Source organism: Leptodactylus fuscus, chromosome 7 (genome assembly GCF_031893055.1).
Source record: "Leptodactylus fuscus isolate aLepFus1 chromosome 7, aLepFus1.hap2, whole genome shotgun sequence".
NCBI lineage: Eukaryota > Metazoa > Chordata > Amphibia > Anura > Leptodactylidae > Leptodactylus > Leptodactylus fuscus.
The window spans coordinates 19,924,449-20,068,627 of NC_134271.1; the positions used below are offsets into that span (position 1 = coordinate 19,924,449).

A 144,179-nucleotide genomic window follows, 5' to 3' on the forward strand; every position below is an offset into this window, starting at 1 on the left:
TTCCGGCGCTGGGCGGGGCCTCCTTTCGGATCCCCGCCAGCGTCGGAGCAGGACGTGTTTCCCTCCCGCCCTCCCCTCTGTTGTTGGTTCTCTGTGTATTATTACGGTTGTTTATTATTTATTGGTTTCGTTGTTTCTTTGCCTTGTTATTTATTCTGGTTTATTTTTTTTCAGGTGTCACAGCTTGCATGTTGGCGGGACCTTGCGCCTTTCCCCTCCCTTCCCCTTCTGGTCATCGGTGGTAGAAGATGGAGCGCGTCACCCGTTGAACATCATACACATGCACACCGCAGGCGGTGGCGGGGCATTCCGGTGACGCGCTTGGTCCAAGAGTAAAGGGGAGGGGGATAGCAGGGCCTGCCGATATGTTTATAGTTTAATAAAGCTGTGGCCGACCCCCACTATTTTACCATCCAAGTGCGTGTCAGAGTTTTTATTGTATGTTGGGGTTAACAGCCGTGGGAGGAGGTTTCCCTTTTGTTGTTGTACCACATTCCGCCTGGTCTAAAGTCATTATAGATTTGTGTAACCAATTATACTGCGACATTAACTAAAGAACCCCGAATCTCGCCAGTGGTCACCCTGTATATGAAGTCACATGCTCAGGACAGACACAAGCTGTAGACCCCCTACAAGAGACCCTGCAACGGGCATAACGGACTGGAAAACATTACATGTGACCCTACTGACACTTAGTGGTGATGTACTGTACTGCAGCTTACTTACAGACCTATGTGTGCAGATATATACACCTTGTGGGGTAGGAAGCCCGGTAGCAGCAGTGGTGCAGAACCAACCAATCAGAGACAGGGGCACAAATCTTGCGGCAAACAGGGTTATTTACAAAAACACAGCAAAATAAATAGACCTTGACTTCAGGCACAAAAAATGGGCAAAATAAAATATAGCTTTAACTTCGGCAAAACAGTAAGAAACAAAATCCTGCTTGTCTGAGCCACTAACTAAATAATAATAATAAGCTACCTATATGTGTGGCTTACTAACAGACATAGAACAAACAAATAAGCACGATACAGTCTCACTAGACTCAGACGCCTCCTTTCGCTCCCTGGATCTTTCCTGAAGTGCAGGATCTGCAGCCTTTTCTGGCCCAGTAATAAGCCCAGGACTCATACCTGGGGCTGAGGCCTACGTAAGAACCGCCCTGGACCACACCTAAGTTACAAATCTGGAGGAGATTCCATCTGGAGCGTGATTCCAGCTCTCTACCTGCCACCTTCCTACAACCTATAGAGATATATCAGCATACATACAGGTACACACTTATGCATGCAGATGCACACTACTATACATGCACATACGTATACTGTATGTATATGTGTACAAAAACCTATACATAGAGATAGGTACCTAGACTTACAGAACAAGTACATGTAGATACACACATATACCTGCAGAAGGAGAGGTCATCAGTATGTGATCTGTCAGGGTCTGACATCTGGAGCCCACATACATCAGATCTTCTAGCTCTGATAGTGGTGAAGCAATGCATACAGCAGCGCTAACATTCAAGTAATAGGATCCCTGACCACTCTACACTGTCTACCAATAAGTATTTGGATACCGGTGGTCGAATAGAAAAACAACATATATTCCTAATGAATAGTTGGTAGACCCCAGCAGACGCTTCCTTACGGATGGGATTGATGGACACAATACTCCCGGATGCCTGGTGACACACCTGGTGTATGTGAGCCATCGGTTGGGTGCGGTTTCTCTGGCACTCGTCAGTCTCTATCTCCCAGTGTCGGGGGGTCTGCCGACTCGGGCACATTCCGACAATCATGGTTCACCTTCCACTTCATCATCACATAGGCCACTGTCGATTTTGGGTAATTCAGTTCGCTTATTATGTCCCTTAAGGATCGACTATTTCTGTGGTACCCGACAATTACCCCTTTCTCGAAATCAGACAACTCTGCTCTTCGTGGGATCTTGCAAGCGACTAATGCCAATGCTCTAATGCCAATGCTGCTTCCTATTTAACGGCGGAAGGTGTGACGTACATCACGACCCCAGATATCTTCATTTGCGTGGGTGTCCAAATACTTATTGGTAGACAGTGGTTCCGGTGAACTGCAGCGCTACTCTTATTAGGGCCCATTCACACAATGTATTTTGGCACGTAATGTGCCACGTAGACGCCGCGGGAGCTTTTGCGGGCCGTATACGCTCCCATTGTTTTCAGTGGGAGCAGGTACCGTATACGCTGCACTATTTTGCGGCCGCCGCAAAATCATGGCCGCAAAATAGCGCTGCGTTCATGGTACCGGCTCCCATTGAAAACAATGGGAGCGTATACGGCCTGCAAAAGCTCCTGCGGCGTCTACGTGGCACATTATGTGCCAAAATACATTGTGTGAATGGGCCCTTACTTGACCAGGATCAGTGTTTGATACCGCCCACCCTATAGGAGCTTCCAGCAAATGGAGGCTACTAGATCAGATGATCTGTACAGTGTCTTAGTGTCAGATCACAATGGATCACACACTGATGACCTATCATGTTGCAGGTGAGGTAACCAAGTCTATCTGGTTCTCTGAGCCCTACATTTATTCTGTCCTTCATTCATCGTCACTGCCAGTGCACACCTTCCAACTGTCCCGATTCAGCAGAAGAACCCCAAATTCCAGGTCCTGTCCCGCTATCCTGGCCAGCGAGACGTATGTCCCTGATTCACCATTCTGCCCCTGTGTGCTCCTGGAGCTTTAGGCACATTGTGATGATGTCATTCTCATCACACCTGCAGCTCCCTAAAGCAGGGGCCCTCAAACTACGGCCCGAGGACATTTTTCCAACGATGGGGGCCACACCTATAATGACCTAAGCGAGGATGGGTTTGCACATCACTGCCCCATAGAAACTCAATGGAAGTTAAAGAATCAGCCGAGTGCTGATCTCTGTGCAGACTCATCTTTACCGCTGCCGTGTATGTGAAGAGAAAAAGGAGACTCAGGACTCTCAAATGCACCCCAAAAAGTGTAATAACTTCCCTATATACAGGTGGTAAATGTGATTTGCAATAAAGTCCCTTTTAGGAGAACCTAATCTGCTATAGGTTTTTCCATGAGGACTTCCACATTGAAAATACTGCAAACCATCACGGAATGGGTTGCAGCAAAAAAGTGCTACAGGAAAAACCGTCTCAGCAATACTTTTTACACGCAGTGCTTTTCACAGAAAGTCCATCGATGTTTTCTCTGCAGACTTTCTGCTTCTATTATACCTATAGGGAAACCGCCGTCAGTTCCGTAGGTATAACTAACATGCTGTGATTTCCTAAACCGCGGCGGTTTTTGGAAAGCGCACAATTTCTGCTACACGCATTTTTCTGCAATGGGTGGATGGGAGTCGCTGGATTCCCATCCACTTTGCAGTAACTGTAAAACGCAACAGTTTTTGCTGCAGAGGTTTACGCCACATGGGGCCCTTGCCTTAAGAGGTCTTCCATTGACTTCACTGGACACAACTTCATATCAAAGACCTTGTCAAAAAAGTGTATCTTTTTTACAAACCTCATCCAAAAACTCATGGTTTGGGGTATTTTAGAAGTGGAGTTTTTCATGTCAAAAAACCCAGTATGAATATGCAGTAAAAACATGTAGTTCACTGTTTGTCCACTAGATGGCACAAGAAGATTATATCCCTGTATATCTGCAGCGTCCATTCCCAAACAGGATAATATTAGTAATTCTAAGGTGTCTGTATGCCATATGTCTGATGATTGTGTTGGCCGCTTTTCTCCTATCATTATGTCTAGATCATACACAAAAACTTAAAGGGAACCTTCCACCACTTTCTCCTACTCTTCCATCTTCTAATAGCTGCCACTCTGTGGATTTCAGCACAGTTGGAGTTTTTTCTCTAGCCCTCCTCAATCCTGACCGATCGATGCTGTTAGTTTCAGCACACAGTTTATAGGATTCTATCTATACTGCTAGTTTATGTGGATTTAAGACTTTTCCTAAATGCATTGCTTTATCAAAACTGCTTTGTTTGGCCGCTATCTTAATTTATTCACTTCATTGTTTACACTCCATTTCTATGGCCCTTGGGATTATCTGCTCATTTGTCAAGTGATGTAGCTGCCTGCTCTCAGGGGGGAGGGGGAGGGTGTGGGAGCAGCTCTGAGCTGTTTGTGTCTTTTAAGTAGTGGAGCTTCTCAGATAGGGGAGGGGGAGGTGAGAGCTCCAGGATTTCTGAGCTCTTATCAGTCGGTTTAATTGAATTTGGATGATAAAAGCTGAGATAGGGAGTCGTTACCTCTGTATGTAATGCAAACTGACTCAAATCCAGCTCTGCTACATCAGCTTCATACTGTGGTAATTCATTTACAACCAATCCTGTGCAAGTGAAACCCCGAGAAAAGCAGGAAGTGAAGAGAGCACAACAGCCTGCAGGTTAGTGAACAAGCGTCATGGGAATACCCCTTTAAATTCTTTACTGTCAGCTGGGCAGTCCTAGGATGTGACAGTGAATCTAAGACCCGCCCACTTGACAGTAGACAACATAATTAACATATTGAGTGCTGAAATTAGCCGAGTGACGCCTATGGAAGGATGGAAATAGTCTGAGATGACAAAAGGTCCTCTTTAATGGGGTATTACCAATACATATATGGCATATTCAGAGGACAGGTGATAAACCCCATAATATGAGTGAATGGGGCCCCCCATGTAAATGGATCAGTAGTACACATACAAGACCAGTGACCGCCACTCTGTTTACTTCTATAGAATGGACATATAGCCTATAGCCATCTCTATCAGCCCCATAGAAGTGAGTGGAGAACTGGTCACGTATGTTCACCACACAGTTAACATGGGGACCCCGGTTATCACACATCAGAGGGGGTTATAGTGATCACTGACCTACATTCAATGTGGGAATCCTGACCTATAAGGTATTTATGGCGTATCCTGAGGACTCAGTCTGACAGTCATACATTCTCTCGCACAGGGTGTATCCTCACATGGTCAGGAAGTGATACAGAGGCGAACAAGTGAATGAGCTCAGCACAGCCGAATATTAGTCACACAGTCAGTCTGGGGGTAGTCGCACACATGGGGCGGTCATGGAGCAGCGGGGAGGTTCACTCTGGATAAGCTGCATGTCTTTGTTGCAGTTTTGCCAAAAAGTTTCCCTGTACCTGTGACTTTGCACAATGTGGTAATGGTGTGAGTGCCTTTGTCTCTCCGATATTATTCCTCTGTCCTCCATAATGTATGTCGCTGTATGGAATAGTACTAAAAACAAGGTATACTGATATACAGTAGCCCAGTGTAACGTTAACGGGGTCGCTCAGGACCTGAAGGTAATGGATGCTTATTGCCTATACACAGGATAGGTCATCAGTATCAGACTGGTTTGGGTCTAACACCCAGACCCTGTCCCAATCATCTGTTTCGGCCGCCAGAAACCACATACTAAGTATATGGCCAGAAGCAGCTCTGATCCTATGTAAGGGAATGGGCGCGGGGCTAGAGTTCCAGGCGACTGCAGATCAAATCCCATTCACTTAAACAGGATCATAGCTGCTTGTGTCCAGCTATACCTATTATATGGCTTCTGGCAGCAGAAAACCTTGATGGGGATGGGGTTCAGGTGTCAGATCATCATAGATCTAATATTGATGGATATCCGGATATCCTGTGGATAGGTCTTCAGTATCAATTACCTTCAGGTCCAAGACAACACCTTTAATGAAGATGAGCCATGAACCGAGCCAGTAACACTACTTAAAGGGATTGTGCTGCTATGGACACTCATCCAATAGTCACAGGATGGGGGATAAGTGTTCGATCATGTAGGTCTGACCACCAGATTCACCAGTGATTAGCAGGATGGGGGCCGAAAGTCCTCCTAAAGCCTCCTGAATGGGTATTGCAGGAGATTACAACCTCATGGTGGTCCATTCACAAGGAGGGTTTAGGGGGACTTTTGGTCTCTCGTCCTCCTGATAGCTATGGGGTCTGGCAGTCTGAGCCCCCCAACAATAGTACACTGTCCTGTGGATGGAGATAAGTGTCCATAATGGGACAACCCCATTAAAGTCCCAATGACTCCTCCAGGCCAGTGACTGTGCACTTGAGGAAGGACTACCATATGTCCGAAACGCGTTGTGCTGTTCCATTTGTTATAAAAGAAGTTTCTGTCATCTTCTGGGTGAGCGCTGTTCTTCAGGCCGATCATTGTATCAGGCCGGCCCCAATTTTTTGTTGTCCTCCATTATCAGTCACTCTGCCTTTGTAAGTGGAGTTGCCTTTTCCCAAACATGAAGTGTGCTACTGCTTGCCACAGAACAATTCCTCCACAATAACAGCTGTACCTCTGTCACCTCTCTGTGGTTGCTGCAATGGCCGCCTTGCCTAATATTGGCCTACCCTTGACAGTCATCTATGCTACCGCATCCAGCTCTCCTCCCCAGGCGGATCCCCGCACCTCTTGCCCCGTCCTCACGAACTTGCACTAGGCTCAACCTCAGCTCAGCTCCATGGTCGTATGGCACATTCTCCCGCTCTTATCAGTGAAGCAAAAACATGCACATCTTCTCAGCAACCACTAGGGATCCGCCTTGGGCCTGTCCTCCATAGGTCCAAGAGCTGCCCAGGCTTCTTCCAAACTTTCTACTGTACCAGGGCTGAGCTCTCCATGTTACACCAAGGCGCGGTTGATCTATCCATCAGGAGTTTTTGCAGCTCAACATGAAATTGCAAGCACAGTGTGAATACATGCTTAAATTGTATTAAAGGCAATGCCAAAAACATTTGTGTTTTTCACTGTTTTTCCACGTTTTTCATTTATGATTCATTTCTAGGGAAAAAGCAACATTTTCGCAGGTGAAATGAATATTAGCGATTTTCAAAAACACTTTCTCTGCAACATATTTTTCTGCTGAATTTCCTCAAAAACCAAAAACACAGTGTTTCTATAAAAAGTGACCGTCCCGGGGCGCACAGCACATTAGGTTTAGATTTAACTTTCCCAAATTGTGTCTCTAAAAACTTGCAAATTTTAGGAATTCCTTCAATTTGTTTTAAAATTTTTTTACATCAGGAATAAAACCATGCTCATTAGTAAAAGTATATAAAAATAATTCAGATGATGTGTTTTCCTGCACGGCCGGATTAACATGCGACAGGATTACAGACCTCTAATCTTTCTACTTTTGCTGCTCTTGAGTTCTCTTTTGGACTTTTTGGCGATTAAAGGTTTGGGCCACGATATAATATAAGATTATTCTATGGGACAACCACTCCCAGCATCTCCCATGTAGGGCTCGGTACTTGTCTCTATTGTGGTGAATCTGTTTGGAGAAAATAAGAGACTACCCGGCCCAGCCTGCCATTAACATCTGGCTAAATATAGTCCGTGGCGGCTCAGTATTACACGGGGGCAAGATTCAACATGTGTGCTGTCAACTGAGCTGGCATGGGTATGAGCTGCACATGATATATCCATGCAGAAAACATCTTACGCGTTGCTTAGAGTTCCCCTTTAAATACATGTCCTTCAGATTCTATTTTTATTTAATTTATTAAAATCAGATAGTGACGTCAATCACTTTTTTTCTCATTTTTATCTTATATTTTAATACTGCCTGTGATGTAAATGCATATAATCCCTTATAGGTTTGGCATGCCACATGTCTGTTTATTATTAGGCTTAGTAAGCAGAGTGAAAATTGCAGGCATTAGTATTTTCTAAAAAAAATAATAGTGACAATGTGAAAATTCTTTAAATTAGCATCAAGAATTCTTAAAAATAGGTTTAGTCAGGCAGCTTTATTGTTCACTGTTACACATAACAACCAATCACAGAACAGCTTTCACTTTTCAAGAACGGAATAGAAATGAAAGCTGTGCTGTGATTGGCTGTATAAAGTTCTATAACAAATGAAATCTATGCGAAGATTGGCTGCAGAGTTCTATAAGGCATTGAAGCTGTTCTGTGATTGGTTGCTATGGGCAACCATAAGAGGTTTTTGGGTTATTTTTAAACACTTTCATTAATTTCCCAAATGCTATCATGTGTAATAGTGAAGCGCCATAGACTACGTGAGTGGGACTACAACCCCCAGCAGTGATGCAGCAGTCAGGGCAGGCTGGGGGTTGTAGTCCTCCGCCTCCAGGTAGCGGCCAAGGCTTCCCTCAGCACATACAGGGGGCGGGGGAGGATACTGAGGAGGAGCCGGGGAGGAGGAGCGGTGGGAGGCCGCCCGTCAGTCCGTGTGTCCGCCGTGTCACGGTTGTATCCGCCGCTCGGTGCTGCTCCCGGCTGCTCCGCCGCTTTATTCTTGTCCCCGGTAGAACAGGCGGCAGGACCGGGAACCATGAACCGTAACGGGAGGAAAGAGGAGGAGACCCTCATAGAGATGTCTGAAACGGGGGACGGTAAGTACGGGGGGAAATGGGGGTAACCCGGGTCTATGGGGGGCCCCGCCTGAGGATTGGGGGGGGCGGGAGGGAATCAGGACTGTCCGGGTCCTCGGGTGACTCATGACTGGAATGTCTCCGGGAATCCCCGCCGCATGTGTCCTTACAAGGAGCCGTCAGAGAGACTGGAGACAGACACAAGGGGTATATACATGTCATATATACAGTATATATAAGACTGGAGACAGACACAAGGAGTATATACATGTCATATATACAGTATATATAAGACTGGAGACAGACACAAGGAGTATATACAGTATATACATGTCACATATACAGTATATATAAGGAGCCGTCAGTGAGACTGGAGACAGACACAAGGAGTATATACAGTATATATAAGACTGGAGACAGACACAAGGAGTATATACATGTCATATATACAGTATATATAAGACTGGAGACAGACACAAGGAGTATATACAGTATATACATGTCACATATACAGTATATATAAGGAGCCGTCAGTGAGACTGGAGACAGACACAAGGAGTATATACAGTATATATAAGACTGGAGACAGACACAAGGAGTATATACATGTCATATATACAGTATATATAAGACTGGAGACAGACACAAGGAGTATATACATGTCATATATACAGTATATATAAGACTGGAGACAGACACAAGGAGTATATACAGTATATATAAGACTGGAGACAGACACAAGGAGTATATACATGTCATATATACAGTATATATAAGACTGGAGACAGACACAAGGAGTATATACAGTATATACATGTCACATATACAGTATATATAAGACTGGAGACAGACACAAGGAGTATATACAGTATATATAAGACTGGAGACAGACACAAGGAGTATATACAGTATATATAAGACTGGAGACAGACACAAGGAGTATATACATGTCATATATACAGTATATATAAGACTGGAGACAGACACAAGGAGTATATACATGTCATATATACAGTATATATAAGACTGGAGACAGACACAAGGAGTATATACATGTCATATATACAGTATATATAAGACTGGAGACAGACACAAGGAGTATATACAGTATATACATGTCACATATACAGTATATATAAGGAGCCGTCAGTGAGACTGGAGACAGACACAAGGAGTATATACAGTATATATAAGACTGGAGACAGACACAAGGAGTATATACATGTCATATATACAGTATATATAAGACTGGAGACAGACACAAGGAGTATATACATGTCATATATACAGTATATATAAGACTGGAGACAGACACAAGGAGTATATACAGTATATATAAGACTGGAGACAGACACAAGGAGTATATACATGTCATATATACAGTATATATAAGACTGGAGACAGACACAAGGAGTATATACAGTATATACATGTCACATATACAGTATATATAAGACTGGAGACAGACACAAGGAGTATATACAGTATATATAAGACTGGAGACAGACACAAGGAGTATATACAGTATATATAAGACTGGAGACAGACACAAGGAGTATATACATGTCATATATACAGTATATATAAGACTGGAGACAGACACAAGGAGTATATACATGTCATATATACAGTATATATAAGACTGGAGACAGACACAAGGAGTATATACAGTATATACATGTCACATATACAGTATATATAAGGAGCCGTCAGTGAGACTGGAGACAGACACAAGGAGTATATACAGTATATATAAGACTGGAGACAGACACAAGGAGTATATACAGTATATACATGTCACATATACAGTATATATAAGACTGGAGACAGACACAAGGGGTATATACAGTATATACATGTCACATATACAGTATATATAAGACTGGAGACAGACACAAGGGGTATATACAGTATATACATGTCACATATACAGTATATATAAGGAGCCGTCAGTGAGACTGGAGACAGACACAAGGAGTATATACATGTCATATATACAGTAATATATATACAGGCAGTGAGACTGGAGACAGACACAAGGAGTATATACATGTCATATATACAGTATATATAAGGAACCGTCAGTGAGACTGGAGACAGACACAAGGAGTACAGTATATATAAGACTGGAGACAGATACAAGGGATCTATACAGTATATACATGTCACATATACAGTATATATAAGGAGCCGTCAGTGAGACTGGAGACAGACACAAGGAGTATATACAGTATATATAAGACTGGAGACAGATACAAGAGATCTATACAGTATATACATGTCACATATACAGTATATATAAGGAGCCGTCAGTGAGACTGGAGACAGACACAAGGAGTATATACAGTATATATAAGACTGGAGACAGACACAAGGAGTATATACAGTATATACATGGCACATATACAGTATATATAAGGAGCCGTCAGTGAGACTGGAGACAGAGACACAAGGGGTATATACAGTGTATACATGTCACATATACAGTATATATAAGGAGCAGGCAGTGAGACTGGAGACAGACACAAGGAGTATATACAGTATATATAAGACTGGAGACAGACACAAGGAGTATATACAGTATATACATGGCACATATACAGTATATATAAGGAGCCGTCACTGAGACTGGAGACAGACACAAGGGGTATATACAGTATATACATGTCACATACAGTATATATAAGGAGCAGGCAGTGAGACTGGAGACAGACACAAGGGGTATATACATGTCACATATACAGTATATATAAGGAGCAGTCGGTGAGACTGGAGACAGACACAAGGGGTATATATACATGTCATATATACAGTGTATATAAGGAGCAGGCAGTGAGACTAGAAACAGACACAAGGAATATATACAGTATATACAAGGAGTTGTCAGTGAACTGGAGACACACAGGGGAGCCTATATATTATATACATGTCATCTACACACACACACACACACCCATATGCTATGTACAATATTATACTATATTATATACTGTATCATACCCTTATAGATAGATATCAGTCATCTGCAATATATTATATACATACCCATATGTTATGTATCTATAATAACTATATGTATACAATAAACTATTCCAGAATACAGTGTATATGTGTATGTATGTAAAGTGTGTGTGTGTACACACACAGACATATATCATGTACATATAACACACCTTTAGATATTATACACTCATCTGGAGTACACTGTATACGTATACACTATACATATACACTGTGTTTTGGGGGTAACGTCACATCGGTGGTGTTTCGGCCTTTCTGTTCTGTCCTAAGGACTATAGAATGGATGGATCAGTAGAGACGGGTCCATCTAATGGCCGATTCCAACAGATCGTGTGTGGCCCTGTTGATGATAATGGACATTACATGATAGAAATGACATGTCATTCCTATCATGTAATACATCACACAATATCCCACAATAGACACAAACATGCGGCCACAGCAGTGACCTCAGTGGTCACCAACACGCTGCAAAGTCACCGCTACAGCCAATGATTGGCCATTCAACACCACGGAGGTCTCTGCTGTGTCAGGACATCTTCACTGGATGCAGGAGACATCTCAGGGGGCTCAACCACTACTCCGATGTTGTGGATCATTCCTATGGGGTTCAGGTCTATAATCCCAGCACATATGTCCTGGTTCTCCTGGGACTATCTGCCCTATGTGAATAGTCTCTAATTGAATTAAAGTGACACCAATACATTGTAAGGCATGGCGTCCAGGTCATTACACTTTAATTTGCTCACAGTGGTGATGTCGTGTGTGATGGAAACCCTGTGTCACCCAGCTGGGCTGTGCAGAATAGTAGAAAGTGAGAGTTACCGTCACGGTTCCTTGTTGTCTGAGTCACCTGCAGGTAAATATACCTTGCAGCGGTGAAAAGTGTCACCTGTGATGAGAGGCAGCTGCTGCTGGTGAGGGCAGGGACAATAGGAGTTGTGTTACCTGTACATACCCCTATAGGACAACATTAATAATGACTGATGGTCTCTATCTGTTATTAATGAGCATCACTATACCCCTTCCCAAAGACATAATCCCTACTAAGTATAAGTCACTTCCCATTCAACAGTATCCTAGAGAAACCTCTCTGGGAAAGCTGGGTGACAGCCAATATGTCTGCCCAGCAGACAATATGACAGGGTGACAGCCAATATGCTTTCTACCCAGCATTCTCAGTGGCAAATCCATCTAATAACGTGAGGTCAAGGTAAAATTCTGATAACCCCTATAAAATGCAGAATGCAACCCTATTAGTTGTCACTCAGCTTTCCCAAGATCAGATCCAACTATAAAGAAAGCTTTAACAAGCTGATAGAATTGTTCTGCTGACGGATTTCTACATCTTGGAAGATTCTGAACTTTGTGCAGTGTCACAGACAGGATTTGGCTGGGGATGTTCAGATTTGGGGGGGGGGGGGCGGGGGTTGGTACAGAGCTTGTGGTTTGAGGAGAGGAACCTTTTATTTTTAGGAGAAACGTTGCAGAAACTTTGTGCGTTTCCTCTTGTGACTGTGATTGTTTCGGTGGTGTTGATTCATGTTGTAATTCAGATAAGATACTATGTATCACTTCTTAAAGGGGCAGTGCACTATTAAAGTATCTGATCCAAAAGCAGATCAAAGGGGACCCCACCAGAACCTGCTAGTGGTTCTCTGTAATAGCTAATACAAGGGGGGGGGGGTTCTGTGTATTACCCAAAATAATCCGTACTTCTATTATTGTAATAAAGCGCTTTTTTTGGACTAAAATCCCTAGACCAACCATAAGCCGGCAATATTAAATTGGCTGGGGTTCAATAACCGGTATACCCACAAATCAGATGTCATGTGATGTCATATTCACTGGTCTCATTACCTGCATACAGCTCAGTCCCATTCAAATGAATGAGGCTGAGCTCCAATACCAAGAACAGCCACTACACAATACACAGCGCTGTGCTTTTTAAGTAGTGATGAGGCCACAGGGGTCCCATCAAACAGCTGGTCAGTGGGACTGCCGGGTATCGGACCCCCACCTATCTGATATCAATGATCTGTCCCCAGAAACCCCTTTGCAGCATGTTTATTTCAGATTTCGGGTAGTTTTTCCCCACAATGAGGTGAATGGGGAAGCCAAAATCCATCACAAACCCCATATGTTGCAGATTTTGTGGCAGATTATTGTATTATTGTATCTTCAAATCTAGAATAAACCCCCTCCAGGATGGGGTTTCCGTGTTAACCCTTCCCTGGTTTCCCCCAGACGTCCCCCATCCTCCAGGGACCGCTGACGTGTAACACACGGGGATCTACCACTTTTGCATTGAAGGCAGCACATAAGGATATTTTCACACATGGCAGATTCGTTGCAGTATTATCTGGGGCTGTAATCTGTTTTATCCATGGTAATGGAGCTGATTTGGCAGAAAACACATAAATGTCTGCAACGAATAGGACGGTGTTTGCCACTTTAAGTGAATTGTGATTTTTAGGATTGACGTTGTGTCCACTATGCCAACACTTCCTGGCACAAGCACAGTACAAGAGGTGTTATCAGAGGGACCAGGAGGGAGATCTGCTAGTGCCTTTGAGGACCATGTCCGTTTATTTGACACCTAGACCCCTCCAGGGCACAGGTCATCCTCATACCGCTGTCTTACTTTAGGCGTGCGGTCGGTGGTCGCCCCCAGTACATCAGACCCCTCCTGTTTCTGCAGTTGGGGCTATAGTCTCTATAATTGAAGGTGTGGGCAGAGCGCTACTCCTGTAATTTTGGGTCAGGGTGGGGTGTCCTACCATAAATAGCACTGAAATGGCTTTGAATTGATGGTGGCAGAGACGTCAAATTGTATTGTTACCCCCCAAAATGTATAGTATACCCTGCGGTCTGCATTCCTTAAACCTTGTGGCTAGTGGCATGCTATATACAGTGGCATACTATATACAGTGGCATACTATATACAGTGGCATACTATATACAGTGGCATATGTTGTAACTTTACACCAGAGGAATACATGGGGGAATACTGCCGGCGTATACGACTGATAAGACGTGACCATGGCCTTGGTGTAGAGTCCTATAGTTTTATGGTATTGCGGGAGCTGTACCAGGCACAGTTTTGCGGTATATGGCCGCATGTGATCGATGTGAAGGATTGATAATAAGGGAGTGGGTGTCGGGGTTTATGGGTCTGGAATTAATGAACAACTAGAAATTAGTAAATTGGTTCATCTTCCATGAGGGCCTGACAATCCTACACATGGTGGTGTGACCGCTATAGGGGCAGACCAGGCCCCCTGCTCAGAATGAGGAGCATATTTGGAGCGTGAGACACAGGAAGGAATCCTTACTACAGAACACATCATCTTTTAACCCATGATGGAATAGCGGTGCATACAGCCCCTGTGCAGAACTGTGTGTCTTCATGGTTACAGACTACACACAGTTAGTTTTTGGGCTTCTTCATATAAAGCCATGCCCAGTCCACTTGATGGTATCTACTGTCTGCACTGGAGTCGTGAACAGATCATGTGATCAATGAATGTGACATCACATCGTTTTCTGTGAGCCCCTAAAATCTTTAATTGTTAAATGATAGGTCATGGATTGATAAGGCTGGACGGCTCGAGTCGTCTCCCTTGTATACTGATACCTGCTCGGCAAGCATATGTTCAGATTTCCCCTGCAGGCTATAGACAGGTGTAGGCCCACTGACGGGTGCACAATAGAGCAATATACTTGACCTACTTCATAAGGCCTATAAGACTCAATGTTCAGAAAGGGCCCATTTATTGTAGATGGGGGGGGGGGGGGGCTACTGGAAAGATGTCCTGGCTCTCATCCAGAGGGTGTATGGTATAGAGCTGGCAGCGGCCCCTAAGATTGTACAAATCTGCTGAGGGCCACTGTGGCTTCTTTCCTGTGTCGATGACCTCATGTTCACTGGTTGCATGGTACATTATTAGCTCAGATCCATTCAGGTCAATGGGGCTGAGCTGTAATACCAAGCACAGCCTCTATATTATGTATGGCGCTGTGCTTGGTATTCAGTGAAGGGACCTGTTCAATCATCTGATCAGTGGGGGCCTGGCATTTAACCCCCCCACATTGATGGTCCATCTTAAGGATAGGTCTTCAGTGTATAAGTCACAGAAAACCCCTTTAAGATATACCTATTTACTGACCTGCCTACTAAGACGGCTCCTGAGGAGGTGGGCGTCCTGATACAGCCCATAGGGTCACACCTTAATTCTCAATAACTACATGCAGTGCTGCTGCCCCGGGTGTGACCGCCTCCTTGTAATTATTATATACATTGTCTTGACTTTTTTTAGTCGCTTATGGCAAACCTTCGCCTCTGACACTTGTTAGGTGTGACCTTTATACAAAATACAGAATAAAACTGGCAAGCGAAAAACAGAAGCGTGACGGGTCTCGGGGCCTCGCCGCTTCTTACATTCCCTGTCACCGGTTGGATTGCTCATTTACAGGTTTTTTTGGAACAAACTTTCTGCTTTAGAGTTGCTGATAATATTAGAAAACGGAAACCAAAAAGAGGTGGAAAAATAAGAGACTTCAGAATCTTATACTGTAAGGGGTTAAAAAAATGTTATCCCCCAGAGGCACGCCCTTTGGTGCGTAATACTTGTATTTTTAGATTTGGGGGCGTTCTGATTATTCGAGTGCTCACTACCAGGTGACCCCGGGGTGAGAGTTTGTAGATCCAGGAAGCCGCGTTGCGCGTCACGTGGGTCTCACTTTACCATCGATTGCCCTTCGTCATAATGTGGAAAATATTCGATATTCAGCCCTCGCTCCTTGTGCAGCTCTCCTCTCCTCGCTGACTCTGCAGACAGTTGTCTGGGAGAAAGAATTTCCTGCCAATAAACTTTACAGAAATAGAAATGACTACCATTCCTGGGCAGTGATGAGGCCGGGAATATGCTGCAATTTTTATTTTAAATTATTTTAAAAAAATTTTATTGAACAATGCTGAAAAAAAATGTAAATATTTCTAGCTTTCCATCAAAATTATTATTATATTATAGCATTATGATTTATTAATATTATTATTATTATTAATTAATATTATTATTTATATTATTATTAATATTTATTATTGATTATAATAATTTAAAATTACAAATAGATAATAGTTATTTTTATCTAAGAAATATTTTATCATTTTTTATTTGTCTTTAAAATATTAGTATTAAAGTAATATGTATAAAATAATATATTCTATTAGCATTAATAAATCATACATAGTTTATTTTTTAATAGTAATATAATAATAATAATACAATTTATTTTTTTTTTAGTATTTTTAATAATATTTAAAATAATAAAAGTAAATCGGATCTAGCGCTTTGTTTCTTCTATTCTGCTCCTCTGACAGGTTTTGTGAGATTATGGTATGACCCATCAGCAATACCCAATCGGTGGCGGAGCTCATAGTCAGACCTTGCTTAAAGGGGCGTTGGTAGTCCATTCCACTTGAATGAGACCACATTGCATTACCCACTGCTGAACAGACTGAGGCCTCATTGCCGGCCTGTGCTGTGACTCCTGCAGCTGGTCAGCAGGGCTGCCTTTGACCTCCAGTGGTCCCATATTGATAGTCTATTCAAACATCTAGCGCATCAATATTGTAATCTCAGAAAACCCTGCACGGCTAGGTTCACATGACGAATTTTGTGGAGGGACTGGCCCGGAGTGAGGCCAAAGTTTGCAAAAAATAGGCATTTTTTGGGGTAGATCCTGCAAGGTGAATAATAATAATAAGTGATGGTGATCGCACCACCCCAATATTCATGTAGCCGCAGCTTTACAGCTAGGAAGGATCACCAAGGTTATGTGAAAATTATACCGTCACGTCTGACTGTCTTGTGTCTTCCCTCCCCCCTCTAATACTGATGGGAGACATAATACCAGCGCCGCCACTACTACTAATATGCAGCAGAGCTGATCTGTGTTCCCGGCACTTCGGGCTCCTGACCCTTTATTTACTGTGACTTGTGAGAACAGGTTCAGTCTATTTATTCATATTTACCCTCTGCAAACACATAGTGAAGGGAGGGACCATAGACGTCCATAGACGTGGGCGGTGTAACGCTCACATTATTACACTGATCCTAAAGGGGATGGTCTATTCTCAGGATTGTCATAAGAGAACCCTGCTGCTCAGCTCTTTGAAGGGGCCGTGGCACTTGTAAACAGTGAAGAGGTCATGGCGCTCATACATCAGACGCCATCTGTTTTATAGTGGCAGTACAGTGTAATTACAGCCTCATCTTATAGAAGTGAATGGGATGAGGATGTAATGACATTGCTATGAAACAAATGGTGTGCACTCGCACAAGCAGCACGGCCCCTTCATACAGCTGATCTGCAGGGTCCCTGGTGTCAGACCATTGCTAAAACTGTATTAGTCTGAGGATAGGCTATCAATGAAAAGGATCTGGGCAACCCCTTTAATAGTAGCAGGATTTATTTATTTTAATTACTTTTCATTTAGTTATTTATAAGTTTTTACTAAAGTTTTCAGATACCACAGAACTGTCCAGGTGCCGCCCATGGGGAGACACTGGGGTCAAGCAAGGTCATTGGCTAACTTTAGGCTAAGGCCCACGTAGCGAACCGCAGTGAAAAAGGGAAAAACCACGGCGGAGGAGCGACACCTAACTCTGTTCCTTCTGATGTCTTGGGCTGAGTTCACACGGGGTATTTTGGTCAGGATTTTGAGGCCGTATCCACCTCAAAATACTGACCAAAAAGATGGCTGACATTGAAATCAATGGGAGACGGTCAGTTCTTTGTTTCGGCTTCCGGAAAAAAGAATGGACATGCTCATTCTTCAGGCCGAGTCGCCTTGTGAATCCGCCTGAAGACACTTCCTCTTCCTGACTAGGTCCATTCATTTGGGCCTAATCCGGAGCGGAGTGCACGGCTGAATCCTGGTACATTGCATCGGCATTCAGTCGCGGCTACCCGTATTTTGGTCCAGAACCAGACGCGATCCTCGTGTATACCCGGCCTTAGCGCACTTGCATGCTTGAGCTGACATACATGTGATTTCAATAGGAATAGGATGCTGCCAGTTACTTATTTTCCCAGGAGCGAATGGATCGGGATCAGACATGCTGGACAATATTGTTCCTTCTCCCTTCCTACATTTGGGGCACCTCTGTACACATTAGGTGGATGGCTGATCCTGCTAGAGTTGTCAGATTTGGATAAGGTTGGGTTGAATTGTCGTTGACCGATGGCCATCAAAATGAGGGTGTACATGGTACATTGTTGCCTCAAAAACGTATGCAAAAATGCATATTTTTTTAAAAGCACCGTGTAAACTCCGTCTTAGATTGCGGCCTGGTTGTTGTAATTGCATAGAAATAATCTGTATTTGCCAGGAGCTGCACCGATAAATCCAAGATAAACCGTGGCAAGTACAGGCGTGCGAATTACCACATTCTGGCGACGCCGTGTGCCCAACCTTGTGGCTCCTGCACATGTGCCAGTGTTTGGGAGTTACCGTTTCCATTTTTGGAAAAATATTGTCCTATTTCAGAAACCGCAGCAGGGTTGTCAGATTTCCTGCTGGGCGGTCCTGGATTCTGTCTGGTGCTAGATGAGATGTGACAGCCATGTTTCCCGGCTCTGTTGAGGACTGTCAGCAGTGAAGATCCCGCCTGACACTTGGGATTTACTTCTAGTAGACATTTCCTAGTATTGTCTTGGACTCGTATATGCAGATGGTGCGGGCTCTGTGTATTCTCTTGTTTACACCTCCATGTTCTGTGCATTATATCTTGTGCCCCTGCTCACCTGGTAGCACAGCCTCTGGGTACGTGACAGGTGAGTGTGCGATGGGCCATTATGTTACTGCATACCACCATTTAGCACATACATTGTGGCCGGTCATACAAGACATACATCCCTAGCGACCTGTTCATATATCCCTGAATTATCCCTAGGGTTTGGTCATTTAATATGCGACTGGTGGGGATCTGCCTCTCCTCCCTTGTCTGAAGAGGTCATGGCACTCTTCCTTATGCCAATGATGTCATGGTCATTGTTATAATAAAAGTTCAGTCTCATTGAAGTAACGGTGGCTGAGCTGCAATACCAAGCACAGCCACTAGGACACGTACAGCGCTGTTCTTATTATTTAGTGAGTACGCTGCATCGCTCACCCAATCCTTGCAGTCTCTTCAACCAGCCGATCTGTAGGGTCCCAGATATCGAATCCCCACCGGCCACACATTGATGACCTATACCCCCTTTAAATAGTGAAAGGAGCAGGGTCCACAGCAGCACAGAGTATTTTCCCAAGGTTTAAATGTATTCCCTATCCTATCCGTGCCCCACTTGATGACCTCGGGCAGTGACGTTGATCTGAGCGGCTACTGGAGAGAGACCACCAGTCAGACCCCTACCCCATTGTCCTGTACATGCCGGGTACATTTGTTATGTCTCTTTCTCGCTTCTGACTTCCGCAGTAATTTCTCCTTAACTTGATATAATAGAAGATACAGGTGTGAACACGTTCCTAGCCGTTGATGTCTATCTCATGTCTCATTGTAGATTGTCATACAATTCGGGGAATGGGGGGGGCGGTTGTGTATAGAACTTGTCGGGCAGACTCCTGATCCCGTTTTTCACGTTTTTCCGTGAGATGGTTGCAGGGCAGCGACTGCCACATGTACTCATTGTTGTCTGTGACGCCTCTCGTCTATGCAGGTGGAATATCAGACAGTGATCTCTTAGTTCGCCTCTCGGGGGCCAGTTTTAACATAGTAGACCGGTTTTAGACGCCTTTCTATATTCTAGAAATTCTCTTCACAAACTGGTTTGTGGCATTTAACATCAACAGCAGGTATTAGAAGTGAATTGGCCTAAGGGAAAAGATCACCTGCTCTCTTCTAAAACACTCTGTGCTGCTGTGGGGAGTGAGAGGCTGTTTGGTTGAGGGTAGGGGCCTTGGTAATGAACAAGGCATTCAGAATGAAGAATACTATGGTGTCAGTGGACACGTGCCCTGAGTCGCCCCCTAAGGCGTCAGTCAGTGGAGGGTTAATGCGACGAGAGCTATCGGGTGCACAGCTGTCCCTTGTCAGTCTTCCCTGGTGTGGATGTTTCTAGATTTACCCTGTGGTATGGGAAGATTTTCGGCTACAGAATCACAGCGCTGTTATGTACGGTTATACTGGTGTGTTTAACCCTTAAAGTACAGGCTTTTAAAATTCTGTATTCTTTATAATATAAATGTTTAGACTAAAGTCTGTCCAGCTGCGACCTTACAAATATATCTAAAGTCACTACCTGCCATTGTCCCCAGTGTCACCTGCTTTAGTCTCTAGTGTGTAAGTGTATATTCACATGCAGAAGACTCGTAGTGCTGCTATATGGTGGGAGCCGCGTGTGCACATCATGCTTGGTATATATGTATATACACATCTGCACCAAGCCCATTTTTCCAGAATATTTGGTGTGCTTTCTCATTGTGGCCTGTAGTGAAGACTCCGCCATTCTTTATCCAAGTGACTTCAAAGTAAACCGTTGTAACAACATCCAAAATACCGCCCTATACAGGACAGAAATAAAGACGTCCTCACCACAGGCCTGTAAGTTATGTTAGGACAAAATGATGGAGGCGGCCTCAGAGCGGGGAATAAACATAATCTTCTTTACCAAACAAACCAGCGTTATAATTAATGTTTTACATAAATCGATTTGCAAGATTAGCAGATTATGTAAGATTATTCCGGCCATAATCTTCTTTTACAGCCTATGCCATCCTGGAGCCTGGTTGTGTATTGGGCAAAGAACCATCTATGAAGTAACAAGACTGATAATCAGGGTAATAAATCAGTCTGAGACATATAATATAAAAAAACATTCTCAGAAGTTTATCAATGTATTGTTACATAGACCAAATGGTTTCCAAGCAACGTAATAATATGAAAAACAAAATGTTCCTTTCCCCATATTGAAAAATATAATGTAATATAATACTGCCCCTATGTACAAGAATATAACTACTATAATACTGCTCCTATGTACAAGAATATAACTACTATAATACTACTCCTATATACAAGAATATAACTACTATAATACTGCCCCTATGTACAAGAATATAACTACTATAATACTGCTCCTATGTACAAGAATATAACTACTATAATACTACTCCTATATACAAGAATATAACTACTATAATACTGCCCCTATGTACAAGAATATAACTACTATAATACTGCTCCTATGTACAAGAATATAACTACTATAATACTACTCCTATATACAAGAATATAACTACTATAATACTGCTCCTATGTACAAGAATATAACTACTATAATACTACTCCTATATACAAGAATATAACTACTATAATACTGCTCCTATGCACAAGAATATAACTACTATAATACTGTACCCTATGTACAAGAATATAACTACTATAATACTGCTCCTATGTACAAGAATATAACTACTATAATACTGCTCCTATGTACAAGAATATAACTACTATAATACTGCTCCTATGTACAAGAATATAACTACTATAATACTGCTCCTATGTACAAGAATATAACTACTATAATACTACTCCTATGTACAAGAATATAACTACTATAATACTGCTCCTATGTACAAGTATATAACTACTATAATACTGCTCCTATGTACAAGACTATAACTACTATAATACTGCCTCCTATGTACAAGAATATAACTACTATAATACTGCTCCTATGTACAAGAATATAACTACTATAATACTGCTCCTATGTACAAGAATATAACTACTATAATACTGCCCCCTATGTACAAGAATATAACTACTATAATACTGCTCCTATGTACAAGAATATAACTACTATAATACTGCTCCTATGTACAAGAATATAACTACTATAATACTGCCCCCTATGTACAAGAATATAACTACTATAATACTACTCCTATATACAAGAATATAACTACTATAATACTACTCCTATGTACAAGAATATAACTACTATAATACTGCTCCTATGTACAAGAATATAACTACTATAATACTGCTCCTATGTACAAGTATATAACTACTATAATACTGCTCCTATGTACAAGACTATAACTACTATAATACTGCCTCCTATGTACAAGAATATAACTACTATAATACTGCTCCTATGTACAAGAATATAACTACTATAATACTGCTCCTATGTACAAGAATATAACTACTATAATACTGCCCCCTATGTACAAGAATATAACTACTATAATACTGCTCCTATGTACAAGAATATAACTACTATAATACTGCTCCTATGTACAAGAATATAACTACTATAATACTGCCCCCTATGTACAAGAATATAACTACTATAATACTACTCCTATATACAAGAATATAACTACTATAATACTACTCCTATGTACAAGAATATAACTACTATAATACTACTCCTATGTACAAGAATATAACTACTATAATACTACTCCTATGTACAAGAATATAACTACTATAATACTGCTCCTATGTACAAGAATATAACTACTATAATACTGCTCCTATGTACAAGAATATAACTACTATAATACTGCTCCTATGTACAAGAATATAACTACTATAATACTGCTCCTATGTACAAGAATATAACTACTATAATACTGCTCCTATGTACAAGAATATAACTACTATAATACTGCTCCTATGTACAAGAATATAACTACTATAATACTGCTCCTATGTACAAGAATATAACTACTATAATACTACTCCTATGTACAAGAATATAACTACTATAATACTACTCCTATATACAAGAATATAACTACTATAATACTACTCCTATGTACAAGAATATAACTACTATAATACTGCTCCTATGTACAAGAATATAACTACTATAATACTGCCCCCTATGTACAAGAATATAACTACTATAATACTACTCCTATATACAAGAATATAACTACTATAATACTACCTCCTATGTACAAGAATATAACTACTATAATACTACTCCTATATACAAGAATATAACTACTATAATACTACCTCCTATGTACAAGAATATAACTACTATAATACTACTCCTATGTACAAGAATATAACTACTATAATACTACCTCCTATGTACAAGAATATAACTACTATAATACTGCCCCCTATGTACTATATAATATAGAATATAATACTGTACTGCCTCCTAAGGAGTATAGAGTAATTCCTATAATACCTCCTTGCTTACACTTGTGTATTGAGGGATTTTCTATCTGGGTAGAGTTGCTGTATATAGTCGGGGTTTCACTCTCCCTAGTACAGATAAGCGGTGTCCTGCTCTTTTGTCCGCTTATTATCTATTATGTGATATGTATCGGCCGTTTCTTCTGACCTTTGTCTTTATAACCAGTCAGCAAAACTCTGAAAACTGCTGCTATATTGTGCATTTGCCGCATCCTATCTGCCGGTCTTGGTTGTGCTGTATATCTCCTGCTTATACCAGTGATGTTATATGCTTCTATATCTCGTGCTGTTTGGGGTTATCCCTTGCAGTAAATCAGTTACAATGTAGCCAAGAAATCGATACAATGTTGCTTATTCATCTTATTGCTGCAGATAAGGATTCTGCTCGTTCTCGTGTCACAGTTTTCCTGACCTGGGATTTTCCCAGTTTTCCAGCACACTGAACCAAGCACAGCGCCATACATTGTATAGTGGCTGTACTTGGTATTGCACCTCAGTCCATTCACTTGAATGAGACTGAGCTGTGAACAGGTCATGTGACCGATGTACGTGATGTCACGTGTCCTGTGAAGCAGAAGTTCCGCAGGGTCCTGGGTGCCTAACCCTCCATCAATTGTAAGAATAAGTCATCAATTAATAAATCCCTGAAACCTCTTTCTTAAGGAGGTGACCCCCCCCCCCCCCCATGAGGACTTTTTCGGTAATAGGAGGGTGACGGATTAAGACCACCCTGCGTATTAGTTCAGGTCTGCAAATCTGCCTAAAAATAAGCGGTTGGGTCTCTTCAATGAGTCCCAGTACTCTGACCAATGGGCAGCGACATCTGACTCTCCATCCTATATATACAGTAGTTCTCCAGGTAAACACCAGGACTGTCCTACATTGACTCTCCTGCCATAAAGCGTGTATAGCGTGTTGTTGATGATTTACTAGGACATCCATGTCACCTGTTTGTATAGGGCTGTTGTGGGGTCATGGAGGTCTCCTTGTATAAACCTTAGATAAGCTGCACTAACACTCTTAACTTTTATTGGCCTCTTGATAGACTTCGCTGGGGTTTATGGCTGCTGTATAGCAGGGTGAGGTTCAGCAAGGCCTGAAGTCTCTGCATGTTACCGCTTAGCGCGGACCGTAATCTGCAATGGACGCCTTAGCTAAGTATAGTGGACGCCACTATGACATTTCAGGCTACAAGCATTACAGAAAGACCATTTGCCCTCAAAATTGAGTATTTAGGGAATCTCTTACTTTATATCTGCGGAGCAGGTGGTTGGGCCCATCATCTTGTATATTCCTTCTGAGTCCTTAAAGGGGTTTTCAGGGATTTACAGTACATATTGAACTTCCTTAGGATAGGATATCCATATCTGATCAATGGTGGTCCGATACCCCTGCAGATCAGCTGTTTGAAGAGGCCACGGCACTTGTGCAAATGAGGTCAAATTCATTACGCTAAAGCTGACCATAAACTTCAGGTATTTGTCAGTCAAACACTTGTTCAGCTTGTGACAGCCATTCCTTGCATCCCTCCAAATACATATGCACACTTGGCTTAGGGTTGACTCACATCTGCGTTGGTATTCTGTCTGGGGGAGTCTGCATAGGGACCCCTGAACAGAATACCAAACGCAATTGCAGGCGCTGTGCAGTGAATGCACATGGACCCCATAGACTATAATGGGGTCCATGTGCTTGCTGCCAGATCTCCGCAATGAACATACCAACAGGAAAGTAGTTCACCATTTATTTTCCTGTCCGCATGATTCATGCGGGCAACGCGTGGCAAGCACACGGACCCCATTATAGTCTATGGGGTGCGTGTGCTTTACTGCACAGCGCTTGCAATTGCGTTTGTGTTCTGTTCAGGGGTCCCCATGCGGACTCCTTTAAACCAACGCAGATATGAACGAAGGGTTAGATGTATACAAAACTGGGAGAGGAGACAAAGTCAGAATCCTCTGTTGGGGATCCTTTTTTTTTTTTTCCTCCCAAATCGGCCACCAAAGAAGTCGACCGACCCCTCTTCATACACATTAGGTGGCTGCTCATTCCCATTGTAATTGTGAGGTTTGGTCGCCCCTCTAACCATACATGATCCCATAACTAATGTAACACCCCTTTAGGGTGCATTCACACGGAGTGACGTGCCGCAAAATCACGGCCGCAAAATAACGCGGCGTATACGATCCAGGCTCCCATTGAACTCAATGGGAGCGTATACGGCGCTCAAAGTCTCACACGCCGTATACCTGCCACATCACACGGCACGTTACTCCGTGTGAATGCACCCTTAAGCCGATTACAATGAATAGTGGAATTACTGGTTAAGCAATTGTCAGACGTATCCTTGAAGACCCGCGCCAGTTCAGCCTGCTATAATCTGTATTGACTGTAAATACGTCCGCTGACCCTTCCCAGAATCCTGTTCTCCGGCTATCGCACGGCTAATAGACTCCAGAAATAGACAGTCCTCAGCCGTCCGCACAATGGCGAGCAGAGCGGGACCTCATTGAGATGCTTTACAGTCTGGCTGGGCTCAGCAGATAACATTGTGATGTCTGCAGGTATTCGGGCGTTCCGTCTATTCTTCCCACTCAGCGATTGAGTCCGTAAATTCAGGATCTCAATGGGGACGTCTTATCCGCTGCACAGTTATAGGAAATCCATGAAGACGAGGGCCGAGGGAGCAGACGTGACCCATATAAACCCATCACACGTTACCGTCTCATTTTGCTAATGAGGACAGATAGTATGTGACACGTTTACGCTGTACTAAGTGTATCCTAGTCTAGAACATGTTCTCATTATAATGGGGAAATTCCATTTTTTTTTTGCATGAATTTTGTGATATCCGCGCCCTTGGACTTGATCTCATTGGGGTACGGTGGGGTGGAGCGACTCTAAGGCTTGGTAACTGGGTTAGATTTTGTCTACGTGTCCCCATACATCCATTAGTCCTCTATGGATACTTTATATTGATTTCATTCAGGGTCGACGCCATAAAATTATAATCGGCCCCATGTCTATTCCACCGCCGCCCCATCAGTTGCTAAGGAAACCTGCAAAATCCCTGCTATTTCCTAACCAATAATTACAATAGTTGCAATCCTTTTTTTTCTTTTCCTTCTGTTTTTGTAACTAACTCTTCTAACACCTTCAATTTGTTTTTGTCTAAAGATGATATTTCTGTGCTTACCGACATCAAGACTCCCGATTCGCCAGGTATTGTACTAACTGCGACTAACCGGTGTCCGTGTTACATACGTGTCTCCTCTGTCATACATGGCGTGGGTCCTGTCTGTGTCTTGTCTCAACTGCTGTGAGAGGGAACGTCTGCCATCTGGTTAAAAAAAAAAAAAAGACCACAACAAAAAACCTCTGAAGACTCCTTTAACCTTTGAGAAGTCTCCCCCATTATACCGTATCCCATTCTGTATTTCCTTCCTTGTGTTTTCCTGTTCTTTATTCTTATTCTGTTTTTGATCACAAATGGGCAAAATACCCAAGAATTTCATTACTGGACTGGTCAGCAGGGTCCTGTATGTAGAGCTGTCGCTGATCTCTGCTCTGTCTTGTTACAGGTGAAGACCTCAATGGACCTCTTTATGAAATTAATTCCAACGCCGGGTCAGAAATTCCCAGTCACTCCGAGGTAGGTAAAGGTGGGGTTTGTAATTGGTTTATGTCATTTAGTTTACATATAGAATAAAAAGTATGTAATGTATGTACACAGTGACTGCACCAGCAGAATAGTGAGTGCAGCTCTGGAGTATAATACAGGATGTAACTCAGGATCAGTACAGGATAAGTAATGTAATGTATGTACACAGTGACTGCACCAGCAGAATAGTGAGCGCAGCTCTGGAGTATAATACAGGATGTAACTCAGGATCAGTACAGGATAAGTAATGTAATGTATGTACACAGTGACTGCACCAGCAGAATAGTGAGTGCAGCTCTGGAGTATAATACAGGATAAGTAATGTAATGTATGTACACAGTGACTGCACCAGCAGAATAGAGAGCGCAGCTCTGGAGTATAATACAGGATAAGTAATGTAATGTATGTACACAGTGACTGCACCAGCAGAATAGTGAGTGCAGCTCTGGAGTATAATACAGGATGTAACTCAGGATCAGTACAGGATAAGTAATGTAATGTATGTACACAGTGACTGCACCAGCAGAATAGTGAGCGCAGCTCTGGAGTATAATACAGGATGTAACTCAGGATCAGTACAGGATAAGTAATGTAATGTATGTACACAGTGACTGTACCAGCAGAATAGTGAGCGCAGCTCTGGAGTATAATACAGGATGTAACTCAGGATCAGTACAGGATAAGTAATGTAATGTATGTACACAGTGACTGTACCAGCAGAATAGTGAGTGCAGCTCTGGAGTATAATACAGGATAAGTAATGTAATGTATGTACACAGTGACTGCACCAGCAGAATAGAGAGCGCAGCTCTGGAGTATAATACAGGATAAGTAATGTAATGTATGTACACAGTGACTGCACCAGCAGAATAGTGAGCGCAGCTCTGGAGTATAACACAGGATGTAACTCAGGATCAGTACAGGATAAGTAATGTAATGTATGTACACAGTGACTGTACCAGCAGAATAATGAGCGCAGCTCTGGAGTATAATACAGGATGTAACTCAGGATCAGTACAGGATAAGTAATGTAATGTATGTACACAGTGACTGTACCAGCAGAATAGTGAGCGCAGCTCTGGAGTATAATACAGGATGTAACTCAGGATCAGTACAGGATAAGTAATGTAATGTATGTACACAGTGACTGTACCAGCAGAATAATGAGCGCAGCTCTGGAGTATAATACAGGATGTAACTCAGGATCAGTACAGGATAAGTAATGTAATGTATGTACACAGTGACTGTACCAGCAGAATAGTGAGTGCAGCTCTGGAGTATAATACAGGATAAGTAATGTAATGTATGTACACAGTGACTGCACCAGCAGAATAGAGAGCGCAGCTCTGGAGTATAATACAGGATAAGTAATGTAATGTATGTACACAGTGACTGCACCAGCAGAATAGTGAGCGCAGCTCTGGAGTATAACACAGGATGTAACTCAGGATCAGTACAGGATAAGTAATGTAATGTATGTACACAGTGACTGTACCAGCAGAATAATGAGCGCAGCTCTGGAGTATAATACAGGATGTAACTCAGGATCAGTACAGGATAAGTAATGTAATGTATGTACACAGTGACTGTACCAGCAGAATAGTGAGTGCAGCTCTGGAGTATAATACAGGATGTAACTCAGGATCAGTACAGGATAAGTAATGTAATGTATGTACACAGTGACTGCACCAGCAGAATAGTGAGTGCAGCTCTGGAGTATAATACAAGATATAACTCAGGATCAGTACAAGATAAGTAATGTAATGTATGTACACAGTGACTGCACCAGCAGAATAGTGAGTGCAGCTCTGGAGTATAATACAGGATGTAACTCAGGATCATTACAGGATAAGTAATGTAATGTATGTATACAGTGACTGTACCAGCAGAATAGTGAGCGCAGCTCTGGAGTATAATACAGGATGTAACTCAGGATCAGTACAGGATAAGTAATGTAATGTACTGTATATACTCGAGTATAAGCCGAGGCCCCTAATTTTACCACAAAAAACTGGGAAAACTTATTGACTCGAGTATAAGCCTGGGGGGGATTCAGTCTGGCTGAATATAGGGTATCTTCAGTGCTCCTATTAACCCCTTCCTGACGGAACAGGAGCACTGCAGATCCCCTATATTCAGTAGCCCGGGCACTCTCAGACACAGGGATACCTAATGTGTTTGTGTTTCAGAGTAATTTTCTACTTTTATATGTATTCTAGGGAAAGGAGGGATTTACAACTTTTAATTACTTTATTTTTTTATTATATTTTTTTAAAGCTTCTTTTTTTCCCCACTATTTTATGGGAGATTCTATATATTACTATTGTGGATGGTCATAGACCCCCCTCCAAAAAAAAAAAAAAAAAAATTTTTTTTTTTTTTTGCTTGACTCGAGTATAAGCCGAGGGGGGCTTTTTCAGCACAAAAACTGTGCTGAAAAATTCGGCTTATACTCGAGTATATACGGTATGTACACAGTGACTGTACCAGCAGAATAGTGAGCGCAGCTCTGGGGTGTAATACAGGATGTAACTCAGGATCAGTACAGGATAAGTAATGTAATATATGTACACAGTGACTGCACCAGCAGAATAGTGAGCGCAGCTCTGGAGTATAATACAGGATGTAACTCAGGATCAGTACAGGATAAGTAATGTAATGTATGTACACAGTGACTGTACCAGCAGAATAGTGAGCGCAGCTCTGGAGTATAATACAGGATGTAACTCAGGATCAGTACAGGATAAGTAATGTAATGTATGTACACAGTGACTGCACCAGCAGAATAGTGAGCGCTGCTCTGGAGTATAATACAGTATGTAACTCAGGATCAGTACAGGATAAGTAATGTAATGTATGTACACAGTGATTGTACCAGCAGAATAGTGAGCGCTGCTCTGGAGTATATTACAGGATGTAACTCAGGATCAGTACAGGATAAGTAATGTAATGTATGTACACAGTGACTGCACCAGCAGAATAGTGAGCGCAGCTCTGGAGTATATTACAGGATGTAACTCAGGATCAGTACAGGATAAGTAATGTAATGTATGTACACAGTGACATTACCAGCAGAATAGTGAGCGCAGCTCTGGAGTATAATACAGGATGTAACTCAGGATCAGTACAGGATAAGTAATGTAATGTATGTACACAGTGACTGCAGCATCAGAATAGTGAGCGCAGCTCTGGAGTATAATACAGGATGTAACTCAGGATCAGTACAGGATAAGTAATGTAATGTATGTACACAGTGACTGCACCAGCAGAATAGTGAGTGCAGCTCTGAAGTATAATACAGGATGTAACTCAGGATCAGTACAGGATAAGTATTGTAATGTATGTACACAGTGACTGTACCAGCAGAATAGTGAGTGCAGCTCTGGAGTATAATACAGGATGTAACTCAGGATCAGTACAGGATAAGTAATGTAATGTATGTACACAGTGACTGCACCAGCAGAATAGTGAGCGCAGCTCTGAAGTATAATACAGGATGTAACTCAGGATCAGTACAGGATAAGTATTGTAATGTATGTACACAGTGACTGTACCAGCAGAATAGTGAGCGCAGCTCTGGAGTATATTACAGGATGTAACTCAGGATCAGTACAGGATAAGTATTGTATGTACACAGTGACTGTACCAGCAGAATAGTGAGTGCAGCTCTGGAGTATAATACAGGATGTAACTCGGGATCAGTACAGGATAAGTAATGTAATGTATGTACACAGTGACTGCACCAGCAGAATAGTGAGCGCAGCTCTGGAGTATATTACAGGATGTAACTCAGGATCAGTACAGGATAAGTAATGTAATGTATGTACACAGTGACTCTACCAGCAGAATAGTGAGCGCAGCTCTGGAGTATAATACAGGATGTAACTCAGGATCAGTACAGGATAAGTAATGTAATGTATGTACACAGTGACTGCAGCATCAGAATAGTGAGCGCAGCTCTGGAGTATAATACAGGATGTAACTCAGGATCAGTACAGGATAAGTAATGTAATGTATGTACACAGTGACTGCACCAGCAGAATAGTGAGCGCAGCTCTGAAGTATAATACAGGATGTAACTCAGGATCAGTACAGGATAAGTATTGTAATGTGTGTACACAGTGACTGTACCAGCAGAATAGTGAGTGCAGCTCTGGAGTATAATACAGGATGTAACTCAGGATCAGTACAGGATAAGTAATGTAATGTATGTACACAGTGACTGCACCAGCAGAATAGTGAGCGCAGCTCTGAAGTATAATACAGGATGTAACTCAGGATCAGTACAGGATAAGTATTGTAATGTATGTACACAGTGACTGTACCAGCAGAATAGTGAGCGCAGCTCTGGAGTATATTACAGGATGTAACTCGGGATCAGTACAGGATAAGTATTGTAATGTATGTACACAGTGACTGTACCAGCAGAATAGTGAGTGCAGCTCTGGAATATAATACAGGATGTAACTCGGGATCAGTACAGGATAAGTAATGTAATGTATGTACACAGTGACTGTACCAGCAGAATAGTGAGCGCAGCTCTGGAGTATAATACAGGAGGTAACTCAGGATCAGTACAGGATAAGTAATGTAATGTATGTACACAGTGACTCTACCAGCAGAATAGTGAGCGCAGCTCTGGAGTATAATACAGGATGTAACTCGGGATCAGTACAGAATAAGTAATGTAATGTATGTACACAGTGACTGTACCAGCAGAATAGTGAGCGCAGCTCTGGAGTATAATACAGGAGGTAACTCAGGATCAGTACAGGATAAGTAATGTAATGTATGTACACAGTGACTGTACCAGCAGAATAGTGAGCGCAGCTCTGGAGTATAATACAGGATGTAACTCGGGATCAGTACAGAATAAGTAATGTAATGTATGTACACAGTGACTGCACCAGCAGAATAGTGAGTGCAGCTCTGGAGTATAATACAGGAGGTAACTCAGGATCAGTACAGGATAAGTAATGTAATGTATGTACACAGTGACTGTACCAGCAGAATAGTGAGCGCAGCTCTGGAGTATAATACAGGAGGTAACTCAGGATCAGTACAGGATAAGTAATGTAATGTATGTACACAGTGACTGTACCAGCAGAATAGTGAGCGCAGCTCTGGAGTATAATACAGGATGTAACTCAGGATCAGTACAGGATAAGTAATGTAATGTATGTACACAGTGACTGTACCAGCAGAATGGTGAGCGCAGCTCTGGAGTATAATACAGGATGTAACTCAGGATCAGTACAGGATAAGTAATGTAATGTATGTACACAGTGACTGTACCAGCAGAATAGTGAGCGCAGCTCTGGAGTATAATACAGGATGTAACTCGGGATCAGTACAGGATAAGTAATGTAATGTATGTACACAGTGACTGTACCAGCAGAATAGTGAGCGCAGCTCTGGAGTATAATACAGGATGTAACTCGGGATCAGTACAGTACATAGTGATGTAATCTTTGTATTCTTATAATACTCAGCTCTTATATACCTGAAAAAGATCCCTTAAACGTTACTAATGATGATCTCTGGGTCTGCTCCGTACATTGACTGATGAGCCTTATTAGCCATGTGGTGCAGCACTAGGACTGGCCGGTCTCCAAGTGTTTTATCCGCAGCCTTTGCCTTCCTTGGCCTCCACAGGCTGCTCAGTAATGATTTTTAATAGTCGCCTCCGTCCTGTAACCGCAGGGTTATGAAAACTTTATGAAATCCCCGACCAGTGATATCCGACCAGGGATGTTATTTGTTACCAGCTGCACCGCCCAGTGTTTGTATGTGTCTAACATCAGGGTTGGTTGTGACGGGGGTAATGCAGGGGGCAGGAAGTCTGCTCTATGTGATAGGTGTGGGGTTACTTTCCGGTATGATCTTCTGTAGGTTGCTGATGGTTTTGCAAATACTGAGCAGTCCTGTTTGCTTGTGCAGTGTTTACACCTCGTTGATAGCTCAGTTTTTTGCATCTGAACAGATGTGACAACGTCGACTTTCAGATGTTAATAAATCATGTTTAGGTTGGGAGCCAACTCTCTTAAAAGGGTTATCCACTTTTTACATTTGGTGGTGACTCCTTAGGAAAGGCCGGGAAGTCTATGGGACAGCCCTGCAGTGCCCACACTCTCCACCATGCCGCCTCGGTACCGGTGATCTGCAGAGGTCGGACAGGTGTTACTTTGATATGCAGTATCTCACCCTGAAGATAGGTGGTGCTAGAGATTTAGGTATAATCACCACACACAAACCCTCAGCTGTTCTGCCTAGTCTGAACTTAACCATAGCCCAGTCTAACCCAAATAACAGTTTCTGAATGTGCGATATAGACCTGCCTGGAGAAATGTGCAAGAAATAACCTGATAGTTGTGATAAGCTGGGAATACTTTATGGCAATTATTTTATTGTACTTGTTGCTAATATTCTTCTAACCTTCTGCATGCCAGGATTTTTTTTTTCTCCCAAGTCACTTACCCAACATTCCCCGCAGCTGGATGAAAGGTGTTTGTCTTCTTATTCATGACTTATATTGGTGACAACCTTTGGAACAGGTCATCGATATGTGATAGATGGGAAGGCCAGGACCCCTACTGATCAGCTGTTAGGGGCTCTGGAGCTCACAAGCACTGTGGACTCCTACCTGTGCCAAGGATATGTTCATTCATCAGATGGTACAGCAGTAGCTCAGTCCCAATCCAGTACAGTATATGGTGCTGGGAGCAAACGGTGCCATATACTGGGTAGTGGCCATTTCTGGTTACTGCAGCCCAGCTATAGTATAGGTCATCAATATCTAAATCCTGGAAAACCCTTTAAAAGGGTCTTCCCATAATGAATAACCAATACCCCTTTTAATATACATATGTTTGGTATGGTATATATTATAGTACAGGGGGATACTCAACTGGCGGACCACAGGGACAGCGCGGGGAGAATCGTTCATGTCCCGCCACTGCCCCCTAACGGTCACACGTTGTGCAGGCAGCAGGGACCCCCACACAATATAATGCGGGGTTACCATTCACCCCAATGTGGCTCTCTTCCCATTCCCTGAAGGTGGACTCTCCACCAATCGTAAAGTGTTGGCATATCCTAAGACACTGAGCCATAGAGAATGTGGTGATTATGCGTTATACAGGTTACTGTACAGATCCATCCGCCCCTCCCCCTCTAACCAGTTTTTATACCGCATGCTTTGTGTTCTTTTTGTTCACCATTACTAACCGCATTATATATTTCTCCCATGACGCCAGTCTCAGGGCCTCAGCAGTACAGAGAGTACCTTCCTCATCACCAATCATCAGTGGGTAAGCGGCCGCAGCCCTGCGCATGGTGTGGGGTTCGGGGGCAGCATGTAGCATATAGAGAACACCTTCCAGTCCTGATCTCCTATATAGGCCTCCAGATTACCCTGCAATCTATAGATCACAATAGACGTGAATTCCTGAAGCTATTGTAAATTATATTGGGGAGAATGCGTGACAACCACCATGGACACCATTAAACCCTGCGTGTAGGTTGTCTCGCTCCTTCACTATACTCCGGCAATACAGGAGGCATTCCAGAAGTAATAAGCACCTGCGGATAGGTAACAGTGTCTGATCAGTGGGCGTGTGAGCACTTGGACCTAAAAGCCGTAGATGGAGCCCCCTTGGGGTCCCCGTATGACTCCATTCACTTACATTGGTGAAGGTGTTACAGGGTGACAAGGCAAGCTTTGGGAATCATGGCAAAGTCACCATCTAGTCCTGGTTGGAGGATCCACACGTATGCTTAACCATCTCAACATTGACACAACTGACTAGGAGTCCCCTTTTATGATATGTGGTAAATTGGCATTTGAGGTTTACCCCCTTACGTGATAGACAAGGAAACCCCATTTGCCGCCCATTTCTGGCATATCCGGTGCTATAACCCGTTTGTGATATTCAGTCCTTGTCTCTGATTTCAGCCCTTAGCCCTTATATCTCCCCCCGCGGACCCCTTCATCTATATGGCAGGTCAGACTGGAATGTGTTTGGGGCATTTGGTGAAGGATTGTGGGTTGTGCTGGTTTGTGGTGTAGTGTCACTGTGTTTGATATTGATGTACTAACTCATTTATTTGGTACTAAACTCCTTTTTTGTCCTTAAGAATGGATTCCCACATGTAGTGTCTTGAGCCTAAACCAAGATTGGATTCTACGGAATGGGAAGTATAAAGTGAGGACCTGATGCTTCTCCTTCCTGCTGGATCCACTTTTGGTTTTGGCACAAAAACTTTATCAAAAACCTCCGTGCATCACCATAAGGAATATGCCATAAACAGAACATACACCATAATGTCAGAATAACACCGCAGGACAGAGATGGAGACACGTGCTGGAAAAATAGATCTATTTGGGCAATAAATCTCCATCAAGAGCTGCAAAAGACTGACCACTGCTCTGGTGGACCTAGCACTGGTGTCCAGTGATTGATAGGGATAACATGGTGGCTGAGTGGTTAGCACTGTATATTAGGGAATCGCAGTGGCTCAGTGGTTGGCACTGTATATTAGGGAAGCATGATGGCTTTAGTGGTTAGCACTGTATATAGGGCAGCATGGAGGCTCAATGGTTGGCACTGTATATAGGGCATCACAGTAGCTCAGTGGTTAGCACTGTATATTAGGGATTCACAGTGGCTCAGTGGTTAGCACTGTATATAGGGCAGCATGATGGCTCAGTGGTTAGCACTGTATATAGGGCAGCATGGTGGCTCAGTGGTTAGCACTGTATATAGGGCATCACAGTGGCTCAGTGGTTAGCACTGTATATAGGGCATCACAGTGGCTCAGTGGTTAGCACTGTATATAGGGCATCACAGTGGCTCAGTGGTTAGCACTGTATATAAGGCAGCATGGTGGCTCAGTGGTTAGCACTGTATATAGGGCAGCATGGTGGCTCAGTGGTTAGCACTGTATATAGGGCAGCATGGTGGCTCAGTGGTTAGCACTGTATATTAGGGCATCACAGTGGCTCAGTGGTTAGCACTGTATATAGGGCAGCATGGTGGCTCAGTGGTTAGCACTGTATATTAGGGCATCACAGTGGCTCAGTGGTTAGCACTGTATATAGGGCAGCATGGTAGCTCAGTGGTTAGCACTGTATATAGGGCAGCATGGTGGCTCAGTGGTTAGCACTGTATATAGGGCAGCATGGTGGCTCAGTGGTTAGCACTGTATATAGGGCAGCATGGTGGCTCAGTGGTTAGCACTGTATATAGGGCAGCATGGTGGCTCAGTGGTTAGCACTGGGGTCCTGGGTTTGAATCTGACCAAGGGCAACATCTGGATGGTATAAGTGACAATATTTCTTCCACTTCTCATGAAATGAATGTAATGTATCCTTGGCTCTTTTGATTATATTCTATATACTTCTCCCCTCCCCGTACGTGTCTGCCCTCGCACCAGGGTGGGACTCAGGAAACTGCTCTTATCTCTCTGGATCGGTGGTTGCTGCCCAACGTTTCTGAACAGTCACTGCACAATGAGTATTTTTATTTTTTTAACTTTTTTTACAATTTTATTTTTAGCTGAATATTTATTCATTTTATGTATTCTGTCATTTCTGCTCCCATCCCCCTCCCCAGCCCCACTAGACTGTTAGTCCATCTGGTTCCTAGCGCCTTTCTGCCTGACAACCCATATAAAACGCTGTATGTCTTGGTGTCTCCATGTTGTCAGACAGAGCTGGATTGTCTCGGCCGCCTTTCTCAGCAGAGTTTCTCTTGGCCTCGCTTTACTTGACCCTTACGGTTTGCCAAGGCCTGAGGGTCCGCGGATGACTCTGCGCTTGTTCTTTTCTAGGATTCGGGACACTGGATGTTTTGTAACCTTTATTTCCAGCCATACAAAGATAAATGTTTAGCTGCAGCCACGAGGGCCCTGACATTTTAGCAGAATTTTTTTTAACGTGGCCCCTTTTTTTTTTAAATATTTTTCCTCTTTCCTTCCCGTTAAAACCATTACAGGCCATCTCCCTATATCCCAAGTCTTTAGCGAGTGATAGGACTTGTTGCAGGGAGTCGAAAAATCCAGAAGCTGCAGTGTTCAGGTTTGTTACAGTGTATCGGCCTAGCAGGGAAGGATAGAGACGTCCTGATGTATTACACTAAAAAATGAATGCAGGTATAGTCTGAACAAGTCCATGTAGTTGTCAGAGCTGTTTTTCCAGAACTAGCTATGTCCCCTAACCTGTGGCTCAGCAGATTTTGCAAAACTACTATTCCAAGCCTGACAGCCACAGGCTTGCTGGGAGTTGTAGTTTTGCAGCAGGTTGAGCTTTGTCATGGGTGACTCCAGTGCAGGGGATGACACGGTGGTATTATACGGTATTATATGTCTCTGGGGGATCCCGGTCTTCTCCTCCGCACTTCCTGTTACATTCTTCACTTAGTAAACAAGTATTCCAGGAATCCTCAGGTCTCCGCTGCTCCCGGTGACCTCCATACTTGTTACTACATGTGCAGGACACAGGCTGGTGGTGAGAAACAGGAAGGATCCGTGTGAACGACGTCCAGTGTTTGATCTTACGACAAAAAGCTTCAAGGCCGGGATCTATTGTAGCTCATGAACGGGTGTAGATGTGTGCCATAATGTGCTCCATTTCCCAGCTTTCTTCGTGAAACCTCTCCATGTGCAGATTTGTTGAAAATCTCTTCCTCTTTGCCTACTACTACTTTATTTTGCTGCGGATTTGGGACGAAGAAATTTGCAGCCAAATTTCTGTATTGTGTGAACTCAGAGTAAAGCTCTTTTCCAATTTCTCCTAAAATTTAAAGGAACCCTGGTAAAGTGTATGCACTGAGGGGGCAGAGCATGACATAGGTAGTCCCTGTGTCATGCTCCGCCCCTGCACTAAGCATAATGACCTCTGGGTTGTCCTCTATGCAAGTTATATGTTTCCCACCTGATTCTCTATCCCGGAGCATTGAAGCTGCCAAATTGTAAAGCCTAAAAAATGCAAATTCTGACCTTTCTGCAGGCTGCTCCCCAGAAATGGTACAAGCTAAACCGATTCCTCAACAGTCGACTACGGGTAAAAGTCATAAAAAATTTGGTTGTGTAATTGGATGAGGTGTGCAAACTAAATCTGATGTGTGAACAGCGACTATTAACATAGGCCGTAATATCCTGATACACAGCTCTATACTTCCTACTTTATTATTGGGTTCTATGGGAGATGTATACACCTGTGTGCAGGAGCTCCCCCTAGTGGCCGGTATTTTATCATGTAACTCAATGCCTTTTGTGCTATGTATCAGAAAAGCAGAACGGACCCCTTTCAAGTTAAATTTGGTATGTGCAAGAATTGCAAATTCGCTGTCTGAGCAATATATATACAGAGGGGGTGAAAATACAACCTGAGACTGTTTAGACCCTGACCCGATCTAATGCATGATTGCAGGTCCTTGCATGTTATCTAGTGTGCTCTGCTTTTATAGAATACTGCATAGAGTGCTCTTATAGTCTGGGGTAACCCCTTTAGTATTGATTTGCTCTGATCTGTTCCCTATTTATCCAGCACAGCGCCCTGCATTGTATAGAGGCTGTGCTTGGTATTGCATCTCAGTCTAAGGAGCAGGACCTGGCTATCCTGTGATAACACTATATCGTGTGTGCATGGTGTGAATATTTATCACAGTTGTAGTGCTGTACCGGGCCAGCCTCAGATGGGTAGTCACGTTATACAGGCGGCATGTCCGTGACACTGTAGTGCACAAATAGGCAAAAGCTCCATATTTGCTAAAGAGTATGTTTTTGGTTGTCCAGTTGGCAGTGCCAGGCTGCCTTCAATGTAGACGTATTGTGCCAGCCCTGCAGTCTGCATATGGATATGGGTAGTAGTAGTGACTGCTGTGACCGCTGATCGGACCCCTACAGAGAACATACTGATGACTTACCCCAAACAATTGGGGGCCTGAAAACCCCTTTAAACCCCAGTAGAAGTGAGTGGGGCAGTTTCAGATTACCAGGTGCCCACTCATATCTATTGGAGTCCGTCCAGATTTGAGGTCACATTATGACTGGCCCCGTCTCCAGCGTATTTGATGGACAGACGTTCCTACAGATTGCTTCTTTCTTCTGTTTCTTTTCCGTTTCTTTTGGCTACTGTGCTGGGACACTTTAGTCAGACCTGGGCAGGGCGACTGGTTTTTGGGCGGACATGTTGACTTTTATATTACGTGTTTCTACTTTCTTTTCCCCTCTCTTTTTTCCTTGGCGCTGAGCCTCAGTGGTCATGAGTCGGCCCATTATTTACCTGTGTAGGTGCCAGCTATGAGGTGTTAGGTTACAGATTGCTGCTGGAGTTTTGGGTGCTGCCAGGTCTTCCCGTATACTGAGGATTATATATCCCTAGTGATCCATCGTCGCTTCTGACATGTCAGCTGTACATGGCCCATGGAGTAACAAATCAGAAACATCTTCTTAGAACGCTGCATTGTATCGTTCCTCTGTTATTCCTCCTGGAAATTTGTGAATAAATTGGCAAAAGTTGTCAAAGGGGACCATTGTGTAGGGACAAACCCTCATTTGGTGATTCCCCGGCTGTCAGTCTATTCTGACACTTGAGGCCCTCCCTCTTACAGATCAGCAGTTTGAAGCAGCAGTGATGTCCCATTCATCGGTCACATGGCCTGATTACAGCTCAGTCCCATTCAAATGAATGGGCTGAGCTGCAATACCAGGCACAGCCACTATACAGTGCACAGCGCTGTGCTGGGTGAGTAGTATAGAAGCCGCAACACTCAACCAAACATTACAGCCGCTTCCATCAGCTGATCGGTGGGGGCCGGGGGTCTGATCCTGCTAAGTTTTATATGATGACCTATCCTAATTGAAATAGAAAATTAGGAATAATTTGTGTGCTGCCCCCGGTGTTCTGGACACGACATTGGCGCATTCAGTGCTGCTTCTCCGGTGTCTATAGTGTCGGGGCCTCCCCTCCCTTATGGCACTTCACCATCTTTTACGCCATATATGAGTGCATACATATATCATCTGTGTGTTTTATTGGATTACTGCATGCTACTTTGTGCATTTAACCTCTTGTTTCCTTGTAGTGCTACCTGTGCGTGAAGGCGTCTCCATGTCCCCCCCCCCCCCCCCCCCGCACTCCTTCCACCCTGTTACCGTCCCTTTTATTCCCACAGATAGATAAGCAGCCCCAGAGTAAAGATTCTGTCTTCTTCCGTGACGGCGTTCGGAGAATCGACTTCGTTCTTTCTTATGTTGACGACCCAAACAAAGAAGTGGACCGCAAGAAATCTGTAAGTTAGTAACCCCTCCCCGGTTTGTCAGAGTCCTGGGCGAGTGCATGCACACATTGATAGGGGTGCATTGTAAAGCAGGGGGACCCCAAATTCTAATATTCCTGCCTTTATAGAGTGTAAGGCCTCATACACATGAGAGTGTGTGGTGTCTGAGGTGGAGATGATTTTGCAAGTGACATCCTAGTGCCTTCAATGACGGACTTACCTCTAGGGGGGCTTTCAATCTGCTATGTTTCGATGACACGTTGCATGGTATAGCAGGCTCTATGTTCATCAGAATGGAACGGAGCACACAATTGTGTGCAGGGGGCCTTAGTGGAAGCAATATTCCAGCCAGCTCTGCACTGCTTGCACCAGCACCATAGTATGGAGGGGCAGAGCACACACAGGACCACCTCCCCATTCAAACACCTCCTTGCTACTCGGGCGATCAAAGTTCTCTGTTTTAGCAATTGGTGGAGGTATCTGATCAGGGCGGTTGGATACTGAATAGGAGAAATATATGTGGCCTGGGGGCAACACGGTGGCTCAGTGGTTAGTATTGCAGCCTTGCAGCGCTGGAGTCCTGGGTTTGAATCCCACCAGGAACATAATTTGCAAGGAGTTTGTATGTTCTCCCTGTGTTTGCGTGGATTTCTTCCCATTCTACAAAGACATACTGATAGGGGGAAAAAACGTACATTGTGATCCCTATATGGGGCTCACATTCTATATATATAAAAAATATATATTTATATATATATATTTATATATATTTATATATATATATATATATATATATATATATATATATATATATATATATATGTGTATGTGTGTGTGTGGCCTACACACACGTGCACAATCCAGGAGGTTCCTGTCTCCCTGATGTTGTGCTGACCACTGATACTAATATATAAGCTCCCGGCCTCCCTGCTTACACTCCTTCCACCCATCTCCATCACAGTTACTTAGCGTTCGGCCTTGGCCGGCTGCCATGCTGCATAACGGCAGAGAAGGGCGGCGTCCAGGCTGAATGTAACCACAGAGACCGACCATGAATGATGTGTGAGATCCATTCACTTTTATGTAACCATCAGTGATATTTTCCAGATTTTGGCTTTCAAAACCTGAGAATTCTGGGGTATCTGCAACCTCCAGTATTGCAGTCCCTACACTCGCAGGGCTCCCGGCAGCTGAGATATGCGGGGCTGTTTGAGGACGTGCACCCTGTAGCATATCTGTGAGCACTGGGGTCACTGGAGAGTCCCTTCCCTTTACTATAAAGCTTCTCTGTATTTTTCGGATTCCATTGTTTCTCCTGTAGGGCTTTTTATTGACCATTGTGGGAAGTCCCTACAGACAGTCCATCTTATCTCAGCTTCCAGTGTGACCAAGTGCATAATAGATAAGCAAATGGCAAATAGAGATGATTTAAAGGGATTTTCCAGTTTGGCTGTAAGGCAGGGCCTGGGAGGGGGGGAAGAAATAAAATATGAAACAATATATCCAACGTGTGACAAGCCTCTGGTTAGAATGGCGGCATAACCGAGCCTTGGCCTTGGGCTACAGAAAGTGTTGCCGTCCGATATTACATAATTCTGTTCTGCGCTACACCTTGAATCCTTGTTAGTGTTATTTTAGGGACTGTGGAAACCTCTGGCGTGGACGTGTTTATGTAATCGTACTGCTGTTTACAAGCGAAGGAGCCTTTACTGGGACGGACGCCAAGGAGATTGCAACAGCCAACGTTCAGATTTCTAGTCACATCTAGTACAAGGATTCATAAACCCTTCCCATGTGTACGGCCGGAGAAGTGCAGAGAGCAATACCACCCGAAAAAGCGTTTCTCCGACAGCCATTGAAGGTGTTTGGGTGGCTGAACACACGACTGTAGGATCAGACTACGCAGGGTGTGTTTGTAGTCTGGTACCATGGAGATACACAGAGCGACAAACAAAGCAGCAGAGCCTGATCCTACAATGGCGGCATTCACATCTACATTAACTGGAACAATGGAAAACTAATCGCTTGCAAAAGGCTACAAACCCTTTAAGGCTGAGGCCCCACGTTGTAGAAACGCAGCTTTTTTTTTGTTGCGGTTTTTTGAGCCAAAGCCAAGAATGGCTACAAATGGAACAGGAAATATATGGGAAGTTTTTATACTTCTCCCTTCTGATCAATCCACTCCTGGCTTTAGCTCAAAAAACCACAGCAAAAAATGCTGCGTTTCCGCAACGTGGGGCTTTAGCCTAAAAGGGGTTTTCTGGCCCCTAAATGATTTTTCCTACTGATGACCTATAAATAGGATAGGTCACCAGAATGTAATCTGTGCAGGACCTGCACAGATCAGCTGTTCTAGCAGCCTCCGGTGGTAGTGGATGGGACAGCATGTGCTGCATCGGTCCTATCCAAGCAATAGGAGAAGCACAGCATAGTGGTGGTAAGAGGGAATTGCAGGCCAATCCTATTACACTTTATCCACTAGCAGCTTCCAGCACCCGGAGGCTGCTAGAATAGCTGATCTGTATGGGGTCCAGGTGTCGCACCCCAACATATTACGTACTGATGACCGATGCTGTGGACAGGTCATCAGTGTGTAAAAAATCAGTTTGCCACTGGACAATCCCTTTAAGGACAGTGGTAAAGCTTCTGTCCTGCTGCAATGTGATATTGTACCCCGGCACCCACCTCTCCTTTGGAGTAGACTATTTAGAGGGATTGCTTATTCCGGCAGCAGTAAAAACCGTGAGACTTTTATGGTGGGTGTAATGGTTGTCATCCATCTTTTCTCACCTTTTGTTCCATTTCAAAGCAGGGAATACTTTTCTATCCCTAAGAGCGTCGTTGCTTGTATCAGACAATTGCAAAACCCAGGGTCAAGCATCTTGATCGTGAGCGGTATGGCGGCATTATTTCTCTGTGGCTGGTGACTAACATTGGTTTCCTGCTGCAGCGATAGATCTGGGTAGAGCAGATATGTATGAGCGGGCCGGGAACTTCCTGCGGGTTATCTTACCTCAGTGCTGGGTCAGCAGAGGCGGCGGGTTCTTGGCTGTAGTGAAATGTGTGATATCCGCCTGTGTTATCATTCACAATAATCGGGCTGTGTTCACATTTGTGCTATGGCTTCTTTTTATAACCTATTGCTGTGTACAGCCAGCTCCCTGTGTTATAGACCCCCTTAGGTTTACAGTGGGCTCCGACAACCGGACACACTCACAGCACTATTTTTTATATCAAATATAGCAAATTTTGTGTCCCCCCCATTTGTATTTTGCCATCTCACAGGAGAGAGAGTTATAGGCCGCGTTATTTTTCCCAATGGACACCTCGACAGAACACAGTAGACCACATTGTCATTGGGGCGCAACAGGCGCGGATGAGGTATGACAGAACACAGCGAGCAGACTTAGCGAGGATGCAGTGACGTCATTGGTTGCTATGTTTTTTGTTTTTCCTGTGTCGCTATGATTGGTGGTTACTGCTGCCACCTACTGGTTGATCGGTGTAATCTAAAGGGACTCCACCCCGACCCTCACATGTGGAAAGTGTCAATGAATCAAATGCTGTCTTATATGACACCTTAATACTTACCTGCTTGGGCGTGACGTTTCCGGGGTGAATTTGGGATCTCCTTTAGCTTGAGTATTTGCAAAATCCTAAAAATATGATTGGTTTCTCCGCAGGAGAGAAGACGAGAATTTGAGATGAACTTGCAGAAATCCGGCCTGGAGCTAGAAGTTGAGGATAAGAAGGTGAGTAAAAGGCAAATGGATCCAGGGAATAGGATTCTGGTAAGGTATGTATAGGGGGAGATATTTTATTGGGGTTTCCCAAGACTAAACTATTGATATCTTATCTTTCATGACCGGTTATCAATATCAAGTTGATGAGGGTCCAAGTCCCAGGACCCGCATGACCAGCAGTTTGAAGAGGCTGCAGTGTTCCTATAAGCACTGCGGCCTCTTCACTACTTACTGCCGTCCATTGCATAGTGGCTTTGCTTGGTATTGCAGCTCAGCCCCATTCCTAAATGAATAACAATCCCCATGTTACCTGTCCTGTGAAACAGAATTGGTGTTACACAAGCACCACTGCTACTTTGAAGTCCTGGAGAACCTCTTTGAATACGTCCCTCTCTTCGGTTTTGGGGAGGGATGAATCCTTTTTTTCCTGCTCCTCATCCTCAGAGTTATGTATTTTGTGACCGGACCACGACAGCGCGTCCAGGGGCTCAATTTAGATTAGAGGTTCCCCTGTCCTCTGACATCGTATCTGTGTAAGATTTTATTTCGCTAGTCTTGTAGACTGATGGGATTTGCTCCTCGGGGGAGGGATTTGAATATTTTTTATATTAAAATGGTTTTTTGGAACATACATACATCTATAGGATTGGTCATCAATATGTGATCGGTGGGGGTCCGACACCCAGGACCCAGCACATCAGCTGTGTGAAGAGACTGCGGCCTCTTTTCATGCCAATGACATCATTTTCAATGATACATGTCGCAGCAGCAGCTCAGTCCCACTCAAGTAAATGGGCATGAGCTGCAGTACTAAGCACGGGCTTTACACAATGTACGATGTTGTGCTCGATAGTCAGTGAAGAGACCGCACGTGCCCATCCAAACGCTGCAGTCTATTCAACCAGCTGAACTGTGATGGGTTGGGGATTGGCCCTCCACTATCCTAAGGGACAGGTCATCCATGCTCAAGTCCCATGAAATCTCTTTAAAGTGAAGTTTTCATTTCTCCCTTCAGGATTCTGAAAGTGGGAAAATTTACTTTGTGAAGATCCACGCGACCTGGGAGGTCCTCTCCACCTATGCAGAGGTGCTGAATATCAAGATGCCCATAAAGGAGAATGATCTGGATCAGAACAAGGAAAATCCTCTCAACTGGTTTCTCCGAATCTTCAAACTTCCATATGAAGTCATGAACCCAGAAGCCGATTACTTCACCGCCCCATTCAGCAAGCAGCGGCAGGAACTGTTCATCATCAAAGACCAGAACAAGTTCTTCTCGCCGGCCATCAGGAACAGGATAGTAAGTGTAGTCTCATCATCTAGTGATCCGGGATTGACCCCTCTGTCCACTCCCTTGTTACCCTCCAGGTTGGGGTTGTGCTCTTCTGGTCACTTGTCTATCCACAGGACAGGGGAATCGTTTCCAAACACTGGGTTCCCCTAAATCCTCCTTGTGAATGGATCACCAGTGCACTTGCCTGATCGGTGGTCCATTCACTTCTAGGGGGCTGCAAGTGCTGCCAGAGATTACAGTCCCAGCAGCCATATTTTTATTTCCTGGCACTTACTGCCACTGTCTGATTGAAGAACCCTGCAGGCAGCTTAATATGGCTGATACCAGAGAACAGTAAACTTAGAACTTCTCTTGGAGAGGCCGAACTACATTACTATACAGGGGGCCGAGCTTTCTTCTTCTGACCCTGTGTATAGGACGGGCACCAGAAGCGTCTCCATACATCTAATCAATCTGGGGGCCATTCAGATATTTATGACCTATGGTAATGATTGCCCATAAAAAAACCTTAATCCCAAACACCCCCCTTTAACAATATCCATATAAGAATATAGAAGTATACGCAGGCTGCTGTCATCCGGCGTCTCCTCCGCTTTAGTCAGGTAATCCCACTAATATTCTCTCTTTATTGATTTATTTTTCCATTTTCAGGTTTATTACATCCTCTCTCGCTGCCCCTACGGAATAGGAGAGGAGAAAAGAAAATTTGGCATTAAGAGGCTGATCAGCAATGGGACGTACACATCCGCCTTCCCTCTCCATGATGTAAGTTACAGTGAAAAGGGGGTTTAAAGGATCACCGGAGAACCCAACAGCGGTCGGGGTGGGGTAATATAAACCTCCATTTGAGGGTCACGTCCCAAATCCAGTCAGTGCTGGCCATGACCGGGCTGGAAGTGCAGAGACTCGGGTGACCGTTGTGGCCAATTGCTGCTGATACGTAATTAATCTCTACCAAATTGTGGCCAGTGATTGGCTGCAGTGGTCACCTGACCTTCACTTCCGGGTCCCCCAGTGTTGGGAACAGGGGGTGCAACACTTGAGAGATGAGCATCATTTTTATTTTATTGTACCTCACCCTGACCCCTCCTGGGTTTTCCAACGAGCCTGCACCCCCCACCACCCTATAAGTGACGTGATCAGTTTAGGATGAGTTTTGCCATGCAATTTAGGATCTGTAACACCCATACCATTAGTAAAAATTGTTCTGTGCGACTGCATCGAATTTCGATATTTCATCAGTTATTGAACACTATGCTGAGGAAGTTACTTGTCATGTGAGCTGCAACCAAAAATTCTGCAGTTTTGGATTTTTGACTTCTGTTGCGTCCTGGCCATATTGTATTCTGTGTAGTTACGTGACCATGTTCACATTGGTTATAGTGACGTGTCAGTGCGATCTTGATGTCGCCACGTACCCCAGCCTTACAGATAAGTGTCTCATGTTCTCTGCCGCTCCTCTCTGCAGTGTCAGTATTGGAAGAAGTCCCAGGACGAGAAGTGCGACAACGAAAGATACACATTGTATAAGCAGTGGGCCAAGTTTGGAAAGTTTTACAAGGAACAGCCGCTGGATCTGATCAGGTGAGTGCGGGTACCCCAGGGGTCTTAATCCTCATCATAAGAGTTATAGGACATTTAGTTTTACTCCGATGGCGCGAGCCCACGTGTGGCAAAAAACAAACAACCTGTGTTATATAGTCCCAGCAATTCTATACATTACACCCCATGTCCCCTTCATTCTCAGGATCAGTGGGGGTCCCAGAGGTCAGACCCCTCTCCTCCATTCCCCCACTGGTTATAAGGTTATGACCTATTCCTATCACTTTGTGCTGGAAATTTCCCTTGTATACTTAAACTGAGCATTGTTTATTTCTCCTTCCAGGAAATACTACGGGGAGAAGATCGGAATCTACTTTGCTTGGCTTGGCTTCTATACGGAAATGTTATTTTACGCTGCTGTTGTTGGGTTTTTCTGCTTCCTGTATGGATGGATAACAATGGATGAAAACATCAGTAGGTAAGCTTGTAGAAGCCTGGCGACGGGACATAGGGCCTGGAAAATGGCTGCTCTGTGTTTTGGATTCTTTGTATTCTTGTCCTTTCTGAACAACTAACAAGCACTGCCCATACAGCCCTATTAGTTCACATTGGCCTCATCTAAGGGGGCCCTCTACTGGACCAAGTGAAGGGCTGCTGTAAAGAGTAACTCCAGATCTAAAGGACATGGAAGAACCTTGTGTTAGGATATAGTCACGCAGGACACAACGCCACTCCTGTGTCAGCTGGATGTGATGGCGACTAGCAATAGGCGAAGCTCACGAGATTTGTTTCAACAAATATTCATGAGGTTCGGCCTTTCTGGTTTGTTTAGGGCCAAACTTGTCTGAAAGTGCTCTGGGGTCTCCTCAGACCCTGGAATATAATAAGTGGAGTTCCAGGGGAGGTGAGTCAAAATAACACTTAGGGCCCATTCACACTACGGATACGCTGACTGAGTCTGAACGTTAAAACACGTTCAGAATCAGCGCGTATAAAGCAGATCCCATTCATTTCAATGGGAGCCGGCATACGGCTGCTTTTTTCTCTACAAGCGCTCCCATTGAAGTGAATGGGAAGCGCTCGCGTGTACGGCTCGGAATGAGCTGAGCGCCGGGCCCCTTCACACGGCGAGCCGTACACGCAGCGCTTCCCATTCACTTCAATGGGAGCGCTCGTAGAGAAAAAAGCAGCCCATTCATTTCAATGGGGAGCGCTCGTATGCCGGCTCCCATTGAAATGAATGGGATCTGCTTTATACACGCTGATTCTGAACGTGTTTTAACGTTCAGAATCAGGAAGCGTATCCGTAGTGTGAATGGGCCCTTATACCCACTTTGCTTCGCTATTTCTGAACGTCCGATGGTCCCCCAGAATCCTCTTCAAGTCTCTATCTACCTCTGACTGACCTAATGTGCCATGGCACTGGGTGAAAGTGTAGTGACTAGAGTTGATTCGAATAGTATTCGAAACTCTAGTTTCGAATACCTCGCTGCCATAGGAATGAATGGAAGCAGCCGAACACCAAGGGGTTAAGCGCCGGCTGCTTCCATTCATTCCTATGGGAGCGAGGTATTCGAAACTATACTATTCGCTCATCTCTAGTAGTGGTGTTGCCCTGCCCCAACTGACCTCTGAGCCCCCAATCACAAGCCTCAGCAGAGACCCAAGGGCTGTGATGTCAGCTAGAGAATAGTAGAGGATTGAAGACCATGCTGGAGGACCGCCGGACGCCCCTGAGAGGTGAGGCAACGCAAGTATAACAGTTTCTTACTTTTACTCACCCTCTTTGGGTCTCCTTTATTATACGGTAAAGCCTAAGGAGACCCTGGAATATAATAGTGGTTCGTGAGTGTCTAACCTGAAATCTTTGGAAAATTTGGTTTTGTATTGGTTTGCTCATCCCTAATATGGACCAATTGTCAAACTATTAGATACACGTTTCATTTCTCACCTGAACCCTCACCATACACATGTATGCTCCGTTCACCCGGGTGTGCACAAGCTACTATATCTTCTGTACTGTGTGATACAAAGGATTGGGCATAACTTTTATCATGCCCAATCCTTCTTCCTCTGATGTCTGGAGAGTTGGGAGATCTCCATACTCATAAGACAAACGGCAACCTGAAGTATTGGCGCTCTCCTCAGATTGGCGCCATGGCTTTAGATTTGCGTTCTCTTTCATTGAGATCTTTTTGTGACTTATTTTTCTGCTTTGCTCTTACAGTAAAGAGATCTGTGATAAGGACATTGGCGGGCAGATCATCATGTGCCCCCTGTGTGACCAAAGGTGCGAATTCTGGCGATTAAACATCACGTGTCAGCCTTCTCAGGTACCTGTCCTCCTCCTCCTCCCTGCGCCTGGGTCTTGTGTGTGGGTCTTATTCTCTGTCCTGATCTTAATCTTCCTTTTTTTTTCTCTGCAGTACTCGCACTTGTTTGATAACGTTGCGACCCTCTTCTTTGCCATCTTCATGGGAATATGGGGTAAGTGTCTTTGCACAAAGTTTGAGATGTTTTTACTATCCAGACGTTAGTCCTTTCATACTTGCCAGGCTTTAAAGGGACTGTGTGTGGTGTTACAGAGCAGTGTCAGTCACTTCAGTGGAGCCGTGCTGCAATACAAGGCGCAAAACTGTGGAGGAAATTGGAATAAGTTTTTTTTTATAGGGCATACACAATGTAATCCCTGCGGGTTAGATGCATCATATTTGCCAGCAGCTAACACACAGCGATTTTCCATTTGCAATGTATTAACAACATCCACTTGCTGCATACAATACCTGCGGAACAAGGAGAATCTGCAGGTCCATCGCAGCAAACCATGCGATCTTAGCCTTGTCAATATTGCAGTACAAAATACTGCTGAATGCCCTGGGACTGAAGAAAGTTAATCGAGTCTGAAGCCACTCGGAGGTCATCACAGTAAATACCACTTTAAAGCCTCATATCATCTTGGACTAAGGTTTAGTCATTCAGCTTTTCCTGCCTCCTGAAGGGCAGATCTGCGCCAGGTAGTGTTAGCTGCAGATGTACCATTCTGGACAATAGGATGACAAATAATTTGGGAGTTTCCCAGTAATTTGAGACCTGTCTGTGATGATTGGGAGACTGACCTGCTCTCTTCGCAGTGACGTTGTTCCTGGAGTTCTGGAAACGGCGGCAGGCGCGGCTGGAGTACGAGTGGGACTTGGTTGACTTTGAAGAAGAGCAACAACAACTTCAACTGAGACCAGAGTATGAGGCCAAGTGTACACATAAGAAGAAAAATCCAGTGACGCAGGTAAATATCAGGGCTGTATCTGTCATCTGTCACTAACCTGTCCCCTATGTAGGCAGCCCAAGAAAGCGTCCCGTCCGTTCATGTAAGGTGACCGAAACCTGGTTCATGAATCTTCCTGAATCCAATGAGATGCATATACTTCATTGCTGTGTAATTTATTATGTATCTGATAACAGATTTATTGTATCTTTTACTCTCATGTTGTCAATTAATTTCGGACCTGTAACTTTCGCCTCAATTGACAAAGACCATTATTTGTAGCTGATCGGTGCGATGGGTGAATGTCGCCCCTCCGCTCAAATCAGATATAGATTAGTCCTAATGTTCAGAAAAAAAACACATTTGGTGCATTTTTCCTGCAGCCAAAAATCAGCCGCATATTAGTCCATGTGGGCAAACCCTTAATGAGCCAATAGCCGTTACCCCGACCCCTGGGGCTGTCACCAGCAGACACTAACCTGCATTGTATCCAATAGCCGTTACCCCGACCCCTGGGGTCGTCACCAGCAGACATTAACCTGCATTGTATAACCGTTTTTTTTTTTTGTTTTATTTACAGCTTTATTGAGAGATTTCTCGCAGACAATTAACGTTACAATTGTGATTGTACAGATTTATATTTTAACAGAATTAACCATTTTGTATTGTTGATACTACGGAGGCAGCCATCTTGTATCCTCAGCTTTCCTGTGCTTAGCCAAAGCGAGGTAAACAAGTACAGGGAATCGCCAAAAAGTATTCTCCCAGAGACTCTTCTAACAAATGGATTAAAACTTGTATTCAATCATTCCTTAGTTTTCTGTTTTTGGAAAAGCTGAGTGATGATGTGAATAGCCACTATATTGTCAGCTTTATCAGACGCCTAAAGGGTACATTGTCCAGTCTATGTCTAGGAAAGCTGAGTGATGATCAGTTTATCCACCATTACAGTGGATTGTCATGGTGGGGATAATTGTGGCCATATTGGTTGTCACTCAACTTTTACAGGAAGATGAGGTGGATAGGTCGTCAGTATATGATCTGTGGAGGTCCCACACCTGGCCCCCACACAGATCAGCTGTTTCTGTAGTACCCAGGTCCCAGAAGCTTTAGTGGATTGGGAGCACTTGCAGACTCTCCTATAAAAGTAATAGGGGGGCACAGCAGCCTCATCTGTTGCATAGTGGTGATTTTGGGGACCTGCAGCAACACCCCTATTACTTGTATAGGAGCAGACTGCACATGCTCACTGTCTAGTAGCAGCTCCAGCCCCTGGACATTGCTGCCATAGCTGATGTCTGTGTATGTGGGCCGGGTGTTGGATCACATACTAATCACATATCACGTAATGACCTCCAAAACAAGATGGCTGCCTCTGTTCTGGGCAGGACGCCCATGTTGTATTTTCCCGTGTCCCGTGGTCCGCCTCTGATCCCGTGTTCTGGTTTGTTACACATTCAGCCTTTCTACATTTGTAGGAAATAGAAATGATTCTAAAGCGAAGTCCGGCAAACATCCTGGGGAAACTGTTCTTGTGCTGGATGTCCATTGTGTTCTGGGTAAGAGGGAGACTCCGCCATCGCAGCCTCCCGAGTCCGACACTAACCACCATTAACTTCAGCTCTGTTGGTTTTTGCTACAAAAATGGGGCGCTGGACTGGTGGTGACGTCTGGTGATGTGCGGGGAGGCAGAGGCGATGGAAACCATCTTGTTCTAGGTATAGATTAGGCACAAAAATTACATCACAACCCATCTGATGTGACTGTATATAGTGACCCCTGCTGGCGGCAGTGTGGTATTACACCATGGCCCAGAAGCAGGTCATAGATGTTGGGGATTGTAAATAAGATCCCAACTCTCCAGAAAATATTGGGAAACCCATTTCCCAGGGTTCAGGTCACACTTGACAGACTTGAGGGTATAATAGGAGAAATCGCATCAGCCATTGTGTTCTATAGACACTGGAGCAGGATGGTCTCGCTGTTGCTTCTGTCTCTGCACATCGCTTGCCGACGTCTTGTATTCTCCTTATTTTGGGGGTGAGCATCTTTACTCCATGGTGAATCGTGGCTTTGCTTGCTTTGACTGTTTCAGGAGATGGAGCCTTTCTTGCCCCTAACTAGCAAGGCGGCGCGGTTCTGCTTCTCTGGAACCACAGTGCTATTCTGGGTGAGCATCCTCGGATCTCTAATACTTTCTTAACCCCGGTCTGTGGTGCTTTGTTTTCTGTTTCCCCCTCTCTCTCTGTCCTTTTCCTCCTTTCTTGAACGTCCCCCTCCCCCGTCTGCTTCCTTACGCTTCTCACTGTCCTAAATTTACATTGATAATCATTAGAAGCCGATGACAGGGATGTTCTGGTGACCCGGGTTAAATATGTGACCTCTGAGCACCCCTGATCTCCAGAATGAAGCGGATGGAAAATCACATATTCTGATATTTACCATCTAAAGTTTTTTGTTTTTTTTCAAGAAAGTTAGACCTTGTTCTGTTGGTGCCGACTGCAGTTCCTTACACAGCCATGTGGTCAGGGTGGTGCTATGCAGGGAAAACTGCAGCCCTTTGTGCCCAGGATTAATGGGGCTTGCAGTGGTTGGATGCCACAGTTAGGATACACAAACACGAATGTACGCATGTATCCTATGTACGGTCTGAACCCTTAAATGGCCCCATATGTTTCAATGGATGTGCCCAGACTGCAAAACAAAAATGAATAAGACCTGTCCCAAACTCCATTAATATATTTATATATAGTGTGTGTTTTGTCAGAGACCCTTTATAACCTTACCCGTGTCATGACCATAGATGGTCGGTCCCTTTGGTGCCCCCACAATATGGCGGGTCCTTATATAGCGGCCTTATAGTAGTTGATGTTTTCTCCGTCCTACATCTACTAGTTACTCTACCACCTTGGTGTCTGTAAACCTGCTGTACCCCCCTCACTACAGAACTCCTCCATAGTGCCTCACACTGGTTAGTATAGCCACCATATTGCCTTCCCCACCAGTTACACTTGTGATATGTAGATTTTGCAGTGGCCGGAGGAATATGACGCTGGCAGGCCGCTATTAAACTGAGAATACAGACAGTGATCATATACAAATACACAGGAACGGGGTCACCGCACCTGACACTACTGCATAGAGCCCCCATACCAGAAGCCTGATCCAGCCAGTCACGATGAGCCGCCATGTTGTTTACCCCGGTCCCGGAACATCCTGGTGTCTGAATAATTCACTGGCAGGAAGATGATTATGGCTGAGGCCCGACGTTACGGAAATGCAGCTTTTTTGTTACAGATTTTACTGCGTTTTTTTCAAAGCCTTCCTTCCTTTTAAGGCATTCTTGGTTTTGCCTCAAAAAACCGTAACAAAATCTGCAACAAAACAAACTGCGTTTCCACATTGCGGGGTCTCGGCCTTTGTCTGTGGAATGATCTGACTATGAATTGGAATGAACCTGTGAAATAACCACGTAAGGGTCTGTTCACACATCAGTCAGGAGCTTCAGTCTCGGCATACAGCACTATCCCCTCCCCCCCACTAAAATGACCAACACTATGACAAAATACGACAGAGTGCATTATAAGATAAGTCAGCGGGGTCTGTCGGCATCATTGGGGTCAGTCGTATGAATGTTTTACACGCAACATAAAATCTGTAACCCTGACAGAGGTGTGAACAGAGCCTAATAGTAAGAGATTACCAATCCATTGCAGTAATTCAAAGATTAGTCGTCATATATGTAACAATGATATAATAATATATGATACAATGTTACAGAGGAGCCCCTTCATCTATCACTGCACCTCATCACCTGATCCTAATCTCGGTCCACCTATCATGGCTCCCCTCCCCCTCCTTCCTTTTCCTGTTCCTTCTCCTTTCCTTTACCTTACTCCCTTCTGTTCTGTTCTTCCGTCCTTTTGCCTTCCTTCCTTCTGTTAGTCTTTCCGGCCTTCCTTTCTTTTTTCTTTCTGCCCTTCTCTTCTCATTCTGTTCTTTCCTTTCCTGCCCCATGTTACCCATGCCCGGCCTATAGATTTGTGCCCGCACCACTCCCTCCATATGGCCCTGGCCTGGCCACTTCCTCTTCTGGCTCTGCCTTCATGGCCAGTCTTATATTCTGCAGACATTTATTAGGCTCCATCGATCTGGGTGGAATCTTCTGATGTCTTGTCACGTGGAGATGATAAATCTGATGTGAGCCTGGACTATGTATCTGTTCGGTCTCTGTGTTTCTAGGGTTAGAGTTACCCCAATATCCACCACAATGGCTCATCTTGGCACTTGCTAGGTGTTTATAGTCTACGGCTTTGGCCCAATGGTCCGCACGTGGCACCCAGATTAGTAAAGCAATCCCAGCCATTCCCTAGTCCTTCCTTACTACATTTTGTCTATGTAACTACTAGGCGTGAATTCAAAAGAAGTAACACTGGGGGGGATACATTGCACCGCACACATCACCTCTAACATTAACATATGTGACCTAGCAGGACAGAAGTGCAGGGGCTTCAGCGCCAGTGGTCAGAGCTGGAGACCCCCAGTCTATGGCCTATACTATGATAGTTTAGTCTGGGACCCTTCAGTTCTCTATAGACCCCCGCCATAGGTTTGGATCAGTCCTAATATGTAACAGTGTAGTCTCCTTTTATTTTTTGTCCCTTTCTCACCTTCTTCCTTCCGTCCTCTGCAGATCTTCTTGATCATAGCCAGCATGATCGCCATTATAGTCTATCGCTTGGCGGTCTACGCCTCATTCGCCAGCGTCATGGAGAACAACCATACGTTGGAACCTATTAGCGGCTTGCTGACCCCACAGCTGGCCACCTCGGTGACTGCGTCCTGCCTGAACTTCATCATGATCATGATCCTGAACCTCTTGTATGAACGTGTGGCCATCTGGATCACCGACATGGGTAAGAGGCCGGTGGGAGTGGACGGCCATTGCTATCGCTTCCGTAGTGAGGGTGTTCAGTTCTCGCTCTGTCATCCCTTACATTATATTCCTCGTCTGCTACATTTTATCCTTTTCTGAGAACTAGTCACAAGTCGGTGCTAGAATCTATGACATGAACAGAAGGCGTCTGTCTGCTGCGGCAGCGATATTGTGGCAGCGTCTGTGCCAGGAATCTCCTAAATCTCAGCAGCTCTATTCACATTGACACAATCCCCTGTTAATTTCCATTTATCTATAAATGTATTTAGAAATTTCCATTTATTGTTATTATATTTACAGTATATAATATATTTCCTGCGGCATTCAGGGTTCTGGGAAAACTGCATATAAGCCACAATATGGCGTCATGCCCCAAAGCAGATAAGCATACGGGTGAATATTACTGGATATTGACATCCTAATGGACTGTCAATTGAAAGGGACTTATCCTAAGGATTGCGGTGACATTCCCATCAGATCTGCCAGCACCACAACGGTCTTTATATAAGGTTATTGGAATGTATTAATATAATATCTGTATAATTCACTGGCGTCTTCCTTCTCCCATAACCAGAGGTCCCCAGAACTCACCTAGAGTACGAGAACCGGCTGACAATGAAGATGTTCCTCTTCCAGTTCGTCAACTACTACTCCTCCTGTTTCTATGTGGCTTTCTTCAAGGGGAAGTTTGCCGGCTTTCCTGCAGATTACACGTATATGTTCGGTCGCTGGCGTAACGAGGAGGTAAGTCATGTGATACTTCTATTGCCACCAGGTCTGTGCAGATCTCTTATGTAATGGCCGTAGACTAGTGCGGACCAACATAAATGATGTTCACTCAAAAGCGCTGGACTACCATACAACTTTCATTTTTTAAAGGGGTTGTCCAAGGCAATGATATGGAGTTCAACTTCCTCTTCCCAGTGACATCACATCCATTGGTCGCATGACCATACTGTAGATCAGTTGCATTCAAATGGGGGAGGCTGAGCTGCAGTACCAGGCACAGCCACTATACAGTCTGTGGCGCTGTGCTTGGTAAGTGCTGAAGAGGCTGCAGTCATGAATATTATAGTCCTAGACAATCCCTTTAATTGTTCCCTTCTTACCAATATGTACCCTTATGTACATTACAGCAGTGGGATCCGACACTGAGCACATTCTGTATGTAGGGCTATCAGTCAGGCCCCGGGTTGTGCCATCTTGGTACCCTCAAAAGTAGGGTGTGATAGGATGGCAACGTAGGCACACAAGTATTACAGTGCATTGTACAAGCAGTCACATGTTCCAGTAACCTTGCGGGGTTAAACAGAAATCTAATCGGTGCGTACTCCTAGGGATGGGTTTGGGTTCCTTTGTGTAGTACCAAAGAATATTGCAGACATTGTAGTCACGTCCTGTATTTTATGTTATTTTTCTCTTATTTTGTAGTGTGACCCGGCCGGTTGTCTGATAGAGCTCACAACGCAGCTCACTATTGTTATGGCAGGAAAACAAATCTGGGGAAATATACAGGAGGCCTTGGTCCCGTAAGTGAATCCTCAAATCATCTCTTGACAATAAAAATTTGTTTATGCCGGGGAACCACATTGTGAAAACTTAGCGTTTTGACTCTGGCAAAAAAAAGCTTTGATTTACATTACCTGCAGAGGTGATGGGGGTTCTGGCTAATCCACACAATGCAGAAAAAAATCTGTAGCAGAAAATTATACCTACGGAAATGCTGGTGTTTTATGTACAGTATAGGTGTAACGGGAGCAGAAAGTCCAACTCTGCTTTTCCACTGCGTTTCTTGACTGTGGCTTCCTATGCGGGGTCTTGGCCTTAAAGTGGTTTTCCAGGACTTAGAATCAGTCATCAATTTTAGATCTGTGGGGTCCGACACCTGGAACCAACACGGATCAGCTGTTTTGAAGCTGCTTCCACTTCACAGGCCGTGTGATGTCATCAGTCACGTGGCCTGATCGCAGCTCAGTCCGATTCTTCAAGTGAAAGGCACTGAGCTGCAATACCAGATGCAGCCACTATACAATGTACAGCACTGTGCTAAGTAGTGATGAGCAGTGCAGCCCCTTTCCCCATCTTTGATGATCAATCCTAAGGATCGGTCATCCCTTATTAAGCCTTGAAAACCCCTTTAGGTTAAGGGCCCTCGTTGCGGAAACACTGCTTTTTTTTGTTGCAGACTATGCTGCAGTTTTTTGAGCTAAAACTAAGACTGGGTACAAAAGGAATGGGGAATATATATATATATATATCTTATACTCCTACAATCTGTTCAATCCAATCCTGGTTGTAGCTAAAAAAAAAAAATGCATCAAAATCTGCAGCAAAAAAAGCTGCCTTTTCTCATTGAGGGGACCTCACGTTGTGGAAATGCAGCTTTTTTATTATTATTATTATTATTATTATTATTTTATTTTTTATTTTTTTTACAATTCTGCTTTTTCCAGATATGTCAAGAACTGGTGGAGAAGTAGAAGAGCCAGAAACAGCCCGGAGAGCTTGTACAGCAGATGGGAGCAGGACTACGACCTGCAGGTGTTTGGACAACTGGGACTCTTCTACGAATATCTGGAAATGGGTAAGATGGGTGGGAAGCCTGTGAATAACAGCATACTGCCCCCTACAGGCTGACGATGTTAGAATTAATGTGGCGGAGGCTGTGGAGTATAATAGTAACATACGGCATTGTGTCTTCTCTTCCAGTTGTGCAGTTTGGGTTCATCACCTTATTTGTGGCCTCCTTTCCTCTGGCTCCGCTCCTCGCTCTCCTGAACAACATCCTGGAGATTCGTGTCGATTCTTGGAAGTTAACGACGCAGTTTAGACGGGCATTTGCAGCGAAGGCGCACAGCATCGGGGTCTGGCAGGAAATCCTAAATGGCATGGCGGTGTTATCGGTGGTAACTAATGTGAGTGCCCTGAGCAGCTCTTATATTCAGTGCCTCTGTTCTCTCTTTGTGGGGTTCGTACACTGACTCCTTCTGTCAGGGTGGTGGGGGATACGGGGGGATTGAGCGATCGGCCAGAGGCATTGGTGTAACCATAGGGGGTGCAGTGGTATTCGCTACCTGGATTTAGGAGCTCGGGGCCCCGTTACAGATTCTGCAGGAGCTTCCCCATTGGTATATCTATAGTTTATTGTGAAGCCTTTCTTTACATTTGCTTTTCTCTTTCAGGCTTTTATCGTCGCGTTCACCTCTGACATGATCCCGCGCTTGGTCTACTACTATGCCTACTCTAACAACGAGGCGTCTCCCATGTCGGGGTATATCAACAGCAGTCTCTCTGTCTTTGCGGTTTCCGATTTCAAAAGCATCAGCATGCCGCTGGAAAACGAAATGAACGTCACCCTGTGCAGGTTTGTTAAGGTTTTCTCATTTCTTTATAGTAATTAGAGATGAGCGAGTAGTATTGGATCGAATACTATGGTATTCGAAATACTCGTACTCGATCGGGTACCACTCGCTATTCGAATGTAAAAGTTCGATGCAGAACCAGCATTGATTGGCCGAATGCTATACAGTCGGCCAATCAACGCTGGTTCTTCTCCTACCTTTAGAAGTCTTCTCCGTGCAGCTTCCCCGCGGCGTCTTCTGGCTCTTCATGCACTCTGCCAGGCATCGGGCCTGGGCAGAGCCGACTGCGCATGTCCGCTTGTAGTGCGGGCATGCGCAGTCGGCTCTGCCCAGGCCCGATGCCTGGCAGAGTGAATTCAGAGCTGGAAGACGCCGCGGGGACGCTGCAAGGAGAAGACTGCTCGGAGGATCCAGCCCGACCCTCACTCGTGGACTTGGTAAGTATAATTTGATCGAATGTTGCCTACCCCTGAAACGAGCATTTTCCCCCCATAGACTATAATAGGGTTCGATATTCGATTCGAGTAGTCGAATATTGAGGGGCTACTGGAAACGAATATCAAACCTCGAAACATTTTACTGTTCGCTCATCTCTAATAGTAAATGATCATTTCATTGTAAGGAGAGCGCCACCTACTGACTGGATTTCATAATGACTGTAAATGTTTATATTTCGCAGGTACAGAGATTATCGCTACCCTCCGGACCACGAGAAGAACTATTTACACACCATGCAGTTCTGGCACATACTAGCGGCAAAGATGGCCTTTATCATCATTATGGAGGTAGGAGAGGTGTTGCAGTATTTTTTTTTAACCTCTTTAGTTATAGATATTTTTTTAACTGTGCACGTGCCAGGTCTGTGGCTGAACAGCATAGACTGTACACACATGATGTCTGTATGCCGCCTGCGCCTCCATGGACCCATCACCTTTAAGAACAGATATAGGACCTATCCTGAGTTTCCCCCCCCTGGGCTCACTCGTCCATATAGAGGTGTGTGTACGGGGCCATTACAACACCACTAGTATTCGTATTACACTGACTGTTCTTATCATGTGACCTGAGGTCAGAACTAGGCAGGAATTCAAAGGTCCATCATGAAGAAGAAATCCAGGTAAATTATAATTCCTCACTTAACTCCTTTAACAAAGTCCAGAAATCAAGATCATTGATCAGGTAGAACCTAGGGGTATCCTATTTCTTGTCACCCAGCTTTCCCATAGACCGTGACAACCTCTCTCTTCTCTTTCAGCACGTTGTGTTCGTCGTCAAGTTCTTCGTGGCCTGGCTGATTCCAGACATCCCATCCGACGTGAAGGCCAGAATCAAACGGGAGAAGTACCTGACGCAGAAGATCCTTCACGAATACGAGCTGTGTCGGCTACGAGAGAAGCTGTCCGAGAAAGGTCACTGCAGCGAGGTGGCGAAACAAGTGCAGGCCACGGAAGGGAAGGTGCAGCTGTCCTGCCTCATGTAGCGGCTCCTCGCCTGCACCCGGGGACACTCTGTGCATTAAAAGCCATATTATAGCGCCACGTCCTCCTATATATGGCGTAGCGGGCAGGATGGGGCAGAGCGCCTGAGACCAGGGTGCTTGGAGCTCTAGAAGACTCGTCTATCATGGCTGCTTCCAGTTCTGGGGTTTACAGATGAATCCAGGGACCCCAGTCCTGCTGTTATATCACACACTGCATTGCCCAAGTCCTCAACTTTTTTTTAAAATTTGTTTTAATTAGGATTTGCAACTTTTTTAATGACTCTTCCGATCAGTCACTTTATGCCCCACCGCTCGCCAGCCCCTTAATTTGCACTTTTGTAAGCACGTGCTGGTAGAGGTGGTGCTTCAAGGGTTAACCCAAAGCGCATTGAGATCCTTTTGCCTGATATTCAGAAGCCATTTAAGGAGAATGCTCATTTTCTTGCCCATTAAAGGGGTCATAGCCATAACTTAGTAGGTTAAAGATCATCATGGATCCCAAGAACAGCGCCATACACTGCATAGTGGCTGTGCTTGGTACTTCGGCTCCAACTCCTTTCACTTGCATGAGCTGCTGCACCATGAGACTGGTGAACGTGACATTACCAGTACAAGGAAGAGGCTACTGGGCTCAAGTGTCAGACCCCACCTATTAAAGGCCTATCCTAAGGACATGCCATCAATATACAAGTCCCAAAAAACCCTTTAACTTTGACTGTGCTGTGTACATTTTAATATCAATGGGATATGATCATCAATTATGTTTGTAGCTCAGTTAAAAGAGCGATTGGAGTGAATAGACATGGGTTCTCCCTGAGCTGGTGGATCCATTAGGTGGCGCTGATGTCCACACCCCTTCCTGTGACTATTAGTATTAGGCAACGCCCCCTGTATCCGCGTCAAACAAGGTGGGTTAGGATTGCATTTAGGAGGGGCTTGCTGCAAAAATAAATGCTGTAGTGGAGTGTGTGTTAGCAGTACACCCTCCTATCTGTCACCACTAACACACCCGGACCTGAGACAGCGCCACCTACTGGACCCCACCCCGCTCCAGGGATAACCTTTGTTCAACCATTCCATCAACTGACAGTGAATGGTTGACTTTGAGTTTCGCTGCGCGCTGTAAAGTGCAATGCCTTCTTTACAACTTAAGGGTGCATGTAAAACACGTTCAGAATAAGCGGCGTCTAAAGCAGCTCCATTCATTTCTATGGGAGCGGGGATACGAGCGCTCCCCATAGAAATGAATGGGCTGCTTCTTTCACTCTGTGCAGTCCCATTGAAGTGAATGGGGAGTGCCGGCGTGTACGCTCCGGCATGAGCAGAGCTTGCCGTATACGCCGGCACTCCCCATTCACTTCAATGGGACTGCACGGAGTGAAAGAAGCAGCCCATTCATTTCTATGGGGAGCGCTCGTATCCCCGCTCCCATAGAAATGAATGGAGCTGCTTTAGACGCCGCTTATTCTGAACGTGTTTTACGTTCAGAATAAGCTAGCGTTTACTCAGTGTGAATTCACCCTAAAGGTGTTTTTATGTGCTGCCATCCAGTGGCCAATGTGAAAATTGCAGTAACTCCTTATTTATTTCAGATGAAACAGCATTGCTAGAAATACTTGATCTAATATTGTCTTTGTGCAATATAACATATTGTGATACATCACTTTGATACCAATTTCTCTTGCAAACTGTACATGTCATCTGCAAAAATCAGCAAAGGGTCCTTAAAAGCTTAAAGGGATGGTCCAGAATTGTAAAAAAAAAAGTCTTTTTTCCCAGAAAGTGCCTCAAACCTGTCCATAGATTGTGTCTGGTATTGCAGCTCTGCAGCTCTGATGTGTATCGGTCTCGGCTGCAGTACCAGATAAAACCTGTGTATACATGTGGTGCTGTTTGTGGAAGGAAGCAGCCATGGTTTTCTGGACTGCCCTTTTAAAGGGGTATTCTGAGTTTATTTACAGCATGTCTGATGCATGCAGCCTCCACCTCTGGGACCCGCAGACATTTGGGTATCCTGAACCCGCAACTGCTACAGTATCTGCACATGAGCACCACTTTACATGGATGCACATGCTCAGCCACCTCTCCACTCACTGTGGACCAGACCCCGTTCTCCAGATAGGGGCAGGTCACAGAAGCCTCCTGGATATGAGACTATCCCTTTAAGACTGCCTGTACACACAAAGTTGTTTGTTGCAAATTTACCTGCAACGAAATCCTGGTGTTGCATATCTTGGTGCAAATTGTTGTGCATATTTTTATCATGTTCATTGAAATCTGAACAAAGAATTGACATGTAGATTATAATATCCGCACCGTATGTCAATTTCTGCAGAGAAAAAAAACCACATCATGTACATCAGAGTAAGAAAATCTTATTGACTGTCATGATACCGTATCTCGTCGTACAATGTAATCCACGATGTTTATTATATACCCTCCAATAATGATACACTGTGTCAAGCCTGGTGCAGAACCTGCAGGGGCGGGGACAGGAAGTGAGAATGCCCGCCCCTGAGGAGCCTTCACTATGCATAACATATCAGTTCTGTCCAGAATGTATGATGTATTATTATAATAGTTTTACAAAGGACGTAGCAAATGTTTTCAATTTTTTTTCCCTTCAATGATGGACTTTGATGCGATTTTCAGGGATTATTCACTGTAGGTCTCCAGTGATACTGATATATATATATATATATCTTATTTAGTAGCTGTCAGCATTGGTTTATTGGTCTACTAAATCCATGTGACAGCTCTTACTATTGGCGGTATATCACCGCGTCTGTGGTGTACTGACTGTATACACACTGCAGCCACCTGTATATAGATCGCAGCTTCCTGAGTGCGGTCATCGTGCGGGGACTTGCTGCAGTATTACGCTTTACCCAGTCCTACCTCTCGGAAGTGCTTTGTTATTTTCCTACCTTATTATGAAGAAATCTACAGCAGTGACCGTGCGCACAAGGCGGTTCTTTTATTACTATTTAATATCATGACTGTTTTTGTCGGGTTTTTTTGTTTTGTTTTTTAATAATTTGATATAATTGCTGTTTTTTTAAGTTTATGCCAACACCACTATGTGTTATGTGCCTTGTCTGGTCCTGTAAGTACGTGCAAGTTTCGACGTCTGTCGTACCTTGTGCCGATCCATGTCCTGAGACGTATGTGCAGAATCATGATGTTGTAGATGCCAATGGCCACGCTTGGTCACCTGTTTGTTATTGGAGAATGACCCCCTGTCCCCTGGGCCAATGATATTGATTGCTGAGGCCTATTGCAAGTGCGGCACCCTACAGTGTATAGTGGCTGTACTTGGTATTGCAGCTCAGCCCTATTCATTTGAATGGGACTGAGCTGCAGCGTGGTCATGTGATCAATGCACTTGATGTCACTGGCCTGAGAGATGAAGCAAAGCTCAATACCAAGGTCCTGGACACCCCCTATTTTAAGTTCCAGCAATTGCGGCATAACTGCGTAGAAAAGGGCTACATAAAAATGGCCGCCCCCACTTTGCATAGGCACCTGGAGGTATCTAATAGTGTAATGCAAAACCCTCTGACGTGCATGGCCATGTTAGGATTTAGGCCAAGTGTCGTCTCTTCACTCCGCTTTTTGCATCGCTCTCCACTCTGGCTGGCTCCAGCGAGGACCCCCCATCCCCTCCCCTCACCCCCCTGAAGTTTCTATTACCTCCCAGAATGGGCAACCCATATACTGCCCAGTATTCACTCCATGCATTAAATACCTTGCACTTGAAAGAATTGTAATATATAGGCATGATGTTTATAGCACCCTCCTGTGGTGGTGAAGGGAATTGCAGCTCATCTATAGCATGTTCCTATATCTAGATCGTGTACAGTGACCATTTGTTGTATTTTGTAGCTGACCTGGATGTGTAACTCCCAAAGTGCCTTTAGAGGGGCGTTTCGTTGGATAGTGCATCGCTCGTGTGTCTCGGCCTGTAAGTCCTGCAGACTGTTCAATGGTCGGAGATGTTTTCTGAGCCGTCAGGACTCATCTGCCCATAGAGACCCCATTGATTCACAGCTTTGTACCCCAGGCAATGACTAAAGCCAAGCCAGGCTCTGCAGGCCAGACATAGAAATCCTCATCTTATTATGGGGTCCCGGAGTCGCTCCATTATCCAGCAGGGTCCCCCCTTACTCTCCAGCTCAGAAGACGTCTCCTTCCTCCTGCGGTTACTTTCTTACGTTTTTATTATTTTTGATATATTTGTAATTGGATTTTAATAGTTCTTTCTATTCATGATGGACTCTCCATCTTCTAGGACAATGTCCTCAACCTGGGACTCTCCGGCGGGTGCAGAACTACAATTCCCAGCATGCCCTGATAGTATGAGGTAGTTTGGCATCCGCTGGGCAGTCTTAGGTTGGGAGCCTGTTCTGAGAGATGTCACTGATTTACCAAACACCTCCCCTTTAAGTGTTGCCTTGTACTTCTGTGCTTGGTTATCTGTGTATGCGAAAGCTGGGGCCCAACCATACAGACCCATTTTGCGGCATTATGTCCACGCCTGACTACCTGGATGACTATCCATGCTCTAATAAATCTCATTAGTTCTCACCCAGCTTTCCCAGAAGCGGATAACAAAGACTAAACCGCTTAAAAGTTGTCTGCTTTCTTCCAAAAACAGTGCCACATCTGTCCACAGGTTACGTGTGGTATTACAGATCAGCCTCATTCATTTTAATAAAGCTGAGCTGCAGTACCAGACACAACCTACAGACAGGCGGGGCACTGTTTTTGGAAGAATACAGCCATGTATTCAACCAATTACACTACGAACTCCTCATGGGCTGGGGGATTCTCATGATGACTCTCCGTGGTTGTCCATAGAGCGTGGCATACATTTGCACATACGTTGAGTATTATTAGATAGAAATGTATATTAAAAATGCTAAATCCTATATTTTTACCTTAGCAGAATTTAAAGTAAACCCCCATTATAAATAGTGTCAGAAAATGGCAGCACAGAGGATTTGGAGCATCTTCCTAATATACAATACTTAGTAAAGCTGCTATGCTCTTAACTACCACTAGGGGCCACTTGTGTGCAATTCCAACTCTGATCAATAGGAAGCATACAGAGCTGAACATAGATCGCCACCTAATGGTGACAGCAGGTAGTGGCAGAGCTTTATATACATATGGGGTATTGCAGGGGTGCGCTGTACTAAAGAAATGGAACCTGCCTATCAGGAAAAGTCCTCTGTGCTGCTGTTAAATACTGAATGTAATGGCAAATCAGCCTTTAAATAATAGATTGGGCTTCTGTGCTCTTCAGCCGGGCCCTGCAGCCCTCAGGCGGAGGAGTCCGATGTCCAGGTATATAGTGCGTGCATAATGAAGACAGTGATATGCCATGGAGACTGTATATGACAATTCTTACATATATTACATGGCAGCCGTAGGTTCTGTGATCGTTCAGTTATATACAGGCCCCTGTAGGGACAATACAAAGTCCAATACACCGGCCATGTCTGGACCCCCCAAGTATCCACTTTGTTAGACGTAGAAGTGGCTTAAATGACCATCGCCGATTGGTCCTAAGATAGAGCGGGGCCCAATCCAGAGAAACAATACCAAAGTCTCCGCCATGTTGAAGTAGAGACCCTCCATAACACTATCATGTATTCATAGAATATCTCATCAAAATCATTGCCCAGTCCCCACCATTGTCCCATCTCCAGTCCCTGCCCCGTCCCCACCATTGTCCCATCTCTAGTCCCCGCCATTGTCCTGTCTCCAGTCCCTACCCGGTCCCCACCATTGTCCCTGCCCGGTCCCCACCATTGTCCGGTCTCCAGTCCCTACCCGGTCCCCACCATTGTCCCATCTCCAGTCCCTGCCCCGTCCCCACCATTGTCCCATCTCTAGTCCCCGCCCTGTCCCCACCATTGTCCTGTCTCCAGTCCCTACCCGGTCCCCACCATTGTCCCATCTCCAGTCCCTGCCCGGTCCCCACCATTGTCCCGTCTCCAGTCCCTACCCGGTCCCCACCATTGTCCCGTCTCCAGTCCCCACCATTGTCCCGTCTTTGCTCTAAGCCTTGACTGTTTCCGTACCAATAGTCATTGAGAATATGAAGGAATCTTTTACCGCGACACTATCTTTATTTTTTACCAATGATGTTATTCTGTATTTCTATGTTGAACTTTGACCTGTGAATAATTTGTAAATTTCGCCTTTTTACCGGTTATTTTACTATGTTTCTCTTCCAGTTCGGCGCTGGACTGTTTTATATTGTGTTTCACGCTGCTTGAACTTGTATGGGAAAAAAATAAATAAATTCACTTTTAAAGAGTTTTCCATGTTTTGGGGGTTATTTGTGATACTAAAATATACCAAAATGATTCCGGAAGTATTACCGCTCGCACAGCTTTGGGTTTGTTACTATTGAATGTGTCTGTACAATGTTCTGGTAGCTGAATACAGCAATAGTGATGGGGGACCTTGTAAGGACTAGTGTATTGGTGACCCCGCGGACTATTCTTATACAGGGGACCCCCTACTCATTCACTGGTTGGAGTCAGGTGATCGCTGCAGCCTCTGCACAATACACAGAACAGTGCTGTACATATTCTAGTGGTGGTGCTTGGTATTGCAGCTCAGCCCCATTCACTTGAACATATACCTGCCTCTCCGTTGTCACGTGCCCTGGAGTCTCCAGTGAGGCCCAGTCATTGTCAGGTACGTTGATGTTTGACCAAAATCACAAGCCTCAGCGGTGACCGAGGAGCATGTGACATTGGAGAAGATGCCTCAAGAGTCTGCAGGTGACGACTGGTCAGTAGGGGAGAGGCGGCCTCCAATTCAAGTGTCCCCAGACTACAATAACCTGGTAGTCTAGTTACAAGCCTGTTCATTTCTAATACTGATCAATTTCTCAGGTTGCTACAATGTATCAGTGCAGGTAGACTGTATCGGCCAGAGGATTGTGCAGACTGGATACAACTGTAAGGGGGCGCTCACACTACCGTTGGTGTCCGCTCAGCAGTGTCCATGGCTATTGTCCATACAAGATTTTCGCAACGGACACTAGCTGGTCCATTTGCAATTTCCATTAATTTTGATGAGTTTTTATTTTGTGTCCTTTAGTGTCCGTTTACAATCATGTCCGTTTTTTTCAAGCAGACAAAAATTGTCCGATTGTGTCCATGTTGATAGGTGTCAGGTTTTTTTTTTGTTTTTTGGTTTTTTTTTTGGGGGGGGGGGGTATTTAAACGGACACCTTCTGAGCAGCGGACACCAACGGTACTGTGAATCCTACCTAACAAACCCTCAGCTGTGAGAGATTTTGACCCTCTCGATGTACCTGAATATTCACTGACACTAAGCAGAAATCTTGCAAATGGCAAAAAAACTTGGCAAAATGCACCAAAACACAAGCAAACGGTGCAACATTTCTCGTGTTACCTGCTCCATTTTTGTCGTATTTATCTGTCTTACTGCCTATTGTTCTCTAATCCAAGACGTCAGTATTTTCTGTACATTTTGTAACCTCTCTGCTACTCCTATTGACGCGCTGAGCTCTGCCGCGCGGCCTCTCCTGTCATTATCAGATGGTGTCACTGGAACAGATTTGCTCTGCCCATCACTTTGTCCCCGGCGCGGTACAGCAGCGCTCTATAGAGACCGCAGGGTCGGGAGAAATGCTCTGGCGCTGGACATTGCTGACTCTCCAGCCGTTACCTTAGTAGACGTCCTACAGGAACAAACACCTCTAAAAGCATCTCCGAGAGCCCGGGCCAGGCAGAAGGCGGCAGGAGCGGAGGATGGAGCGACTCTCCGGGCAGGTAAGAAATGTTATCACCAAATCTGTATACAGTGCCACTCATGGGATGGTGGGACATCTACTAGGTTACTCTATAGATGTAGCAGAGCTGAGTGTGCCATTTGCTATAGCTCACATTTTACTCTATAGATGTAGCAGGGCTGAGCTTGTCCTCTGGTGTAGCCTTTACAATCAACACGTAAACTAATGCAGGATCAATTGTCGAATAGCAAATTCAGCTCTGCTACATCTGTGTATATAGATAGATAGATAGATAGATAGATAGATAATCGGATTATGATGTAGTAGAGGAGTGTTTGGGAAAGTTTGCAAAGTTTCTATATAACAAATCTTCATATCTTATGCTTTACTGAAGACAGTTCCCTCAAAGAGCCAAAAGGCAAATACAACTCAACTGCATATATAAGGGATATGTGTTTATTGCACTGAGAATCATGTGGCCCCGGCTGTATAATATCTATGCCTTGGATCTTCTGGATGACCAGAGGGTATTACAGCTGATGCCCCAAACCCAGGGCAATGTGCCCTATAAATATCCAAGAACTGATTTCTATCCATAGTCTGGTTTATACCGGGCCAGATAATAACCTGCTATATATGAACCAGATTTGTATACATTTCTGTAATTTTGCTATATATATATATATATATATATATATATATATATATATATATATATATATATACACACACACGGTATGAGCATCACCGTGCAAGCTCTTCTGGTGCATATTCACACTGGTCATGTATCTGGAGCAGATATCTAGTGTAATATATTGATACAATGTTGCAATCTTTTAGCCAGTGTTCCATGGAAACAAGTGTTGCGATATGTTGACCTACTGCGTTCCCTATTTTCTAACCTGTTTGCTCCATTTTTTTTTTTGTGCTGTGATGAATCAGCGTCACAGAGTCTGGATGTAGCAGAGCTGAGTTTGTAATAGTGATATTACGCTTTTATATAGTAACTAGCTGGTACCCGCGACTTCGTCTGCGGTGATTGTAGCAGTGGGTATATACAGGCGTGGGTAAGGTTTTCGTACTGTGTATAAGGTATGGGATATGAAATGTAACTTTGTATCTTGTTGTTGCTGTAATTCTGAGAGCACATGAGACTTTTGTGTTGAATGTAATTTGTATTTCAGCCACTATACGGTGTTGGTATAAACTGTACATAGTGACTTTGGGACAGAGGGATTACAGGTTCATATACTTCGATATACGACATTGTATGATTTGTTATTTTCCGCCAGTACATGTACAGTTTGGGCACAGGATACTCTTGAGCAGCCACATAAAGTCTGTCCCTGTGCATGACAGTTTAGTAACTCCATGTGCCTCTTATTAATAGCAATTAACCCCATCATGTCCCTCACATTAACCCCAGTGTAAGAGTTACTGATAGAGATGAGCGAGTACTGTTGGGATCAGCCGATCCGAACAGCACGCTCGCATAGAAATGAATGGACGTAGCCAGCACGCGGGGGGTTAAGCGCGCCGGCTACGTCCAAGCGGAAGTACCAGGTGTATCCATTCATTTCTATGGAGCGTGCTGTTCAGATTGGCTGATCCCAACAGTACTCGCTCATCTCTAGTTACTGATATGTGAGAGACTTGGAGGTAATAATTAAGTATCTTCATTACTGAGGTCTTTTATTATTACCTCCATATGTCTCACATAGTAGTAACCTTTATATGGGGCACACAGGGGTTAATATGAGGGACATGATGGGGGTTATTCCTATTAATGTGAGACACACAGGGGTTAATATGAGGGACATGATGGGGGTTATTCCTATTAATGTGAGGCACATGGAGTTACTAACACTAAACTAATAACCCCATGCCTGACATTAATGAGAATAGGAAGTAAAGGAAGGAGCTGTGTGTTTCTTACTTTCAGTTTGCTAGCAGCTTCGGCAGGAGCTATCACTATAGCAGGCAGAGATTTGAGCGACTAAGCTCCACCCCCTGGGTTTCCTGCACCCCTCTCAAAGGGGAGTGTCCTTATGCCTCAGCTCTAGCAGAGACTTCATTTAACTCTTGCAGGTCCTGTGCTGCTGGTGTGCCACTCACAAACTTTCACATTTATAATATTAATATTAATAGGATATCACATAGGGCTAAGTCTGTCTTTAGGTAAATGGAGTGACTGATGTTGCAGAGCCAAGTCTGTCCGCTTTACAATAAAGGGGTTAATCCCACATTAAAGGGGTTTCTGGGACTTTTATAGGGATGACCTGACAAGGCTATGACATCTATATGTGATCAGTGGGGGTCCAACAATAACATGTCCTCCCTGTGCCTATACCTGCAGACTCTTCCCTGTGCAGTATATATATGTGTATATATATATATATATATATATATGTGTATATCCTATTAATATTATAAATGTGAAAGTTTGTGAGTTTGGATGTTTGTGGGTTCGTGTGTTCGGATGTTTGTTAGTCAATCACGCAAAACCCGCTTGACCGATTTGGCTGAAATTTTCCACAAACATAGTTAATACACCCCATTGCGCAATAGGCTACTTTTCGTCACAATAGCGCACATACGTTTTTCCCAGGACCCCCACAAACCCCAAACTCACATCACTATCTCTGCAATCTCACACACTTTGGATCCCGATTTGGCTGAAATTTTCCACAAACATAGTCCCTACACTCGATTGCGCAATAGGCTACTTTTCGTCACAATAGCGCACATACGTTTTTCCCAGGACCCCCACAAAACCCAAACTCACATCACTATCTCTGCAATCTCACACACTTTGGACCATAGCAAGCCACAAAATTCATATTACCCACTACAGCAGAGGTCAGCAACCCCTGGCACACATGCCAAGAGTGGCACTCCTGCCATATTTCACTGGCATACCAGCAGCACAGGACCTGCAAGAGTTAAATAAATTCTCTGCTAGAGCTGAGGCATAAGGACACTCCCCTTTGAGAGGGGTGCAGGAAACCCAGGGGGTGGAGCTTAGTCGCTCAAATCTCTGCCTGCTATAGTGATAGCTCCTGCCGAAGCTGCTAGCAAACTGAAAGTAAGAAGCACACAGCTCCTTCCTTTACTTCCTATTCTCATTAATGTCAGGCATGGGGTTATTAGTTTAGTGTTAGTAACTCCATGTGCCTCACATATTAATAGGAATAAACCCCATCATGTCCCTCATATTAACCCCTGTGTGCCCCATATAAAGGTTATTAATATGTGAGACATATGGAGGTACTAATAAAAGACCTCAGTAATGAAGATACTTAATTATTACCTCCAAGTCTCTCACATATCAGTAACTAGAGATGAGCGAGTACTGTTGGGATCAGCCGATCTGAACAGCACGCTCCATAGAAATGAATGGATACACCTGGTACTTCCGCTTGGACGTAGCCGGCACGCTTAACCCCCCGCGTGCCGGCTACGTCCATTCATTTCTATGCGAGCGTGCTGTTCGGATCGGCTGATCCCAACAGTACTCGCTCATCTCTATCAGTAACTCTTACACTGGGGTTAATGTGAGGAACATGATGGGGTTAATTGCTATTAATAAGAGGCGCATGGAGTTACTAAACTGTCATGCACAGGGCCAGACTTTATGTTGCTTACTCAAGAGTATCCTGTGCCCAAAACTGTACATGTACTGGCGGAAAATAACAAATCATACAATGTCGTATATCGAAGTATATTAACCTGAAATACCTCTGTCCCAAAGTCACTATGTACAGTTTATACCAACACCGTATAGCGGCTGAAATACAAATTACATTCACCACAAAAGTCTCATGTGCTCTCAGAATTACAGCAACAACAAGATACACAATTACATTTTATATCCCATACCTTATACACAGTACGAAAACCTTACCCACGCCTGTATATACCCACTGCTACAATCACCGCAGACGAAGTCGCGGGTACCAGCTAGTATATATATATATATATATATATATATATATATGTATCAGTATGTATCATGTTCGCCTCTCATATGGTACACAGCGCTCACCCAAGCACAGAGGCCTCTTAAGACAGTTGGTCCGGGTTGTCAGACCCTCACCGATCATATATACTGGGATAGGTCATCAATATACAAGTCCTGGGGAGCCCCTTTAATTATATTGTATAGAATAGTGTTTTGCACTTTTCATGGTTGGGTAGAATTTTCTTACATAGAATGGCGCCATCTGGTGTTCATTGTGTATAATAAAGTGCATGTCCACCTCATGAGCTGAATGATGGTGGACACACATGCTCAGTCACTCTCCACAGCCTGTTCTGCTTGTCAGGAAGGAGCAGAGTCTCTGCAGTAGGTGGCAGTATAGCTGTGAAGATGCCTCCTGCAGGACTATAGTGTCAGCTGCCAGAGGGGGAAGGAGACTGATTCTGGCCCGAGCCTGCCATAGCATCACCGAGGGGGGTACATGAGTGAATTGCAGTCACATGTTATTTTGATATTCTGTTCTATAACCTCTTGCTTGTTATTGTAGAGGGTTGAGGTTGATTTTTGTGAAAAAGCGGGCACTTTCCTGGCCACCATCCAGAGGGTCATCTTCCCCATCACCTTCCTCTTCATCCTTCTGGTTGGGTTGTCCCTGAACCTCTCAGTGATGTGGATCCTGGTCTCCCGAATCAAGCGCTGGAACAGGAGCACCATCTTCCTCTTCAACCTGGTCTTGGCCGACATGACTTGGATACTTTGCCTTCCGTTTCTCATCCATTACCACTTCAACTATCTCCAGTGGATATTCGGCGATGCCCTCTGCAAGCTGATCCGCACCATCTACCACGCCTGCTATTACTGTAGCATCTACTTTGTCACGTGCCTGAGTATAGACCGCTACCTGGCCATTGTGCATCCTCTCAAGTCTCTGAGGCTCCTGAAGAAGCACCAGTCCCTGATGGTTTGCCTGTCCATATGGGCGGCCACGTTTATCAGTAGCATACCCGTCACCTTCATAGCAGGAACCCAGATCTGCCCAGAAAGCAATAAAACCATCTGCGGCAACTACGTGTTCTCTGAAGACACTCACCTGACTCTCCCATACTCCTTATTCGCCACCACCATAGGTTGTCTCCTGCCCTTCGCCTCCATCTGTTATTGCTATTGTAACAGTCTGGGGGAGCTGAGGAGGATTGAGATGCACAGGCTGAAAAAGAGGGACATGTTGACCAAACTCATCTGCTCGGCTCTGGTGACTTTCGGCCTCCTCTATCTGCCCTACCATGCCTCGAGGAATGTTTGTATCATCTTAAGGACATTCGGCCCACCTATGTCCCTGGCCATCCGAACAGCGGACTCCGTTTTCTTCATGGAGATGGCTGTGTGCAGCCTGAACAGTTGTATCAATCCCTTGTTTTGTTTCCTTGCCGGGGGTGATTTCCGAGAACAGGTTTGCAAAATTGCGCAATCCCTGCGACCTTTCAAGAAGTGGAGGCTGGGCAGTAGAAGGGCAACTGTCTGCCCCATATGATGGGACCTGGACATGATGGACCTATTGCTTTAATGTATATGGGCTTAAAGGGTAACCCCACCTCTTAATCTGGTTATAGGGTTACATACTACAGATAATACTGTCCATTGATCTTATTTTCCAGTCTCATCAATAAGAAACCAATATCTCTAAGGGGCTGAGACTTAAACTTTAGCTCCACCTAGTGGTGGCTGTGGATATCCAGTCTTATAATGCTAACTAAACATGGTTGAACCTTGTAGTTCAGTTGGTCAGAGGGGGGTTGGTTTGGTCGGTCGGAGAGGGGTGAGGAGAAAGGGAAGGGTTGGTTTGGTCAGGAGGGAGGGAGCCATGTTAAATGTTTGCCTTGGGGCCCTGCTATTCCTAGTTACGCCACAGAATCTATGGAAAGAGGAAGATGGAGGCTGCTGGAAACAACACACAGCAGTATCTTCAAGGTAAGACTAGCACTGCACAGAATGAAGCAAGAAATCTATTATCAGGCTCCTCCCACCTCTCCATAGACTTCTATGTGTAAGGCTGCAGCTCCTATATAAATATACTGTCAGAATAAGGAGAAGGAAACGGATTTCTTTAATAAGATATATTACAAAGTTTCTTCTATTCACTTGTACTATTCATTTATGAAATGTCCCTTTATAAGTGGAGGAACATATTAAATGCAGCTCTGGATGTGACTGGAGTATAAGTATGATTGAACTCTAGAGGAGAACAAGATACCAGACCTCCCCCGCCTGTACGCAGCATCTCCTGCTGTAACTAATAATACATTGTATCTCTCCATTCTATCATTGTATGTTTGTTGAGATTTGATATTGTCTTATATCTAGAATGAGGGTCACTCTGAGTAATGATATAAGTCCTGCATGTCTCACAAGTGTCTAAACCTTGGACTGCCCTTTTAGGCTGAGGCCCCATGTAACAAGCTGTAGCAAAAAAATGCTGCGGGAAAAACCTTAGTGGCAATGCATTGTGGTTTTCCCCGCAGCAATTTTCACGGAAAGTCTTGCAGAGGTTTCTTCTGTGGACTTTCTGCTTCCATTACACCTATATAGAAACCGCCGGCGTTTTGTTGGTATTGTTGGCGTGCTGTGATTTCCAAAACCGCAACTGTTTTGGAGATTGCAGCGTGTCCGCAGCGCATATTTTTTTGCAAGTAAGTTCCATCCACCTTGTAGTGACTGTACAATGCTGCGTTTTACGACCTCCGACTCCTTAGGGTCCATTCACATGGAGAAATTTGGCGCTGATACTGGCATGGAATCTGCGTCAGAATCAGCGCTGAAAAAAAAGACTCCCAATGACATCAATGGGTTCTGTGCGGAAAACGGAACCCATTGAAGTCAATGGGAGTCTTTTTTTTTTTTTTTTCAGCGCAGATTTCACGCCAGATTTCAGCGCCAAATTCCTCTGTGTGAATGGACTCTTATCCTTCAATAGCTGCCGGTTCGCTGATTCTGGCACAGTTGGGATTTTTCCTCTAGTATTCCCCCCTCCCCCAAGATGTCACCTGTTAGTTTCAACACCCAATTTGCTAGATAGACACTGTAATATCATGTGGGTGGAGTCCAGACTACCTGCTCCAGCCCAGGAACCGCCCACTTAATAGTAGAGAGTCTAATTAGCATATTGGGTGCCAAATCTAATTCGTGGGAACGGTGGAGGCTAGAGAAGAAGATCCAACTGTGCTGGAATCAGTGAAGCACCACCCATCTTTCCCAGTATCCTGTATAGCAAATTTAGCACTACTTTCAGAGGCATAAGGATGTATCAGGGTTGCCATACAGGATCTTGGAAAAGCTGAGTGGTTACCCTTGTAATGGATCATTCTAGAATAGCAAAACAATCAGATACAATGACCACCCAGCTTTCCTGAATGCTAAAAACGGACACATTGCACCATTGGTATTCTCCACTCTTAATACATAACTGTACCAATGCTCTGCAGAATCATGAGAAAGCTGGATGACAACACCTGCCACAATGTACCCATACCAAATGGGAGGGGGAAGCAGCAATTTTGGTGGTGTTTTTGCTTCCTATCCGCAGTATAAGGTCTGGCCTATTGTGTTCCTCTGGCTGCGGCGCCCGTGGCTCGCACGCACTTATCGCTTCCTCCTGGATAATGAGACTAATTAATCACAAGGGGTTTATTCACGTTATCTGCCCGCAATTTGGAAACGTAAATCCTGACACCTGTTTTGGTGCAGGAAAGGTCACATGTTTAATAGATCTGTTTACATAACGTGATGCGAACGTAACAAGAGGGAAGAATGACATCACCCGGCGGAAAATGTGGGGGTGCCGTCCCTTTAAGATATCTAGATATTACACAAGTGGAACAAAGCTGGACATATACTGAAGATTGAGAGAGCTGTAGTGGTAGCAATTGTAACTGATCACTGCCACAGGGGGGCGCTAGTGCTACACCATGAGATAAAAGAGATGTAAATGGTGACCCCTCCCTGCCCCATGGTTTTTAAAAACCAAGCCTGCTGCAAAGAACAGCGCCATACACTGTATAATGGCTGTGCTTGGTATTGCAGCTCAGCCCCATTCAGTTGAGGGTCAAGTGATCAATGGATGCAATGACTGACGTGAAGATGAGCTCAATATCATAGCCCTGGGCAAGCCCTTTAACCCTTTCCCAACTATCAAGTAACGAGGTAATGTCCAGGCTGGAAAGTCACTGTGATACAATAGGCAGAGGTGAGGAGAGAGGGGCAGACATACTGATATAGGGCAAATGGAGCCGAAAAACATCTGACTTCAGGAGACTCCCCCTAGTGGTGACTGTAAGAGGAGAGAATCAACTCACAGCACCCCCGGAATCATGGAGGTCCAGACCAAGCGGAGAAGATGAGGAAACAGAATAATAACAGAAGTGTCACCTGTTGTCAGTGGACGTCAGAGATATTACTGTGTCCTGGGACTATATTAGATCTATAATACACACAGTGATGTCACAGTACAGGGATAATACACACAGTGATGTCACAGTACAGAATAATACACACAGTGATGTCACAGTACAGGGATAATACACACAGTGATGTCACAGTACAGGATAATACACACAGTGATGTCACAGTACAGAGTAATACACACAGTGATGTCACAGTACAGGGATAATACACACAGTGATGTCACAGTACAGAATAATACACACAGTGATGTCACAGTACAGAGATAATACACACAGTGATGTCACAGTACAGGGATAATACACACAGTAATGTCACAGTACAGGATAATACACACAGTGATGTCACAGTACAGAGATAATACACACAGTGATGTCACAGTACAGAGATAATAGACACAGTGATGTCACAGTACAGGGATAATACACACAGTGATGTCACAGTACAGAGATAATACACACAGTGATGTCACAGTACAGGGATAATACACACAGTGATGTCACAGTACAGGATAATACACACAGTGATGTCACAGTTTAGGGTAATACACACAGTGATGTCACAGTAAAGGGATAAAACACAATGATGTCACAGTACAGGGATAATACACACAGTGATGTCACAGTACAGGGATAATACACACAGTGATGTCACAGTTTAGGGTAATACACACAGTGATGTCACAGTACAGGGATAATACACACAGTGATGTCACAGTACAGGGATAATACACACAGTGATGTCACAGTACAGGGATAATACACACAGTGATGTCACAGTACAGAGATAATACACACAGTGATGTCACAGTACAGGGATAATACACACAGTGATGTCACAGTACAGGGATAATACACACAGTGATGTCACAGTACAGGATAATACACGCAGTAATGTCACAGTACAGAGATAATACACACAGTGATGTCTCAGTACAAAGATAATACACATAGTGATGTCACAGTACAGGGATAATACACACAGTGATGTCACAGTACAGAGATAATACACACAGTGATGTCACAGTACAGGGATAATACACACAGTGATGTCACAGTACAGGATAATACACGCAGTGATGTCACAGTACAGGATAATACACGCAGTGATGTCACAGTACAGAGATAATACACACAGTGATGTCACAGTACAGGGATAATACACACAGTGATGTCACAGTACAGAGATAATACACACAGTGATGTCACAGTACAGGGATAATACACACAGTGATGTCACAGTACAGGGATAATACACACAGTGATGTCACAGTACAGGATAATACACGCAGTAATGTCACAGTACAGAGATAATACACACAGTGATGTCTCAGTACAAAGATAATACACATAGTGATGTCACAGTACAGGGATAATACACACAGTGATGTCACAGTACAGAGATAATACACACAGTGATGTCACAGTACAGGGATAATACACACAGTGATGTCACAGTACAGGATAATACACGCAGTGATGTCACAGTACAGGATAATACACGCAGTGATGTCACAGTACAGAGATAATACACGCAGTGATGTCACAGTACAGGGATAATACACGCAGTGATGTCACAGTACAGGATAATACACGCAGTGATGTCACAGTACAGGATAATACACGCAGTGATGTCACAGTACAGGATAATACACGCAGTGATGTCACAGTACAGAGATAATACACACAGTGATGTCACAGTACTGGGATAATACACACAGTGATGTCACTATACAGGGATAATACACACAGTGATGTCACAGTACAGGGATAATACACACAGTGATGTCACAGTACAGAGATAATACACACAGTGATGTCACAGTACAGGGATAATACACACAGTGATGTCACAGTACAGGGATAATACACACAGTGATGTCACAGTACGGGGGTAATACACACAGTGATGTCTCAGTACAGAGATAATAGACACAGTGATGTCACAGTACAGGGATAATACACACAGTGATGTCACAGTACAGAGATAATACACACAGTGATGTCACAGTACAGGGATAATACACACAGTGATGTCACAGTACAGAGATAATACACACAGTGATGTCACAGTACAGAGATAATACACACAGTGATGTCACAGTACAGAGATAATTGGTTGGAAAGGGGACGCAATGACACCTAGACGGGCGAACGGATTTGGCTGAAATTGCGCACATACATACCTTGGGTCCCAGATTGAACAATAGGCTACATGGAATTCCTGTACACCACCACAATTCACTCCCATGACCGGTGCTTTTCACTTTTGAATTCGCTGCAGGACCTGGGACGCTGTAGGACCTGGGATGACGTCATCCCAGCCCCATCAGCAGCTCACCTGGATGGGTGCCGCTTCTCTATGTGGGCGGAGCTATCGGCCGGCGTCCACAAGAACATGGCGGCTCTCAGAGGTCCAGAGCGTCCTGAACCAGCGCCCGTACTCTGGGGCAGCGAGAAGTGCGTACGCTGCCCCGCCTATGTGGGCTTACCACAGGACCGCAGTGCTCTGCCGCGGTCAGACAGGGGGTCGCCTGCGCCGCGGTCTGGTATGCCGGTTCGGCCTGCTGTCCCGTGGCGGCTGCAGCCTCTGCATGTCCGTCGAGGATGTCGCCGATGTCTGCTCAGGGCTATCTACAGTGTCATTCGGCCGCAGGAGAAGGGTTGTGACGACAGGCGAGTTAGGGGACTTTGCGAAGGGAGAGGGGTGGGGTGTTGGGAGTGAGGAGGTTGCCGGTCCAGTGGGGGACGCGGGAATGGGGGGGCCTAGGCAGGTAAACCCGGGGGCCCCTAGAAGGGGGACAGGGCTGCTACAGCGCCCACAGATGGAATGGGGGCACATGGCTTGCCTCATAGGCACCCCTGTAACATCGGTGCATGGGGAGTCCGGGGTTTGGTGAGGCCGTAGGCAAAGGTTGGTGGGGGGAAAGGGGTCACTGGGTAGGTAAGAAAGGGAAGGGGGCATGGGGTAGTGGGAAAAAGGGGGCACGGGGTAGGTAACACAGGGGGAAGGGGGCATGGGGCTAGGGGGGAAAAGGGGCACGGGGTAGGAGAAAGAAGCGAGCACATGAGTAAGTGGGTAGGAAAAAAGGGAGTTGGCGGGCGCCAGGGGGAGATGAGGAAAAGGGAGCCGCTGTGGACACAAGGCAAAGGAAGAAGCCTGCGCGGCGCTACATGTGGGTCGCGCAGGGGGGTCAGGGTTCCGTGGACGAAGTCGCGGGTACTGCTAGTACAGTATACATGACATCTCTATAACCTGTCTCTGAGGACACTGGCCTATACTCAAGAACTACATGAACCTCCCCCAATAGCACAGCCTGGATCCTGACTCCTCCCACACAGACTGATCACATGATCTTCCATATAAGCTCCTTTAGCCCAGTAGGATTTAGCCTCTGACCAGGGGGCGTGTTTTAGACTTTCAAAGCAGGCTACGGTTATGGCGGCCATTTTGTGTGCATGCAAATGGCGCTCCAGACTGGAAAAATGGCAGCAACAGCTTTCGAATAAATTACTATACATTAACTATGTATGGGTTAATTTTTACTTTGTACTGGAGTGTCACTTTAAGGCTAACAAAGAGTTAACCCTTTCCCCATTCTTAAAGGGGTTTTCCAGTTAATATAGAAAACCTAGGTAGGGCCAGGGATTGGGTAGAATCTAAAACAAACAAGGGCATTAACCCCGATCTTTGGTTGTGGTACCGGATCCCCCGCGCCGTTCTGTGTATGCACTTTAGTGAAGCAGCTCAGGTCACCCCTGAGGTCAATCACTTGTTGGGTACCAGTGACATATCGGTGACAATCTGGGTTTTTTAGTTTTTGGGAAAACCATCTTAAGGGGTATTCCAGGAAGTACACAGGGACCCATACCGATCTCAAGAACAGGGGTCCTGTATATGATGTAAGACAGAGGTGTCAGATCACATGCGCCCTGCAAAAGTCTACAATGGAACATACTGGGCCTGCCGTGCTCCAGCGTACAGGGCGGACATTGGCTCTTCATGGCAATTGCCAATCAACTATAAATGTGAATTTTCCACTTGACAGGACAATGTCGCCACTCACTTATCCCCATACACAAGGACCCTCCAGATACCCTTCACCTTAATTCCCAGCTGCTGTTTGGATTAAGAGGGGGAGAACCAGCAGTTACTATAGATATAGGAGGGACACTGTATACAGGGAGATCCTGCACCCTGCGGCAGTACATGGAGCGTCTGCTCACCACTGACTGGTTATCAGAAGACCAAGGTGCAGGCTATACCAGAGCAAAATGGCCAAAAACATCTGTGTAATCAATTTACCTTCATGTGAAAGCCTGCGCTATACTTCAGAGCAGCACTCACAATACTTCTAAATGTAATTAAATTGCCACCATGTTACTAACACCCCCTAACAGTTTAGCTGAGCTCCCAGAATATTTGGGAGGAGGAATGACAATCCTCAGTATGCAAATCTACAGAATCAGTTCTGTGCAGAAAATGAACAAGCAAGGAATACTGAGAGAATTCAGCTCTGAAGCCTTCAGAATAGTGAGCGCAGCTCTGGAGAATAATACAGGATGTAACTCAGGATCAGTACAGGGTAAGTAATGTAATGTATGTACACAGTGACTGCACCAGTAGAATAGTGAGCGCAGCTCTGAAGTATAATACAGGATAAGTAATGTAATGTATGTACACAATGACTGTACCAGCAGAATAGTGAGCGCAGCTCTGGAGTATAATACAGGATGTAACTCAGGATCAGTACAGGATAAGTAATGTAATGTATGTACACAGTGACTGCACCAGCAGAATAGTGAGCGCAGCTCTGGAGTATAATACAGGATAAGTAATGTAATGTATGTACACAATGACTGTACCAGCAGAATAGTGAGTGCAGCTCTGGAGTATAATACAGGATGTAACTCAGGATCAGTACAGGATAAGTAATGTAATGTATGTACACAGTGACTGCACCAGCAGAATAGTGAGCGCAGCTCTGGAGTATAATACAGGATGTAACTCAGGATCAGTACAGGATCAGTAATATAATGTATGTACACAGTGACTGTACCAGCAGAATAGTGAGTGCAGCTCTGGAGTATAATACAGGATGTAACTCAGGATCAGTACAGGATAAGTAATGTAATGTATGTACACAGTGACTGCACCAGCAGAATAGTGAGCGCAGCTCTGGAGTATAATACAGGAGGTAACTCAGGATCAGTACAGGATAAGTAATATAATGTATGTACACAGTGACTGCACCAGCAGAATAGTGAGCGCAGCTCTGGAGTATAATACAGGAGGTAACTCAGGATCAGTACAGGATAAGTAATATAATGTATGTACACAGTGACTGCACCAGCAGAATAGTGAGCGCAGCTCAGGAGTATAATACAGGATGTAACTCAGGATCAGTACAGGATAAGTAATGTAATGTATGTACACAGTGACTGCACCAGCAGAATAGTGAGCGCAGCTCTGGAGTATAATACAGGATAAGTAATGTAATGTATGTACACAATGACTGTACCAGCAGAATAGTGAGCGCAGCTCTGGAGTATAACACAGGATGTAACTCAGGATCAGTACAGGATAAGTAATGTAATGTATGTGTACAGTGACTGCACCAGCAGAATAGTGAGTGCAGCTCTGGAGTATAATACAGGATGTAACTCAGGATCAGTACAGGATAAGTAATGTAATGTATGTACACAGTGACTGAATCAGCAGAATAGTGAGCGCAGCTCTGGAGTATAATACAGGATGTAACTCAGGATCAGTACAGGATCAGTAATATAATGTATGTACACAGTGACTGTACCAGCAGAATAGTGAGTGCAGCTCTGGAGTATAATACAGGATGTAACTCAGGATCAGTACAGGATAAGTAATGTAATGTATGTACACAGTGACTGTACCAGCAGAATAGTGAGCGCAGCTCTGGAGTATAATACAGGAGGTAACTCAGGATCAGTACAGGATAAGTAATATAATGTATGTACACAGTGACTGCACCAGCAGAATAGTGAGCGCAGCTCTGGAGTATAATACAGGATAAGTAATGTAATGTATGTACACAATGACTGTACCAGCAGAATAGTGAGCGCAGCTCTGGAGTATAACACAGGATGTAACTCAGGATCAGTACCGGATAAGTAATGTAATGTATGTACACAGTGACTGCACCAGCAGAATAGTGAGCGCAGCTTTGGAGTATAATACAGGAGGTAACTCAGGATCAGTACAGGATAAGTAATGTAATGTATGTACACAGTGACTGCACCAGTAGAATAGTGAGCGCAGCTCTGGAGTATAATACAGGAGGTAACTCAGGATCAGTACAGGATAAGTAATGTAATGTATGTACACAGTGACTGCACCAGCAGAATAGTGAGTGTAGCTCTGGAGTATAATACAGGATGTAACGCAGGATCAGTACAGGATAAGTAATGTAATGTATGTACACAGTGACTGCACCAGCAGAATAGTGAGAGCAGCTCTGGAGTATAATACAGGATGTAACTCAGGATCAGTACAGGATAAGTAATGTAATGTATGTACACAGTGACTGTACCAGCAGAATAGTGAGCGCAGCTCTGGAGTATAATACAGGATGTAACTCAGGATCAGTACAAGATAAGTAATGTAATGTATGTATACAGTGACTGCACCAGAAGAATAGTGAGTGCAGCTCTGGAGTATAATACAGGATGTAACTCAGGATCAGTACAGGATAAGTAATGTAATGTATGTACACAGTGACTGCACCAGCAGAATAGTGAGCGCAGCTCTGGAGTATAATACAGGATGTAACTCAGGATCAGTACAGGATAAGTAATGTAATGTATGTACACACTGACTGCACCAGCAGAATAGTGAGCGCAGCTCTGGAGTATAATACAGGATGTAACTCAGGATCAGTACAGGATAAGTAATGTAATGTATGTACACAGTGACTGCACCAGCAGAATAGTGAGTGCAGCTCTGGAGTATAATACAGGATGTAACTCAGGATCAGTACAGGATAAGTAATGTAATGTATGTACACAGTGACTGTACCAGCAGAATAGTGAGTGCAGCTCTGGAGTATAATACAGGATGTAACTCAGGATCAGTACAGGATAAGTAATGTAATGTATGTACACAGTGACTGCACCAGCAGAATAGTGAGCGCAGCTCTGGAGTATAATACAGGAGGTAACTCAGGATCAGTACAGGATAAGTAATGTAATGTATGTACACAGTGACTGCACCAGCAGAATAGTGAGTGCAGCTCTGGAGTATAATACAGGATGTAACTCAGGATCAGAACAGGATAAGTAATGTAATGTATGTACACAGTGACTGCACCAGCAGAATAGTGAGCGCAGCTCTGGAGTATAATACAGGAGGTAACTCAGGATCAGTACAGGATAAGTAATGTAATGTATGTACACAGTGACTGCACCAGCAGAATAGTGAGTACAGCTCTGGAGTATAATACAGGATGTAACTCAGGATCAGTACAGGATAAGTAATGTAATGTATGTACACAGTGACTGTACCAGCAGAATAGTGAGTGCAGCTCTGGAGTATAATACAGGAGGTAACTCAGGATCAGTACAGGATAAGTAATGTAATGTATGTACACAGTGACTGCACCAGCAGAATAGTGAGTGCAGCTCTGGAGTATAATACAGGATGTAACTCAGGATCAGAACAGGATAAGTAATGTAATGTATGTACACAGTGACTGCACCAGCAGAATAGTGAGCGCAGCTCTGGAGTATAATACAGGAGGTAACTCAGGATCAGTACAGGATAAGTAATGTAATGTATGTACACAGTGACTGCACCAGCAGAATAGTGAGTACAGCTCTGGAGTATAATACAGGATGTAACTCAGGATCAGTACAGAATAAGTAATGTAATGTATGTACACAGTGACTGCACCAGCAGAATAGTGAGCGCAGCTCTGGAGTATAATACAGGAGGTAACTCAGGATCAGTACAGGATAAGTAATGTAATGTATGTACACAGTGACTGCACCAGCAGAATAGTGAGTACAGCTCTGGAGTATAATACAAGCCATCGGAACATTCAAAATCACATCTACAACACTGAAACCAATTTCTAACAAGGCAGACATTAAATAATCTTATTAGAGGAAAATGTCCCATTCTCCACTTACCAGACTCATTGCCTCCTCTTTATTCCTCCTTCTAAGGGGTTCACTCTCTCTAAGTTGTCTATTAAATCAGTCTTGGTCTTCCAAGATGGACTGCCAGTTCATATAAGTCTATGCAGATGGTTGATGGGGAAGTGAGAGCCTAGTTAAGAGAAGAGCAGATACATAGAATTGGTGCTGCAACTTGTACATTGTCTATATAGCTCAAATAATAATACATACTAGTCAGGACTTCTCTTTATCAAGCTATATGGTGCAGCTGCTTCTGAGTGAGGGTAAGTTACAGACAAGGCCTTCAGAGGAAAACACCCGCTATTGGAAATAGACTGAGTAATGAACATTGATATGATTGATCATGTTTTTCATGTTTAGATAAAAAAACCCAGCTGATTATTTTTGAAACAGCGCCACACCTGTCCACAGGATGGGTGTGGTATTGCACATTCCTATTCACTTCAATAAAGCAGTGGTCCAATACCAGATAACCCATGAAGAGGTGTGGCAGCCCTGTGTGTATATATATATATATATATATATATATATATATATATATATATATATATATACTGTATAAGTTAAGCTGTTGGAATATGATGAAGACCACAACTCACATGTGATTGAAAGTTGCTGTAGAACCCCAGCCCAAGCCTAGATGACTAAAATAATGAACATAAATTTCTTGTTTCATTCTATTTATGAATAAATAAAATAATGTAATAATTACTTAATAATTGTTCATGGGAAGAATATGCAAATCTGACTTCTATGATGTAATTCGGAAATGAAAAATAATAACACTACAATTAGTATTATTATATAAAAATCAGAAATAATAATTAGAATATACTCCCTAAACCGTATCCACATTGTACAAGGGACCAGTAATCATTAATCCAATAATTTCCAGATAATTTGATCAATGGCTGCTATACTTGTGTTTCTCCACCAGAGGGCAGCCTTGTACAGCATTAGATATTTTGCCATACCTTGAATTTTTGACTGCCACTTAATAAAAATATCTGCTATGTAAGTAAAATGCCTTTAATTGATGTCACTGATGGTCCTGCACCCTTAAAGCTCGTATATACGGGGGCCAAACCCAAAGCGTTTCGACAAGGTGAGAGATAAACATCTCTGGCATGAACATGATATCAAATATAAAAGAATATATATCTATATCTATCTATCTATCTATATATATATATATATATATATATATATATATATATGCGCAAAAATGTTAAAAAAAATAAATAAATAAAAAATAAAAAATAAATCCAATGTACTGGTATGGAGAAGCAACATTCGCTTTTGGAAACAAAAATACTAATTACGTGACGTCATATTCATCACAATGGTATAAAATGATATTAATGTGACCCAAATCTGATTATTAGGAGTATATACAAAGGCAGTGGGGCAAAAAAATAAAATAAAATTGAATATATATATATTTATTATTATTTCATATGTCAAAAGTGAGATATCCCAATAGGCACAGAGCGGCGAAGTGAAGTTTTTGCATTTTTAATGAGCGAAGACGGAGGACTTTGCATTGTGTGTGAACCTGGATTGCAATGATGACATCTTCCCTCTGGTTTCCATAGCATCCACACTGGAGAGACTAAGAATGAATTGTGCACAGGGCGATCCGCCCAATTCCCTTGGAAAGTTAGCAGAGGAGGCGAGAAGAGGCTCTTCCTTTCGACTGGACCTGTCCATGGTGCTGAAAGGAGTTGAGGGGCAGAAGGAGATCTCCTGAGATCTGAGCTGTCCCCATGGTCAGAGGGGCTGCGACCGTCCCCTATCCCACCGGTGAAAGTCTTACCCTTCCTACTAGGAGAATAAATGCTATTTTTGCAATTCTGGGCTTTTCTACCTTGGACGTCATTCTTGGTCCATGGTGAGATGCAATATCTTTTTGGTCGACTTTGCGAGAATCTGCATTTCGTGGAGGCAATGGTGATGTAAAATGGATTTTTAATCCGCCAGAGGACCAAATGCTGCTATGTACAAACCATGACACTGCCTTCACTTACAGTACGAGGAAGCTCCGCAGCCAGGAACACTTTGTAATCCTCCTTCTCTATCTGTAGGCGAAGCCATCACCTTGTTCTTTTTGTAGGATTAGGTTTGTATCCGGGGATCTACACTAGCACTATGAGAAGTTGCCGATTTTTGCTTTGTACCATTTAACCAGAGGACAAGCAACAAACCTGAAGCAATAATGGATACAATAAAACAAAGGGTCTTAACGCCTGGGAAAGAAGGGCTGAAGAATTTGGCAGGAAAATCCCTGGGACAGATACACAGGTAACAATTATTACATGAAACGTCACATGTGTGTATCACTGTAAACACGTATACTAGGCTATAGGGTCAGCGAGTGTCGCCATATCTACCCTGGGTACCATGCATATTGATAAGTCGTATGTGTCAGTCGCCGCCATATTCCTTGCCCAGTCATTATACTCCGTTTTCCGTTTTTATTTCAATCTTAGAGCTGAAATATTGCAAAAACAAGAAACCTGTAAGGGGAAGGAAACTCGTAGACGCCATTAACGGATTCCCAAGTGGAATCTGCCAAAGCGGAATAAATAAATATTTAATACGTTCGCGGCTCGACAAAAATCAGACGTTTCCTTACATGCCCTTGTTTCTTTTTCATTTCCTAATTTATAGTTATTGCAATTTCTGGGGTTATGTCATGATATTTTATAATTTTTATGACATATTGTATTCTCCGGATCCTACATTTAAAAAATAATAATAATAATTTATCCAAAAATTATTTTTGAAAGTAAAATAAGACTTGAAGAATTTGCCCAAGAATATGGCTGGAATTTTACTAATATTAATATATATAAACATTTTTTATATATAATGTTATATATATATATATATATATATATATATATATATATATATATATATGTATATTTATATATATATATATATATATACACATATAAATATATATATATATATATATATATGTATATATATATATAATTATATATAAAAAATGTTTATTTATATATATATATATATATATATACACACATATTACATATTATAATATATATTATTTATACATTATATATATATTACATTTTCACTAGATTATAACCATTTATTTGATAAAATTTTCTTCAGAATATTTGTATTTTTACTAGAAAAATCTTCATAACTGCTCTGTCCTGTACACTACTATACAATCAGTAAAATCTGTAGATTTTTACCTCCTTGTACAATTTTTCCTTAATTTTTCACTTCTGATATTATTCTTATTTGAGATATTTGCAGTTTTCTACTTTTCATCAAATTTCTAAGATAAAAAAAATCTCAAATACAAACTCGAAAATAAAAAAGTCAATGTTCACAGAAATACTTGAATCGGAATTGAATTCGTATCGATATCATTATACAATACACAATATATCTTGTCGTGTTTTATGCAAATATTTTATTGGTCAAATTATTTTAAATTTGAGCTTCATTTTTTTTTTTTAACTATTTGTTCTTTTTTTGTAACGTGAAATATTTATAATCCCAATAATGGTACGTTTAATAATTCAAGGGGATTATTTTTCTGGGTCTTTATAGTTTATGTTTCCGTTTTTGGTTTCTAAGATTTTGGATGTTACTAGAAAATTTTTGAGTTTTTTATGTATCGAGTTATACGTTTAGATAGATAGATAGATAGATAGATAGGAGATAGATAGATAGATAGATAGATAGATAGATAGATAGATAGGTATATAGATAGATTTTTTTATACGAGGAGAAAAAAATATTATAGAAAATATTTTTTGGAAAACTAAAAAAAATTAAATTTTTGATTCTCTGTTAAAGGGTTTTAGAGAGAAAACAAAAAAACAACGAACAAATTGAATTGACTGAAGATGGAAAACCACTGCAAGTGTCTGAGAAGAAGCCTCCTATATGTGACTGTACCTGCTTTGGGCTACCCCGAAGATATATCATTGCTATCATGAGTGGGCTGGGGTTCTGCATCTCTTTTGGGATTCGTTGTAATCTGGGAGTGGCGATAGTGGATATGGTGAATAACAGCACCATTCATCAAAATGGGAAGACTATCAAAGAGGTGAGCGAGTATTAAACTTTCTGTACTTACCCCCCACCACCACCACCACATTAAATCCCTCCCCCCAAGGTACCCTTTAACCCTTCTACATGTAACAGTCTCCAGAGGGCTATTTGTCAAGACAGGTTAAATATATATAACAGATCTATGAGATATATATATATATATATATTTGGAATTTAATTTGCCAACTTCCACAATTTGAAGATTTAAAAAATTTGTAAAAAATAATTTGTAAAATTTAGAATTATTTTAGAATTTAGATTTATTTTTATTATTTAGAATTTAGAATTCCATCTTTTGTGCCATTTCAAAAGAATATTATTTTTCTCTTTCTCTCCATACACAGAAAGCAAAATTTAATTGGGATCCTGAGATTGTTGGAATGATCCATGGCTCATTTTTCTGGGGTTACATAGTAACACAAATTCCTGGTGGATATATCGCTTCAAGATTAGCTGCTAACAGGTACCGTGATAACATGGAGCGCTTTAGGTTGACATTTAGCGTTTAAAAAAAAGCAAAACTGTTTTTGCCAATTTTGTAAAAAAATAAATAAAAAATTTGTTTTGCTCCTTGAATTTATAATTTAGCTTTGGCATAAGAAAATTGGGTGTTGCTTTGGGTAAAAGAAATGATCTAAAACATAAAAAAAAAAATCAAGACTTGAGATAAAAAAATTATATACAAATCTAAAAATATTGGAATAGAAAAATATAATATAAAATAAATAAATAAAATAAAATATAAATGTAACAAAATTAAATTGATAAAAAAGACAATTTAAAAAATTGAAAATAAGTCAAAATCAAAGATTAAAAAAATTGTACATTTAAAATTATAAAAAAATTAAACATAAAAAACTTCCTTTCATTTTAGAAATGTATAAAGATTTTTTTTTAAAAAATTTTGAAATAAAAAATTTGTAAAACGTTTCTTCCCATTTAGTTTTAATTAAAAATATATTATAAGCAAAATCAATCTCTCTCCCCCCCTTATGGAGACGGCTACAGATGGTGCTCTCAAAGCCCAGAGCTCAGTTTCTATGGTGCTTGGCACTATTTCAGGGGCCAGGGGTGTGATTCCACCTGTTAATTAGATCTACTGAGAATTGAGGATGCCTTCCACTCTCTGATCCCTTTGTAATAACGCCGGCTCTATGTTCAGCGGGAATCGGGAAGAGGAAGAGATTTGTGATGCTGACAATTTGTATGGCATGAAGAGTCAATCAGATACCGGAGATAATATAGAAAGTATTGCTAAGAATGAGATTATCTAAGACAAACAATAAATCAGTTTCTAAAAAAAAAAGAGAGAAAAAAAAAAAAATTAAATACATTAAGGGGGCCAAGGAATATTGTTGCAGGATGATAAATGGTCTTGCCTGGGGCCGGCGTGGACAGGGTTAAGTAATATGTTGCCGTGAGCCATTTTGCATAGCATACATAATGCATGAATGGAAAGGAAGAGGTCATTGTTTTATGGCTTATGCTGAAAAAAACTTCGGTAAATTTTTGCCAAAATTTCTTATACAAATGGTCCTTTATGACTTTAGGACTCTGACCACTCAGCACCAATGTGTTACTTGACCAATTGGATTGATCCATTTTTCAATATTTGATGTTTTTGAACGAGTGTTTTTGTAGAAATATGGAATTAAATATTAAATTTAGGGTTAATTTTGAGACCAGATTGGAAGGAATATTGAAAGTATTTCTATAAATATGTTTCAGAAAATTCGTACCCGAAGCAGCGCCGTTCCGTCTATGGCTGCCTGACAGAGATTTTCTCGGTGCAGATGAGTGTGGTCTGCCAGGAACAGATTTCTGCCTATAAAAGCGGCGCCGCTTGTTTGCGCTGAATACACTAATGAACAGATAGTTGAATGAGATGTGTGAAAATATTGTAATGGCTGACAGATGGGAGAGAGATTGGAGAGGTTTTTGGCTGGATTGGAATATTGCCCTCTAAATGACCTTGAATATTTTTGTCTTCTGGAAAACGGTTGTTGAAGTTTTTGGAATGGTAAAATATCAGAGTACCAATGTAATGGTGGAGGTCGTCTGATATGGAACATATAGAAAGATGAATTAGAGAGATTTATAAGCGGTACTTTATCATTCAGAGAATTAAGAGGCAGTGACTGCCCCCTATAGGCCAAACTGTAATCTGGACATAATAGTACAAACCCCCATTGTCACCGTCTGTACAAAGCTTTATATGTAAAATTTAGGATATTAGTTTAGAGTTTTGAGTCTGTCTATCTATCTATCTATCTGTCTGTCTGTCTGTCTGTCTGTCTATCTGTCTGTCTATCTGTCTGTCTGTCTGTCTGTCTATCTATCCATCCTATCTACGTATCTATTTATGTATCTCCTATCTATCTATCTATCTATCTATCTATCTATCTATCTATCTATCTATCTACGTATCTATCTACCTATGTATCAATCTATGTATCTACCTATCTCCTATCTATCTATCTATCTATCTATCTATCTATCTATCTATCTATCTGTACTTATGTCTCTATCTCACACTTATCTATATATATAACTCACTCATTATCTCTCTAATTCAGGTTTATTTTCTCCATATATTTTTTGATCTATGTCTCCCTATATCACACTTATCTATAGCCATCAATCACTCAAACTCACACGTTATCCATCATCGATCGCATATCTATCTATCTATCTATCTATCTATCTATCTATCTATCTAATAACCATCAATCCTCTGTCAATCTCATATCTATTTATCTCTATATCCCTGTACCCATCTAGATCACACATTAGCTAGTTCTCTCATTTAGCATTACCGCACACATATATGGCCACTACTTTCTAAATTTTTCCCAAATGCTACTTTCACTTGCCCTAATGTCTGTTCACAATTACACACATCAGGGCAATAAAACCCAATCATTTGGAACAATGGTCACCAGTAAATGTTGTGCTATAACAAATAAGCGTGACCCAGAATTACACAGCTCAGTCTAATTAGATTACATGGGACACAGATGTGGGAGTCACACACCTGCTACCATGGAAAGCACAAGATTATTGGCCAAAGTGTCCTGGTAAGAAGAGTCACATTATATATTCTGTGTGACAGCCCTAGAGCCGGAGAGTCAGTGATGATGTTACACACAGACAATATATATTTTATTACTTGTACCTTGTACATACGAGCAAAATTATAGTAGTTATATTCTTGTACATGGGAGTAGTATTATAGTAGTTATATTCTTGTACATAGGAGCAGTATTATAGTAGTTATATTATTGTACATAGGGGCAGTACTATAGTAGTTATATTCTTGTACATAGGAGCAGTATTATAGTAGTTATATTCTTGTACATAGGAGTAGTATTATAGTAGTTATATTCTTGTACATAGGAGCAGTATTATAGTAGTTATATTATTGTACATAGGGGCAGTACTATAGTAGTTATATTCTTGTATATAGGAGTAGTATTATAGTAGTTATATTCTTGTACATAGGAGTAGTATTATAGTAGTTATATTCTTGTACATAGGAGCAGTATTATAGTAGTTATATTCTTGTACATAGGAGTAGTATTATAGTAGTTATATTCTTGTACATAGGAGCAGTATTATAGTAGTTATATTATTGTACATAGGGGCAGTACTATAGTAGTTATATTCTTGTACATAGGAGTAGTATTATAGTAGTTATATTCTTGTACATAGGAGTAGTATTATAGTAGTTATATTCTTGTACATAGGAGCAGTATTATAGTAGTTATATTCTTGTACATAGGAGCAGTATTATAGTAGTTATATTCTTGGATATAGGGGCAGTATTATAGTAGTTATATTCTTGTACATGGGAGTAGTATTATAGTAGTTATATTCTTGTACATAGGAGGTAGTATTATAGTAGTTATATTCTTGTACATAGGAGCAGTATTATAGTAGTTATATTCCTGTACATAGGAGGCAGTATTATAGTAGTTATATTCTTATACATAGGGGCAGTATTATAGTAGTTATATTCTTGTACATAGGAGCAGTATTATAGTAGTTATATTCTTGTACATAGGAGCAGTATTATAGTAGTTATATTCTTGTACATAGGAGCAGTATTATAGTAGTTATATTTTTGTACACAGGGGCAGTATTATAGTAGTTATATTCTTGTACATAGGAGGTAGTATTATAGTAGTTATATTCTTGGATACAGGGGCAGTATTATATTTATATGGGGCATATATTATAGTTTTTATTAACTGAGGGCAGTATTATATTCCTGTTTACTCATCAAGTGTGCAACTTGAAAGGTAACTCATCATCTGGTTTAGGACAAAATCCCAACTTCATAAGGAATATTTCAGTGGTTTTGTGGCCCGAAACCTCTTCATAGGTATAAAGTTTTTGGAAACCTATTTGTACTTTTGTAAGTCAGGTCTGTGCTCAGGAAAATTGTCATTTGCCTTCCCCCAGTACTTTTTGCAGTTCATTCATTACTCAGCAAGGGGCCAGTAATGAGCACAGGAGAAACATCTCTCTAGGGTACAGAGAATAGAAAATCTGTTCCAACCAAGTTAGGTTTGGAATGACATTCTTTGGCCTTTCAGAACATCCCAATGTGTAATACGTCAAAATTGTCAGCAACATTATCCTGCTATGTGATACCTAATTTTATGGGTATTATGTTTAAAGGCCCTCCAAATTCACCTATGTCTCTTACATCCACTCCTACGTGCTCGATTTTATATTACTTACTCTCACAAGAGAATATTCTCGATCTCTGAATGGAACATATAATACTATGACTTAGTCATACAAAAATTATATAAAATAAAATTTCTTTTACGATTGACAATGCCAATGTAGTTGGACTTGAAAATCGATCTGAAAAATACTAGAAATAATAATATAATATTTAAAAAATAATATATATATATATATATATATATATATGCTTATACTGTGCTAGGCCTGATGAAGGCCTGATGTGTGTGTGTATATATATATATATATATATATATATATATATATAAATATATATATACACTCACACACACACACACACGTATAAACACATTATATATAAATATATATAATATTGATTAGAGTATTTTTGGCTTCTAATGATGGAATGGAGTTGTTACATTGTTACATTGAATTTAATGCATTTATAATCCTAGCAGAGAGGTTGATCAATGAACCTGCTTTTATCAATGGGTTCCCTCTTAAGCTGCAGTGACCGTGAATAGATCGGGGCTTTGTCTTGAACCATTTTAAAGGGACAAGAAGCGACTTCCCGTGTCGGCCCAACGACAGCCCTAATCCTCATTCAGTGCTTGCTACTTACCATATGCTCCATGGAGGGGCCTTTGTCTTCCTCTAGTAATATAGACGTTTTCCTGATTTAATGAATCACAGGGGATTCAGTCCAATATAAGCGAGTCTCAGATGTGCACCAATAATGAAGAAAAGCTGATTTATTTTTTTTTATTAGATTGCAAAGTGGGTAGAATCGACTATAGAATATTAATGCTCGGGCTTCATCAGGCCTAGCGCCGTATAAGCCATACAGTATTATAGTGAGTCCCTGACACACGTCTTCATTTCATACAACCGTCTTTGCAAATCGAAAAGCCAACGCTCCAGAGTGTCTAAAACAAAGTTTACCTATGCTAATGTGCCCGATCCCAGCGTGAGCCGCTCATTGGATATAGTAAAAAAAAAAAAAAAAAAGAGTATAAAAATGACTGGCGATACAAAAAATTTTAATTATAGTTTCAAAAATGCTCATAAAAAGGTGTAAAAAAATATATATCAAATTAATTATAGATTCTTATATTTTATAGTGATTTATAATTTTATAAGTATAGTTATATAGACTTCTATTTTAATAGTAATTTCTAATTTTATATTTATTATATTTTTATTTTTATATTATTATTCTTTATTTTATTTAATAAATATATATGAGTAATTACAGCAAATTATATAGATAATCATATCTTTACAGTAATTTTTAATTTTATATATATATTTTTATTTATTTTTTAGATTATATATATATATATATATATATATAAAATTTATTTTATATATTTTATATTTCATATATATTTTATTATATATCTGATTAATTACAACAAGTGAAATATATATATATATATATATATATATATATATATATATATATATATACTCATATCTTTATAGTAATCTCTAATGTTATGTAAACATAAATCTTCTAATACTTTATATTCTCTAATATAAATACTTATTTATTTTCATTTTTTTAATTATTATTTTATTGTTATTTATACATTATTACAAAGTATCCAATGTAAGAAATGTCTGTCTTAGTTATAGATATTATATTAAGGTGATAGAAAATCAATCCTAATTCTAATAATAAATGAGCGCTATGCTGCCATACTAATATCTATCGCACTATTTACGGTGCGGACTCGTCTCCTTCTAATTTCCCATGGGGAGGTTCTTTCACTCTCTTGGGTCGGTTCTTTAATATCTTACCCCAGTGCTGTCCAATTACTCGTATGAATGAGCTAAATACATATTGCATTGATGTACTGAATACTATGATAACAGGGCAGGCCATCTAGGCTGCAGGTTAGTCTTAGTTTAGGCTGGACTAGGCCCTGTCCTATATAATGGCATAACATCTTCAGTATGGGTTATTTCCTTTCTGATCGTCTTATTGTTGGCAGATGACGACTATAACTTTACAGCTCTGCCCAATCCCAAACCTCACCGGCCTATAGGTTGTGTCTGGTATTGCAGACCAGATCCATTGAAGTAAATGGGAGCGAGCTGCAATACCACAAACAGCCTGTAGTGTAGGCAGTCATGGCACTGACTGGCACCATTTTTTTTGCAATCCTGTACAATGTACTTTAAGGATAAAACATTCTTTAGGAAGACGAGCGTCTCAAAGTCTATTATAGTGTTGGTCAAAGTCCGATAGTCCAATATGTAAGCCATGCTAGTAGAATATCCAGATTAAATGCTATACTATTGGAATATCCAGGTTATCGTATGATAGGTCAAAGGGACATGTACTGCAATAATGAACATTAGTCCTAACTTTGGAACGTTCTCCTCATAATGAAGGGTAGTGCATATTTCTTGGTTGCACACTATCAAGTGGAACCACTTATGGAAGCAACACCTGGAAGCATTGACAGAACAAGACCTGTTCATTCATTGGGCTTCCACACCAAAGTAACTGCATGTAAACTCCATAGGTATGATATAAAGCCACCACCATTGATGCTCGGCCATTGCAAACAATTCTCTAGACTGCTGAATTGCAGGATCTCCAGTTTGGAGGATTCTTGACTGAAAAAATTGTTGAAGGAGCAATTGTGGCTTTTTATCATATTTTTGGGCCCTTAGTGGCATCTTATGGAGATCTTGAGAACTTCCAGTTTTATGGTTATACTTTGGTGAAGCTCCTTTTCTGTTTCAAGAAAGTTTTGTCCCAAAAGTATGCTTTTTTGAGGAAGAATTTGGCTGAACTTCACATAGTTTTGGACCTTCGCTGAAGGCAACATTGGTGCTGATCCTCATTTATACACTTTTGGATGTCTTACATTCAAAATCTGGGGCAATGCATTTAAAAATAATCTTCCTTGGTCACAACCAAGTGGATCCATGTATGGAAGCAACATCAACGTACTAACATTTCATTCATTTGATTTCCTTGGCCAAGCAACTCCATATAAGTTGGGAAACTCCACATGCATGGCGTAGATCCACCATTATTGGAGTTAGGCCATTGGAAACAGAATGTTGAACTGAGTTTCACCATGTAAAGGACCTTCAGTTTGAGAGATTTTTGAGAAGGCTTCTTGACTGTATAAATTGTTGCAAGGACAATGGTGGCTTATAGGTTAGTTCCTTAGTGACACATGAGTCGGAACTTTGTGCACATCCAACTTTATGGCAACAATTTGTAGAAGCTCCTGTCCGGTTTCAGCATGGCATTGCTGTGAACGAAATGAAGTCCCTAAAATTGTCGTGAAAGATCGTGGACCTCCTCAGAGTTTTGGATCTCCACTGAATACTATGGATATTCCTGTAAGTTTCAGAACTAGGGCTGTCATAGACAGTGCTACAGTTTATTGTCTTAGAACTTGTTAGATGATCCACCATGTGCGGAGTGTAGAGGTGCAGTCAGGTGAATGGCTGATATTCTATATTTATTATATCATGTCATATGTGTACATTAGACAGTGGCTCCCTGGGATATGATGTCACCGTCAGGCCCCACGGGGGTTTGGGTACACAGATGGTGACTGGATGATATAATGATTGGCAATACCTACAACAGCTTTTCTTGCTATTTCCAGTGTTGGTTCTCAATAAACAGTGATGTAGTGCCGCAGAGGGATCATTGGGTGTATCGGCTTGTAATTTGCTTTAGTAGATTGAGGAGGTCACCCAGGGTCATGGTTTTTAGAGATTCTTGCCTACAGTACACATGTCCTTACAGCTTGGTCCGGAGCTTCCACTAGTGAACCCCATCGCAACCTTTGTGTATATGTTTGCAAAGAAATATAATGGGACCCTAAAACTAAAGTATCACTTGTTCTATATTTGCCATTGTAATGTCAGCGTTCTGTGACATTTCTGCTATATGGGCGGTCACGGCTAGATGAATATTTACGCTCCTCATCGCACTCTGCTTAGCAGGAATCCTAATCTTATTTGTGGTACCAGGGCGCATAGATCCTAATGTTACTTGTGCTTGCACCAGTATGCACCAAACATCTTACAGCCCTGGTTATGGAGGCAATTTTAGTTCCTTTAGCTTGTCTAGCTCCTGTACAGGTGTTTCCTATGTATACCGACTACCCATTTGTGATCTCTGCCTGTTTACCTGACTCTGAACCTGTGCCGCCTGTCCTGACCTATTGCCTGGATTACCATTATGCACAAACTCTACCTGCTCTGACCTCGGCCTGGTTCCTGGCCATGTTTTTCCCTTTCCCTTGTGGTGCAGCATCTGTGCTTCTTGACACTGAACAGAGATTACTCCAAGAGGTAGCAACCTCCCTACTATGGAGTCCTGATCCCTATAAGGGGGTTAGAGGAGGAAAACAGAGAACCAGATAAAGAACACCCTAAGTCAAGTCTGTTCAGACTGACTATAGTATTTTTTAGTGTATTAACAAGTTGTACATAAAACCCCCTACCACTAAGATCACATACTGATAGGTCTCAAGTCATGAGAATCCCTACAGCGCCATCACAGGGGAAATATAGCATTACATGTCGCCTACTGAAATCAATGGGATAACCAAGTACAGACATGCTGGGTCCTCCAGAGGGAGAGATGCTCTATGACCAGGACAGTCCTAAACTGGGGAACAATAACATTAATGGATATTAATAAGAGGAGTTTCATGTTTTGCATCTTGATGTGCTGCGGAATATGTCGGCACTTTAGAAATAAATGATTATTATTTATACGTTCTTGAAGGTTTCCAGTGTTTGTGAATAATCTCATTTAAAGGGAATGTGTTATTCAAGGTCATATAGTGACCAAATACGAAATACAGCTTGGGTAGGGTGCGGCCGGAATAATGAGCTCACAAACACTGAAGTAACTCTTAAGCAGAGGCTCAGACGACTACTGCTTGTTTGTAGTCTGTAACCATGGAACACATAATATTGAGCTAAATACAGGATATTTTTTCATCTATTAGTTGAGGCCTGCATAATACTCCCTTTAAGTAATCCAGATGTTAGGTTACCTTTTTATTTTAACTTTGTCCCCTGATGCCTTATTTGCAAGTAGATAGACATGTTAAGAGAGGAGAGAGATTCTCTTTAATGGTCACATGACTACCTGCCATATGATGTCACTTAGATACGTGGAAATAAGTGGGCGGGGTCTGCTGCATGAGATAATAGGAATAGGGCGCTACAATGTAGGGACCATACTGTAACAGTGACCACGGGAGGGATTAAGGCCAGGAGCCCCTATAGATGCCTTTGAATGTTGATTTTTTTTTGGTCTGGAGTTTCCCTTTAAGTTAACCTGCAGCTACAGTCTTACTCCTTATGTGAAATTCTCCATGTCGTCTCCATTAACTCTTTTTTGCTCTTGGCATTGCAGGGTGTTCGGGGCGGCCATTGTGCTCACCTCCACCTTGAACATGCTTATTCCATCGGCTGCCAGAGTGCATTATGGGTGTGTGATCTTCGTCAGGATTCTCCAAGGGCTCGTGGAGGTATTTATTGATTTTATGACTGACGGCGGTTTAATCTGTCACAATTAAGTGTGGGCGGAAAAGCTTTGATGAAATACCTAAAAGTACAGTCCAACGTTTCATCGGTATACATTAACGGAGCAGAGACCTGAGGGGGCGGAGCATGACATAGGTTCTCTCCATGATGCTATTTGCATACTAGTATCATGCTCCGCCTCCTGAGTCCCTACACTAAGCTAGCAAGGGTTGTATCAGGATTAGAGGAATAGATCTGATTTTCTCAGAAACAGTGACACATATGTCCATGGGTTGTGTCTGGTATTGCAAGTACAGCGCCCTACATTGTATAGTGGTGGTGCTTGGTATTGCAACTCAGACCCATTCATTTGAATACAACTAGAAGGACGTAAGCTTAATATCTCAGTCTCAGACATCCCCTTTAATAGGTCTCAGAAGCAGATATTGATATGAAGATATGAAGTTGGTATGTTATATTATGTTGTTATTTTACATTATATTAAGTTGTGTTTATTTAGATTATTCTATTCTGTTGTTACATTATGCTAGATTATTATTGTGTTTGATTCCCTCTTTATATTCCGTTATATTAAATGTTAATTTACATTATGTTTTATCCTATAAAATTATCTTATCTTATAGTAAGTTCTGTTTATTTCCATTCTTACAATTTGTTTACATTACGTTATATTCTATATTAAACTATATTATACTGTGTTATTTTTCATTATATTACATAATATTATGATTTATGATATATTCGGCCATCTTGTTTTATATTATTTATGGATGGAGTCAAATAAAATTTATATTTTATTAATAAATATAAAAAGCAGCCCAAGAAAAAAAGAAATCTTGGTATTCGCTCTGGAACATTGTTATCTGATTGTCTAAAGAGAATTTGCACCGTTTCTTTTTTTCTTGGACTGTTTTTTTTTTTTCAATATTTGTACATAAAAGTTAAGGGTTACTTTATATTTATATTTTAAATTTATTTATATTTATTATATAGATTTATATATTTATTTATATATTTTATTATTATTATTATTATATTATAATTATTATATTATTACTACAATTATTATTATAATATTGCATTTTATCTCATATGAATTTATATTATAATTATAATATATTAATAGATATCCTATTTTATTACGCTTCTTTATACATATGATTATGATATGTGGTTAATATTTTCTCAAAAATTTCCAGGGTGTCACTTACCCTGCCTGTCACGGAATATGGAGTAAGTGGGCCCCTCCGCTAGAAAGAAGTCGTCTGGCGACCACCTCCTTTTGTGGTAAGCACTTCACCCTTTATAGACCTCTGATATTTGCTACCTGTCGGGGGCGGCTCTGATTCGGTTCGGTCCTCTCTTACCAGGGTCTTATGCAGGAGCAGTGATCGCGATGCCTTTAGCTGGGATATTAGTGCAATATACAGGATGGTCGTCCGTTTTCTATGTATATGGTAAGTGCACGTTATATGTCTTATGTAAAGCTACTAAAGAACATGTTGCCAGGGTAAAGCTATATAAATATATAGCCAACACTGCACCCGGGCCCTTGTGCCTAAGGGGCCCAAAGGCCCAATGTCACACTATTTAAAATAGCACTTGATAGGCGGGGGGCCATGTTACGAATTTGCATTGGATCTACAAGCTGCCTGTATTCCTGCCACCTAGATCATCATTGTAGCAGCCTCTTGGGTCTTCAAGGGGATATCCAGGATTAGAAAAGTATGGCTGCTTTCATAAACTAGGTGGGCTTATTGGTGGCTACCTAATATTCCTAGTGCCTAACGGGGCCTCTAAAAACATGACCACTTTCTTCTAGAAACAGCACCACATATGTCTACTGGCCATGTCTGGTATTGCATCTCAACTGAATTGAAGTGAATGGGGCTGAGCTTCAATGCCACATACATCTCGGAGACAGGTGTAGCCATGTTTTAAAAGAAAGCTGCCATTTTTTTTCTAATCTTGATCATCCCTATTCTTTTTATACCCTTAAACATAAGGACAAGATGTCCATTCACTCATCCCGGACCGGGCAGATTAGTCTGATGGTTCATATTTACTGACTAGAGGACATATTGTATGGAAAATAACACAATTGCAGCTGGAAACATTTCCACTTCTGACCTAGGTGGTTTAATTAGACGCGTTCCTGGAATAAAAACGGCAACAAAGATCCCGGAAACCAATTAAGGGCTAGTTCACACGTGGGCAAAGGGGAGGTTTTTGACAGCGGAATTCGCTTCAAAAACCTCTCCTTTAACATGGTGGTCTATGTAGACCACTAGCTTTTTTTTTCCTCCTAGCGTTTTCCGCCTGAAGAAGCGACATGACCTTTCTTCAGGCGGAAAACGCCTGAAGAATTGCATAGAAGTGAATGGGAGGCGAAAACCGCGCGGTAAAAAACCGCGCGGTTTTTTGCACACAAAACCGCGCGGTTTTTTGCAAAAAACCGCGCGGTTTTCGCCTGCAGTTTCTATAGCACATATAGGAAAAAAAAACCCTAGCGAAAACCGCTAGCGAAAACCGCGTCAAAAACCTCGTCAAAAACCGCGTGGAATGCAAAAAACAGCGTCAAAAAAACTCCTCGAGGTTTTTTACCTCGCACAAATAAGCTAGGCGGTTTTCACGTGTGAACTGACCCAAAGAGACTTTTTATTGTGAGACATTTTGTTCTAGGTGATTATAATCTCTGTATATTTGTCAGATGCTGTCAGACAGAGAACAGTATGAAATACAGGGGTCGGCAGCTCAACCCTTGATGGCTGCCATAAAGGACTAATTGCAAGTAGAGTCTCACTTGGACTTACTAAGGAGCTATATCTGAGGTTTCTTCTATCCCAGAGACCCTAATTAATTCAGATTTAGATACTGGACGTTCATGGCGGGTCACTTGATATGATCATATATTATTCACCTCTACAACCTGATGCTTTGTTCTGCTGGGCTCCTTGTCACAGGCTTATAGAGTAGAGTTACCCTTTAAAGGGGAATTTTCACCACCTCCAACTGTTCCAAATCTTTGCATCCTTCTATAGACAATACTCCACCGATTCCAGCGCACTTGGAATTTTTTCTCTAGTCCTCACTGTTCCTGAGCAATCAGTTCTGTAATTTTCAGCACAATTAGGCTGTCTGCGGTCAGGTGGGCGGTGCCTGTCTTTCTACTATAGCCGAGGACCGCCCACCTTACAGTAGAGGGCATAATTCTGCTGAAAATTACACAGGTAATTGCACAGGAACGGTGGAAGCTAGAGAAAAAATTCCAATTGAGCTGGAATCAGTGGAGAAGCGCCTGTTGAAGACTACAAAGAGTTGGAGTTGGTGAAGGTAATGAGAGATCTCCTTTAAATTGACACAATGTTTACTTACTGAATAGTTGCATCTTTGGCTGCACAATCAGAAGACAGAACATTTGCCATTTATGTAATATAACTTTATGACTTACTATGGGGTTGTATCTTACATTTTACTTCATCTGAATTTTCCCTCTATCTCTGTAGGTAGCTTTGGTATCGTCTGGTACTTCTTCTGGATCTTGGTGTCCTATGAGAGTCCAGCTAAGCACCCAACCATCACAGACGAGGAACGCACTTATATTGAAGAGAGCATTGGCGAGAGCGCCAACCTTATGGGTGCACTTGAAGTAAGATATTCACCTTTATCTTCTGGTGCAATGTGTCAGTGGCTTAGTAGAATATGGGCACTATATATTGGATCATTGTTAGCTATAGGAGATTTTCTAATCCAGACATCCAATAAGCCATTCCAGAGATATAAGTCCTTTTAGTGCAGATGCAGATTAGCCAAGTGGGTGGTAACCAGGGGTGAACCTGCCCCTTTTGCCTCCGGAGGCGAACTACAGAAAGCCGCCCCCCCCCCGAGGAGCGAGGAGGGGGGCGGAGCGAGGAGGGGGTGGGGCGAAGCAAAGGGGGCGGGGCTTAGCGGCGTTCGCAGGCAGAGAGCAGGCAGGGAGAGGACCTGCTCTATGCCTGAGCGTGAGGGGAGGCTGCTGGAGCAGCGCTGCTTCAGCGGCCTCCCCAATCCACCACTCGATGCTAAGCCAGTCCAGGACAGCTTGTCCTAGACTGGCTTAAGTAATCAAAAATGGCGCCATCCCTGGGGCCCTGACATAGCGCCGCCTGAAGCGGTCGCTTCAGGTCGCCTCATGGGAGGTGCGGCACTGGTGGTAACAATATGGTTTCACTGGGGGTGGGGTCTTTGTATTCCATGTTACCACCCACTTGTCTAGTAGACCCTAATCTGCATCAATACTAACAGGGCTTATAACTTTGGAATGACTGAACAGATTTGGATAAACAAAACACCAAAATGCTCAAGGTGGCAGTGCCGATCAGATGATGTTTGTCAGGTGGGCTTTAAAGGGGTATTCTTGTACTTTCAAGATATTCTATTTCCACTGAATAGGTGATCAATGGGGATCTCCACCAATCACAAATATAGAGATCCCATACAGGTTGTCCATGCTCACTACTGCTCCATTTACCTCTGTGAGTTTCACTCTGGCCACTAAGTCCACTAATAGATTGACACTTCCAGTTCTGTAGGGGTTTTCTTTGCAATAGTCACCTAACAGACAGGGTTACAATGGAAGATAACACCACTGAGCCATCATTATGTGCACTACTGACAATGGCTGATGTCGCAGCTTACAGTCCTATGAAAAAGGTTGGGCACCCCTATTAATCTTAATCATTTTTAGTTCTAAATATTTTGGTGTTTGCAACAGCCATTTCAGTTTGATCTATCTAATAACTGATGGACACAGTAATATTTCAGGATTGAAATGAGGTTTATTGTACTAACAGAAAATGTGCAATATGCATTAAACCAAAATTTGACCGGTGCAAAAATATGGGCACCTCAACAGAAAAGTGACATTAATATTTAGTAGATCCTCCTTTTGCAAAGATAACAGCCTCTAGTCGCTTCCTGTAGCTTTTAATCAGTTCCTGGATCCTGGATGAAGGTATTTTGGACCATTTCTTTCTACAAAACAATTCAAGTTCAGTTAAGTTTGATGGTCACCGAGCATGGATAGCCCGCTCTCAAATGATCTGAAAACAAAGATTGTTCAACATAGTTGTTCAGGGGAAAGATACAAAACGTTGTCTCAGAGATTTAACCTGTCAGTTTCCACTGTGAGGAACATAGTAAGGAAATGGAAGACCACAGGGACAGTTCTTGTTAAGCCCAGAAGTGGCAGGCCAAGAAAAGTATCAGAAAGGCAGAGAAGAAGAATGGTGAGAACAGTCAAGGACAATCCACAGACCACCTCCAAAGAGCTGCAGCATCATCTTGCTGCAGATGGTGTCACTGTGCATCGGTCAACTATACAGCGCACTTTGCACAAATAGAAGCTGTATGGGAGAGTGATGAGAAAGAAGCCGTTTCTGCACGTACGCCACAAATAGAGTTGCCTGAGGTATGCAAAAGCACATTTGGACAAGGCAGCTTCATTTTGGAAACAAAAATTGAGTTGTTTGGTTATAAAAAAAGGCGTTATGCATGGCGTCCAAAAAGAAACAGCATTCCAAGAAAAACACTTGCTACCCACTGTAAAATTTGGTGGAGGTTCCATCATGCTTTGGGGCTGTGTGGCCAATGCCGGCATCGGGAATCTTGTTAAAGTTGAGGGTCGCATGGATTCCACTCAGTATCAGCAGATTCTTGAGAATAATGTTCAAGAATCAGTGACGAAGTTGAAGTTACGCCGGGGATGGATATTTCAGCAAGACAATGATCCAAAACACCCCTCCAAATCCTCAGGCATTCATGCAGAGGAACAAGTACAATGTTCTGGAATGGCCATCCCAGTCCCCAGACCTGAATATCATTGAACATCTGTGGGATGATTTGAAGCGGGCTGTCCATGCTCGGCGACCATCTAACTTAACTGAACTTGAATTGTTTGTCCAAAATACCTTTATCCAGGATCCAGGAACTGATTAAAAGCTACAGGAAGTGACTAGAGGCTGTTATCTTTGCAAAAGGAGGACCTACTAAATATTAATGTCACTTTTCTGTTGAGGTGCCCATACTTTTGCACCGGTCAAATTTTGGTTTAATGCATATTGCACATTTTCTGTTAGTACAATAAACCTCATTTCAATCCTGAAATATTACTGTGTCCATCAGTTATTAGATATATCAAACTGAAATGGCTGTTGCAAATACCAAAATATTTAGAACTAAAAATGATTAAGATTAATAGGGGTGCCCAAACTTTTTCATAGGACTGTATCTTTTCCCCTTCCCTGTACAGAGCAAGTCTACAAAACTGCCCAATTGACCTCTGTGAGTCGGCTCTAGACTATTGCTACCTATAGCCATAACTGTGCTGTAGAATATACCACTATATACTGTCAACAGAGCAATGGAGAAGCTCAGGCAATATGGCCGACCCCATAATCATATACAGAAAATAGAATGAAAAACTCTACAATAGTTTAATAAGTAAATTACAAAATTGGTAACACATTCCCTTTAAGGTCTCTACGGACATTGTAAATAGATGTTTTTAAGAATCTTACAATCACTCCTAATTTCTTACTACTCCAGTCTTACGTGCAGAGACGTTAAATAGCGGATTTTCGGTTCGCGGGGGCCTCGAACCCTCTTCACACCCCTGTATAAATGGCCATCAACAAGTCATTTCTGTGCAATCAACAATTGATGTTTTCCCTTCCAGAAATTCAAGACTCCTTGGAGAAAATTCTTTACCTCGATGCCTGTCTATGCAATCATAGTTGCAAATTTCTGCCGGAGCTGGACGTTCTACCTTCTGCTCATCAGCCAGCCGGCGTACTTCGAAGAGGTGTTTGGATTCGAGATTAGCAAGGTGCGGGAATTACATTTTTTTTTGGAGGGGGGGCATTTACTTTTCAGAATTTCATGCATAATATGCAAGACAATGGAAAATGGGGGCCCCTAGTAAAATAGTAAAACTCCAAATGTATGTTTGTATATGCTCATGTGCCACTATTCAACAGACTATGCTACACAAGGGTTAAACTGACTACAAGGGTATTAGAGCCAATGGCCAGAGGGGCCCACAATAGCCATGGGCCCCACTGCAGCTTTATGGGATGTTCCTTGGGTATATACATCTGCTTGCTGTAGAATATATAGCAAATGAATATAGCTATATGTATTTATCCATACCGTAGAGAATACTAGATGGGTGGGGGTCTGCAGGAAGAAATACATATGGGTGGTATATAAAATGAAAAGGTTTGTACAGGATTAGAAAAATAAAGCTGCTTTCTTACATAAATAGTCACACATTAGTCTATGGGTTATGTAAAATGAATGAAGTTGGGTTGCAATACTACAAACAACCTGTACAAAAGAGTGGCGCTGTTTTTGGAAGAAAGTAGTCAAATTATTCCAGTCTTGCATAATCTATTTAGAGGACCTATGTGTATAAAGTGGACACTGAAGCTGGAGTTTAACTGTGAATATATTTCCATGTCAGGTTGGAATCCTGTCTGCCGTGCCACATCTAGTCATGACGATTATTGTGCCTATCGGCGGACAAATTGCTGACTTTCTACGTAGTAAAAATATTCTCTCAACGACGACTGTTCGAAAGATCATGAACTGTGGAGGTCAGTAACATAACATATATACTCCAGAGCTGCGCTCACTATTCTGCTGGTCACTGTGTACATACATTACATTACTTACCCTGTATTGATCCTGAGTTACATCTTGTATTATACTCCAGAGCTGCGCTCACTATTCTGCTGGTACAGTCACTGTGTACATACATTACATTACTTACACTGTACTGATCCTGAGTTATATCCTGTATTATACTCCAGAGCTGCACTCACTATTCTGCTGGTGCAGTCACTGTGTACATACATTACATTACTTATCCTGTACTGATCCTGAGTTACATCCTGTATTATACTTCAGTGCTGCGCTCACTATTCTGCTGGTGCAGTCACTGTGTACATACATTACATTACTTATCCTGTACTGATCCTGAGTTACATCCTGTATTATACTCCAGAGCTGCGCTCACTATTCTGCTGGTGCAATCACTGTGTATATACATTACATTACTTATCCTGTACTGATCCTGAGTTATATCCTGTATTGTACTCCAGAGCTGTGCTCACTATTCTGCTGGTACAGTCACTGTGTACATACATTACATTACTTATCCTGTACTGATCCTGAGTTACATCCTGTATTATACTCCAGAGCTGCACTCACTATTCTGCTGGTGCAGTCACTGTGTACATACATTACATTACTTATCCTGTACTGATCCTGAGTTATATCCTGTACTATACTCCAGAGCTGCGCTCACTATTCTGCTGGTACAGTCACTGTGTACATACATTACATTACTTATCCTTTACTGATCCTGAGTTACATCCTGTATTATACTTCAGTGCTGCACTCACTATTCTGCTGGTGCAGTCACTGTGTATATACATTACATTACTTATCCTGTATTGATCCTGAGTTACATCTTGTATTATACTCCAGAGCTGCGCTCACTATTCTGCTGGTACAGTCACTGTGTACATACATTACATTACTTATCCTGTTCTGACCCTGAGTTACATCTTGTATTATACTCCAGAGCAGCGATCACTATTCTGCTGGTACAGTCACTGTGTACATACATTACATTACTTATCCTGTATTGATCCTGAGTTACATCTTGTATTATACTCCAGAGCAGCGATCACTATTCTGCTGGTACAGTCACTGTGTACATACATTACATTACTTATCCTGTACTGATCCAGAGTTACATCCTGTATTATACTCCAGAGCAGCGATCACTATTCTGCTGGTACAGTCACTGTGTACATACATTACATTACTTATCCTGTACTGATCCTGAGTTACATCCTGTATTATACTCCAGAGCAGCGATCACTATTCTGCTGGTACAGTCACTGTGTACATACATTACATTACTTATCCTGTACTGATCCTGAGTTACATCCTGTATTATACTCCAGAGCAGCGATCACTATTCTGCTGGTGCAGTCACTGTGTACATACATTACATTACTTATCCTGTACTGATCCAGAGTTACATCCTGTATTATACTCCAGAGCAGCGATCACTATTCTGCTGGTACATTCACTGTGTACATACATTACATTACTTATCCTGTACTGATCCTGAGTTATATCCTGTACTATACTCCAGAACTGCGCTCACTATTCTGCTGGTACAGTCACTGTGTACATACATTACATTACTTATCCTTTACTGATCCTGAGTTACATCCTGTATTATACTCCAGAGCAGTGATCACTATTCTGCTGGTACATTCACTGTGTACATACATTACATTACTTATCCTGTACTGATCCTGAGTTACATCCTGTATTATATTCCAGAGCTGCGCTCACTATTCTGCTGGTACAGTCACTGTGTACATACATTACATTACTTATCCTGTACTGATCCTGAGTTACATCCTGTATTATATTCCAGAGCTGCGCTCACTATTCTGCTGGTGCAGTCACTGTGTACATACATTACATTACTTATCCTGTACTGATCCTGAGTTACATTCTGTATTATACTCCAGAGCTGTGCTCACTATTCTGCTGGTGCAGTCACTGTGTACATACATTACATTACTTATCCTGTACTGATCCTGAGTTATATCCTGTATTATACTCCAGAGCAGCGCTCAGTATTCTGCTGGTACAGTCACTGTGTACATACATTACATTACTTATCCTGTACTGATCCTGAGTTACATCCTGTATTATACTCCAGAGCTGCGCTCACTATTCTGCTGGTGCAGTCACTGTGTACATACATTACATTACTTATCCTGTACTGATCTTGAGTTACATCCTGTATTATACTCCAGAGCTGCACTCACTATTCTGCTCGTGCAGTCACTGTGTACATACATTACATTACTTATCCTGTACTGATCCTGAGTTACATCCTGTATTATACTCCAGAGCTGCGCTCACTATTCTGCTGGTGTAACACTAGGCTGCCTCATATTGAATTCTGAACCCCAGTGCTGAAAATCTCAAACTTGTACTTAGTAACTAAATTTCCCCTCACATTTCAGGTTTTGGAATGGAAGCCACGCTCCTCCTCGTGGTCGGCTACTCTCACAGTAAAGGGGTGGCCATATCATTCCTTGTCCTCGCTGTAGGCTTTAGTGGATTTGCCATTTCAGGTATGAACATTACTTAATTCTTACTGTTTATGTATATTTTAGTATATAGAAATTATTTGTCCAGGATTTGAAAAATGTGCTTTTCTAGAAACAGCACCACTGGTGTCTGTGGCTGGATTTAGTATTGCAGTTCAGCCGCACTTAATTAAATACCACAACACTACTGACAGGGACACAAGAGGTTTGTTGTTATAAAAAACTAGACCCTTATTACTTAACCTGGACATTCCCCATGGGTCACCCCACTGACATGGTCCCTTTAAATAGAGGTCACAGATGTGTATACAATGGTTCATTTTTATTCTCTTTAGAAGTCATTTTAATGGTAATTTTGCACAGAATTCTGCTTCGCTCGGTGACCTTGAAGACGTGTAATGTTTGTTTACCGCCGCGGTTCACGCCTTTGCTTCGTCTCCTCCATGAGTAATATCTGAATAAATGTGTCTCATTTGCATCGGTTTGATATTCCCGGCAGCTTTTGGCCGATCATTTACAGACAGATTGGGAGCAAATAAATGCAAATTTATTTATATCCTCATAGATTGTTAGAAATATCCTTAAAGGAGAACAACCACATTCAGTGCACCCTGTGGGTAGCTGCACCTTCCGGAGCACCCAATATGATCCCATTAATATGTTCTATTCTATAATGTCAACTCCAGACAATGCTCTGTGAGCTAAACACATCCCTCTACTCGGGGACACCCAGGATTTTTCCAGAGGAGGAAACCGTAACATAGAGTGAGTTCCCCCATATAATATAATGCCCCTTCGGTGTCTTCCACACATTATTGTCCCCTAAACTCCCACACACAGTATAATGCCCCTTGTCCCACACTGTATAATGTCCCCTTGTCCCACACTGTATAATGTCCCCTGTCCAACACTGTATAATGCTTTCCATAGTGACTCCACTCAATATATTGCCTCCTAAGCTCACTCACAAAATTTTATGTCCCCATTCCCCACACTGTATAATACCAAACATTATAAGATCCCCAGATCCCATACAGTATAATGTCCATTGTCCCATACTGTGTAATGTCCCCAGATCCCATACATTATAATGTCCACTGTCCTATACTGTGTAATTTAACTAGATCTCATCCCATACAGTATAATGCCCACTATCCCATACTGTGTAATGTCCCTAGATCCCATACAGTATAATGTCCACTTTCCCATACTGTGTAATGTCCCCAGATCGCATACAGTATAATGCCCACTATCCCATACTGTGTAATGTCCCTAGATCCCATACAGTATAATGTCCACTGTGCTATACTGTGTAATGATCCCATACAGTATAATGCCCACTATCCCATACTGTGTAATGTCCCTAGATCCCATACAGTATAATGTCCACTATCCCATACTGTGTAATGTCCCCAGATCCCATGCAGTATAATGTCCACTTTCCCATACTGTGTAATGTCCCTAGATCCCATACAGTATAATGTCCACTTTCCCATACTGTGTAATGTCCCCAGATCCCATGCAGTATAATGTCCACTATCCCATACTGTGTAATGTCTCCAGATCCCATACAGTATAATGTCCACTATCCTATACTGTGTAATGTCCCCAGATCCCATACAGCATAATGTCCACTATCCCATACAGCATAATGTCCACTATCCCATACTGTGTAATGTCCCCAGATCCCATACAGTATAATGTCCACTATCCCATACAGTATAATGTCCACTTTCCCATACTGTGTAATGTCCCCAGATCCCATGCAGTATAATGTCCACTATCCCATACTGTGTAATGTCTCCAGATCCCATACAGTATAATGTCCACTATCCTATACTGTGTAATGTCCCCAGATCCCATACAGCATAATGTCCACTATCCCATACAGCATAATGTCCACTATCCCATACTGTGTAATGTCCCCAGATCCCATACAGTATAATGTCCACTATCCCATACAGTATAATGTCCACTATCCCATACTGTGTAATGTCCCCAGGTCTTATGCAATGTCATGTCCCCAGGTCCCATATAGTATAATGTCTCCAGGTCCCAATTCTCGGTACAGCTCTAGGACTCCGACCTTCTCTGGTCTCGGCACACTCCAGTCTCATAAGTAAGTGAAACCTTGATTGATCTTGGATTATTGTTCATTGCTGGCTGTACCATAGCAGCAGAGCCACATAACCAGTAATAACCCAAAATCAACTAGGGGTTCACTTACTTATAAGTAACAGCACTAGCAGCCCCAGAGTGTGGCTAAGCCGCGACTACCATCACTGGTTGGCAGCAACCTGAAATAAACAGTCGGGACTCCATCCTGATACAACATAATAGTGCAGGTAAAATGTACCAAGTTGTCAGTACCGGACGGACATGGGCGTAGAACGTGCCCTCGTGAATGATGATGAACCTATAATTGTATAATCGTATGACGGATTCTCTATGTAATTGGATCTTTCTTACATGTCGTTGACAGGTTTCAATGTCAACCACCTGGATATCGCTCCTCGCTACGCCAGTATTCTGATGGGAATTTCTAACGGAGTCGGCACCCTGTCTGGCATGGTGTGCCCACTGATCGTCGGAGCTATGACTAAGAACAAAGTAGGTTCCTATTGAACGTTTCTTGGGTTTATTACCGTTCTTGTGTTCTTTGGAAAGATTCAGAATAAGAGACCTTAGTGAAAGCCTCCAGGCACGCCTGCTATAAATAGAAGCCTGAATCCGAGCCCCCGATCCTCGTGTGACCGGGGAGTCATAAGGTTTTAATTAACTGAGAAGGAATCATGCTGAGAGCAGAGAAACACGGATCAGCAGCCAACGCTTATTAGAGCTTACGTAACTGTCATCTGCAGTACGATAAATGGAAGAAGGAGGTCGCCGCCGAACCGATGCACCCCCGATAACATCTCCGATTCTCCAAAATGTAAACCCCACTAATTGGCGCTTTTATTTCTTGACTACCTGACCCGTAGAGGTCAAGTCACTGATAAACCCAATACACCCGATTTATTCAGATTGGTCAACTGTCTTCATGGCTAGGGTTACGCCTACTGTATACCATAACTATAGAGTTTAGAGTCTAGTCTAGAGTAGCAAACTGAATCTTTCATCTATATGACCAAAAGTCCAAAACGGACCTACAATGAACTAGCATTTGGTTGTGATGGATGTTTTTGTATATTTTTGAATTATTGTAATTGCTTCTCCCAATACAAGATCAAAGTTAGCTAACGATACATCAGGATAGATTAGTACTATCTCAGTCTCGACTACTGAAGTCGTGGAATCCTCTACATCTGGAGACTTGGTATCCTCCACTATAGGAGACGAGACATTTTCCACTATTGGAAATGTGCCATCCTTCTCTTCTGGAGACATGTCATCATTCATTACTAAAGACATGTCTTCCTCCACCATTGGAGATGTGGTGTCTTCCACTATTGGAGACATGTCATTGTCCACCACTAGAGACATGGCCTTCTCCACTATTGGAGACAAGGCATCTTCCAGTATTGGGCATGTGGTATCCTTCAGTAGTGGAGACATTGCATCCTACATTACTTTAGACATAGTGTCCACCATTGTTGGAGACATGGCATCCTCCGCTGTAGATACGAGGCCCTCCACTATTTCAGCTCAACTATTTGAGATGTGAAATCTTCCACTATTGGAGACATGGCATCCTCAAGCATTGGAGGCATTGTATCCCCCACTATTAGAGATGTGGCTTCCTCCACTATCAAAGATGTGGCATCCTTCATTACTGAAGACAACATCCTCATCTGTTGGAGACTTGATATCCTCCACCATTGCAGTTGGGGAATCCTCCAAGTGAGCTAAGCATATGGACAGCCCTAAATAATGGCATGTCAAATTGAAGCAGTGGGACTCATTTTCTGTGGATCCATTCCTTTGGGTAACCACTTTATTTATGACCAATCCTCCTTTCTACAGGGCAAATTATGCCATGCCAAATTACACCGATGTCACACTTTGTCGGAGCTCTGTAGTAAGGCTAATGTGGGGGGACTCATATCAATATGTTGCATTAGCTCAAATGGATTGGCTAGAATATAAACCTCTGATGTTTGCAGAAGAAATACACCAAAGTTCTGCAATTATACTTAGACAAATATCTACTTGAAAATTTTTGACAATTTTTCTTTCTTTCCCCAGACGCGTGAAGAATGGCAGTACGTCTTCCTGATAGCAGCTCTCGTCCATTACGGAGGAGTTATATTCTACGGTCTTTTTGCCTCTGGTGAGAAACAGCCATGGGCAGACCCTGAGCAAACCAGCGATGAGAAGTGTGGCTTCATCCATGAAGATGAACTAGCTGAAGAAACCGGGGACATTAGCCAGAATTACATCAATTACACCAACACCAAGTCCTATGGCGCTACAACGCAAGTGAACAGCGGCTGGCCCAACGGTTGGGAAAAGAGAGAAGAATTTGTACAAGAAGAAGGACAAGAGTCATATCATGATGCGAGCTACACCTCCTAACCATTCCCGCCGTAGATAGTTATTTTTCATAGTGTCTGTGATAAAAAAAAATTCATTGTGGTGTTTGCACAAAGTGTTGGTCTGGATCATGTATAGCACACACACCATACGTCAAGAGCAGATCATACTGTGACATTGATGAGTTGACTGATAATTCACCAGGCTTCGAACCTCCATCCTTGAAACCATCTGGATTTGAGTTTGCTGGACCATGGCTACCAATGAGACCACCAACCCTATAGATGCAGTATCTACACCAGTCCTTCGAAGCACAGTTAGACATAGCACATCTGAAACTTTGACCAAGTCCATTGCGTTTCAAGATTGAACAACCAGCCATAAGTATGCGTTGTATTGACCCATGGAAGACGCCAAACACATGCCACGTCTACAATGCTTTATAGAAGAGTCCGTTGCGCCTCTAGAAGATCAACTTGGGGCCTACAAAATATAAATATTCTTCCCTACAAAAACTTTTGAGCATACGTTTCATTCAATGGGTACATCAACGATAAAGATCAAATCCACCAAGTTCATCTTGCATTCGCAAAAGTCTAATGACTCAGGAAAAGCTTTCGGAACGAACTCGAAATGTTTGAACCATTGTTTGGAAGATATCCAGACCAGGACAGGAGGCAATCCATGGGTTAGCAGCTGTTCGGGACCATATAGGTTTATACATTTTGTATAATTTCTTCTTATTTTTTGTCATAATGATCAAATGATTGATATAGAAGATAAACATTATATCAGGGTGAGACGTACTGTATAACTAAACACAAATGTGAATATTTTCCTCCTATATATATACATAGGTATTTTTGGCATATAAAGTATATGATACATATCGGCACCTTCCTTAATGAGTAGATACAATAACTCCATTTAGGTAGTAACCCATTTTATGGTGGGTCATTGTAAAGATATATTAAACCTGGGGTTAAACAAGGGATTTTTGCTTCTATGCCTACATATCTAGATATTATAATGAGTTTGTTTTTCTGGTGGGGAGTATGATATATCTCAAAAAGTTGATGTAGTTGAGGTTTTTCTATGGATAGACCAGCATAGTTGCTATATTTACCTTAACATTGATTTTCAGTGCTAACTTCTATGGGGCCTGGCGGTACCTTCCTCTTCCTCATTGCTTGGCACAACTTCTTATTTTCCATTGATGCCATACGGAAGCAAACCATATAGATAAGATAACATGCATATGGAAATACTGATTCATCCTAACATGGACTTCTGTGGCAAATCCAGAAGAGAGAGGGGAAATGACTGCCAGAAATAATAAGATAGCCATTCAACTCCAGCAGTGGTTGGCCAAGTTTGACATCTACCTCTCGACTCCTTGCTTTAGGAGTCAACAAAGAGAGGGGATGAAAAAGACTCTACCCCAAGAACAAAAGGGTTGTGGTAAAATGTAACATTTCCCATCCTTCCTTCCCAATTTGTTGAGGAGAGTTGGGAGGCGCCCTCTACACATGAATGTTGGCCAGTCCTGCCAACATCAATGAGTTTAGATGACTTTTCTCTTATGTGTATGGAGACCTTAAGGTACCAGTTATGTTATGGTAGGAGGGAAGACAATAAGATCAGCCGTAATAATCAGATATGGTTAAAAGTGGATGTACATCTTAAGGTGTGTTACCAGTTCTCAATGATAAGTAGGATCCACGGGCCAATTTATCGTTATACTCCTCAGATCCTTCCAGGGTTGGACTGGTGCACCAGTGTACCAAGGGATCCTGTAGTAGGCCCAGCTTCTAACATCGCATGAATTGGCCTACCAGGGCATCCTTTAGAGGTCCAGCAGAAAACAACCCCGTTTGGAGGCTAGTAGTGTTTATTCCTTAGGGGTTGATTGAGGGAGCGCCCTCAAAATAATTTTTCTGGTGGGCCAAAAAACTACAGTCCGACACTGGAGCCTTCATTTCTTTCTCATCAAACAACTAGATTATTTTTATTTTTTCTTTGGTTTTTAGCTTTTCTCTAACCCACAGCCTAGATCAGTGCTCCTCAACCCATGGCAAAGCTACAACTCCGAGCATGCCATGATGGTGTAGCTTTCAACGGCTGATGGGCCACAAGTTGGGAACAGTTGACTAGTTTAAAGAATCCCAGACCAATTTAGGAACAACCAATGACCACATGGAACTGAAACAATCCATGACAACGTGGTTGGACCGAGGTCATCAATGTACCAATCATTAGCTCCGATTTCCATCTATGGAAACTTTCAGGTACCAGGTCATCAAATATTACAATTATCAAACCAAAATACCCAATGAAGGTCCTACCACAAGGCGTGTTTATCCTAGTAATTGTATTATCTATATATCTACCCGTCTTCTCAATGTCTTTGTCTTAAGTGCATCTATCTCTTCGTAGCTGCACCTTTATGTTCGCCATATTTGCCTGAAAGCCATAATACATCAATACCTTATAAAAGATGACTGCTATAATCTGATTGGTTCTTATGGGTAACCCCTCCCCCATCCGCTTACATTAAGTTTTGGCCTTTCTTTAAGATAGGCTATAACCTTGATAGGATTTGACCGAGATACGGCAAGATATTGATTTCCATAAAGGATAGATGGACTGATCACATTATTATTAATTTATTTATTTATTTATTTATTATTATATTTATCATTTTTTACTGTTTTTTTTTTTTAATATATTTTTTATTACAGATGTCTATAGATAACTGTTTGTTTTTTTTTGGGGGGGAAGGGTTTAACCATACTGCGGATCCAGTAAAACTTGCCACCAATCTGGAAAGACTTTCTAGAGACTTTATGGGGTTTTCCTGGGAATAAGATTCTGATCACCTATTCTTTGGGTACGTCATCCAGATCAGATCGGTGGTGGTCTGACACCTGGCACCGCCCACTATCAGTTAAGATCAGCAGCCGCCATTGCCAGAACGGTGCAATGTACAAAACCAGAAATGGACAGCTCTATACACCTTGTAGTGGCCATGTTGGGGTACTACAGTTTTACCTTCATACAAGTGAATAGGACCCCAGGTATAATACCCGACTAATCTGAAATGGATGACATAGAAAATCCCTTTAACTGACCAATTTTTTTTATACATCCTATTATGTAATTCATTCTTACAGAGGGGATCTTCCATTCAGAACCACCATCAATTAATTGGAATAGAGAACAAATACAATGAGCCACTCTCTATCTGGAGGACCCAGCAAGTCTACCCATTACACGTATACCTCCTTGATTTTTTGGGGCAACATGTAATGCCTCACTTCTCCTGCGGGTGTGCTGTAGGGATACTGAACGCCTATTGCCGGGTTACTCTACAGACTGTGGATGACTTCAGATCATCCTATTTTCAAGCAACCCTGATAACTAAAGCAGGTCCTATAAAACCAGGACCACCCACTTGCATTATTATTACCCCTATTACATATTTTTGAGGGACGTATATCATGAAAATTTTTAATTACAATGACCAAAAATATTCACCATAGAGTTTCATAGAAATTTATTTGCACCATTTTTTAATTGACACCAAGCAATAACTTCCGTGATAACTACAGGATTAACAATTGCGTTAAACCGGTTATTAAATTTGCCTAGAGCTGGTGCTTGAGACCAAACGGTAATGCAACCCATTCTCACCATGTGAGCCGTTTTATCATGACGACGCTTATATCTCCACCGCCACCACCACAATCGACGATGCTATATGTGTGTTAGTGAGCCCTTTTTATTCCGTCTGTTGTAACGTGTTTGTGATTGGAGGCCCCGCTACTGCAATATCGACCTTGAACTATTCCAAGGGCAAAAAATAGAAAAAAAAAATGCAAAAATATTCAAGGCCTTGAAGATATTTGAAAAAAAAAAATCGAAACCTATTTTTTTTCTGTTTGCTTTGTGCCTAAAAGTGCTGTGAAATGTGACCATGGCTTTCGCTGTGTTAATGAAAAGGTGGACAGTGTCACTTTTGTTGGTGCAAAAAGTGTTAATAAAATGCTATATTTATCTTTTTGTAAAAATGGTACCGGTTGTCTTTTGTTGGCGGTTTGTTTTCATTTGGGGGGGGGGGGGGGGAATCATGTCTTTTATATGGAAATGGGACTTGGTAGGTGGCAGATTATGGTCATAGAAAAACTTCTGAAATTCTTCCAAGGTTTTCCTTCTTTCCATTGATGGGATCTGCTCCCTTTTTGAGAAAAAATAAGAACCTAACACAGATAGACAGTATGACCACGAGGCAGCCAAGGACCAAGGTGCAAGGAAGTACAAGGGCGATGGCGAACACTACTATCCTCAATCCATAAAAAAATTAGTAATCTTTCTCATACAACGGGAAATAATTGTGGTCACAAAAATCCTTCAACTCCACCAATGTCCAAGATCACATCACCCACCATGTTCACCATCTGTGAACACCACCATGGCCATTCATGATCACCACCACTATTACCTGTCACTACCTATGTTCACCATCTAAAGACTCCACATCCATGCTCACATCACCACTTATGAGCAGCAACAATGCTCACCTTGACCACTATTCTAGAACATCACCACCATACATGATGACTCTCACAACCCATGATCATCAGCAGGAACCAAGCTGACTATTGCCACTATCTGTGATCATCAACAATGTTCAAAATGACCGTGATCCAAAAACACCCAAACTATAAATGATCGACATCATGATGTTCTCCATTAACACCCACGTTCACAGTTCACCACTATGACCATGTCCACCATTACCACTCCTGCCACATCCAAATACACCGCAACCAACTATAATCTATAACAATATTCATATGTCCACAATCCAAAAACACCATTACCATAAATGATCCACATCAACACTCATGATCCCCAATACTAACCATGAACACTAGAAGCAGTTGTATCACCACCCATTCACCCAACATGGTCACCATAACACCCATGCTTATCCTCCATGATCACCATAACCTTTCATATTCCCTATTCATGATCATGTCAACCCAAAACCACTGTGATGTTGCTCTTGGATGGTGATGGTGTTCATGAATAGAAAACATGGGTGATGTCCAGAAGGTCCTTGCCTTGGTCTAAACACCATGGAAGGTGGTGATATCCAATAAATGTGCTCCCTTCCATCAAGTGTAGCTTTCCATGATCATCATCCTTAAAAAAAACATTACCACTCATATTCCCATCACCATGCATGTATAATATAACTACCAATATGTAACAACCTTGAGTGTAACTAAACAGCACTCTTTTACGTAGGGATGGTACTCAGGTGAAGTAGTAGGGTCCCAAACCACTATTATATAGAAGAAAGAACATCACACTCCGAAATTTGAGACGCAAGTTTTCTCTTTTTAGGTGCAATGGCTAGGAATCACTGGACCGAATAAAGAAGTAAATCTTAACTGAATCTGGAATCTTGGAGTGCGGAGTTCTTTCTTCTATAAATAACCTTACTCACCATCTAAGAACACGATCACCATGCATGATCACATCAGTTTCCTGGGCTCAACATCCATAAACACCTTCATGGGTCAAAACCACCATCTTCCCCATCACCATCAATAATGTTGAACATGGTCACTCAGGCTCACCATCCTTGATCTCCATCAGTCTATCTCCATCTATGTTCACCATTACTACCCATGATCAGTATCTCGGTAAACAGTAACAATTTTACATAGTTGTTAACCCTATGTTCTTATAAGATAAAATTGTTGGTTTCAGCAAACTTAATGACTGCCCATCTTCTAAGATAGGGCCAGGGGCCTGTCATCAGAACCGAGCCCTACAGATAGGTTAGGGTCCAGGGGCGTAAGTACCGTGGTAGCAGCAGTAGCAGCTGCCACAGGGCCCGGGCCATTAGGGGGCCCGGTGACAGTCGCTACCGCTGCGTTTTTTTTTGTTTTTTTTTTTAAGTCCGTTACGGGCCCTATTCACTTGCCTTTCCTGGTTGGGCCGGGATCGGCAAGTGACACCGCGGGGCCCACAGAGGCTATCATTATACTCGGGGGTCTTTGCAGACCCCCGAGTATAATGATCGGCGGACCGGAGAGGTAAGGTAACATAAAAAACAGTGTTACTTACCTCTCCACGATCCTGCCTCCGGCCTCCGTCATTCGTGTCTGACGTCTCTGACGTCACATGACCCAGGCCAGCTTCCCGGGTCATGTGACGTCTGACGTCATTAAAGCTGGACAAGAGCGGCAGTCGACAGGAACAGGTAAGCAACTGTCTCTGTTCTTTTAATGGTTTTAATCCCCCGGGTCTCCGATTATTATACTCTGGGGTCTTTTCAGACCCCAGACTATAATAAATGTTTATAGGTGTCCACAGTGGGACATATGGGGACACTATTGGGGATAATACTGTGTGTGCAGGGGACACTATGGGGGATAATACTGTGTGCATTGGACACTATAGGGGTTAATACTGTGTGCAGGGGCCACTATAGGGGTTAATACTGTGTGCATTGGACACTATAGGGGTTAATACTGTGTGTGCATTGGACACTATAGGGGTTAATACTGTGTGTGCAGGGGACACTATAGGGGATAATACTGTGTGTAGGGGACAATATGGGGGATAATACTGTGTGTGCAGGGGACACTATAGGGGATAATACTGTGTGTAGGGGACAATATGGGGGATAATACTGTGTGTGCAGGGGACACTATAGGGGATAATACTGTGTGCATTGGACACTATAGGGGTTAATACTGTGTGCATTGGACACTATAGGGGTTAATACTGTGTGTGCAGGGGACACTATAGGGGTTAATACTGTGTGCATTGGACACTATAGGGGTTAATACTGTGTGTGCAGGGGACACTATTGGGGATAATACCGTGTGCAGGGGCCACTAATGGACATAATACTGTGTGCAGGGCTTACTAAGGGACATAATAGAGTGCGGAGGAGGGGGTCAGTCGAGGTCTTCGGCATCGGTTTGGGGAGGGGGGGCCCCATGTCAAAAGTTCGCCACGGGGCCCCGCCATTCCTAGTTACGCCACTGTTAGGGTCTTACCCTTGTGAATCGCTGTCTCCGTTCCTGAGATATTGTCATTTTTGTCAATATGCAAATGATCTCTTTGGAACAATGAGGGCATTGCTGTTTGCCTTTTTAGAGCAATGGCCTCATCCTCTAACCCAGGTGATGACCTGAGTTCTGCTGGTGACACAGTCCCTTTAAGGATCCAATGATGAGATCCGTCATTGGATCCAAGACGAGATAGTTGGTGTGGCTCTATAATAGAGATTGCTTAGGGGTCCTACACTATGGGAAGAATATGCAAATCTGTCTTTCATGATGTACTTAGGAAGTCAGGTGCCTCAGTGTTGCAAACCAATAGAGGGTGCTCACTGGAATGTACAAGCCTTGCAAAGTGGAGTGCTAAAGGCTTAATAAGTCTCCACACTATATGGTGGTCTCTCCCCAAGGAGTGATGATACCCCCTTACCGGGTCCTACACTATCATATATTACCTATAATTTCCTTGACCTCTTCTGTGACGTTTCAGTTCTATCAACTTCTCATAAACTAGTCTCTAGATCAGACACCAGAAGAATTCTGAATGCAGCTCTGGATGTCACTGGAGTATAGAAGATGGAAATTCATGAAAAGTATTAAAAGCATTCATGTTATGTCTCAGGGTCAATGAGACAATCTCTATCCAACCCGAGCGCTCATGGTCATATTCTCCTCTGTTTACGCAGTCGCATCTTTCCTATTAGTCATAGAAATTCCTCATATTTGATGCTTTTATTCCGTTTGCTTCACTTTCGGCACAGGTGCATCAGATGCGGAGAGAATGGAACCGATAATAGTATTATTGTGAGGAACAAAAAAAATGTCAAGGCTGAATGACGGGCAGATCGGCAACACAAAGCGCCCACAAAGGTCCCTGGATGGAGTGAAGAACTCGCCCCGTACTTCAGATCAAGGCTGCGCTGTGAAGAGCCTGTTCTCCTGCTTTTGTTCTCTATTGATTTCTATGTGTGTGGGGGAGGGGAGGTATCCAGGCCATGTTGCCCCCACCACCACCACCGCCAATACACGGCCGCAGTCACCACTTATTAATTTATGGCTGTGTTTGTTCTGTCTGAACGATCCCGATGCGTCTAGATCAGCATAAAAACACCGACGACTATTAGAATCAGAAATAAATACATCCTTGATAATACGTAGGGACTAGAGATGAGCGAACAGTGTTCTATCGAACACATGTTCGATCGGATATCAGGGTGTTCGCCATGTTCGAATCGAACACCGCGTGGTAAAGTGCGCCAAAATTCGATTCCCCTCCCACCTTCCCTGGCGCCTTTTTTGCACCAATAACAGCGCAGGGGAGGTGGGACAGGAACTACGACACTGGGGGCATTGAAAAAAATTGGAAAAAGTCATTGGCTGCCGAAATCAGGTGACCTCCATTTTAGACGAATAGTGGATTTCAAATCCGGGTCATATGAGAATGTGAACTTTGTGACTATGAGACAGGGATAGCTGTACAGGCAGGGATAGCTAGGGATAACCTTTATTTAGGGGGGAATGTTATTAAAAATAACTTTTTGGGGCTCTATCGGGTGTGTAATTGTGATTTTTGTGAGATAAACTTTTTCCCATAGGGATGCATTGGCCAGCGCTGATTGGCCGAATTCCGTACTCTGGCCAATCAGTGCTGGCCAATGCATTCTATTAGCTTGATGAAGCAGAGTGTGCACAAGGGTTCAAGCGCACCCTCGGCTCTGATGTAGCAGAGCTGAGGCTGCACAAGGGTTCAAGCGCACCCTCGGCTCTGATGTAGGAGAGCCGAGGGTGCACTTGAACCCTTGTGCACCCTCGGCTCTGCTACATCAGAGCCGAGGGTGCGCTTGAACCCTTGTGCACACTCTGCTTCATCAAGCTAATAGAATGCATTGGCCAGCGCTGATTGGCCAATGCATTCTATTAGCCCGATGAAGTAGAGCTGAATGTGTGTGCTAAGCACACACATTCAGCTCTACTTCATCGGGCTAATAGAATGCATTGGCCAGCGCTGATTGGCCAGAGTACGGAATTCGGCCAATCAGCGCTGGCTCTGCTGGAGGAGGCGGAGTCTAAGATCGCTCCACACCAGTCTCCATTCAGGTCCGACCTTAGACTCCGCCTCCTCCAGCAGAGCCAGCGCTGATTGGCCGAATTCCGTACTCTGGCCAATCAGCACTGGCTAATGCATTGTATTGGCGTGATGAAGCAGTGCTGAATGTGTGTGCTTAGCACACACATTCAGCTCTACTTCATCGGGCTAATAGAATGCATTGGCCAATCAGCGCTGGCCAATGCATTCTATTAGCGTGAACTGAGTTTGCACAGGGGTTCTAGTGCACCCTCGGCTCTGCTACATCAGATTGCTACATCTGATGTAGCAGTGCCGAGTGTGCATCAGATGTGTAGTTGAGCAAAACTGACTCAGCACTGCTAAGTCTCTGCATTCGCATAGGAATGCATTGGCCAGCCTTCGGCCAATCAGCGCTGGCTCTGCCGGAGGAGGCGGAGTCTAAGGTCGGACCTGAATGGAGACTGGTGTGGAGCGATCTTAGACTCCGCCTCCTCCAGCAGAGCCAGCGCTGATTGGTCGAGTTCCGTACTCTGGCCAATCAGCACTGGCCAATGCATTTCTATGGGGAAAAGTTAGCTTGCGAAAATCGCAAACTGACAGGGATTTCCATGAAATAAAGTGACTTTTATGCCCCCAGACATGCTTCCCCTGCTGTCCCAGTGTCATTCCAGGGTGTTGGTATCATTTCCTGGGGTGTCATAGTGGACTTGGTGACCCTCCAGAAACGAATTTGGGTTTCCCCCTTAACGAGTTTATGTTCCCCATAGACTATAATGGGGTTCGAAACCCATTCGAACACTCGAACAGTGAGCGGCTGTTCGAATCGAATTTCGAACCTCGAACATTTTAGTGTTCGCTCATCTCTAGCAGGGACTAATTTATTTTTTTTTAAATAATTTTTTGTGACATTTCCTAGAGGGACGAGCAAATACCCACAGCGGCCATGGCTGGCCCGTACCCAGATATCAAATGATCCATTACGGTGTATGGGATTTTATAATATCCAGAAGTGCGAGCTACATTTTAAGACCATTTATTGGCCTATTTGTAGGGTTTTTGTGAATTTTTTGAATTTTAGTACAGTAAAAAAAAACAAAAAAAAAAACAGCTAATCTGATCCTATCTTTAGGATGGGTCATAAATATTTTAGCCTGAAAAACCCCTTTAACTGGGTTCTCCCTATTGTTTTAGATTGCTTTCCAACATTAAAGGGGTTGTCTTAGAAAATTTTAGGACTGGCTAGGAGGCCGGTGAAGGTGAATCCTTAAAAAATAAAAAAAATACTCACCTGCCCTAGATGTTCCAGTGTCCCCCACCGCATTCTGGTCCAACGGCGCCTTGGGGATTCTTCCAGTGAATGTCCTTGCCGCATGTGACCAGTGAGGGCCTCAGAAGTCTCGGGTAAGGACCTGGGACATCACTCACATCGGTAATGTCCCATCTCCATTCCTGTGACCATTGAGGCCACTGATTGTCCTTAGTGGTCACATGCGGTGAGGACTTCTGCTGGAACAAGCCCCCGGGTGCTGCTGGATTAGACATTGGAGGGGGACAGCGGAACACCAAGATCCTTCCCAGGCCTCCGGCCCCAGTCCTACAATATCCTGGACAAACCCTTAAGGTGATTATGGGGTACTCTCTTGCTGGGATCTCTAGCGATCAGGCAGGAAGTGTTTCAATATCACTTCAGCGCCACCCCAGGGCAAATTTGGTATTACACACTTGAATTCAATATAATGTATGAAGATGCTGGGTCCTCCAGAGTGAAAGACATTTTTAATAGATAAGGTCTAATAGATAAGGGTCCTAGTGTAAAATTACTATTATAGATTAACATGTAGAAGAAACGGCGAAGAGACTGACAGGAGAGACCGGAGCGATGTGACACGAGGTCAGAGATAAACACAATGCAATAGACAGGACAATTGGTCACCTAAGTGGCATAACCAACGCTTATCGGGGACTTAATAGCGCTGCCTTTGTCAAGATAATATATTTGATGGAGGCCTCGACTGCACGCGCCGCGCCGCCTCTGCTACAACACAAATTGAGTTAATGGCAGAAAATTACCCTCAATGAGCCCGCTCCCCATTATTCCTTTTCACCGACTCTAAATACGACTTTAGTTACCAGCAAATATTGAAGATATGACACTGAGATGAAGTGAAGCGGTTCCCAACGAATGCGGCAACCGTATGACAAGGACAGAGAGAAACGGAAAGAAGGAAGAAATATCTATGAAGGAAATCTCCTATAACAGCCCATGGAAAATCAAGATCGAAGAGGATGAGAGCAGCGGAGGATTGGGGGATATCGGGGGCTGCGTAACACATTATAGACAAAGTCTCATCCAGTAGTTTAAGCTGAATAGAATACTGCAAATGCAAAAAACTGCACTGTGTGAACCGGACCTTAATGTCAAACTCCATCATAGGAATCATAAAAGATGAAGAGTTTCTGGAAAGAAAAGAGTAAGACAAGAGACAGCGATCTAGTTATGTATCTACCTACCTATCTGGATCTGCATTGCTAACAATGTATTATCTATCTTTCTTCATAAATAATAAGCAGACTATATATAGAAGTAGTGATGGATATTTTATTCCACAGGCAAACTTTGTTAGTGTTATCTATCTTATAATATATTTACCTCTTTTAATCTCTATATATTCTATATATAGCTACTGATTTATCTGACTCATAGTTATCTATTCTATTTATTCACCTATACTTATCTGTCTTTGTATCTATTCTCTATCTCATATTTATATATTTTTTCAAACTCATATCTATCCATCGCTTTCAAATCTGGATCTATCTATCTATCTATCTATCTATCTATCTATCTATCTATCTCCCTCCTATCTATCTATCTATCTATCTATCTATCTATCTATCTATCTCCTATCTATCCATCCATCCTCAAATCTATCTAATATCTAAATATTCTCATATCTTTTCATCTCATTTCTATATGTCTCCTATCTATCTATCTATCTATCTATCTATCTATCTATCTATCTATCTATCTCATATCTAGAAGACCAACCCATACGGAAAAACCTTGGCGTGAGCAGATACATAGTGTATACATTTGGTGCTAATAAATTAATTGGATTTTTGCATGAGATGCTTACAGTGGACTTCTATTTTATCTATTTATCTAATTCTTCTATCAATCATCTATCTAGTAAAAGAAAAAAAGGCAGCACTCCAGTAGTAACTAAAAAAATGGATTTAATCCAAGACAGGTTGTCACGGGATGGTTAGAGTCTATACTATAGGCAATGTGTAATATATATTTCATGTGGAATGTATTCTCTAACCTGTTGTAAACATCAGTGTGTAGTTGGCTGATTAGGGTCTAGTGTGTTAGCACATTGTATGCAAATACCTCTAACTAGTGAGGACCAGTGAGGACAATGGGTGGAGATAATCTGATCAGTGTCTCCAAGAAGATGTTGGACGGTGCATTGTCCACAGGAGACAGGGAGTCTGCTCTCCTTGGTATAGGTGAGGGGGGAAGGATCTGTGACTCAGCCCTCCCCACCCACAGATAGAGGAAGTAACAGTCTTAGTATATAGTTGTAGCTAGCAGTTAGTATGTGTTAGCCGGCCTGTGCACAGCTCTGCAGAGAGCCAGGATATAGTTACAGGACCAAGGAACCAAAGTTATCATTGGATTGTGACTTCTGTGGACTTATTGTTATTACGGTTGATGTGACCGCTGCCGGCTACTAACTTTGTGGATTACAATAAATTGCTGTTGTCTCCCGACCTCTTGCGTCCGTGTTGATTCAAAAGACCATCCGGAGGAAGACGTATACCTTTGCTCCGTGACAACTGGTGGCAGCAGTGGGATCAACAGCGGACAGCGAGATGGACTACAGCAGCTCAGCGATTAATGGAGCCACAACCTCAGAATACAGGAACTGGACTATGGCAAGTCTACAAGTAAGGGCCCGGGAACTAAACCTGAGTTACCAGGGAAGAACGAAAGATCAACTGATCGAGGCACTGGAGGAGATGACCCTGCAAAGCGACCATGAGGAGGGCTGCCCCCAGGAGACTGGAGAGATACAGGAGTGGCAGGTACAGACCCAAAAGAGCAGATGGGTTGTTTTGTATGAGGAGGAATTGGCAGTGCTGGGGCTAGGAGCAACTGCAGAGCAAAGGAGTAGAGCGTTACAGAGGGCTCAGGAAACGGAGAAGGAGGAACAGAGAATGGCGCATGAAAAGGAAAGAATGGCGCATGAAAGGCGAATGGCTGAGATAACTACGAGGAATTATAATCAAACGCCGACCCCCAGCCCAACAGTGAGAGAACCACCATATGTCTCCCATAAACACTTCAAGACCTTTGATGAAGCGGCTGGGGATGTTGATGGATATTTTCAGGACTTCGAACACCAGTGCCACCTGATGGAAGTCCCAGAGAAGGATTGGGTCCGGTATCTGGTGGGACACCTACGAGATGGGGCTGCGGAAGCTCTCAGAGCCATGGACCCTAGTGATCAGCGGGACTATGAGGCCATTAAAAGAGCGGTGCAGAAGTATTATGCAGTCACTCCAGAGACCTACCGAGTTCAGTTCCGCTCTTTGTCTTACAATGGGGGAAGCTCCTTCCACATGTTTGCCCACAAATTGAAGCAAGCATGCAAGCGCTGGCTAGAAGGAGAGGAGGCTGTCACAGTCGATAAGATCCTCCAAGTCATACTTAAGGAACAGTTCTTTTCCCAGTGCCCCGCTGAGATCCGTGAGTGGGTGCTGGAACGGAACCCAGTCACAGTTGAGCAAGCTGCTTCTCTTGCAGATGAGGGCCTGACCATCAAGCCGCAGTGGAAGAGGTTGTTTGCAGAGGAGCGGAAAACTACCACAGTCCGCCAGACACCCTTCAGCCAGCCAACCACCTTTCGTGCCCGGCCTCAGGATTACAATTCCCCCTCTACCCCTGTCCCAGCCCATCGGCCTCCAGCTATGAACAACCCTGTCCCTAGACAACGACCTACTGGAAGAATGCTAGAGCGCAGATGTTTTGGGTGCGGGCGGCCTGGACATTTGCAAGCTAGTTGCCCTGTTAACATGGGGGCACGGGCCACCGTGGCATCCCGGCCTATTCACTACCTGGGAACCACTCCTAGGACAGAAAGTTTGGCCCCATTTCCAGATGACTCCATGAATGACACATCTGTTCCACCTCCAGGGGTCTATGGGATTCAGCCTTCCGCCACACATCCCGCAAACCTTCAGAGGAAGCACTTGCAGGAGGTCCTACTGGATGGCCGAACAGTTGTTGGATTCCGGGACTCGGGAGCTTTCCTAACGGTAGCGGACCCCCGAGTTGTGCGACCCGAGGCCCTAGAGGAGGGTCCTGGCATTTCTATCAAGTTGGCAGGGGGTACTCAAAGACGTATTCCTAAAGCTACCGTGGAACTCGACTATGGTTATGGACCAAAACGATGCACAATTGGTGTGATGAGCGGGCTGCCGGCCGATGTTCTGTTAGGCAACGATGTTGGAAATCTACAGTGCCACTTTGTGGGAGCAGTGACCCGAAGCCAAGCTCAGGGAGAAGCCAACATGGATCCACTGGATTTTCTGACAGATGCCAGCCCTTCAACCCTACAACTTTACCATTCAGTACCGCCGAGGGAACCAACACCAGAACACAGATGGGTTATCCCGGCAGGAGGAAATATGAGCTATAGAGACTGATGTGCATTCCCCAATTTACCTGTGTAGGCCAATTGTGTCATGCACATGTTTTGAGAGGGGGAGGGGTTGTCACGGGATGGTTAGAGTCTATACTATAGGCAATGTGTAATATATATTTCATGTGGAATGTATTCTCTAACCTGTTGTAAACATCAGTGTGTAGTTGGCTGATTAGGGTCTAGTGTGTTAGCACATTGTATGCAAATACCTCTAACTAGTGAGGACCAGTGAGGACAATGGGTGGAGATAATCTGATCAGTGTCTCCAAGAAGATGTTGGACGGTGCATTGTCCACAGGAGACAGGGAGTCTGCTCTCCTTGGTATAGGTGAGGGGGGAAGGATCTGTGACTCAGCCCTCCCCACCCACAGATAGAGGAAGTAACAGTCTTAGTATATAGTTGTAGCTAGCAGTTAGTATGTGTTAGCCGGCCTGTGCACAGCTCTGCAGAGAGCCAGGATATAGTTACAGGACCAAGGAACCAAAGTTATCATTGGATTGTGACTTCTGTGGACTTATTGTTATTACGGTTGATGTGACCGCTGCCGGCTACTAACTTTGTGGATTACAATAAATTGCTGTTGTCTCCCGACCTCTTGCGTCCGTGTTGATTCAAAAGACCATCCGGAGGAAGACGTATACCTTTGCTCCGTGACACAGGCAACATTTCGGTCCTCTCGGGAACCTATCAACCTATCTATCTATCTATCTATCTATCTATCTATCTATCTATCTCCTATCTATCTAATCTATCTATCTCCTATCTATCCATCCATCCTCAAATCTATCTAATATCTAAATATTCTCATATCTTTTCATCTCATTTCTATATGTCTCCTATCTATCTATCTATCTATCTATCTATCTATCTATCTATCTATCATCTAGAAGACCAACCCATACGGAAAAACCTTGGCGTGAGCAGATACATAGTGTATACATTTGGTGCTAATAAATTAATTGGATTTTTGCATGAGATGCTTACAGTGGACTTCTATTTTATCTATTTATCTAATTCTTCTATCAATCATCTATCTAGTAAAAGAAAAAAAGGCAGCACTCCAGTAGTAACTAAAAAAATGGATTTAATCCAAGACAGGCAACATTTCGGTCCTCTCGGGAACCTATCAACCTATCTATCTATCTATCTATCTATCTATCTATCTATCTATCTATCTATCTATCTATCTATCTATCTATCTTATCTTAACAGATATCTTATAATCTATTATTAATCTATCCATCCATGTATCTAGTAATGTTTCAATGTTTTCCATTAAAGTTCTCATCCAGTATTCACTCCATTATGTTCGCCCGCACCTTGACATAAAATACATCATGTTCTTTTGCAAACTCTCCGCCTGACACTGAATAGATAGAAGCGCGGAGCGCTTGTATTGTGCGCCTGTTTCTTTGGAAACCATTTCTATGGTATAAACAGTAGATTTTGTTTTTGCAGAGCATCAGTTAAGTGCTGATCCTTCATTTGTGGGTCAGGGAGAGAAGGGCACTTCATAAAGCTTCTGCCTTGTATGTCTCTCTTCATAGGGGTATAGATGGTTCGTTCCCATTCTCTGATCTCTTATTTATCACAGATGCTCAGGCCAGTGAGACACAACAAGATTCTCACAATGGGGACAGGGTTTCTTTTCCTTATTTTTTTTTCTACTTTTTCTTTAGAGTTTTTGAGAATTTGAAATAATTCGTAAAATAGATTGATAGAAAAATCTGAGTAAGAAAAATGAAGTAGACATTTGATAGATAGATTTATATATAAATAATAGATTTATATGAGATAGATAGATAGATAGATAGATAGATATGAGATAGATAGATGATAGATATGAGATAGATAGATAGATAGATAGATAGATAGATAGATAGATAGATAGATAGGAGATAGATAGATAGATAGATAGATAGATAGATAGATAGATGATAGATAGGAGATAGATAGATAAATAGATAGGAGATAGATAGATAGATAGATAGATAGATAGATAGATAGATAGATAGATAGATAGATAGATAGATAGATATTTTGGATTTTCCTGTTCTTACTTTTCTTTTCCCCTTTTCTTTCCTTCATTTCTGCCTCCTGTTCAATGGACACCGATACATAGTGGCAGATAACCATATATAATCCTGTATAATCCTATATATATATTCTGCAGATGATAACACATTTCCATACTCTACCCAATTAATACCATTATAAGATTCACAAATTTCACTATAACCTAAAAAAGAAAAAAAGCATTTTAAACTCCGCAGACAGTGTAGAGCCTGAGTGTGACAAGGACAGGGCAGAGGCGGCGCAGGGGTCGGGGGCTGCCATATTGTCCACAGTATATTATATATAGTATACCAATATATACTAGGGTGCGGAATATTCTTTTCCCTTCCATATTCTCTCCTTGTTTCATTCATTGATCGAGGGAGAAATCTCCAGGCTCACCTGAGCACCTCTGTGGCTCTGTTCTATTCTTAAGCTGCGCCCAGAGATTCTTCTCTTTTCCTCTTCAGCACTTTTAAAGAAGATGGCATATCCACTGAGGAGCTTTAGCTGAAGCATCTGCCACATTTGACCTATTCTTACATCCTACAATACCAATTCTGTTTTGACTAGAGCTTCTAAGAATTGGATCACCAGTCTCATATCTTAGAATTTCTCATATTTCATTTGTATAAATAACAAATTTAAAGTGCACCTAATATTTCATTTCTTTTTCTCCATTTACAGATGTAAACCCAATTCTCCCACAAACACAAAGTTATGATGTCATTCTGCCACCACTAGAGGTAACACATTACATACACATATACACAACTCACAATCCTGAGTTACATCCTGTATTATAGTCCAAAGCTGCGCTCACTATTCTACTGGTACAGTCACTGTATACATACATTACATTACTATCCTAAACAAAAAATATAGGGCAATTTCGGGTAGTAATATCAATACAACTACACTAGCCTGAACAGGCTAACTACCACACAAGAACAATATTTTTCTAAAATATGCAATTTATTGAAAAACATATATTAATGAACAAAGAACATAAATTCAGAGATAAATGGTACAACCACAAGAAGTGCAGTGAGATACATACTAATATAGGCTTCCATAGGACAATATGCATTATAGTGAGTCAATGCAAAAATTTAATAGGGGGAGACTCTCCATGAATTGAAAAAAGATAATTGTCATGAACTATATAACCAGAGTAACACATGGAGGGACCCTAGATGGCTAACATTTATTATCAAAGAACAAAATCTTCATTTAGCATTGCAAACACATAAGGGACATATGAAGTGATTAATCATTACCTTGTATGTATATCACGCACCAGTACGCGCCCCGACGCGCGTTTTACCACATAAGAAGCCACTTATGTGGTGAAACGCGCGTCGGGGCGCGTACTGGTGCGTGATATACATACAAGGTAATGATTAATCACTTCATATGTCCCTTATGTGTTTGCAATGCTAAATGAAGATTTTGTTCTTTGATAATAAATGTTAGCCATCTAGGGTCCCTCCATGTGTTACTCTGGTTATATAGTTCATGACAATTATCTTTTTTTCAATTCATGGAGAGTCTCCCCCTATTAAATTTTTGCATTGACTCACTATAATGCATATTGTCCTATGTAAGCCTATTAGTATGTATCTCACTGCACTTCTTGTGGTTGTACCATTTATCTCTGAATTTATGTTCTTTGTTCATTAATATATGTTTTTCAATAAATTGCATATTTTAGAAAAATATTGTTCTTGTGTGGTAGTTAGCCTGTTCAGGCTAGTGTAGTTATACATTACATTACTTATCCTGTACTAATCCTGAGTTACATCCTGTATTATAATCCAGAGCTGCGCTCACTATTCTGCTGGTACAGTCACTGTGTACATACATTACAATACTTAACTGTACTGATCCTGAGTTACCTCCTGTATTATACTCCAGAGCTGCGCTCACTATTCTGCTGGTACAGTCACTGTGTACATACATTACATTACTTATCCTGTACTGATCCTGAGTTATATCCTGTATTATACTCCAGAGCTGCGCTCACTATTCTGCTGATTCAGTCACTGTGTACATACATTACATTACTGATCCTGATATCATCCTGTATTATACTCCAGAGCTGCGCTCACTATTCTGCTGGTACAGTCACTGTGTACATACATTACATTACTTATCCTGTACTGATCCTGAGTTATATCCTGTATTATACTCCAGAGCTGCGCTCACTATTCTGCTGATTCAGTCACTGTGTACATACATTACATTACTTATCTTGTACTGATCCTGATATCATCCTGTATTATACTCCAGAGCTGCACTCACTATTCTGCTGGTACAGTCACTGTGTACATACATTACATTACTTATCCTGTACTGATCCTGAGTTACATTCTGTATTATACTCCAGAGCTGCACTCACTATTCTGCTGGTGCAGTCACTGTGTACATATATTACATTACTTATCCTGTACTGATCCTGAGTTACATCCTGTATTATACTCCAGAGCTGCACTCACTATTCTGCTGGTACAGTTACTATGTATATACATCACATTACTTATCCTGTACTGATCCTGAGTTGTGTATAGTGACAGGGGCCATGCTAGTATAACCTGGGCATCTCCTGTATATAATTCTACATGTACAGCTGCTATAACCTGTATATAATTCTATATGTACAGTTGCTATAACCTGTATATAATTCTATATGTACAGCTGCTATAACCTGTATATAATTCTATATGTACAGCTGCTATAACCTCTATATAATTCTATATGTACAGCTGCTATAACCTCTATATAATTCTATATGTGCAGCTGCTATAACCTGTATAGAATTCTATATGTACAGCTGCTATAACCTGGGCATCCTCTGCTATAATCCCTGTGTATTTCAATGCTAGGATCCAGCAGGAGTCAGTAGAGTCTGTATTTCGTATTCTGCGATTTCTTCTCCTGCAATTTCATTTTAAATAAAGCAAAATGTAAAAACCATCCAGTGGAAAAATGAATGAAGTGTGATAGGAATTAAGCAGAGGCCGTAAAACCCGGTAACATTTACATTAAAGCTGGCCCGGACCAAATGCAGCAACTGGCAGGGGGGAACTAAACAGCACAGCTCGCTATTCCTGGCTACCTGCAAATAAGCAAAATCGCTCTGGTCTGAAACAGATTGCAATCCCAGACAAGCTGCGGAGTCATAGAGAGGGAGGGAGGGAGCGGGAATGAGAGTCCAAGGGACTGTGCACACAGAGCTGCTTTATGGTCAGTAGTGATGAAGTGGAACCTATAGCCTGCCTTCCAGGCATTTACCCCTATAGGAACTGGCATTGCACCAATTCCTTCTCATTTGGAAAGGGAAAAGGTTCCAAAAGACTTGCAGTGAAGAAAGAGTTAATGCCATATTGTTACATTTCTGTATAATGAGAAGCGGAATGTTTCCAAGTCTTAAGCCAGTTGTTACAATTTAAAGGGGGTCATTACTTTCCTCTGAAAAGCAGATATATTGCAGAGCTTTCCTCTGTGATTAAACCCCAGTTACCGCCATCAAAGTGCAAGACATTAGTCAGGAGCTATCATCATGGCCAGGGGAGGATTTTGTGCGGTTCTCCATTTCCAATAACCCCGTTCAACAGGTGTAATGGATTCCATAGCTTTATAGAAGATATAGAGACACGAGTTGCCTCTTAATAGGATATTATATGGACTATTATATCATAAAAGGAACTTTATACATTTCAGTGGGCGGGGCTGTGACTACTTTCAGTTTTTCAGATTATTTTCTTTCTATAGTCTGCCATCCAGGATACAATTATATGTATAACTGTATCTAATGCTTGAGAATGTAAGATAGAATCCATGTCAGAAACAATGCTCTGTGAGCTGAACACAGTAGTTACATCTGCATGAATGTCCCTGTTAGATTGCTATATTGTATCCATTTGCAGTTAGGGCTGTTTAGCTCACAGAGCATTTTCTAGACTGGAAACAATTGTATCTAATACTCAAGGGGTCGAAGATAGATTCTATGTCAAAGACAATTCTCTATGAGCTAAATGTATCAGGTGTAGCTGTGCAAATCTATGCTAGCTTGCTACAATGTGTCTGTCTGCAGTTCAGCTCACAGAGCATTGTCTGTACTGGATACCATTGTATGTGTAGCTCACAAAGCATTTTGTAGACTAGATATGTGTGAGGCGTACAAAGCATTGTCTAGATTGAATACGATTACATGTGGAGCTCATAGAGCATTGTCTGTACTGGATACAAATGTATGTGAAGCTCACAGAGCATTGTACTGGATGCAATGGTATGTGGAGCTCACAGAGCATTGGGTGGACTGCATACATCTGCATGTAGTGCTCACAGAGCATATTCTAGACTGGATACAATTGTACAGTATGAGGGGCTCACAGAGCATTTTGTAGACTGGATACAATTGCAGGTGAGGCTTACATAGTATTGTCTATATTGAATACGATTACATGTGGAGCACATAGAACATTGCCTGTAATTGATACAATTGTATGTGAAACTCACAGAGCATTGTACTGGATACAATTGTTTGTAGTGCTCACAGAGCATTGCATGAACTAGATACAAGTGTACGTGTAGCTCCCACAACATTGTACTGGATACAATTGTATGTGGAGCTCACAGAGCATTGTATGAACTAGATACAATTGTACGTGAAGCTCACAGAGCACTGTACTAGATATAATTCTATGTGGAACTCACAAAGCATTGTCTAGACTGAATATGATTGTATGTATAGCTCACAGAGCATTGGGTGGACTGGATACAATTGTAGGTGGAGCTCACGGAGCATAGTATGAACTAGATACAATTGTACGTGGAACTCACAGAGCATTGTACTAGATACAATTCTATGTGGAGCTCACAGAGCATTGTCTAGAATGAATCTGATTGTATGTATAGCTCACAGAGCATTGGGTGGACTGGATACAATTGTAGGTGGAGCTCACAGAGCATTGTCGAGACCAGCTATGTGCAGGGTAACTGATTCTGAATATAACATAGAGTGTCCCAACTTAAAAATGGGAAGGAATTGAAACGCAAAATATATTCAGAATTTTTTATAAAACCAAAAGCTCCTCAAAAATACAGACAACGACGATGATGATGATGGTGATGATTAAGGTGATGATGAATATTTTCGGCTCCTTTGGGAATTGTCTGGGAATAATGGTTTCACCTAATTGGAAACATCCGGCTGCAGAAACCTCATTCCACGACGGTCTCTCCATCCATGGTGTAGTCTCGGCCGGCGGTCAGGTGCGTGCAGCTGAGTGATAATTGTCAGGCGCGGTGGAAGCTCTGAAGGCAGGAGTGATGTGAATCAATATCCAGTTGTTAGAGGAACAGCCGTGTCCGTTCTGGATGGCCGCCTGGGTGAAAACATGTTTGTTCTGTTTAATGTGACTCAGCTCTGTCAAATTAATGCGGGGCTGACAGAGGTTGTCCGACTTAATGAATGGATGACATCTCTACAACCAATTTATAATCAACCCCTAACCCTTTCACTGCCGGCAAGGCATTTACAATGCCAGACACAGGAATGCTACATCAGATACAGATATGTAGACTTTGCAACTAGGGTTGAGCGATCGGGATCGGAAAAGATCGGATTCCGATTGGCAATCGAGTAAATTTCACGATCCCGATCGGAATTCCAACCCGATCTTTTCCAGCGGGATCGAGGTTGGAGATTATTTCAAGATCGGCTCAACCCTCACATGACTTTTCCCATAGAGAAGCATTGATTAGGGTTGAGGATGGGGATTGGAAAAGATCGAATTCCGATCGGCGATCGAGCAAATTTCACGAACGGGATCGGCTGGAAAATATTGGAAATCGGATTTTGAAATCGATCCTGAAATCTCAAGATCAGTTCAACCCTCCTTGCAACCATTTATTAATGGATTCATTATATCTTACTCAACTTTGTAAATAATCTTAAAGACCCCCTACTGTCTTGTGTCTACAGTCCTACTGCAGATCTATGCGTCTCATCCTGCGGACATAGGACCCACCTTCTTATTACATAAAAAGAGAGCCTTAATGGGGTTTTTTGGACAAAAAAATCCTTTTTTAAAAAAAAAAAAAGTCTTTTAGTGTTATTAATGGGTTAATAAAAGCACCCAATTGCGATTTCTGGGTGTCTATGGGAGCTCCAGGCATCCTGTGCATTGGTTTACAAGGGTAGGTTTCTGTTCTTTATCCTACAACTACCATGATGCATTGCTCTTCACTCAGATCCCCCCTCTCACTCCCTCCCCCTCCCTCTCTAACTCCCTCACACACCCCCTCCCTGTTTCCCTAGCTAGCCCGCAGACTACTAGCCCTACCTAACTAACTCAGCCCACCCCATCATACTTACCTATTTTCCTGTCCGGATCTTCTGGACATGAGAGATCACTGTCATTCCAATCTTCATGTCTGCCGGCTCTATTGCGCAGGCGTAGGAGGCCGGCAGAAGTCAAGTAGAAGAGCAGCCAGCCCCCCTGAAGGAAGTGATGCTTCATTCTCAGAAGATCCAGACATGAAGATAGGTAAGTATGATGGGATGGGGGTTAGTATAGGTGACCTTCCATTTCTGGAAACAAGGAAAAGAGAACGTCACCAAAAAATAGGGGGGGGGGGGGTGTCACATGACTACCCCAGAGATATGGGTAAATATACATTTTGGATTCTTTACAAGTTAGGTGGGGGAGGTGTTTAGTTTAGTATTAAAGTATCATTTTATCTCGGACAACCCCTTTAAGGAGAGAGGCAACACATGATTGCAAGATCAGACTACAGAAGGCTTGTTTGTAGTCTGTAACTATGGAGACACATAGGTGAGAATTTATGAAGATGTCTACACCAGTTTTCTTGTCTAGATAAGGGATAATGTGGCACATCGTTGGTGCACAGTCCTTTGGCGTGCCATAGATGTACCATACAACCGTTCTATGACACGTTCACAACGTAGATACTTAGGACTGTTTGCAAAGGTAATTTCTAGATAAACTGGTGCAATACTATTGTATGCCACCATGTCCGCTATGATTGAGGTCCAGCATCTTCTATGGGGCACATCAACCTGATGCCACCCAGTTAATGCCATGAAGTCAGTCTGCAGCACTATATGTATTTCTGTCCCTGTATCTAAACATTGGCCATTGCAGAGAGGCTTGTTGCCCCCCATACCCCCTTACCACCCAGGATACATGCCCCTCCCGCCCCTATACTGTCCCCCCGAGTTATCCCTATTGAAACCGCTTCCCGTGTAGTCCCAGTCCCTAAAACCAGGAGACTGCTGCAAAGGATGGAGGATCTGAAGTGATTATTTTCCCGTTCTCCATCATGATATGAGCGCAGGGAGAATGTCTGCGAATCATGAAAACTTATTTACGACCTGAAAAATATCCCCGAGAGCCACATATTTTTATTTGTCTGAATGCATCCAACTGTCAGGACAGGAGCGAGCGCCTCCGCAATGAGCAAGTGTTTAGGGCTATGGGGCTGGATTTAATAAAAGTGGCGCTTTCTCCTTTAAAGGGAATGTCTTACCAGTAGTTTTGAAAGAACCTTTCTATGTCACAATATTTACTATATGTACCACAACCTGCAACTTTCACTCTAGCCACCAAGCTTAATAATGGACTGACACCTCATTTACATGACACACAGAATTACAATAGAAGATAACACCTTTATAGATAACACCACAGACATTAGATGATGTGGCAGCTTATATACTCCCTCATAGACTTCAATGTGTCGGCCATGCTTATACTGTAAAGTACATCACTAAATGCTGTTAACAGAGCAAAGAAGAAGCTCAAGCAAAATGGTCGCCTCCATAATCATGCACAAAAAATAGAATAAAAAAATCTACAATCAGAAAAAAAAATTGGTGATACATACCGTTTAAGGAATTCTGCCCCTTTATTGTAATGCAGGACATATACTGTATGTGGCACTCATTCTGAAAATGAGAATACCCCTTTAAAAAGGACTTATTAGAAACCTTCTCCATATTGAGGTCTAAATTAATTTCTGTCTTTAGATCGTGAAAATAAAAGTAATTCTGAAGCTGGAAATACAATGATAAACAACCTGTCAACGTGTTCGCCTCCGCAACAGATAACATCCTTCAGAAGGTTGTGAGAACCAGGAGAGCGCCGGTATACAATCTGATTAATGGAGAGCGAGGCGGCGATCACTGGGTCTCAAGGTAACTCCATAGAGGTCACCAACAGAGAGGAGGCGGAAAATATCCTATAAAGTCAGATGTAAACCTGCATATACTAGCTACAGAAATTGTATTGTGAATGGGGGCTTATCCTGTACTGATCCTGAGTTACATCCTGTATTATACTCCAGAGCTGCGCTCACTATTCTGCTGGTACAGTCACTGTGTACATACATTACATTACTTATCCTGTACTGATCCTGCGTTACATCCTGTATTATACTCCAGAGCTGCGCTCACTATTCTGCTGGTGCAGTCACTGTGTACATACATTACATGACTTATCCTGTACTGATCCTGAGTTACATCCTGTATTATACTCCAGAGCTGCGCTCACTATTCTGCTGGTACAGTCACTGTGTACATACATTACATTACTTATCCTGTACTGATCCTGCGTTACATCCTGTATTATACTCCAGAGCTGCGCTCACTATTCTGCTGGTGCAGTCACTGTGTACATACATTACATTACTTATCCTGTACTGATCCTGAGTTACATCCTGTATAATTCTCCAGAGCTGCACTCACTATTCTGCTGGTACAGTCACTGTGTACATACATTACATTACTTATCCTGTACTGATCCTGAGTTACATCCTGTATAATTCTCCAGAGCTGCACTCACTATTCTGCTGGTGCAGTCACTGTGTACATACATTACATTACTTATCCTGTACTGATCCTGAGTTATATCCTGTATTATACTCCAGAGCTGCACTCACTATTCTGCTGGTACAGTCACTGTGTACATACATTACATTACTTATCCTGTACTGATCCTGAGTTACATCCTGTATTATACTCCAGAGCTGCACTCACTATTCTGCTGGTGCAGTCACTGTGTACATACATTACATTACTTATCCTGTACTGATCCTGAGTTACATCCTGTATTATACTCCAGAGCTGCGCTCACTATTCTATCACTACTGCTACACACCATTACATATGGATTAACCTTAATATCATCCTACTATCTGAAAAATTATTATATAAAATGATATAAATTCTATAAGAAATAATACATGTAATATGATGGACACTGGATACATTGTGATTTCTCAGCTGTAAACTGGATTTATTTATCAGAATTTTTTTCTCTCGCTCAATCCACCATGCCAGCTTTATTCCCTGGTTTGGAGGTGAAGGTTACGCTCGGCGCAGACTGACTTTAATTGGGAGCCTGAGTGACAGCTTGTTCTGACCCTGAACAAGTCCCCGAGCCCCAGGTGTTAAAATATGAGATGACTTTAATTTTGCAGAAGGATTCTGGGAAATTTTAATCCATATTATTTACAGCCGTCCAAGCACCTGATTTATTCCACTGCGAGGAAACGCTCTCGTAGCGGCCGGCGGTCATGAGTCGGGAATTTACTGAAATTAATTTATGTTTAATAATTGCCTCATCGCAAGGTACGGTAAGAGAGGAATACTGAGATACCTATATGTATAAAAAATTTTAAAAAATTGTGAAATGTTTTTGTGCGAATATAGAAGCATTTATGGTCCAAACACTAGAAAAATGGGGAGGCAAATATCAATTTTGACTTATTTTCGCATCACAATTGTCTACAGCCTTATGTCATGGCCAGCTCATGGCTACTTTCGAAACAAAGAGGCCTATTTACATGTCCATTTTTTTTTTTTTACCTTGAGATTTCGCATATCCCCTGAATAGACTCAAATCTGTGATGGATCCGTAAAAACAGCGGCCCCGTGTATACAAATCGGCAGGTAAAAATGGACCAAATTCAGGACTGTGTTTTTTTAACACATTTTTAACTATCCCGCAGAAAATATTCCTTACAAAAATTCTCAACTTGGTTACGTCCTGGGAGCCCCAATGGGACGACAAGGAGCAAAAAGTGAACAAACACGATGTTAGGAGAATGTTATGGTCTTAAGCATTGAGATTTCCACTTAGAGGAAAGCTCAGGCTTTAGGCCGGTTTTCACGTGGCCAAGCTTGGGCCGGGGGCAACTCAATCCATATATTGGTAACCCCAAACCTACATGTCAAGCTCAGTTCGGCCAAGCTATATTTGTCTTGGTAAATCTGGCTGATACATGGACTGAGTTTATGAAACCAGTGTAAGGCCCTCAAGAGGTGGAAGAGGGGAAGAATGAATTGTTCATTGTTGGAACCAGGGGGTAGTTAAAGGGGTTGTAAAATGTAGCAGTGAGACCCGGGGCTTGATGTATGAGGTCCTCGGCATCGTCAACGGCACATGGTAGGTGGGACGTTGGTCATTGTGGCTTCAGGTTACGCCTCTTATTGGAAAGTTGGTTGACAATCCCAATGGGCATGTAATAGCAGCCATTAGTGGTTGTCAATCGGCATCTGTTACCCATTCAAGAACCAAAAATACTCCTAAGCAGCTGAATAGAAACTACTCTATTATTAGATCTTATCTTTTGAGGAGACCTTTGGTTTTAGAAGACAATAGAACCCAAAAAACCCCTTCTGGATAAAGTCTAAAATATTGGCAAAAAATGGTCACGTGTCAATATTTATTACTTTTATCTTACAAATTATGGTAAAATGAAGTGTCCAATAAATGTAAAACACGGATTCGTATTGTATCTATGTAAGTCAGAGTCCAAAAACTATTCCAAATCCGTCGCTCATTGCAAACTTGACTGATCCGTCTGGAAAATTTGACATATCCACATTGTATACTGGACAGAATTAAATAACGATGAGCCCGAAATTGCAGGCACTTGACAAATGTGAAATATTTATTCGCACCTATAAATTTCCCTTCCATGTGGAAGAATCTCTGTGACCTTTCTAAAGATAAAACATTGATTTTTTTTCCCTCCAAGGAGATGAAATAAGGTTCTTTGTTTTTCATTGCCTGATCACAAACAATATACTGGTTGTGAATTTTCACTGGACTCATTTTTGAACATTTATGACACCATTTTTGTTGCCCATGGACAACCAATCACAGTGCAGCTTTCATTTTGTATTCAGCTTTTGAAATATGGACGCGGTACTGTGATTGGTTGCTATGAATAGTACAGGTGAATATAGGGATATTTGTATTATATCTTATTTATGAGTATTGTTTCATTCAACTCTCCTTCCTCCTCCTCCTCATCTTCAGTCGTTTATTTATATAGGATCCTTCTTCTTACTCAGCACGCACATGGAAGTCTATGGAGAGGGAAATGGAAAGGAGGAGGGTGTTAATTGACTCATTGCCTCATTTTGGGCTTGGTAGAGTCAGAAGAGATCCCTCACAATGTAGCAAAGTTTATTTGTATGCCTATTCCAGTTGGCTCCTCCTCTCTCAATAGACTTCTATGTAAAAAGTAAGTCAGCCGGATGAGTGGAGAAGGAAGCAGATTTCTTTAATAAGATATATTACAAAGTTTCTTATTTTCAGTTGTACTTTTAATTTCTGAAAAGTTGTTTTATATTTGGCGGTACACTTTAAGACAGTGATCGGTATTACACGATAGAAGATCCACATCTTCACAAGGAATAGCACGGTGGCGGAGGCGTGAGGTTAGTTTTTCCTCTGGTCCCTTCATTTTATACCAGTTCTAGGCCAAGCATAAATGTATTTACTTTGCAGTCTGATCCCTAATTCCCTGAATTGATGTGGAATCATGCACAGCTGCTTTGGAGACTTGCTGGGGGAAGACTGGCATTTTAATTGATCTCTGGGTATCCTGCAGTCTTATTGCATTTTAACCTGCGACGGCGGCGGCGGTAGAGACTGGTTGCCTAGCAGCCACCTGAACCCGACTAATCATGGAACAATACCAGGCAGAGCTAAATAGAAATCCCTTCTGTAGGTCTCTATGAAAACAGTAATTATTCGGCATGGTTGTACGACACAGACCCCGCACGTAATAATTACTAAGCATAGGAGTCTGTGAAATCCTCAATTTGAGGGACTGTCGTCTACAGACTAAAAAAGAAAGGAGAATCTGAGTCAAGGTGAGCATCATAGCATAATAAAATATCCTCAAGCCTTAAAGGGAGTGTCACCAACCCCAGTATATCAACCCGACTCTGCCGATCAATAGATTAGGGCGACCTGAATAAGATGGTGCTTTCCGCTTGTGAATCGCCACCTCCACTACCAATATATTACCGTTTTTGTCAATATGTAAATTAAGTCTTTGGAACAACGAGGGGGCTGCCATTGCTCCAAGGAGGTCATTTGGATACTGACAAAAATAATGAAATCTCAGCAATGGAGGGGGGGAATCTTAAGAGGAAAACACTGTTGGGACAACCCCTTTAAAGGGATCCTATCATTACAAAGTAATTTTTTGTGACTAACACGTAGGAATAGCCTTAAGAAACGCTATTCTTCTCCTACCTTTAGATGTCTTCTCCGTGCCGCCGTTCAGTTGAAATCCTGGTTTTTGTCTGTATGCAAATGAGTTATCTCACAGCACTGGGGGCGGTCCCCAGCGCTCAAACAGCACTGGGGGCATCCCCAATGCTGCGAGAGAACTCTCCAGCACCGCCTCCTTCTTCTTCAGGAACGGGGTCTTCAAGCGTCTTCTTCCGGCGCGTCCACAAGAAAAATGGCCGCTTACACAGTAAGTAAGCGGCCATTGTCTTGTGGCCAGTGGACATATGCAGTCAGCTTTGCCCGAGGCCTAGAAGTTTGACCCCCAGCGCTTCCCTTTAAGCCAATGAGATCACCATATTGCTCACAGATGCACGTATACATGTATAAACTATAACCATATCACGAATTTGACTCCAATCTATAGATATACAAGAGAAATCGAGTTGCTTGGAATGCCCTTTTAACCCCTTAAGAGGCAAAACATTTTCTCTAAATTTTTGAATTTTTCATTCTCTGAGAATCAGAATTTTTTTATGTTAGGCTTTGTTGTTTATGGACTGAGCTGTACTTTACATAAGTGCCATGATGTGATCGGATGGCCCGTCCTTCCCCCATGTATACTTCTAGCTCTTAGTTCCTTATACAGAGGCACAGCGATACTTATACCGCACTCACTCTATACCCGGCAGACTATCGCACCTTCTCCTATACACCGAATTTCATTAAAATCTTGGCAGCCTCCTCCAGACTGACACAGTTAAATATTTCACACTTAATTCAGCTTTCTACTATAAATCCACCAGGTTTTAAAAATATCTGGGAACTTTTCCAGATCCCTCCGAGATGAATTCAGTAATGTGATGCCTTCAGCGCAGAGCTAGTGCCTCACCGGTGCGGGAATATGGTATATATACACTATGTAGTATATTACAGACAGGGCTGCCCGGTGAGGGGTGCATGGGGCAAGCCAGACGGCTTTCCTGTAATCGCCGGGAAGACTCGAATTCATAGGCCTGCTCTCTAAAGAGGACACAGACCTGAGGCACCCAGAGACCAGAGCTCTACATCATGGATTTT

General features: G+C 42.6%; 3 protein-coding genes across 10 annotated transcripts; all 3 read left to right on the top strand.

Moving 5' to 3' along the window:
• Window positions 1-8,243: 8,243 nt before the first annotated feature.
• Window positions 8,244-61,405, top strand: ANO5 (anoctamin 5). 8 transcript variants are annotated; one of them, XM_075281282.1, is made up of 23 exons: window positions 8,244-8,414; window positions 26,825-26,869; window positions 27,229-27,299; window positions 34,565-34,618; window positions 38,317-38,370; window positions 40,487-40,603; window positions 44,275-44,343; window positions 45,350-45,634; window positions 46,280-46,393; window positions 47,097-47,212; window positions 47,514-47,648; window positions 49,398-49,503; window positions 49,597-49,657; window positions 50,302-50,453; window positions 51,911-51,991; window positions 55,126-55,348; window positions 55,943-56,112; window positions 56,800-56,897; window positions 57,822-57,952; window positions 58,078-58,283; window positions 58,551-58,732; window positions 59,410-59,515; window positions 59,986-61,405. In XM_075281282.1, the coding sequence occupies exons 1-23, from the start codon at window positions 8,354-8,356 to the stop codon at window positions 60,208-60,210; spliced, it is 2,862 nt and encodes a 953-aa protein (XP_075137383.1). In that variant the 5' UTR covers window positions 8,244-8,353; the 3' UTR covers window positions 60,211-61,405. The 8 variants fall into 8 exon arrangements, with proteins under 8 accessions (XP_075137383.1, XP_075137384.1, XP_075137387.1 ...); XM_075281283.1 differs by lacking the exon at window positions 51,911-51,991 and adding an exon at window positions 52,528-52,602; XM_075281286.1 differs by lacking the exon at window positions 38,317-38,370.
• A 6,604-nt stretch (window positions 61,406-68,009) lies between these two features.
• LOC142214421 (P2Y purinoceptor 1-like) lies at window positions 68,010-74,351 on the top strand. The gene is made up of 3 exons (XM_075283366.1): window positions 68,010-68,030; window positions 72,517-73,419; window positions 74,331-74,351. The coding sequence occupies exons 1-3, from the start codon at window positions 68,010-68,012 to the stop codon at window positions 74,349-74,351; spliced, it is 945 nt and encodes a 314-aa protein (XP_075139467.1).
• Window positions 74,352-86,302: 11,951 nt separating this feature from the next.
• Window positions 86,303-114,879, top strand: SLC17A6 (solute carrier family 17 member 6). The gene is made up of 12 exons (XM_075281232.1): window positions 86,303-86,896; window positions 88,439-88,691; window positions 89,041-89,159; window positions 98,826-98,940; window positions 100,156-100,243; window positions 100,327-100,413; window positions 102,463-102,605; window positions 105,672-105,821; window positions 106,458-106,590; window positions 109,057-109,167; window positions 111,626-111,753; window positions 113,329-114,879. The coding sequence occupies exons 1-12, from the start codon at window positions 86,811-86,813 to the stop codon at window positions 113,656-113,658; spliced, it is 1,743 nt and encodes a 580-aa protein (XP_075137333.1). The 5' UTR covers window positions 86,303-86,810; the 3' UTR covers window positions 113,659-114,879.
• Window positions 114,880-144,179: the final 29,300 nt, after the last annotated feature.

What these genes read in the sequence shown, in the direction of transcription:
- ANO5 (XM_075281282.1), top strand. Translation starts at nt 8,354, where the DNA reads ATGAACCGTAACGGGAGGAAAGAGGAGGAGACCCTCATAGAGATGTCT. An exon ending in TCACGTGTCAGCCTTCTCAG is followed by an intron (nt 49,504 to 49,596) that starts GTACCTGTCCTC and finishes TTTTCTCTGCAG; the next exon opens with TACTCGCACTTGTTTGATAA. An exon ending in CTACGAATATCTGGAAATGG is followed by an intron (nt 57,953 to 58,077) that starts GTAAGATGGGTG and finishes CTTCTCTTCCAG; the next exon opens with TTGTGCAGTTTGGGTTCATC.
- LOC142214421 (XM_075283366.1), top strand. Translation starts at nt 68,010, where the DNA reads ATGGAGCGACTCTCCGGGCAG. An exon ending in TGGAGCGACTCTCCGGGCAG is followed by an intron (nt 68,031 to 72,516) that starts GTAAGAAATGTT and finishes TTGTTATTGTAG; the next exon opens with AGGGTTGAGGTTGATTTTTG. An exon ending in GGGGTGATTTCCGAGAACAG is followed by an intron (nt 73,420 to 74,330) that starts GTTTGCAAAATT and finishes TCTTATATCTAG; the next exon opens with AATGAGGGTCACTCTGAGTA.
- SLC17A6 (XM_075281232.1), top strand. Translation starts at nt 86,811, where the DNA reads ATGGATACAATAAAACAAAGGGTCTTAACGCCTGGGAAAGAAGGGCTG. An exon ending in TCCCTGGGACAGATACACAG is followed by an intron (nt 86,897 to 88,438) that starts GTAACAATTATT and finishes TCTCTGTTAAAG; the next exon opens with GGTTTTAGAGAGAAAACAAA. An exon ending in TAGTGGATTTGCCATTTCAG is followed by an intron (nt 109,168 to 111,625) that starts GTATGAACATTA and finishes TGTCGTTGACAG; the next exon opens with GTTTCAATGTCAACCACCTG.